The sequence below is a fragment of the Oncorhynchus tshawytscha genome, linkage group LG28 (genome assembly GCF_018296145.1).
Source record: "Oncorhynchus tshawytscha isolate Ot180627B linkage group LG28, Otsh_v2.0, whole genome shotgun sequence".
Classification (NCBI taxonomy): Eukaryota; Metazoa; Chordata; class Actinopteri; order Salmoniformes; family Salmonidae; genus Oncorhynchus; species Oncorhynchus tshawytscha.
The window spans coordinates 32,005,191-32,144,008 of record NC_056456.1 but is presented as its reverse complement, the minus strand read 5'-3'; the positions used below and the strand labels follow the sequence as shown (position 1 = coordinate 32,144,008).

The window sequence follows — 138,818 nt, the reverse complement described above, 5'->3', positions numbered from 1 at the left end:
GAGAGTGCCTTCTTTAATTGCATAATGCCCCCTTATGTTTCCTACGATCAACATCTCAGAAGATGTGAGATTCTTTTATGAAAGCTGTTACATCATTTAGAGATTAAATTGAGATCTTTGAACCATGATCTTTGAACCGACAACCATCTGTTGACAAGCAATACTCTCTACACAACAGACTCCCTAAAAGAGATTCTCCAATCTTTTTGTTTGCTTTTTAGCCAGTAGTTCTGCAAGTAGCGCTCACAAGCCAAAAGTGGCACCCGAAAATTGAGTACTACGTCACATGCGTGCAGATATGTACAGCACGTCATTGCTCTCTGTCTTGCTCTGCTGTGTGTGCATCATGCTAGCTGTCACTCAAATGGCAAGGGCTGAAGCTCATTGGCTAGAACTCAAATTTCTACAAGACTGGGCCACTTGGGGGGAAATGAAGGTGATATGGAGCAGCACAGCTTCCATTTTGTGGCTAATTGAGGTAAAACAGTCATTCTGCTCATAGATTATGCATGTACTTAGTATATTTTACTTTATAAGGACTGAATGCTAAGGCTACCATGCTTGCTAGGACACAGAGATACAACTTCAATTAGCACTGACGTGTGAAGCGAGAGGTGTCGAAGCCTTTGAGCCCAACAAATGGCAGGCTACCCCACCCAAATCCAGAGGCCTTGAAGACCTCCTGTTGTTCAGAGACTGGCATTTTCTACAAGAAATCTGCCTCCTGAAATAAAAGCTTCTCCAAAGTGGGTGTGACACCTACTCCCGTTGCCTGCTGCACTGCTGCTTGGATTCCACCTGGCGATCTGTTCACCGTCTGCCCTGGTTGTCTGTCTGGTACAGGTATCCGGAAGGCCAACGTTAATTACTTTAAGGAGCAGTTCTCTCTCTGTGGGTCTAACCCCAAGAAGTTCTGGAAAACAGTTAAAGACCTAGAGAATAAACTCTCCTCCTCACAGTTGCCCATGTCCCTTAAAGTTGATGTGGTTGTTACTGACAAGAAGCACATGGCTGAGCTCTTTAGTCACCACTTCATTAAGTCAGGATTCCAATTTTACTCAATCATGCCTCATTGCCCGTCCAACATTTCCTCATCTTCCACCCCTTCTAATGCGACTATCCCCGATGCTTCTCCCTCTTTTTCCCCTTTGATCTCTACAACATTTCTCCCTGCAGGCAGTCATTGAGTCGGAAGTGCTAAAGGAGCTCCTAAAACTTGACCCCAAAAAAGCATCTGGGTCAGATGGTTTAGACCCTTTCTTCTTTAAAGGTTGCTGCCCCTATCATCGCCAAGCCTATATCCAACCTTTTTAACCTGTCTCTCCATTCTGGGGAGGTTCCCATTGCTTGGAATGCAGCCACTGTTAGTCCTTTATTTAACGGGGTGGCAGCGTAGCCTAGCGGTTAGAGCTTTGGACTAGTAACCGAAAGGTTGCAAGATCGAATCACCGAGCTGACAAGATACAAAATTTGTCGTTCTGCCCCTGAACAAGGCAGTTAACCCACTATTCCTAGGCTTTCATTGAAAATAAGAATTTGTTCTTAACTGTAATTAAAAAATGAATTACATTTTTTTTAAATGGTCCTTGATTCTAAGCTGCTATTTTTATTGACTTGGCCAACGCTTGGCCAAAGGCAGTGGCTGAGACACGGTAGACCGTGTTTGTGGGCCAGCTAAGGAGTATTGGTGTCTCTGAAGGGTCTTTGGCCTGGTTTGCTAACTACCTCTCTCAAAGAGTGAAGTGTATAAAGTCAAAAGATCTGCTGTCTCAGCCACTGCCTGTCACCAACGGAGTACCCCAAGGCTCGATCTTAGGCCCCACGCTCTTCTCAATTTACATCAACAACATAGCATTAGGCAGTAGGAAGCTCTCTCATCCATTTATATGCAGATGATACAGTCTTGTACTCAGCTGGCCCCTCCCTGGATTGTGTGTTAAATGCTCTACAGCAAAGCTTTCTTAGTGTCTAACAAGATTTCTCTACCCTTGACCTTGTTCTGAACATCTCCAAAACAAAGGTCATGTGGTTTGGTAAGAAGAATGCCCCTCCCCACAGGTGTGATTACTACCTCTGAGGGTTTAGAGCTTGAGGTAGTCACCTCATACAAGTACTTGGGAGTATGGCTAGACGGTACACTGTCCTTCTCTCAGCACATATCAAATCTTCAGGCTAAAGTTAAATCTAGAACTGGTTTCCTCTATCATAATCGCTCATCTTGCACCCCAGCTGCCAAACTAACCCTGATTCAGATGACCATGCTAGATTACAGAAACATAATTTATAGATCGGCAGGTAAGGGTACTCTCGAGCGGCTAGATGTTTTTTTACCATTCGGCCATCAGATTTGCCTCCAATGCTCCTTATAGGACACATCACTCTCATCACATCACTCACAGCACTCCTCTGTAAAACTCCTCTGTAAACTGGTCATCTCTGTATACCTGTCGCAAGACACACTGGTTGATGCTTATTTATAAAACTCTCTTAGGCCTCACTCCCCCCTATCTGAGATATCTACTGCAGCCCTCATCCTCCACATACAACACCCGTTCTGCCAGTCACATTCTGTTAAAGGTCCCCAAAGCACACACATCCCTGGGTCGCTCGTCTTTTGGGTTCGCTGCAGCTAGCGACTGGAACGAGCTGCAACAAACACTCAAACTGGACAGTTTGATCTCAATCACTTGATTCAAAGACTCAATCATGGACACTCTTACTGACAGTTGTGGCTGCTTTGTGTGATGTATTTTTGTCTCCACCTTCTATCCCTTTGTGCCCAATAATGTTTGCACCATGTTGTGTTGCTACCGTGTTGTTGTTATGTTGTGTTGCTACCGTGCTGTGTTGTCATGTGCTGCTGCCTTGCTATGTTGTCTTAGGTCTCTCTTTATGTAGTGTCGTCTCTCTTGTCATGATATGTGTTTTGTCCTATATTCATATTTTATAGATGTTTTTATTTTTAATCCCAGCCCCAGTCTGCCTTTTGCAAATAAGAATTTGTTCTTAACTAGTTAAATAAAAGTTAAATAAAAAATTGTTGCAAACGTTCCGGAGCATGTCTTTAAAGAAATACAGTATATATGGCTGCCCTTAATACTTGAGCTTCACCTACCAGTCTCTTTAGACCAAGTCTGTTATTAGCTAGGAATCTATGTGATAGGCGATCCAAGCAGGTCTTAGAGCACAGGAGCAGAAAATACTGTTTGTCTGTTTTTGTTGACAAATGACTTAGAAAAACAATATAGAGTATTCATACTGGAGCACCCCTCACATTTATTTAAACGAAAAGACACTGGTCAGAGACACCTGCATATTCCTCAGAGGCCTGGATACAGCATTTGTTATTCAATAATCACTATGAGGTGAGTTAAGAAAGCCTTTGAAGTATGATATCAATTACACTCTGGCTGAGTGACCTTTCACCATAGCATAAACTTTAACCAGTCAGAAACAACATGGAACCCCTAGACGTCTGATCTGGCGAAAGGGTTGGCCAGACGACCATCCCTGCTTTGATGGTGATGGGGTTGATGGGGAAGGAGGATGGCATGCTGGCAGACACAGATTGCTCAAATGATTATGGGCTGGATCATACATCATGTGACGACTTTGTGCCTTGGGGGCTTATCTTATGCTGCTGCAGTCAGATGCTTAATGGGCTGGCAAAACAACAGAGGAGCAACACTATGAGAGAGATATCACAGAGAAAGAAGGCCGTGACACAACACCACAAAAGACTACAAGGAAATACGACAAGTCCAAAGCGATGGAATTCAAAATTATGCAATGAAATTAGATAATAATCAACTTTCTGAATAGGCCAGGTATTAGATTAGAACACAGTGATAGAACACAACACATGCCACAATGGAGAAGCACAGAGCAATATAGCACGCAACGACAACACACTGTGTTTATCTCTGGGAGAGAGAGACGACAGGGAGGACAGGCTTGTGAGCTAATCAGCCAACAGTGGTCTTCCTGGTGTGTTAATAGGTATACTGAAATAGGCAAAGACTGGCCACAGCCCTGCATGCTCCCTCTTTGTCTGTCTCTCTCTTTAGGGAAATGAGGATTCCTAGTCAGTTGTACAACTGAATGCATTCAACTGAAATGTGTCTTCCGCATTTAATCCAACCCCTCTGAATTAGAGAGGTGTGGGGGGGAGCTGATTATGGACTACAGGAAAAGGAGGGCCGAACAGGCCCCCATTAACATTGACGGGACTGAAGTGTAGTGGGTCGAGAGTTTCAAGTTCCTAGGTGTCCACGTCACCAACAAACTATCATGGTCCAAACACACCAAGACAGTTGTGAAGAGGGCCCGACAACACCTTTTCCCTCTCAGGAGACTGAAAAGATTTTGCATGGGTCCCCAGATCCTCAAAAAGTTCTACAGCTGCACCATCGAGAGCGTCCTGACCGGTTGCATCACCGCCTGGTATGGCAACTGCTCGGCATATGACCGTAGGGCACTACAGAGGGTAGTGCGTACGGCCCAGTACATCATGGGGGCCAAGCTACCTGACATCCAGGACATGCAGTTGAAGTCGGAAGTTTACATAGCCAAATACATTTAAACTCAGTTTAAGGTGTTTCACAATTTCTGACATTTAATCAGAGTAAAAAGTCCCTGTCTTGGGTCAGTTAGTATCACCACTTTCTTTTAAGAATGTGAAATGTCATAATAATAGTAGAGAGAATTATTTATTTCAGCTTTTATTTCTTTCATCACATTCCCAGTGGGTCAGAATTTTACATAAACTCAATAAGTATTTGGAAGCGTTGCCTTTAAATTGTTTAACTTTGGTCAAATGTTTCGGGTTGCCTTCCACAAGCTTCCCATAATAAGTTGGGTGAATTTTGGCCCATTCCTCCTGACAGAGCTGGTGTAATGGAGTCAGGTTTGTAGGCCTCCTTGCTTGCTCACGCTTTTTCAGTTCTGCCCACAATTTTTCTATAGGATTGAGTTCAGGGCTTTGTGATGGCCACTCCAATACCTTGACTTTGTTGTCCTTAAGTCATTTTTCCACATCTTTGGAAGTATGCTTGGGGTCATTGTCCATTTGGAAGACCCATTTGCGACCAAGCTTTAACTTGGTGATGTTGAGATGTTCCTTCAATATATCTACATAATTTTTCTGCCTTATGATGCCATCTATTTTGTGAAGTGCACCAGTCCCTCCTTCAGCAAAGCACCCCCACAACATGACGCTGCCACCCCCGTGCTTCACGGTTGGAATGGTGTTCTTCGGCTTGCAAGCATCCCCCTTTTTCCTCCAAACATAACGATGGTCATTATGGCCAAACAGTTCTATTTTTGTTTCATCAGACCAGAGTGCAGTTGCAAACCGCAGTCTGGCTTTTTTATGGCGGTTTTGGAGCAGTGGCATCTTCCTTGCTGAGCGGCCTTTCAGGTTATGTCGATATAGGACTTGTTTTACTGTGGATATAGATACTTTCGTACCTGTTTCCTCCAGCATCTTCACAGGGTCCTTTGCTGTTGTTCTGGGATTGATTTGCACTTTTCGCACCAAAGTACGTTAATTTCTAGGAGACAGAATGCGTCTCCTTCCTGAGCGGTATGACGGCTGTTGGGTCCCATGGTGTTTATACTTGCGTACTATTGTTTGTACAGATGAACGTGGTACCTTCAGGCATTTGGAAATTGCGCCCAAGGATGAACCAGACTTGTGGAGGTCTACATTATTCTTATGAGGTCTTGGCTAATTTCTTTTGAATTTCCCATGATGTCAAGCAAAGAGGCACTGAGTTTGAAGGTAGGCTTTGAAGGTAAATCTCCAATTTTAAAGCCTTGATATCATTTTCTTGGAATTTTCCAAGCTGTTTAAAGGCACAGTCAACTTAGTGCATGTAAACTTCTGACACACTGGAATTGTGATACAGTGAATTATAAGTGAAATAATCTGTCTGTAAACAATTGTTGGAAAAATGACTTGTGTCATGCACAAAGTAGATGTCCTAACTGACTTGCCAAAACTATAGTTTGTTAACAAGAAGTTGGTGGAGTGGTTGAAATATTAGTTTTAATGATTCCAACTCAAGTGTATGTAAACTTCTGACTTCAACTGTATATACTACACTGATGTTATTCTCTGTTTATTATCTATGCATTGTCACTTTACAAATTACCTTGACTGTATCCCCGCACATTGACTCGGTACCGGTATCCCCTGTATATAGCCTCGTTATTGTGTACATTTCTTGTGTTACTATTTTTTTTACTTTAGTTTATTTAGCAAATATTTCATCAACTGCATTGTTGGTTAAGGGCTTGTACGTAAGCATTTCACGACTAAACCTGTTGTATTCAGCGCATGTAACAAATTACATTTGATTTTGTCAGAGGCGCTGTGTAGGATAGCAGGGTGTCACATTCGTCGTATGAATCGGACCAAGGTGCAGCGTGGTAGGTGTACATTCTTCTTAATTAACAATGAACACTGAACAAACTAACAAAACAACAAACGAATTGTGGCGCTATATGAATAGTGCAGACAGGCAACTAAACATAGAACAAGAACCCACATACACCAAAGGGAAATGGCTACCTAAATATGATCCCCAATCAGAGACAACGATAAACAGCTGCCTCTGATTGGTAACCATATCAGGCCACCATAAACATACAAATACCTAGACCTACAAAACTCTAGACATACAAAATACCTAGACCTACAAAATCCTAGACATACAAAACCCCTAGACAATACAAAACTAGCGTATTCACCATAGTCACACCCTGACCTAACCAAAATATAAAGAAAACAGAGATATCTGAGGTCAGGGCCTGACACAGGGTATCATCAAAGCGGCTTTACGTGTGTCAAGCTGTCTGGTAGGAAGGGAGGAGGGAGGCGAAAAGCCAAAGTCATTCTCTTGCAGGCTGCATACAACGTATGGTAGATCCACAACAGATATGTGGTTAAGAGTGTAACTGTTATTATAGAAACTTGTCAACCAGTGCAACCACAGCTGTTGTCTAATTTAGCGGATGTAGCTGTCTTTATATGCACCATAGAATCACCTAGAAATGAAGAGTGACACCACGGCTGTCTTTTAGGACTTTTATGTAGATCTGCAATGATATTATGAAAAGACAGGACAGGACACACATGGTTAGCAGATGTTAATGCGAGTGTAGCAAAATGCTTGTGCTTCTAGTTCCGACAATGCAGTAATAACCAACGAGTAATCTAACCCAACAATTCCACAACAACTACCTTATACACACACATGTAAAGGGATAAAGAATATGTAAAGATATATGAATGAGTACAGAACGGCATAGGTAAGATGCAGTAGATGGTATCGAGTACAGTATATACATATGAGATGAGTAATGTAGGGTATGTAAACATAAAAGTGGCATTGTTTAAAGTGGCTAGTGATACATGTTGTCGTGTCTTTGGCTCTGCCGGATAAAGTAATATGACATGCTATTCTATAAAATAATTTCTCCGTAATTACTATTACCTGATTGAGCTAATCATGTAAATGTAATTAACTAGAGAGTCGGGCACCACAAAATAATAATTATAGAGCTGTTATCTTCCGAATAAACTCTTAAAGACCTAGTAATATTTTACATCAATAGCAGTCAATATCAATCGTCATCTTAATTCAGTCTCATCTGAAAGTTGTAAATTCTTGGTTATCTGCACGAACCCTGGCTAACAATTTGAATCAGCAATACAAAATTGGGTTTAATCATTTATTTACTAAATACCTAACTAATCACACAGAATTACACATATGATTTAATTATGTGTATGTGTAATTCTGTGTGATTAGTTAGGTATTTAGTAAATAAACAGATATGACAGCTTGTTACGCAAAAGAAAAGGGGCTGGGTTTGAGTGAAGGAGCGGGAAGACTGAGGAACAAAGGCCAAAGCTGTGCTATCGTAAATACAGTATCTTATGCATTCTAAATTACCGCCCATTTGGAAAAGGAAAATGCAATAAATATTTACTCTGGGCTGCGCTTCGGTAGGTTGGTGGTAGATTGAAGGCCGTGTTGCCCAACCGAATACTTTGAAGAATGTCTCTGGTTGTCAATTGAATACGTTGTAGTAACGTCGTTGTGTGGTAAACAGGATACTCTGTCTGTTCCTTCCTAACCTGCGTTTGCAGCTGCTGTTGCTAACTCAACGGCTAGGAGGTATCACTTCTGTAGTGAATAAGAGTTCAAAGTTCATACCATTCGCAACCAAAGCTCACGCTGATGTTGGCTTTGTTCTGTAGTTATTATCTGAACCATTCTGACATAGGACCGTTGTCCTATATCCCCGGAACAGGAAGTTATGTTGTCGTCAAGGGCTTATATAGGAAGGGAGAGGAGGGCGTGTTTGAAACGTTTTATAGCCCATGTCCCTTCACAGGGCGGGCCACTGATTGAGCAGCCCTATCTTATGAAAACCCACATCTCACATTGTCGAAGCTAAAATCACATTTCATCCCATCACAAATAATTTCATATTCAATCATTTAAATTGAACAACAATTCCATGTGAATCTGATAACTCTGATGTGTAGACTTTCCACTGTAGAGTTTGTCATCTTATCATTGATGAGAATGTCTCAGATGACAACCGAACTGACATCATATTCATTAAGTACCACCGCATATGTTCAATTGTTCGGATTACCAGAATATAGTTCCTTTCCCCCCACCTACTGATGTTCCCAGAATCTCTATGTTAAGCAAGGGTTTTGCAAATGTAACATCAGTAGGGTAGAGAGAGGAAAAGGGGGGAAGAGGTATTTATGACTGTCATAAACCTACCCCCCCCAGGCCAACGTCATGACAATGTATTACATAAAGATGGCAAGATGCAGTAGATGGCATAGAGTACAGTATACATATGAGATGAGTAATGTAGGGTATGTAAACATTATATTAAGTGGCATTGTTTAAAGTGGCTAGTGATACATTTTTTACATCAATTTTCCATTATTAAAGTGGCTGGAGTTGAGTCAGTATGTTGGCAGCAGCCACTCAATGTTAGTGGTGGCTGTTTAACAGTCTGATGGCCTTGAGATAGAAGCTGTTTTTCAGTCTTTCGGTCCCTGCTTTGATGCACCTGTATTGACCTTGCCTTTTGGATGATAGCGGGGTGAACAGGCAGTGGCTCGGGTGGTTGTTGTCCTTGATGATCTTTATGGCCTTCCTGTGACATCGAGTGGTGTAGGTGTCCTGGAGGGCAGGGAGTTTTCCCCCGGTGATGCGTTGTGCAGACCTCACTACCCTCTGGAGATCCTTACGGTTGTGGGCGGAGCAGTTGCCTTCCCAGGTGGTGATACAGCCCGACAGGATGCTCTCGATTGTGCATCTGTAAAAGTTTGTGAGTGCTTTTGGTGACAAGCCAAATTTCTTCAGCCTCCTGAGGTTGAAGAGGCGCTGCTGCGCCTTCTTCACCACGCTGTCTGTGTGGGTGGACCAATTCAGTTTGTCCGTGATGTGTACGTCGAGGAACTTAACTTTCTACCCTTTCCACTACTGTCCCGTCGATGTGGATAGGGGGGTGCTCCCTCTGCTGTTTCCTGAAGTCCACGATCATCTCCTTTGTTTTGTTGACGTTGAGTGTGAGGTTATTTTCCTGACACCACACTCCGAGGGCCCTCACCTTCTCCCTGTAGGCCGTCTCGTCATTGTTGGTAATCAAGCCTATCACTGTAGTGTCGTCCACAAACTTGATGATTGAGTTGGAGGCGTGCATGGCCACGCAGTCGTGGGTGAACAGGGAGTACAGGAGAGGGCTCAGAACGCACCCTTATGGAGCCCCAGTGTTGAGGATCAGCGGGATGGAGATGTTGTTACCTAGCCTCACCACCTAGGGGTGGCCCGTCAGGAAGTCCAGTACCCAGTTGCACAGGGCGGGGTCGAGACCCTGGGTCTCGAGCTTGATGACGAGTTTGGAGGGTACTATGGTGTTAAATGCTGAGCTGTAGTCGATGAACAGCATTCTCATATAAGTCTTCCTCTTGTCCAGACGGGTTAGGGCAGTGTGCAGTGTGATTGCGATTGCGTCGTCTGTGGACCTATTGGGGCGGTAAGCAATTTGCAGTGGGTCTAGGGTGTCAGGTAGGCTGGAGGTGATATGGTCCTTGACTCGTCTCTCAAAGCACTTCATGATGACAGAAGTCGTTTAGCTCATGTGGGGACAGCAGACTGGGATAAGGATTGATTGAATATGTCCGTAAAAATACCAGCCAGCTGGTCTGAGGATGCGGTTGGTGATGCCGTCTGGGCCTGCAGCCTTGCGAGGGTTAACACGTTTAAATGTTTTACTCACGTCGGCTGCAGTGAAGGAGAGTCTGCTGGTTTTAGTAGCGGGCAGTGTCAGTGGCACTGTATTGTCCTCAAAGCGAGCAAAGAAGTTATTTAGTCTGTCTGGGAGCAAGACATTCTGGTCCGCGACGGGGCTGGTTTTCTTTTTGTAATCAGCAATTGACTGTAGACCCTGCCACATACCTCTTGTGTCTGAGCCGTTGAATTGCGACTCTACTTTGTCTCTATACTGACGCTTAGCTTGTTTGATTGCCTTGCGGAGGGAATAGCTACACTGTTTGTATTCGGTCATGTTTCTGGTCACCTTGCCCTGGTTAAAAGCAGTGGTTCGCGCTTTCAGTTTCGCGCGTATGCTGCCATCAATCCACGGTTTCTGGTTTGGGAATGTTTTAATAGTTGCTGTGGGTACGACATCGCAGATGCACTTTCTAATGAACTCGCTCACCGAATCAGCGTATTTGTCAATGTTGTTGTTGGACACAATGCGGAACATATCCCAATCCATGTGATTGAAGCAGTCTTGAAGCGTGGAATCAGATTGGTCGGACCAGCGTTGAACAGACCTGAGTGCGGGAGCTTCCTGTTTTAGTCTCTGTCAATAGGCTGAGAGCAACAAAATGGAGTCGTGGTCAGCTTTTCCGAAAGGAGGGTGGGGGGAGGGCCATATATGCATCGCGGAAGTTAGAATAACAATGATCCAGGGTTTTACCAGCCCTGGTTGCACAATCGATATGCTGATAGAATTTAGGGAGTCTTGTTTTCAGATTAGCCTTGTTAAAATCCCCAGCTACAATGGATGCAGCCATAGGATATGTGATTTCCAGTTTACATAGAGTCAAATAAAGTTTGTCGATGTGTCTGCTTGGGGGGGAATATATACGGCTGTGATTATAATCGAAGAAAATTCTCTCGGTAGATAATGCAGTCGACATTTGATTGTGAGGAATTCTAAGTCAGGTGAACAGAAGGACTTGAGTTCCTGTATGTTGTTATGATCACACCATGTCTCGTTAATCATAAGGCATACCCCCCCGCCCCTCTTCTTACCAGAAAGATGTTTGTTTCTGTCGGCGCAATGCGTGAAGAAACCAGCTGGCTGTACCATCTCTGATAGCGTGTCTCGAGTGAGCCATGTTTCCGTGAAGCAAAGAACGTTACAGTCTCTGATGTCTCTCTGGAATGCTACCCTTGCTCGGATTTCATCAACCTTGTTGTCAAGAGACTGGACATGGGCGAGTAGTATGCTAGGGAGTGGTGCGCGATGTGCCCGTCTCCGGAGCCTGACCAGGAAGACCGCTTCGTTTCCCCTTTTACGGCAACGTTGTTTTGGTTTGCCGGCAGGGATCCGATCCATTGTCCTGGGTGGGGGGCAAAACACAGGATCCGCTTCGGGAAAGTCGTATTCCTGGTCGTAATGATGGTGAGTTGACGTTGCTCTTATATTCAGTAGTTCCTCCCGACTGTATGTAATAAAACCTAAGATTACCTGTGGTACCAATGTAAGAAATAACACGTAAAAACCAAAATACTGCATAGTTTCCTAGGAACACGAAGCGAGGCGGCCATCTCTGTCGGCACCGGAAGTTTTGATGATGATGATATTGCATATCATTATGTGGAAGGATCACCAGAAAGCAGGCTGCTCCCACGGACAGTAGCCCAGCCTGGCATGTGAGTCAAGGTGATCAGAGGCAATTAAGCACAGCCGATGGTACTAATGAGCTATTCTCTTTCCCCTACAAGAGCGAGGAGGGAACCGGCAGAGAGGGGAGAAAGAAAATATTTTTTCCTTCTACAAAGGAGAGGACGTACCTTTCGGAAGGGAGAAGGGGACCCAACACCTCTTGGGGAGGGTCACCATGGATCCGGACAACCACCGGAAGGGAGCTCTCCATGGATGGATCGTTAAGGCGGTGACACACCTGTGATTTATGTTATAGTTTAAAGATGCTCTCCTTATGTTCCTTGTTCTTGGAAAAAAAAGAAGATTAGTGTTTTCCTTGGGAGATCAACCTTGATTGTGTTGGAATGTTTAAGAAGAACAAAATTCCTCAATAGAGAACTTTGTTCAATTAAGAAAACCTGCTCCTGACTCGTTTATTCCACCTTTCCGCTTCAGAGCAACCTCAAAGTACTTGGTCTGATCACAGTTATCTGAGACCAGGTTGCTATTTGTACCATAACAACAAAGGAGAATTACAGGGAGAATTTACATATCAGGTTAGGTGAATTGGATTACATTTAGAATTATGTTTAGGTTAAGAAAGTTAGCTAAAATGCTACAGTTGTCCCCAACGTGATGCGAACATGCAATCCTTGAATTTCAAGACTGTTGTGAATTACATTCACCCAAAACAGCCATAACTGTCAGTAAGAGTGTCCATGATTGAGTCTTTGAATGAAGAGATTGAGTTCAAACTGTCCAGTTTGAGTGTTTGTTGCAGCTCGTTCCAGTCGCTAGCTGCAGCGAACTGAACAGACGTGCGACCCAGGGATGTGTGTGCTCTGGGGACCTTTTAACAGAATGTGACTTGCAGAACAGGTGTTGTATGTGGAGGACGAGGGGCTGCAGTAAATATCTCAGATAGGGAAGAGTGAGGCCTAAGAGGGTTTTATAAATAAGCATTAACCAGTGTGTCTTGCGATGGGTATACAGAGATGACCAATTTACAGAGGAGTATAGAGTGCAGTGATGTGTCCTAGAAGGAGCTTTGGTGGCTCTAAACCCTCAGAGGTAGTAATCACACCTGTGGGGAGAGGGGAATTCTTCTTACCAAAGCACATGACCTTTGTTTTGGAGGTATTCAGAACCAGGTCCATGGCAGAGAAAGCTTGTTGGACACAAAGAAGGCTTTGTTGTAGAGTACAAGACTGTATCATCTGCATATAAATGGATGAGAGCTCTTCCTACTGCCTGGGCTATGTTGTTGATGTAAATTGAGGAGAGCGTTGGGCCTAGGATCGAGTCTTGGGGTACTCCCTTGGTGACACGCAGTGGCTGAGATAGCAGATTTTCTCACTTTATACACTGCACTCTTTGAGGTACAGTGGGGAGAACAAGTATTTGATACACTGCCGACTTTGCAGGTTTTCCTACTTACAAAACATGTAGAGATCTGTAATTTTTATCATAGATACTCTTCAACTGTGAGAGACGGAAATCTAAAAATCCAGAAAATCACATTGAATGATTTTTAAGTAATTAATTAGCATTTTATTGCATGACATAAGTATTTGATCACCTATCAACCAGTAAGAATTCCGGCTCTCACAGACCTGTTAGTTTTTCTTTGAGAAGCCCTCCTGTTCTGCACTCATTACCTGTATTAACTGCACCTGTTTGAACTCGTTACCTGTATAAAAGACACCGGTCCACACACTCAATCAAACAAACTCCAACCTCTTCACAATGGCCAAGAACTGAGAGCTGTGTAAGGACATCAGGGATAAAAATGTAGACCTGCACAAGGTTGGGATGGGCTACAGGACAATAGGCAAGCAGCTTGGTGAGAAGGCAACAACTGTTGGCGCAATTATTAGAAAATGGAAGAAGTTCAAGATGACGATCAATCACCCTTGGTCTGGGGCTCCATGCAAGATCTCACCTTGTGGGGCATCAATGATCATGAGGAAGGTGAGGGATCAGCCCAGAACTACAAGGCAGGACCTGGTCAATGACCTGAAGAGAGCTGGGACCACAGTCTCAAAGAAACCCATTAGTAACACACTACGCCGACATGGATTAAAATCCTGCAGCGCACGCAAGGTCCCCCTGCTCAAGTCAGCGCATGTCCAGGCCCGTCTGAAGTTTGCCAATGACCATCTGGATGCATGACAACGACCCGAAACACACAGCCAGAGCAACTAAGGAGTGGCTCCGTAAGAAGCATCTCAAGGTCCTGGAGTGGCCTAGCCAGTCTCCAGACCTGAACCCAATAGAAAATCTTTGGAGGGAGCTGAAAGTCCGTATTGCCCAGCGACAGCCCCGAAACCTGAAGGATCTGGAGATGGTCTGTATGGAGGAGTGGGCCAAAATCCCTGCTGCAGTGTGTGCAAACCTGGTCAAGAACTACAGGAAACGTATGATCCCTGTAATTGCAAACAAAGGTTTCTGTACCAAATATTAAGTTCTGCTTTTCTGATGTATCAAATACTTATGTCATGCAATAAAATGCTAATTAATTACTTAAAAATCATACAATGTGATTGTCTGGATTTTTGTTTTAGATTCCTTCTCTCACAGTTGAAGTGTATCTATGAAAAAAAAAGTATAGACCTCTACATGCTTTGTAAGTAGGAAAACCTGCAAAGTCGGCAGTGTGTGAAATACTTGTTCTCCCCACTGTAGTTAGCACACCAGGCCAAAGACCCCTCAGAGACACCAATACTCCTTAGTTGGCCCACAAGAATGGAATGGTCTACCGTATCAAAAGCTTTGGCCAAGTCAATAAAAATAGCAGCGCAACATTGCTTAGAATCAAGGGCAATGGTGACATCATTAAGGACCTTTAAGGTTGCAGTGACACATCCATAACCTAAGTGTGAACCAGATTGCATACCCGAGAGAATACTATAGGCATCAAGAAAGCCAGTCAGTTGATTATTGACAAGTTATTCCAACACTTTTGATAAACAGGGCAAAATGGAAATAGGCCTATAACAATTAGGATCAGCTTGATCTCCCCGTTAAATAAAGGACGAACCGTGGCTGCCTTCCAAGCAATGGGAACCTCCCCAGAACGAAGAGACAGATTAAAAAGGTTGGATATAGGCTTGGCGATGATAGGGGCAGCTACCTTTAACCTCACTAGGGTAGGGGCAGCATTTAGAATTTTGGGCAGACAGTGAACAGAGAAAGGGGAGTGTGGTGGGGGTACCTGTACCAGACAGGGGGAAACAGGCCAGGGCAGATGGGGAACAGAGAGGGGGAGTGTGGTGGAGGTACCTGTACCAGACAGGGGGAGACAGGCCAGGGCAGACAGGGGAGTGTGGTGGGGGTACCTGTACCAGACAGGGGGAGACAGGCCAGGGCAGACGGGGAACAGAGAGGGGGAGTGTGGTGGGTGTACCTGTACCAGACAGGGGGAGACAGGCCAGGGCAGACGGGGAACAGAGAGGGGGAGTGTGGTGGGGGTACCTGTACCAGACAGGGGGAGACAGGCCAGGGCAGACGGGGAACAGAGAGGGGTGAGAGTAGTGGGGGTACCTGTACCAGACAGGGGGAGATAGGCCAGGGCAGACGGGGAACAGAGAGGGGGAGTGTGGTGGGGGTACCTGTACCAGACAGGGGGAGACAGGCCAGGGCAGACGGGGAACAGAGAGGGGTGAGAGTAGTGGAGGTACCTGTACCAGACAGGGGGAGACAGGCCAGGGCAGACGGGGAACAGAGAGGGGGAGTGTGGTGGGGGTACCTGTACCAGACAGGGGGAGACAGGCCAGGGCAGACGGGGAACAGAGAGGGGGAGTGTGGTGGAGGTACCTGTACCAGACAGGGGGAGACAGGCCAGGGCAGACGGGGAACAGAGAGGGGGAGTGTGGTGGGGGTACCTGTACCAGACAGGGGGAGACAGGCCAGGGCAGACGGGGAACAGAGAGGGGGAGTGTGGTGGGGGTACCTGTACCAGACAGGGGGAGACAGGCCAGGGCAGACGGGGAACAGAGAGGGGGAGTGTGGTGGGGGTACCTGTACCAGACAGGGGGAGACAGGCCAGGGCAGACGGGGAACAGAGAGGGGGGAGTGTGGTGGGGGTACCTGTACCAGACAGGGGGAGACAGGCCAGGGCAGACGGGGAACAGATCACCAGGTGGAATCCGTGCAGCAGTGCAGTAGGCAATGGGAGTAGGTGTGGGAGAAGCTTTTATTTCTGGAGGCATATTTCTTGTAGAGAGACTGTGAGAGACTCCTGCCATTTGTTTGGCTCAAAGGCTTCAACACCTCTCACTTCACACCGCAGTGCGAATTGAAGTTGTATCTGGTCTGTCTCTGCTGTTTGTTTGCCAGTGCACCCTCTGTATAGCTTGAAAAGGAAATCATTGGTAGTAGTAATCCTTCCAGGTAATTTAGTCCAAAATGTGGTTTTATTTTGGAATATTGAATCTGCTGTGGAGGGTAGCATCCTGTATATGTCCCTGCTGAAAAATCCACGTTTTTCTAACTCAAAATCTTTTTGTAAAAAACATGTTGAAAAATGTGAGAGCGCACATGTAGCTGTGTCTCTCTCTCTCCCTGTTGCAGTCCAATTGAAGCTGTTAATTACTGTATTAGTTTTTACTCTGCTGGTCTAGGATGGTCTCTGGCAGAAATGACGAGTCCTCACTGTCCAAGACCCAGTCAAGACCGAGTAAACATGTATCAGACACAGGGTTGCCAGGTCTAGCTAAAATATAAACCCAATGACCCTGAAACCAAAACTAGCCCCAAAAACATTTGCAGCAAGAGAGAAGTTACCACATTTATCCAATAACCCTTTTTTTACATAATGTTATCGAGGGAATTAAGAAGGATTATCAACTTCATTTTTAACAATGTAGACTAAGAAGCTAAATTTGGTTTTCCATCAAAATAACAATTCTTGCGAGTTTAAGAATATGTCGGAAGAGAAAAGATAAATCGCCCTTATTAAATGTTACGTCAATTGATGTCGATTTAATTTTTTAAAACTGCTATGAGTAAGTAATAAGGCCCGAGGAGTTGTGGTATATGGTCAATATACCACAAACCCCTGAGTTGCCTTATTGCTATTATAAACTGGTTACCAACGTAAATAGAACAGTAAAAATGTATGTTTTGTCATTCCCTTGGTACATGTCGGATATACCATGGCTTTCAACCAATCAGCATCCATGGTTCAAACCACCCAGTTTGCCTCTTTTTTTTCCATTTTTATTTCACCTTTATTTAACCAGGCAAATCAGTTTAGAACAAATTGTTATTTACAATGACTGCCTACCCCGGCCAAACCCTAACCCGGACAACGCTGGGCCAATTGTTCGCCGCCCTATGGGACTCCCAATCACGGCCGGTTGTGATACAGCCACTGCGCCACTTGGGAGCCCAGCTCTTGCTGCAGCACTCTCTCAACCAGTGCTATCAACGCACACACACCCCTCCGGTCCTCCCCCATTCATTGACTCACTCACTCAGTAACAGCCTGCTCACTGCCTGATAGCAGCAGGTCAAAGTGAAAAAGAAAAGAACATTTCAAGAGAAATGCCATGGCGGCTGCAGTGCATTGCTAGGTCCTCTTAGTGTTGATCATATTAAAACTAGGGTCTCCCGAGTGGTGCAGCGGTCTAAGGCACTGCATCTCAGTGGTAGAGGCGTCACTACAGACCCTGGTTCGATTCCAGGCTGTATCACAACGGGCCGTGATTGGGAGTCCTATAGGGCGGCGCACAATTGGCCCAGTGTCGTCCAGGTTTTGCCGGGGTAGGCCGTCATTGTAAATAAGCATTTGTTCTTAACTGACTTGCCTAGTTAAATAAAGATTATATTAAAAAATATATATAAAAAATACAACTCGTGTACAAAAATACTATTATAAACAAGCTACAATGTGAAGTGGCATTTATTCCATTCAGACCTAACGGGAGCTTTCTAAACCCAGATGCACAACATCGTGAGACTTCTGGGAACGCTTTCGAAACAGACCAAGCAGACCAGGCCGGGAAGTCAATGAGAGAAGTAAATAATTATTTGACTACATCTCTGATAATGACACGCTAGCAAATGGCGACATCCCAGCTAGCCATCAACAGCACATAGACATGCTAGTTAGCAACAGCAATATATTTTGGAACTCAGTAAACTAATCAATAAAAGTGATAAAACCCGGAAAGTTACATATTTCAATAGTTTCACAATACCTTAAAAACGATGCATTAACCTTGGGATGCTTCATATAGGAACTTTTTGGACCTATACACAGGAGGTTTTTGCGACATACCTTTCTCTGGTAGGATACACGAGTATCCTCAATGAAAGTTGGCAGTTGAGAAGGGGAGGACACTCTTCTGTTTGCCTATAACGAATAGATACACTCCTCGACCACTCAACTACTTCCCTGGTCACGGAGGAGAGAGGACGGAGGACAGGTTGTTGCCCAAATGAGAAAACCCCAATGACCGTATATGTTGTGCTTGTGTCCGGGGTTCTGACTAGGTGCTATACAGCTACTACTGGAAGTTACTTTTTTTCGTAGCAGGTTAGAAGAATTAGGTTAAGGTTAGGAAAATGATTAGGGTTAGCTAAAATGTTCACGATAACCTGCTATCAAAAGTCACTACCAGTCGTAGCTGTACTCCTGGTCACAACCAGTGTACGGGGAAGGTGTTGTGGGAGATGCACACCAGCCTTACTAGCTCTGACTTTGCTGATAGCTACTTTGAGGAAAATGTACTTACTATGACTGTGATATGGGGTTGTCCCACCTAGCTATTTTACAATGAATGCACTAACTATAAATCACTCTGGATTAGAGCGTCTGCTGAATGACTAAAATGTGAAAAATGTCAAATGTAGATTAAGCTGATTAAACCAATTCCTATGTGTCAGGATATTCTCCCGGCTCTCTGTTTTGGCGAACTAAGGCCTCGTTTGACGCATTGGTCCATCGGACTCTTCACGCATTTGGGAATAATGCATCACTTTGATGGGTGAAGTTAATTGAACTTAGCCACAGCCAAATTCTTCTCTTCAAAAGAGAGAGCACTCTTTTAAATGAAACCTTCTTAAAAAAAACACTCTGTATCCAATGTGTTTGCGGTGGTAAAGCAACCCAGTGGTAAAGCAATGCAGTGTTACTTATACTTTTGGACAAGAAGTAGATTGAGATGTTCTCTGAGTGGCGTTTCTTCATGAAGGCCAGAAGTAGGTTCCAGTTGCTCATGTCCCGCCACCTTCCTCTGTGAAATATGTAGTTAGAATTTCCTCCCTCAAACTGAAACTGAAATTTTTCTGTGTAACTGCACACAAAAAAACGACTTCTGGGAAATTGAGATGGGTAACTGGTATAGATTTGATTTGCATGTTGCATAAAGACGTTTGGATACAAAAGTCCTCCCTGGATAATGATTAAACCGCATGTGTATTGGCCAGTATTCAGTGCCAAAATGTGACCGTTGAGTTGTTGATATCATAAGGGAGTGTACAGTGGACAGTCGCTATTCTGGATGTGACCAAGCCATGTATACAGTAGTAAGTTCCTCTTAATAACATGACCTGCTAACTTCCTTATTAGTCACCAACAGCCTTATAATGGGGAAATTCTTTGACTGTTCAGCCATGTCTAGTTACAGTGGGGCAAAAAAGTATTTAGTCAGCCACCAATTGTGCAAGTGTAACAGTATAACTTTAGACCGTCCCCTCGCCCATACCCGGGCGCGAACCAGGGACCTTCTGCACACATCAACAACAGTCACCCTCAAAGCATCGTTACCCATCGCTCCACAAAAGCCGCGGCCCTTGCAGAGCAAGGGGAACTACTACTTCAAGGTCTCAGAGCAAGTGACTTCACTGATTGAAACGCTATTTAGCGCGCACCGCTAACTAAGCTAGCCGTTTCACATCCGTTACGCAAGTTCTCCCACTTAAAAAGATGAGAGAGGCCTGTAATTTTCATCATAGGTACACTTCAACTATGACAGACAAAATGAGAAAAAATCACATTGTAGGATTTTTAATGAATTTATTTGCAAATTATGGTGGAAAATAAGTATTTGGTCACCTACAAACAAGCAAGATTTCTGGCTCTCACAGACCTGTAACTTCTTCTTTAAGAGGCTCCTCTGTCCTCCACTCGTTACCTGTATTAATGGCACTTGTTTGAACTTGTTATCAGTATAAAAGACACCTGTCCACAACCTCAAACAGTCACACTCCAAATTCCACTATGGCCAAGACCAAAGAGCTGTCAAAGGACACCAGAAACAAAATTGTAGACCTGCACCAGGCTGGGAAGACTGAATCTGCAATAGGTAAGCAGCTTAGTTTGAAGAAATCAACTGTGGGAGCAATTATTAGGAAATAGAAGACATACAAGACCACTGATAATCTCCCTCGATCTGGGGCTCCACGCAAGATCTCACCCCGTGGGGTCAAAATGATCACAAGAACGGTGAGCAAAAATCCCAGAACCACACGGGGGACCTAGTGAATGACCTGCAGAGAGCTGGGACCAAAGTAACAAAGCCTACCATCAGTAACACACTACGCTGCCAGGGACTCAAATCCTGCAGTGTCAGACGTGTCCCCCTGCTTAAGCCAGTACATGTCCAGGCCCGTCTGAAGTTTGCTAGAGAGCATTTGGATGATCCAGAAGAAGATTGGGAGAATGTCATACGGTTAGATTAAACCAAAATATAACTTTTTGGTAAAAACTCAACTCGTCGTGTTTGGAGGACAAAGAATGCTGAGTTACATCCAAAGAACACCATACCTACCGTGAAGCATGGGGTTGGAAACATCATGCTTTGGGGCTGTTTTTCTGCAAAGGGACCAGGACGACTGATCCGTGTAAAGGAAAGAATGAATGGGGCCATGTATCGTGAGATTTTGAGTGAAAAGCTCCTTCCTTCTGCAAGGGCATTGAAGATGAAACGTGGCTGGGTCTTTCAGCATGACAATGATCCCAAACACACCGCCCGGGCAACGAAGGAGTGGCTTCGTAAGAAGCATTTCAAGGTCCTGGAGTGGCCTAGCCAGTCTCCAGATCTCAACCCCATAGAAAATCTTTGGAGGGAGTTGAAAGTCCGTGTTGCCCAGCAACAGCCCCAAAACATCACTGCTCTAGAGGAGATCTGCATGGAGGAATGGGTCAAAATATCAGCAACAGTGTGTGAAAACCTTGTGAAGACTTACAGAAAACATTTGACCTCTGTCATTGCCAACAAAGGGCATATAACAAAGTATTGAGATAAGTATTTTGTCAATAACAAAAGTTTCTTTTCCACCATAATTTGCAAATAAATTCATTAAAAATCCTACAATGTGATTTTCTGGATTTTTTTTCTCATTTTGTCTGTCCTAGTTGAAGTGTACCTATGATGAAAATTACAGGCCTCTCTCATCTTTTTAAGTGGGAGAACTTGCACATTGGTGGCTGACTAAATACTTTTTTTGCCCCACTGTATTTTAAACCTTTAACCACTGTTCCAGGGCTGCTTTTGTTGTGTAGCAGAACATGGTTTAGGGTAAGTTTGGGCTGATCCTAAATTAGTTGTTAAAAACTATGAGGTAACCTGAGCTCTACCACCTAACCACCATGTGATTGGCACATGGCCACCAAGCAACTAATACCCTCTGAGATGAAGGAGAGCTCTGGGAACAAGAGAGAAAGAGAGACCAAGAGAGAGAGAGAAACCAAGAGACCAAAAGAGAGAAAGAAAAAAGAGAGACAGAGAAGAGACAGAGAAGAGAGAGAGACAGAGAAAAGACACCGAGAGAGAAAGAGAGACAGAAAGAGCGAGAGACAGAGAGAAAAAGACAGAAAGAAAGAGGAAGAGACAGAAAGAGAGAGATATGGAGACAAAGGGGAAAGAGAGAGAGAGACAGAGATAGCGACAGAAAGGAAAAGAGAGAAGCAGAAAGAGAGAAGCAGAGAAGCATACAGACAGAGACAGAGAGAGAGACAGAGACACAGAGAGAGACAAAGGGAAAGGGAGACAGAGAGAGACAAAGGGAAAGAGACAAACAGAGAGAGACAGCGACACACAGAGAAGAGAGGAAGCGAAGAGAGCGAGAGAGAAAAGCAGAGCAAGAGAGCGAGCGAGAGAGACAGAGCGAGCGAGAGAGACAGAGAGGGCGAGGGACAGAGAAAGCGAGAGTGAGAGACAAAAGGAAAGAGACAAACAGAGAGAAAGACAGTGACACACTGAAAGAAAGATACTGAAAGAGAGATACAGTGTAACTTTAATGGGTTACAGAGTTAATGTTTACAGTTAATTCATTGAGGTGTATCTAAAGATATTTTCTTTACAGTTATTTACATATGTAATTGTATTAGAATTTGTGTGTTGGAGATTGAGAGAACTACAAACATATTTTTGTTGTATTGGATTATGCTTTTGACTGCAAGTTCCAGAATGCCTTGAGACAGGAAGTAGAGAGAGAACGCTGCAGTTACCGACAGAGAGCGAGACAGACCAACAGAGAGCGAAAGAAAACGAGAGACAGACAGACAGAGAAAGCGAGAGACAGACAGACAGAGAAAGCGACAGACAGACAGACAGACAGACAGACAGACAGACAGACAGACAGACAGTCAGAGCGAGAGAGAGAAAGGGAAAGAGACAGCGAGAGAGAGAGAGAGAGACAGGCACAGACACAGACAGACTGACTGACTGACTGAGAAGAAGACAAAAGGAAAGAGGAGACACAGAAAGACAGACAGACACAGACAGACAGACAGACAGACAGACAGACAGACAGACAGACAGACAGACAGACAGACAGACAGACAGACAGACAGACAGACAGACAGACAGACAGACAGAGGCAAAGAGAGAGAGAGAGAGACAAAGGGAAAGAGGGAGACAGAGTGAGAGAGAGACACAGAGCAAGAGAGAGAGACACACAGAGACAGAGGGAGATAGGGAGAGAGACACAAAGGCAAAGAGAGAGAGAGTGAGATAAAACAACAAATCCAGAATTGATTAAAAACATCAAGGGACAGGACATCATAATCCTACTGGAAACATGGTGTCGTAGATACGCAGTGTCCCTCAGGCTATAGAGAAACTTTACTACCATCAATCAAACATAAAAATGTTCAATGCGGCCGGGACTCAGGTGGAATCATCATTTGGCATAAGCAGGTCTTAGCACTGAATGAAATGAAAAAAGGTACTAATCATATTTGGCTAAAACTTAACAAAGTTACAATCTATTGTGACAATGATGTATACATATGTGCAGTTTATGCTCCTCTTTCAGATTCATCATATTATGATGATCAGTGTTTTGACAATCTCCATACAGAAATCATTCAGTTTCAGGCAGAATGTAAAGTGTTTCTTTGTGGAGATTTCAATGTGAGAACAGGTTCTGAGCCTGACTACACTGATGTGGGAGATAACCACCACATATTTGGACACCCCTCCTTGTACAGTAGCCCTCTTATAAATAAAATAAACAGTCCTGACCAAATACTGAACAAAAATGGGAAGGAGTTAGTGCATCTCTATCGAGCCTTAGGCCTGTACATGCTTTATGGTAGAATCAGAGAGGACTCTTTAGGTCAGTTTACTTACTGCTCGGATCTTGGGACAAGTGTGGTTGATTATGACATCACTGACATTAACCCCTCCTCCATTAATGCATTCACTGTCAGACCACAGACACCATTGTCAGATCACAGTCAGATCAACGTGTTTCTGAAGAAATTAACGGGCAATATTAATTCAAAAAACAACATAAACCAATCGTACAGATGGGTTCCAAACAGTACAGAGAGATTCATTGAACTCAAATGAAATGATGAACTCTATACAGTTCCTCAATAACTCACAATACCAAAACAATAAAGGTGTCAATTCGGCTACTCAACATCAATTGCATATTCCAAAAAGCAGCATCAAAAGCACATTTGAGAAATCCACAGAAATTGAACATCAGAAACTAAATGTTTCTGAAAAATGGTTTGACAACCATTACAAAACACCTAAGACAAATGCCAAATAAAAAACATAAGCAGTAAAACAACCCATTGCTACACTATGAATACTTAGAAACTCTGAAAAAGTAGATACATACACTGAAATGCAAGAAATTGAATTATACCAATAAGACACTTGATGAAATTGAAAGCACAATTGACCAAAATCAGTTCTGGGGACATGTGGAACAGTTTAAGCATGACAAAGCCACACAGCAAAATGCTGTGCTTAAATTGTTCAACATGGTATTAACTTCTGTCTACTTTCCTGATGTCTGGAACCAGGGGCTCATCTCCCCTATCCACAGAAGTGGAGACAAATCAGACCCCAATAATTACAGGGGAATTTGCGTAAACAGCAACTTGGGAAAGGTTTCCTTTAGCATTTTGAATTCAAGAATTCAAACCTTTCTTCAATATTTTTTTTTAATATGTAATTGTCAAATTGTCTTTCTCCCCGACCATCGCACTACTGACCATATATACACCTTACACACACTAATTAATAAACACTTCCACCAAAAAAAAGAGGGCAAAATCTTTGCTTGCTTTATTGACTTTAAAAAAGCATGTGATTCTGTTTGGCACGAAGGGCTATTTTACAAAATTCTCCAAAGTGGGCTTGGTGGTCAGGTGTATGATTTAATAAAATGTATGCATAAAGAAAATAAGTGTGTAATAAAAATCAAAAACCAAAGAACATAATTATTTTCACAACGTCGAGGTGTGAGACAAGGCTGCAGTTTGAGTCCAAATCTTTTCAACATTTATATCAATTAATTAACAGACTTGTTGGACCATTCTCCAGCCCCAAGACACCATTTGACACAGAGGTAAAATACCTTATATATTCTGATGATTTGGTACTTCTATCACCAACCAAAGAAGGTCATCAACAGAACCTTAATATTCTAGAGAAATATTGCCATAATTGGGCCCTGGTAGTACTTTTTTTTTTTTTAAGCGAAAATCTGGATTTCCCCCCCAAAAAACAGATGTCAGAAACACAGATAAAAATTCACCCTGAATACCACCATAATTGAACACGCTAAAAATCACTCGTACCTTGGTCTGACCATATCTGCATCGGGAAACTTTAATATGGCAGTGAATGCTCTCAAAGAAAAAGCCTAAAGAACATTGTATGCAATAATAATGAAATTATTCAAAATCAACATCCCAATTAGAATTTCGACTAAAATATTTGACAGTGTAATGCTACCAATAGCTCTTTACGGATGTGAGGTTTAGGGGCCACTCAATAAACTAGACTTTAAAATGTGGGACAAGCATCCAATTGTACATGCAGAATTCTGTCAGAAAATTCTACAGAGAAATACAAAAGAGAAATAGACCAACTAATGCATGTAGGGCAGAATTGGGCCACTTTTCAGAGGGAATTAAAATACAGAAAAGATCATTAAAATGTTGGCTACATCTAAATTCAAGTCTGCAATTTAAAGCACTTCAAACTTGGTTGGTAACCAACCAAGCTGACACTAGCACTACTTCAAAATATAGAATTCCAATTAACAAAATCATGAACCAATCAAAGGACTCATATTTACAACATTGGAAAAATTAAACAAAATCCCAAAGCCGAATACGTTGCTATCTGTTCCTAAACAGAGAATATGAATGGGCTGATTATCTCTACTCTGTCAGATATACGAAGCAGAGACCGATCCTTACCAAGTACAGGCTAAGTGACTACTAATTGGCAATAGAAACCCGGCAGACACAAAAAGACATGGCTACCCAAAGAGGAGCGTGTATGTGGTCACTGCACGACAGGGGAGGTAGAGACAGAGATGCACTTTCTCCCTTACTGTGAGAAATACTTAGTTATTATTACTATTATTGTTGTTGTGATTATCATTCCAAATAGTAGTGGTGAGAGTGAGAGACATGAAAGAGGGAGAGACAGAGAGAGAGCGGAAAGAGAGCCAGACAGTCAGAGCGAGAGACATGAGAGAGAGATCGAGAGAAAAAGAAAGTGAGACAGAAAGAGAAAAATATACAGTTTTTAAAATATTTTTTATATCCTTTATTGGGTCTGGGAAGCCACAACACAAACACTCAAACAAAACCATGGTTACACACCAATTAAAAACACAACACCAGATCTTCCTCCACCGTAACTAAACAACAGCCTCTGAATACTCATCAACAGCCCAATATTGTTAACCAGTTTGTAATAGGCAAACTCAACCCACAGTCTCGCTGCCATCATCCCCTGCCGCATCAACAATATCCACAGACCCCTGTCCCCGAATACTGTTCTTTCGTGTTTAACAAATTGCTCATTTAGCTGCGCCTGACAAAGTTAAGCAAGATTACTAAACCTGTACTTTAGCCCAAATATAAACTGTTGGGAAGAGAAAACCTCTCCCAGAACTGAGAACCAGCTAGTGATCAGGTCAATCATCCCGACCAACCTGGGACACTGTAAGAACAGGTGTGCCAGACTTTCAGACTGGACACCCCTCCCCAACAGTAGGATCCAGGTGTACCTGGTGGCTTCATGTATTATCCTCCATTGAAGGTCTGGTTTCCTCTTTTCAATAGGCAGTTTATATAAATACCACCAACAGCCTTTTGGGGAGGCACCTGGACCAAACACACCCGCCCAACTCGTCCATTTGACCCTTCCAGAGTATGGAAGGAAAGCAGCATCCCCACGTCCTCCTCTAATGCCCCCGCAGCAGCACTAACATTCAGCACAGGGAACACATAATCCAGACCCTCCGTCCACCGATCAGAATTGGAAGTGTCCGTCACATACTGCTGATGAAGTACTGGCAAGGAATCTCAGACCTCAGTTAGAACCTTCCTCAGTAGACGAGATGATCGGATCCCTGCTCTTTCTCCCAACTCCTCCAACAATCTGCTCCTACTCCACATCAGATGACCCAGCTTGGTACACCCCACACCTAACAGGCATGCACGTAGGCTGGCTGAACTCAGAACACGGGACTGGATGGCAGTGTTGACAAGGACTCTCCAAGCCTGCATAACAGACTCATAGAATGGAGTCAAGCCAGACAAATCACTCCCCTCTAGCTTTAAGAGAAACAGGTGCTTGTCTAAGCCCAAACAGCCGCTCTTCTCATCACTGTATAGGCTGTGTCGACCCAGCTAGAACCGTCACTGTACAACAGTCTCTGGGCTGCTAGAACCGTCACTGTACAACAGTCTCTGGGCTGCTAGAACCGTCACTGTACAACAGTCTCTGGGCTGCTAGAACCGTCACTGTACAACAGTCTCTGGGCTGCTAGAACCGTCACTGTACAACAGTCTCTGGGGTGCTAGAACCGTCACTGTACAACAGTCTCTGGGCTGCTAGAACCGTCACTGTACAACAGTCTCTGGGGCTGTCACTGTACAACAGTCTCTGGGTTGCTAGAACCGTCACTGTACAACAGTCTCTGGGCTGCGTCACTGTACAACAGTCTCTGGGCTGCTAGAACCGTCACTGTACAACAGTCTCTGGGCTGCTAGAACCGTCACTGTACAACAGTCTCTGGGCTGCTAGAACCGTCACTGTACAACAGTCTCTGGGCTGCTAGAACCGTCACTGTACAACAGTCTCTGGGCTGCTAGAACCGTCACTGTACAACAGTCTCTGGGCTGCTAGAACCGTCACTGTACAACAGTCTCTGGGCTGCTAGAACCGTCACTGTACAACAGTCTCTGGGCTGCTAGAACCGTCACTGTACAACAGTCTCTGGGCTGCTTGAAGCCGGAAAGCCATGATCCTGGAAGAAATGTCCACCAGGCCTTACCCACCCTGGTGCAGTGGCAGGTACAGGGCTGCAGCTTTGATCCAATGTTGACCAGAAGAAATTGACAAGGGTTCTCTAAAGCTCTTGTATCAGACCCCACGGTGGCTGTAAAATCATTAGTCTGTGCCACAGAGTTGAGGCAGCTAGATTATTGGCTACCAGCACCCGTCCCCAATAAGCTGGGAGAGCACCCATTTCCACCTTGACAATCTGGCACACACTTTCTCCACTAAACCCTCCCAGTTCTTTTTCTGAAGACATCAGAGCCTAGAAAAAAAACAAAGTCTTCATCCCATCTCTGCCCGTCTGAAGCATCCTGGTAACCGTGGAGCGGACCCCGTCTGAAGCCCCTCTGGTAACCGTTGAGCGGAACCCGTCTGAAGCCCCCCTGGTAACCGTGGAGCGGACCCCGTCTGAAGCCCCCTGGTAACCGTGGAGCGGACCCCGTCTGAAGCCCCCTGGTAACCGTGGAGCAGACCCCGTCTGAAGCCACCCTGGTAACCGTGGAGCGGACCCCGTCTGAAGCCCCCTGGTAACCGTGGAGCGGACCCCATCTGAAGCCCCCTGGTAACCGTGGAGTGTACCCCGTCTGAAGCTGACCTGCCCACAGCGATTCGCTCTTCTCCCAATTTACTCTAGCTGAGGAGGCCCCTCATACATCTTTTGAGAGAACCTTAACATCCTCACCCCCTATAATAAAAACTATCACGTCATCTGCATACGCAGACAGTACTATTGTGGGACCCTTCATTACACCTGGTACAGAGAAACCAGTAAGACTCGCTCTTAAAAAAACAAAGCATTGGTCCAATTGCCAGACAATATAACTGTCCTGAAATTGGGGATCCCTGCCTGATACCCCTTTGGACGGGGATGGGGCAGCTCAAACCACACCCCACCTTCACCATACATGAGGCCCCAGCACAGAGTAAACTCATTCAAGACAAAAAAAACATCCTCAAACCCCAAGGCTTTCATTGTTTTGAACAAATAATGTCAGTCCACACGGTTAAAAGCCTTCTCCTGATCCAAAGAAACCCACATTCACATCAGACAGTTTACAAATGTCTAGAACATCTCTTATTAGAAACAGGTTATCAACAATAGAGCGGTCAGGTACACAGTCAGACTGGTCCTTGTGGACCAACAACCCCAGATACTCTTTCAACCTGTTTGAGAGACATTTATAAAACATTTTATATTCTGCGCACGGCAATGCAATAGGTCACAATTTTTTAAAAGAGCCAAATCTCCCTTTTTTGGCAACAATGACAGCACAGCACGTTCACAAGATACAGTGGGGCAAAAAAGTATTTAGTCAGCCACCAATTGTGCAAGTTCTCCCACTTAAAAAGATGAGAGAGGCCTGTAAATTTCATCATAGGTACACTTCAACTATGACAGACAAAATGAGAAAAAAAAATCCAGAAAATCACATTGTAGGATTTTTAATGAATTTATTTGCAAATTATGGTGGAAAATAAACTTTTGTTATTGACAAAATACTTATAGTATCTTATAGTATCTCAATACTTTGTTATATGCCCTTTGTTGGCAATGACAGAGGTCAAACGTTTTCTGTAAGTCTTCACAAGGTTTTCACATACTGTTGCTGATATTTTGACCCATTCCTCCATGCAGATCTCCTCTAGAGCAGTGATGTTTTGGGGCTGTTGCTGGGCAACACTGACTTTCAACTCCCTCCAAAGATTTTCTATGGGGTTGAGATCTGGAGACTGGCTAGGCCACTCCAGGACCTTGAAATGCTTCTTACGAAGCCACTCCTTCGTTGCCCGGGCGGTGTGTTTGGGATCATTGTCATGCTGAAAGACCCAGCCACGTTTCATCTTCAATGCCCTTGCTGAAGGAAGGAGGTTTTCACTCAAAATCTCACGATACATGGCCCCATTCATTCTTTCCTTTACACGGATCAGTCGTCCTGGTCCCTTTGCAGAAAAACAGCCCCAAAGCATGATGTTTCCACCCCCATGCTTCATGGTAGGTATGGTGTTCTTTGGATGCAACTCAGCATTCTTTGTCCTCCAAACATGACGAGTTGAGTTTTTACCAAAAAGTTATATTTTGGTTTCATCTGACCATATGACATTCTCCCAATCTTCCTCTGGATCATCCAAATGCTCTCTAACAAACTTCAGATGGGCCTGGACATGTACTGGCTTAAGCAGGGGGACACGTCTGGCACTGCAGGATTTGAGTCCCTGGCGGCGTAGTGTGTTACTGATGGTAGGCTTTGTTACTTTGGTCCCAGCTCTCTGCAGGTAATTCACTAGGTCCCCCCGTGTGGTTCTGGGATTTTAGCTCACCGTTCTTGTGATCATGAAACCAAGCTGCTTACCTATTGCAGATTCAGTCTTCCCAGCCTGGTGCAGGTCTACAATTTTGTTTCTGGTGTCCTTTGACAGCTCTTTGGTCTTGGCCATAGTGGAGTTTGGAGTGTGACTGTTTGAGGTTGTCTACAGGTGTCTTTTATACTGATAACAAGTTCAAACAGGTGCCATTAATACAGGTAACGAGTGGAGGACAGAGGAGCCTCTTACAGAAGAAGTTACAGGTCTGTGAGAGCCAGAAATCTTGCAAATACTTATTTTCCACCATAATTTGCAAATAAATTCATAAAAAATGTTTCTCATTTTGTCTGTCATAGTTGAAGTGTACCTATGATGAAAATTACTCTCTCATCTTTTGAAGTGGGAGAACTTGCACAATTGGTGGCTGACTAAATACTTTTTTGCCCCACTGTACATGAAGAGAACCCTCATGAAAAGATTCACACACCACTTCATAACCCCTCCCCCGATATACCCCCAAAAGTGCTTTTAGAGCTCAGATGGTAAACCATCGATGCCAGGGACTCGGCCTGATGAGAGCTGCATAACTGCAGTGGACAGCTCCTGTAGAGTAATGTCAGAGTCCAAAGCAACTCTTTGCTCAGGGCCCTATTGAGCAAGTCCATGTAACAACTGTTCAGCACACAGAGGATCCCAATCCTCCGCCTTATAGAGGGCAGAGTAGAAATCCACGGCATGTTGATATGTCTCACCGTCATCCGTGGTCAGCTTCCCATCAGGGAGACGAAGGCAGACCATCTGTTTGCGTTGTGATGTCGACTGTCCTGGTGGTTAAAAAAAATGCAAGGAGTATTAATTTCCTTGAGGGTAGCAAAGCGAGACCTAATCAAGGCACCCTTCACTCTTTCATGTAGAAATAAACCTCAGTTCAAGTGAATATCAACAGTCACATTATGGTGATCAGAAAAACCCACAGGAGTAATGTCACACCTTCCAACCCTACTACAGTAGTGATCAGATACAAACAACCTGTCTAACCTTCCAACCCTACTACAGTAGTGATCAGATACAAACAACCTGTCTAACCTTCCAACCCTACTACAGTAGTGATCAGATACATACAACCTGTCTAACCTTCCAACCCTACTACAGTAGTGATCAGATACATACAACCTGTCTAACCTTCCAACCCTACTACAGTAGTGATCAGATACATACAACCTGTCTAACCTTCCAACCCTACTACAGTAGTGATCAGATACATACAACCTGTCTAACATTGCTGCACTGACACCACCTTCATTAACTTTTAGCCATGTGTACTGAATAACTTTTGCATTCCTTATGAAAGAAAAAAGAAAGAAAGAGATGCAGAGAGAGAGAGAGAGGCGGAAGGAGAGAAAATGGGGCATAAGGAGGAAAAATAGGGATTATGGAGTGGGAGTGAGAAAATGGGGGTTTGGGTGAGAGAATGGGGGTTTGGGTGAGAGAATAGGGGTTTGGGTGAGAGAATGGAGGTTTTGGTGAGAGAATGGGGGTTTGGGTGAGAGAATAGGGGTTTGGGTGAGAGAATAGGGGTTTGGGTGAGAGAATGGGGTTTTGGGTGAGAGAATAGGGGTTTGGGTGAGAGAATAGGGGTTTGGGTGAGGAATAGGGGTTTGGGTGAGAGAATAGGGGTTTGGGTGAGAGAATAGGGGTTTGGGTGAGAGAATAGGGGTTTGGGTGAGAGAATGGGGGTTTTGGAGAGAAATGGGGTTTGGGTGAAGAGAATGGGGGTTTGGGTGAGAGAATGGGGGTTTGGGTGAGAGAATGGGGGTTTGGGTGGGTTTGGGTGAAGAGAATGGGGGTTTGGGTGAGAGAATGGGGGTTTGGGTGAGAGAATAGGGGTTTGGGTGAGAGAATATGGGTTTGGGTGAAGAGAATGGGGGTTTGGGTGAGAGAATGGGGGTTTGGGTGAGAGAATATGGGTTTGGGTGAAGAGAATGGGGGTTTGGGTGAGAGAATGGGGGTTTGGGTGAGAGAATAGGGGTTTGGGTGAGAGAATAGGGGTTTGGGTGAGAGAATGGGGGTTTGGATGAGAGAATGGGGGTTTGGGTGAGATAATAGGGGTTTGGGTGAGATAATAGGGGTTTGGGTGAGAGAATAGGGGTTTGGGTGAGAGAATGGGGGTTTGGATGAGAGAATGGGGGTTTGGGTGAAGAGAATAGAGGATGCCTGGTCATTCTTTAAAAGTAACTTCCTCACCATTTTAGATAAGCATGCTCCGTTCAAAAATGCAGAACTAAGAACAGATACAGCCCTTGGTTCACTCCAGACCTGACTGCCCTCGACCAGCACAAAAACATCCTGTGGCGGACTGCAATAGCATCGAATAGGTTTGGGTGATATGCAACTGTTCATGGAAGTCAGGAACCAATACACGCAGTCAGTCAGGAAAGCTAAGGCCAGCTTCTTCAGGCAGAAGTTTGCATCCTGTAGCTCCAACTCCAAAAAGTTCTGGGACACTGTGAAGTCCATGGAGAACAAGAGCACCTCCTCCCAGCTGCCCACTGCACTGAGGCTAGGTAACACGGTCACCACCGATAAATCCATCATTATCGAAAACTTCAACAAGCATTTCTCAACGGCTGGCCATGCCTTCCGCCTGGCTACTCCAACCTCGGCCAACAGCTCCGCCCCCCCGCAGCTACTCGCCCAAGCCTCTCCAGGTTCTCCTTTACCCAAATCCAGATAGCAGATGTTCTGAAAGAGCTGCAAAACCTGGACCCGTACAAATCAGCTGGGCTTGACAATCTGGACCCTCTATTTCTGAAACTATCCGCCGCCATTGTCGCAACCCCTATTACCAGCCTGTTCAACCTCTCTTTCATATCGTCTGAGATCCCCAAGGATTGAAAGCTGCCGCAGTCATCCCCCTCTTCAAAGGGGAGACACCCTGGACCCAAACTGTTACAGACCTATATCCATCCTGCCCTGCCTATCTAAGGTCTTCGAAAGCCAAGTCAACAAACAGGTCACTGACCATCTCGAATCCCACCGTACCTTCTCCGCTGTGCAATCTGGTTTCCGAGCCGGTCACGGGTGCACCTCAGCCACACTCAAGGTACTAAACGATATCATAACCGCCATCGATAAAAGACAGTACTGTGCAGCCGTCTTCATCGACCTTGCCAAGGCTTTCGACTCTGTCAATCACCATATTCTTATCGGCAGACTCAGTACCCTCGGTTTTTCGGATGACTGCCTTGACTGGTTCACCAGTTACTTTGCAGACAGAGTTCAGTGTGTCAAATCGGAGGGCATGCTGTCCGGTCCTCTGGCAGTCTCTATGGGGGGGGTGCCACAGGGTTCAATTCTCGGGCCGACTCTTTTTCTCTGTATATATCAATGATGTTGCTCTTGCTGCGGGCGATTCCCTGATCCACCTCTACGCAGACGACACCATTCTATATACTTTCGGCCCGTCATTGGACACTGTGCTATCTAACCTCCAAACAAGCTTCAATGCCATACAACACTCCTTCCGTGGCCTCCAACTCCTCTTAAACGCTAGTAAAACCAAATGCATGCTTTTCAACCAATCGCTGCCTGCACCCGCATGCCCGACTAGCATCACCACCCTGGATGGTTCCGACCTTGAATATGTGGACATCTATAAGTACCTAGGTGTCTGGCTAGACTGCAAACTCTCCTTCCAGACTCATATCAAACACCTCCAATCAAAAATCAAATCAAGAGTCGGCTTTCTATTCCGCAACAAAGCCTCCTTCACTCACGCCGCCAAGCTTACCCTAGTAAAACTGACTATCCTACCAATCCTCGACTTGGAGGCGATGTCATCTACAAAATGGCTTCCAACACTCTACTCAGCAAACTGGATGCAGTATATCACAGTGCCATCCGTTTTGTCACTAAAGCACCTTATACCACCCACCACTGCGACTTGTATGCTCTAGTCGGCTGGCCCTCGCTACATATTCGTCGCCAGACCCACTGGCTCCAGGTCATCTACAAGTCCATGCTAGGTAAAGCTCCGCCTTATCTCAGTTCACTGGTCACGATGGCAACACCCATCCGTAGCACGCGCTCCAGCAGGTGTATCTCACTGATCATCCCTAAAGCCAACACCTCATAGCTGATGTTTGAAGTTGGTGAGGGAGATAAAAGTCTCCAACTTCAGCGATTTTTGCACCAGTTCCAGTCACAGGCAGCAGAGTACTGGAACCAATGAAAAGGCGGCCAAGACTTTTATCTTCCTCACCAACTTCAAACATCAGCTATCTGAGCAGCTAACCGATCGCTGCAGCTGTACATAGTCTATTGGTAAATAGCCCACCCATTTTCACCTACCTCATCCCCATACTGTTTTTATTTATTTACTTTTCTGCTCTTTTGCACACCAATATCTCTACCTGTACATGACCATCTGATCATATATCACTCCAGTGTTAATCTGCAAAATTGTAACTATTCGTCTACCTCCTCATGCCTTTTGCACACATTGTACATTGTATATAGACTCCCCTTTGTTTTCTACTGTGTTATTGACTTGTTAATTTGTTTATTCCATGTGTAACTCTGTGTTGTCTGCTCACACTGCTATGCTTTATCTTGGCCAGGTCGCAGTTGTAAATGAGAACTTGTTCTCAACTAGCCTACCTGGTTAAATAAAGGTGAAATAAAAAAAAATGAAAAAAAAATCTAATGGCTACCCAGACTATTTGCATCCCCCCCTCTTTTACACCACTGCTACTCTCTGTTGTTATCATCTATGCATAGTCACTTTAATAACTCTACCTACATGTACATACAGTGCCTTGCGAAAGTATTCAGCCCCCTTGAACTTTGCGACCTTTTGCCACATTTCAGGCTTCAAACATAAAGATATAAAACTGTATTTTTTTGTGAAGAATCAACAACAAGTGGGACACAATCATGAAGTGGAACGACATTTATTGGATATTTCAAACTTTTTTAACAAATCAAAAACTGAAAAATTGGGCGTGCAAAATTATTCAGCCCCTTTACTTTCAGTGCAGCAAACTCTCTCCAGAAGTTCAGTGAGGATCTCTGAATGATCCAATGTTGACCTAAATGACTAATGATGATAAATACAATCCACCTGTGTGTAATCAAGTCTCCGTATAAATGCACCTGCACTGTGATAGTCTCAGAGGTCCGTTAAAAGCGCAGAGAGCATCATGAAGAACAAGGAACACACCAGGCAGGTCCGAGATACTGTTGTGAAGAAGTTTAAAGCCGGATTTGGATACAAAAAGATTTCCCAAGCTTTAAACATCCCAAGGAGCACTGTGCAAGCGATAATATTGAAATGGAAGGAGTATCAGACCACTGCAAATCTATCAAGACCTGGCCGTCCCTCTAAACTTTCAGCTCATACAAAGAGAAGACTGATCAGAGATGCAGCCAAGAGGCCCATGATCACTCTGGATGAACTGCAGAGATCTACAGCTGAGGTGGGAGACTCTCTCCATAGGACAACAATCAGTCGTATATTGCACAAATCTGGCCTTCATGGAAGAGTGGCAAGAAGAAAGCCATTTCTTAAAGATATCCATAAAAAGTGTTGTTTAAAGTTTGCCACAAGCCACCTGGGAGACACACCAAACATGTGTAAGAAGGTGCTCTGGTCAGATGAAACCAAAATTGAACTTTTTGGCAACAATGCAAAACGTTATGTTTGGCGTAAAAGCAACACAGCTCATCACCCTGAACAGACCATCCCCACTGTCAAACATGGTGGTGGCAGCATCATGGTTTGGGCCTGCTTTTCTTCAGCAGGGACATGGAAGATGGTTAAAATTGATGGGAAGATGGATGGAGCCAAATACAGGACCATTCTGGTAGAAAAACTGATGGAGTCTGCAAAAGACCTGAGACTGGGACGGAGATTTGTCTTCCAACAAGACAATGATCCAAAACATAAAGCAAAATCTACAATGGAATGGTTCAAAAATAAACATATCCAGGTGTTAGAATGGCCAAGTCAAAGTCCAGACCTGAATCCAATCGAGAATCTGTGGAAAGAACTGAAAACTGCTGTTCACAAATGCTCTCCATCCAACCTCACTGAGCTCGAGCTGTTTTGCAAGGAGGAATGGGAAAACATTTCAGTCTCTCGATGTGCAAAACTGATAGAGACATACCCCAAGTGACTTACAGCTGTAATCGTGGCAAAAGGTGGCGCTACAAAGTATTAACGTAAGGGGGCTGAATAATTTTGCACGCCCAATTTTTCAGTTTTTGATTTGTTAAAAAGGTTTGAAATATCCAATAAATGTCGTTCCACTTCATGATTGTGTTCCACTTGTTGTTGATTCTTCACAAAAAAATACAGTTTTATATCTTTATGTTTGAATCCTGAAATGTGGCAAAAGGTCGCAAAGTTCAAAGGGGCCGAATACTTTCGCAAGGCACTGTATTACCTCAACTAACCGGTGCCCCCACACATTGACTCTGTACAGGTAGCCCCCTGTATATAGTCTCGCTATTGTTATTTTACTGCTGCTCTTTAATTACTTGTTACTTTTATTTCTTATTCCTATCTGTAATTTTTTTAACTGCATGGTTGGTTAGGGGCTCTTAAGTAAGCGTTTCACTGTTGTATTCAGCATTTCACTGTTGTATTCAGCATTTCACTGTAAGGTGTTGTATTCAGTGCATGTGACAAATAACATTTGATTTGACTTACAATTAGTGCCTTGATCTTAAGATAGCTAAGTGAGACAACATCACAATCACGTGCATTTTCCCTCAACACAGCATTTATCAGCAAAGTCAGTGGAAAGGAGAAGTGCCTTTCTTCCCTTTAAGAGAAGGGCCTTTCTTCCCTTTAAGAGAAGGGCCTTTCTTCCCTTTAAGAGAAGGGCCTTTCTTCCCTTTAAGAGAAGGGCCTTTCTTCCCTTTAAGAGAAGGGCCTTTCTTCCCTTTTCCCTTTAAGAGCCTTTTTTCCCTTTAAGAGGGCCTTTCTTCCCTTTAAGAGTAGGGCCTTTCTTCCCTTTAAGAGTAGGGCCTTTCTTCCCTTTAAGAGAAGGGCCTTTCTTCCCTTTAAGAGAAGGGGAAGGGCCTTTCTTCCCTTTGACAGATCACTTCATCATTTACTGGTTCATGTTTGTATTACTGAATGTAAGCGGTGTAATAAATAACTCATTCAGTGGGATTGAGCAACAACAACAAAAAGTTATGAAAAAAAGAACCACTAAAATAATAACTAAATAACATAGAAATCCATATAGCCTACAGTATAAGTAGAAAACATACACTTAGCAACTTGCCCTACTTAGTTTTCTCATTGCAACAGTATATCATAATAAAATGTGTCACAGTTCAAAAAGGTTTTCCAATATAATATGTACATTTTGGGATGATGACAACTCCACTGGTGTTACGCAACCAGCACAATGGGGAGCAGTGAGTCACCTCCTCTCTTACCAGAGTTCATCAAGCACTGCTGCTCAGACAAAAGATATTATACACTACGCTTTTACAGACCTCCGGTTCTGAGTAACATTTCACACCACAATGGCATCACCATTAGAGATGAACTACATTGACAACCTGGGGTACAGACACAGTTTGATATCTATTGAGGGTCTGTTTCCTCTAGTCTCCAAAAGGACTTTGCGACTTTGAGCAAATAAAACATTTGTTTGTTTCCGGTGTACCTTCAGCTCTGAATCGCCTAAGGAAATATGTTACTATGAATATGTCACATATAAATCTTGCTTTCATGCAAGTGTAGGCCCAAGTCATAACACATTTTCACTGTTGGGGAGTTTTGATATTAATTCTACTGAAATATAATTAAATTCAAACATCATTTAGTTAGAAAAGTATTTTCATATGGATATACAGTATTGTGGTTTGCCTCGTTTCTAAATTCTCAGACACAGGTGATCTTACGATTTTTTTGTTGTTGTCAGCGACCATTGATTTCTCCATCTGGCAGAGGCACATGGAAAAGGCAAACAAAGCTGCTCAGTTCAAGGCTCTGCATTTCTGCCTGTCCGTCAGCAGATGTTGATATGAACCTCTGCCGGGGCCCGGGGAAGGGTGGGGTGCGAGGGCACGCAGCCCAGCGGCAATGCTCATTAGCCAGTCATGTAGCTACAGGTGGCTCTCTGGAAGTCTCCCAGGCCCCCGGGGGAGATAGAACTGAACAGAGTCGATGAACCAACCACCTGAACACAGGCACTCTCCTCACAGCAAGTCTCTCTCTGCCCTACAGGGACAGAAACCTGGCAGAACTCTCTCTGGAGTTGGTTTATGCAATGCCTGTACATGTCAATGCCTGTACATGTCAGAGCACAATGGCCTAGTATGGTGCATGAGCTCAAGGCATGACTACTATGGTTGAACTAGTAGAACCCACATTACCTGGGAAACAGTCAGAGGTCGACCCAGGACATAAATCAGTAAGGGCATATGATATTTCACCCTCTCAACACAATGTACATAATGACATGTAATGAATATGATTACTACATATCTTTAAAAATTAAAGGAGAGCTGCACACTCCAGGAGCTCAGATGCAATAATTGAATAACCTAATATCCAACGTTTCAACAGACAAGCTGTCTTCATCAGGATATAATGACAAATGCTGCGGGGTGACTAGTTTATATAGTGTCAAAGGACACACAGGTGTCTGTAATCATGGCTAGGTGTAGCCTGATCATTGGTTAATTGTCATATTAAAATTGCATACAAAAAAAACACAAATGGATAGCATACGATTGATACAATTTTGCTACAAGAATGCTCTCAGATCAAATTTTTGACCGAAGGGAGCAAGGGTCTTTAAATTTAAGATTTTGTCCCTTTGGTCTCAACGTAGACTTTGATATGAAGCCATTCTTGTGATTATTGTGATTTTGCCATTCATTGTAAATGTTTGTATGCTTATGTAGCCAAATTGTATCTATAATCGTATGCTATCCATTTGTGTTTTTGGTATGCAATTTTAATACAGTGGGGCAAAAAAGTATTTAGTCAGCCACCAATTGTGCAAGTTCTCCCACTTAAAAAGATGAGAGGCCTGTAATTTTCATCATAGGTACACTTCAACTATGACAGACAAAATGAGAAAAAGAAATCCAGAAAATCACATTGTAGGATTTTTTATTAATTAATTAGCAAATTATGGTGGAAAATAAGTATTTGGTCACCTACAAACAAGCAAGATTTCTGGCTCTCACAGACCTGTAACTTCTTCTTTAAGAGGCTCCTCTGTCCTCCACTCGTTACCTGTATTAATGGCACCTGTTTGAACTTGTTATCAGTATAAAAGACACCTGTCCACAACCTCAAACAGTCACACTCCAAACGCCACTATGGCCAACACCAAAGAGCTGTCAAAGGACACCAGAAACAAAATTGTAGACCTGCACCAGGCTGGGAAGAATGAATCTGCAATAGGTAAGCAGCTTGGTTTGAAGAAATCAACTGTGGGAGCAATTATTATGAAATGGAAGACATACAAGACCACTGATAATCTCCCTCGATCTGGGGCTCCACGCAAGATCTCACCCCGTGGGGTCAAAATTATCACAAGAACGGTGAGCAAAAATCCCAGAACCACACGGGGGGACCTAGTGAATGACCTGCAGAGAGCTGGGACCAAAGTAACAAAGCCTACCATCAGTAACACACTACGCCGCCAGGGACTCAAATCCTGCAGTGCCAGGCGTGTCCCCCTGCTTAAGCCAGTACATGTCCAGGCCTGTCTGAAGTTTGCTAGAGAGCATTTGGATGATCCAGAAGAAGATTGGGAGAATGTCATATGGTCTGATGAAACCAAAATATAACTTTTTGGTAAAAACTCAACTCGTCGTGTTTGGAGGACAAAGAATGCTGAGTTGCATCCAAAGAACACCATACCTACTGTGAAGCATGGGGGTGGAAACATCATGCTTTGGAGCTGTTTTTCTGCAAAGGGACCAGGACGACTGATCCGTGTAAAGGAAAGAATGAATGGGGCCATGTATCGTGAGATTGAGTGAAAACCTCCTTCCATCAGCAAGGGCATTGAAGATGAAACGTGGCTGGGTCTTTCAGCATGACAATGATCTCAAACATACCGCCCGGGCAACGAAGGAGTGGCTTCGTAAGAAGCATTTCAAAGTCCTGGAGTGGCCTAGCCAGTCTCCAGATCTCAACCCCATAGAAAATCTTTGGAGGGAGTTGAAAGTTTGTGTTGCCCAGCAACAGCCCCAAAACATCACTGCTCTAGAGGAGATTTGCATGGAGGAATGGGTCAAAATATCAGCAACAGTATGTGAAAATCTTGTGAAGACTTACAGAAAACGTTTGACCTCTGTCATTGCCAACAAAGGGTATATAACAAAGTATTGAGATAAACTTTTGTTATTGAACAAATACTTATTTTCCACCATAATTTGCAAATAAATTAATAAAAAATCATACAATGTGATTTTCTGGATTTTTTTCCCCTCATTTTGTCTGTCATAGTTGAAGTGTACCTATGATGAAAATTACAGGCCTCTCATCTTTTTAAGTGGGAGAACTTGCACAATTGGTGGCTGACTAAATACTTTTTTGCCCCACTGTATATCCAATGGTGCCCAGTCATAACTCTCTCACATGAGACCTGTCTCCCACATGAATCTTCTCTTTGTGCCAGACTGTATTTATAATTATTGTTTGGATAACCTTATTTACTATTTATGTATTTTTATTTGATTATTATAAAAACAATTATGTTAAATATATATTTAAAAAAATGTTTGACTCTGTATGCAATACGCACTGCAGAAAACACCGGAAGAAGAATTACCACAGTGAATTATTGTAATGTTTGTTTGTGTTAATTAATCCCATAAGGAGTAGAAGTGCACAGAGTGCCAGGGGCCAACACTCACCAAATTGCAGTGGAGCTCTCCACATGGTATGTTCTATGGTTATATTTACAGTGCATTCTGAAAGTATTAAGTCAAGGGGTCTGTTTCCACATTTTGTTGCGCTACAGCCTTATTCTAAAATGGATTAAATAGTTTCCCCCCTCAATCTACACACAATACCCCATAATGACAAAGCAAAACATTTAGTAACTGAGCAAATTTATAAAAAATGAAAAACAGAAATAAAAATTATTCAGACCCTTTGCTATGAGACTTGAAATTGACCTCAGATGCATCCCGTTACCATTGATCATCCTTGATGTTTCTACAACTTGATTGGTAAATCACCTGTGGTAAATTAAATTGATTGGACATGATTTGGAAAGGCACACACCTGTCTATTTAAGGTCCCACAGTTGACAGTGCATGTCAGAGCAAAAACCAAGCCATGAGGTCGAAGGAATTGTCTGTAGATTGTGTCAAGGCACAGCTCTTGGGACGGGGACCAAAAGAATTCTGCCGCATTGAAGGTCCAAGAACACAGTGGCCTCTATCATTCTTAAATGGAAGAAGTTTAGAACCACCAAGAGTCTTTCTAGAGCTGGCGGCCCGGCCAAACTGAGCAATCGAGGGAGAAGGGCCTTGGTTGGGGGGGTGACCAAGAACCCGATGGTCACTCTGACAGAGCTCCAGAGTTCCTCTGTGGAGATGGGAGAACCTTCTAGAAGGACAACCATCAATCAATCAGCACTCCACCAATCAGGCCTTTATGGTAGTGTGGCAAGACGGAAGCCACTCCTCAGTAAAAGGCACATGACAGTCCATTTGGAGTTTACCAAAAGGCACCTAAAAGGACTGACCATAAGAAACAAGATTCTCTGGTCTGATGAAACCGAGATTGAACTCTTTGGCCTGAATGCCAAGCGTCACGTCTGGAGGGAACCTGGCACTATCTCTACGGTGAAGCATGGTGGTGGCAGCATCATGCTGTGGGGATGTTTTTCAGCGGCAGGGACTGGGAGACTAGTCAGGATCGAGAGAAAGATGAACATAGCAAAGTACAGAGAGATCCTTGATGAAAACCTGCTCCAGAGCGCTCAGGACCTCAGACTGGGGCGAATGTTCACCTTTCAACAGGACAACGACCCTAAGCACACAGCCAAGACAACGCAGGAGTGACTTCGGGACAAGTCTCTGAATGTCCTTGAGTGGCCCAGCCAGAGCACGGACTTGAACCTGATCGAACATCTCAAATCAAATGTTATTGGTCACATACATATGGTTAGCAGATGTTATTGTGAGTGTAGCGAAATGCTTGTAAAAGAAATGGGTGGTGTGCGTGCCTCAAGTCTCACTAGAAGGCTGCTCCGGCTCCCTCTCCTCCAGCGGCATTGTTGCGGGTCGGCCTCTGGAATCAGTTCAAATGCCCTCGGTCGGTCGTGCGGACAAAGGGTCCGCTTCGGGAAAGTCGTATTCCTGGTCGTAGTGCTGGTAAGTTGACGTCACTCTGATATCCAATAGCTCTTCCTGGCTGTATGTAATAACACTTAAGATTCTGGGCTAACAATGTAAGAAATACATAAAAAAAACAACATACATCTCTGGAGAGAATTAAAACTGTCTGTGCAACAACGCTCCCCATCCAACCGGACAGGGCTTGAGAGGATCTGCAGAGAAGAATGAGAAAAACTTCCCAAGAAGACAAGGCTCTAATTGCTGCCAAAGGTGCTTCAACAAAGTACTGAGTAAAGGGGTCTGAATACTTAAGTAAATTTGATATCAGTTTTTTATTTCTAATACATTTGCAGACTTTTCTAAAAACCTAGTTTTGCTTTGTCACTATGGGGTATTGTGTGTAGATTGATGAAGGGGAAAACGATTGAACCCGTTTTAGAATAAGGCTGAAATGTAACAAAATGTGGAAAAAGTCAAAGGGTCTTAATACTTTCCGAATGCACTGTATGTTACAATAGGAACGTTCCATCTCATTGAATCCCAATGATTGAATATAGGCTGTAGCCTGTGTTTTACGTTCCCCAGTTTCTGTATTGTTGTGTGTTTGTATGTGTGTATATTTCAGGAAATGGCTTCCTGGATTATAAGCAGCTGATTGGTCGGCCCCATCGCAGATTGGAGTTCTGATCCCTCCCTCTTGTCAGAGGATACAGCTGTCTCTTCATTACCAACTCCTTCTCCGGCTTGATAAAAGCCAGTGTTCCTGCCCTGAGGAAGAGGGCTTCTTTTTATGTCCTGTGTTGATTGTTGTGGCGGTCATGAAAAGTTTTGTGGATAATATTTTGTAGCCGCTCCTTCCGAGGTATGTTTGCCAATAGGACTTAGGGTTATTGGTTATTGAAATTGTTCTGGGGGAGCGGAACACACCGTGGGAGTGTTGAGGCAAGAGCCTGCGGGCATACATAACCCGTAGTATTTAATCTGTCTATGCACACTAGGTAAGACCTGGGAGGACCACCACCTGTATTTTGGTTAGTGCATCTGGTGGTGCTAAAGGTTAGGTAAGTAGTGGGAAGGCAGGTAAGGTAGGAGAGGGGACTAACTTTAACTTTGGTTCCATCCAGCCCCTTTTCTCAACTTCACAGCGTTAAGGAATAATATACATTCCCTGTACACTGTATTTTTCTCTGCCTCCGTCTACCTTTCCCGTAGCTACGATAACATACTTTTTCACTCTACGGGGAGTTGTGATGTAGAAGGGTGTTCCGTTCCCTCCTCCAAGAGGCGTACGTAACAGCCTACTATCCAACCAGGTACATTATTTGTGCGAAGATGGTAAAGAGAACCAGACTAGAGGACTTTAGTTTCTGATGCCATTTGTTTCAGTTTGTCTGACCAGGAACTACAGAGAAGTCTGGCACTGTGAAATTGATATTCATCAACGCTGCTGAATTTTTTTTCATTATTCTTGCACAACGTTCATGTTATGAACTTTAAATGGGCAACTCCACCACTTTTCAACCTCATTTTCATAATCTCCAGCACAATACCAGTGTCAACATGTGAAAACGGCACATCTCTAAATGTCGTGATGGGTAGCAAGAAAAATAAACTTGCTGCAGGTTTAAAAAAAAAAACACTTTTACTCATACCCTGTGATGTCACAGGTGCTGGAGATGAAGTAACAGAATTGCCCTTTTAAAAGGAGAAGTTCACAATTTGACAGATGGTTCCTTACCCTGAAAATAGTCTATGGACCAGGATAAACTGTAATCCATGGTTCAGTTCTTTAAAAATAGCCATTGCAAACTTCAGCTACCGCAAGCAAAGAAATATGGAAGTGATGGCTTGTGAGCATGTTTAAAACAAGATGAACAGTCCAAATCACCTTAAATCAGCTCCATGTGTGTTGGAACCTTATGTCCATAAAAAATTAAGCATGCTCCATCACTTCCACAGATTTTGGGCTAGCAGTAGCTAGTTGGTAATGCCTGTTTAAAGAAAACTCAACCATGGATTATAGCGGCTAGTTTAATTGCTGTTTAAAGAGAGCTGAACCATGGATTTACAGTAGCCCATAGATTGTTTCTCACCCTGAATTTAGTCTAACATCAAATTATAACAGTTAAAGGAGAAGTTAACAGTTATGACAGAACAGATTGATTCCCCTTCCTGAATTGCTATAAAATGGAACAAGTCGGACATAAGAACCTAATTTTGTGATATACACTGCTCTTTACAGACTGACCAGGTGAATGCTATGATCCCTTATTGATGTCAGTGTAGATGAAGGGGAGGAGACTGGTTAAAGGATTTTTAAGCCTTGAGACATGGACAAGACAAAAACATGTAAGTGCCTTTGAACGGGGTATTGTAGTAAGTGCCAGGCACACCGGTTTGTGTCAAGAACTGCAATACTACTGGGTTTTTCCACGCTCAACATTTTCCCGTGTGTATCAATAATAGTCCACCACCCAAAGGACATCAACCCAACTTGACAACTGTGGGAAGCAATGGAGTTAACATGGGCCAGTATCCCTGTGGAATGTTTGACACCTTAAGAGTCCATACCCCAACAAATTGAGGCTGTTCTGAGGGCAAAGGGAGGGGGGGGTGCAACTCAATATTAGGAAGATGTTCTTAATGTTTTGTATATAGTGTATCAATCTATTACAGGGTTTTCCAACTGGTAGCTCGTGGGTCGAATTTGGTCCACGGGTGAGTTTTTGGCACCTAAATTTCTGAGCAAATGTTTTTTTAAATCACGTTTTATTGGTGGATGACGACTAAAAACAACTGCAAATCAGCTCCAATTTAATTTGGGACATGTTCCAAAGTATTCCCATGCATAGTAGTGACCTGATTGTATACAACATGTAAGCAAGGTTTGATAGGATTGTTTTAGGCAGATATTATATCTGGGCTTCTTGTGGTCTACAAGTTATTTGTAAATATGTTCCGGCCCCCTGAACATTCGCTCAAGAAAAAAAAGTGAAGTATGTCTGACAGGATGTTTGAGATCAGGGGACAGCAAACGAGAGACAAAGCTTTTTTTTCCCCAGTCAGGTCTTTACTGCAACAGTTGATGTTTACAAATGTAATGCACATGACTTCAAACGCTTCAGACAGTAGCCATGGCAACAAAACTTGAGTGAGGTGGTAAGGGTGTGTGAGTCCTCCTGAGATACTTTAAATGAGCTACATATACACAACACTACCCAAATACCAACGATTCATGTCAACAAGGAACGTCGACAAAGCATGAGAAGGATAAACATTCTTCAAATGATTAGAAAATATATTTTTCCCTGTCCAAAAAAAAACCATTCTGGCATCCTTGGTTGTGATAAGACCACACACACCAACTAGTCTAACACCTAGGCTGTAATTGACCAGGTGCACCTTCAGCAGGACACAACGTTTTGGAACTTTCAGATAGTAATAATGTAGTTGGACTCAACAGTGGGGGTTAATAAGTGCTTTTTAGCAGAATGAGTAACTTGACTAACCTTGGCATATACATACTACCAATTCAACATGGGATGGCAATACAATTTAAACAAATTAACAATTCAAGAAACGAGAACAAATGTGCACCCAAACACCTATCCACATAAATATAAATACATCTTGGGGATTTTTGGAGATTGTAAGCGCAGTGAGCTGTGGTAAAACAGTTGTTCTCAAACTTGCACAACTGACAAATGTAAATGCAATAAATCCAAAGCTTTAAAGTTGTATAGCTAAACTGAACCCAACAAGAAAACACTGGCCTTAAGGCTTGGCCTGCTAACTGAGATATTCCTATTGTCACAGACACAATCAAACCTGCACATTCCTATTAGAGATAATATGAAGTCCATAAAATGCATTGCAACGCACATAAAGCACTTCTGATTTTTTGTAATCACAGTTAACAGCATGTTATTGAAGATCATATTGAATTATGGCTGGCACTGTGAAATACCATCTTTCATGTTTTATGTAAAAATGTCAAATGAATGCTTTTGGATGGGTAAAGCTAGAGATTAGAATGCCGACTCAAGCAAGTTGTCAGATGAGAGTATGATTATACTGAAATGCCCAGCATGTTCCTATCGTCATTAACGGACAGTGAAGGAAGAAGAAACAATTCACAGAAATAGGGGAGTTTCATAAAGAACCGAAACTCCCCTAAAATCCCAGCCGTGGTTTAAAAAAAAATGCCCCAGGGGCATGGAAGCCTTACACACCCAGAGAGGGAGTTTGTTCCGAATAGTACCCAGGATTGGAGCCACTTGTCCAGGCTGTGGGTGCCCCAAAGATGCCCCCCTCTCTGGGTGTGTGGTGAGTTCATAAAGTAGAGGAGGGGTTACTCCATCATAACTCTGTATAGGAGAGGCTCGATGTAGTCCTCTCTGTAACGGGAGTTGATGACTCGCTGTCTCTTGGAGCCCTGCTTAACCTCCTCCTCTGTGAAAATCCCATCGAAACGCATGTCTGACGCCTTGGACTGAAAGAGAGAGCGAGGGAGAGACAGGCCATGAATAAATTAGCATCCAGTTATCTAGGAGTAAAGTGCCATTAACATAGTAAAATCACCAACAAAATGTACTTCCCTTTTTCAAGACCCTGTCTTTCAAAGAATTGGCCAGGGCAATAAATTGCAATGTCCGTACTGTGAGACACCCAAGACAGCGCTACAGGGAGACATGACAGACAGCTGATCGTCCTCACAGTGGCAGACCACGTGTAACAACACCTGCACAGGATTGGTACATCCGAACATCACACCTGCAGGACAGGTACAGGATGGCAACAACAACTGCCCGAGTTACACCAGGAACGCACAATCTCTCCATCAGTGCTCAGATTGTCTGCAATAGGCTGATAGTCTGAGCAGGCCTGTTGTAAAGGCAGGTCCTCACCAGACATCACCGGCTACAGCATCGCTTATGGGCACAAAACCACCGTCACAGGACCAGACAGGACTGGCAAAAAGTGCTCTTCACTGACGAGTCGCGGTTTTGTCTCACCAGGAGTGATGGTCAGATTATCGGTGAAGGAATGAGCGTTACACCGAGGCCTGTACTCTGGAGCGGGATCGATTTGGAGGTGGTGGGTCCGTCATGGTCTGGGGCTGTGTGTCACAGCATCATCAGACTGAGCTTGTTGTCATTGCAGGCAATCTCAACGCTGTGCGTTACAGGGAAGACATCCTCCTCCCTCATGTGGTACCCTTCCTGCAGGCTCATCCTGACATGACCCTCCAGCATGACAACGCCACCAGCCATACTGCTCATTCTGTGTGTGATTTCCTGCAAGACAAGAATGTCAGTGTTCTGCCATGGCCAGCGAAGAGCCCGGATCTCAATCCTATTGAGCATGTCTGGGATCTGTTGGATCGGAGGGTGAGGGCTAGGGCCATTCTCCCCCCCTCAGAAATGTCTGGGAACTTGCAGGTGCCTTGGTGGAAGAGTGGGGTAACATCTCACAGCAAGAACTGGCAAATCTGGTGCAGTCCATGAGGAGGAGATGCACTGCGGTACTTAATGCAGCTGGTGTCCACACCAGATACTGACTGTTACTTTTGATTTTGACCCCCCTCCCTTTGTTCAGGGACACATTATTCAATTTCTGTTAGTCACATGTCTGTGGAACTTGTTCAGTTTGTCTCAGTTGTTGAATCTTGTTAGATTCATACAAATATTTACACATGCTAAATTTGCTGAAAATACACACAGTTGACAGTGAGAGGACATTTCTTTTTTTTTTGTTGCTGAGTTTGTTATGAATTATGAAGAAATACATTTACATAGATTGGCATTATAAACATGGACCGAATCCAATATTCATTAAAAAATGTCATAAAAATGCGTGATTTCATATCACCTAATCTGATATAAATCAGTTTGGATTAAGGAACATTGGGAGAGACGCGTCTCACCATTCGGGACTTGACTCGTTTGGGCAGCTCCTCATCTAGACTGTAGACATCTTCCCTCTTGGCAGACAACGACGACCCGTCCTCAAACTCCATCTGAGTCAGCACAAAAAAACAATGACAAGTCACGCAAAAACAAGCTTCCATCCAACGTTACTTAAGAAGGTACTTCAGTCACCATATATCAAAAACACCAGTTATCTATCCATTTAACAGCACCCAAATTAGGCCCTGGAATTTGTCCTGGTCACAAGGAACAAAGTGTATGCAGCAGTATGAAGGGTAAAATATGTTAACTACAGTGGCTTGTGAAAGTTTTCAACCCCCTTGGCATGTTTCCTATTTTGTTGCCTTACAACCTGGAATTAAAATATATTTTTTTGTATCATTTGATTTACACATCATGCCTACCACTTTAAAGATACAATAAAAAATATTTTTCAAGTCAAAAACAGAACTTGAGCGTACATAACTATTCACCCCCCCAAAGTCAATACTTTGTAAAGCAATCTTTTGCAGCAATTACAGCTGCAGCAATTACAAGTATGGTATGTCTTGGTATGTCTCTATAAGCTTGGCACATGTAGCCACTGGGATGCCCATTCTTCAAGGCAAAATTTCGCCATCTCCTCAAGTTGGATGGGTTACGCTGGTGTACAGCAATCATTAAGTTGAACCACAGATTCTCAATTGGATTGAGGTCTGGGCTTTGACTAGGCCATGCCAAGACATTTAAATGTTTCCCCTTAAACCACTCGAGTGTTGCTTTAGTAGTACGCTTAGGGTCATTGTCCTGCTGGAAGGTGAACCTCCATCCCAGTCTCAAAACTCTGGAAGACAAGAGTATTTAGGGCCATCCATCATTCCTTCAAATTTTGACCAGTTTCCCCAGTCCCTGCTGATGAAAAACATACCCGGAGCATGATGCTGCCACCATGCTTCACTGTGGGGATGGTGTTCTCTGGATGATTAGAGGTGTTGGGTTTGCGCCAGACACAGCGTTTTCCTTGATGGCCAAAAAGCTCAATTTTAGTCTCATCTAACCAGAGTACCTTCTTCCATATGTTTGGGGAGTCTCCCACATGCCTTTTGGCAAACACCAAATGTGTTTGCTTATTTATTTCTTTAAGCAATGTCTTTTTTCAAGCCACTGTTCTGTAAAGCCCAGCTCTGTTTGGTTAGCTCCTTGGTCTTCATGGTGCTGCTTGAAGACCACAGGTGTGTATATATTCTGAGATCATGTGACACCTATTATTATTTGACCATGCTGGTCATTTATGAACATCTTGGCCATGTTCTGTTATAATCTCCACCCGGCACAGCCAGAAGAGGACTGGCCACCCCACATAGCCTGGTTCCTCTCTAGGTTTCTTCCTAGGTTTTGGCCTTTCTAGGGAGTTTTTCCTAGCCACCGTGCTTCTACACCTGCATTGCTTGCTGTTTGGGGTTTTAGCCTGGGTTTCTGTACAGCACTTTGAGATATCAGCTGATGTATGAAGGGCTATATAAATACATTTGATTTGAAGTAATCCTCAAAAGGTGGACTATGCAGAAATCACAGCGACATTTCCTGGTTCTTAAAATTCTAATAGTTTGCCCCATTTCAGTTTGTGACAAAACAAGCAGTCAATGTGTAGAGAATCATCATTGTACCATCTAAACCACTGAACTATATTTTCCATAACCACTTTTTATTTTTTTTACTTTCAGCCATTTGAAGCAGGTGTACAAAACTGAAAGTGAAAAACAGAAACGAAACTTCCATAATGGGAAGCATAGAAATAGCACACATAGAACAGATGATCGAGTGCTTCTTTGCTTGCTTTCTATGGGAATAAAATATCTATAAGTCACATTTCTATGTAAATTTGGTCAGGTCACCCAAAAAGTTACATATTGTAGCTTTAAGTTTATTTGTAGCTTTAAGTTTATTGTGGCGACATCTGTAGGTGTTAAGGTATGTAGCCTATCGGATAAGAGTGTTGGGCCAGTAACCGAAAGTATGTAGCCTAGCGGCTAAGAGTGTTGGGCCAGTAACCGAAAGGTATGTAGCCTAGCGGCTAAGAGTGTTGGGCCAGTAACCGAAAGGTCGCTTGTTGGAATCTGAGCCAACTAGGTGAAAAAAATGTGCCCTTGAAGAAGTCCCTTAACCCTAATTCCTCTTGTAAGTCGCTCTGGATAAGCTCTTCTGCTAAATTACAAAATGTCTGTTTCCTTTTAGTGTGTATAATGATGATCTATCAATGGATCCGCTTAAAGTGAGCAATAGTATGGATTTCTCTCCAATTGGGTGTGCTGGGTTAAAGCAATATATGATGCTCCAAACAAATTCTCAAACAAGTTCTCCAAACAAATTCTTAGTTCAGTGAGTTCTTGGCCTGCCGTTTGGTTGCTACTGGGAGCTATTGTTCTTTATTTCGACATTGTAAATAAGACTGTGCTTAACTGACTTGCCTACTTAACTGACTTGCCTAAAATAAAGGTTTAAAAAAAAAAGTGAATGTGGTACCTGGTACATAAGGATGGAGTGCGATGCGACAAACTTGGCCCCGTACAGCAGATTGTCCGTCCAGCGCACCTGCACCACGTCGCCCACTGCTGGAGGGCCCAGCTTGACACAGTCCCGGTTCTGAAACCAAACCGTAGACAAGAGCCATCGTATTAGTTCAGTGAGCCACAGTTAAATACGTCAGGCCCATTAAATCAAGTCAATATAGCCCACAGCACGACTGGATTGATTTGTTTCCACTTTTTAGGATTGGTCAATTTCTATGACCAATACTACCACTGTGTTTGCCATACCACTGAATACCACGGCCTTGCACTGATAAAAGCAGACAGATCTATTGACACTGCTGCATTAGGGCTCCTCATTGTAATACAACATTTAGAAAGGAAATGTTTCCGGCAAAACTTAGTTTCATTTGTTGCCATAGTGATTAGTTTGTTTAGAATATATTTAAAATGTCAATACAACTGCATTGTCTGTGTGTTACAGCAAACAACATAGATGTGTCTTCTGATGTTTCTCAACCCCCCCAGATAGAGGTTCAGAACTTGTGGCTGTCGCATGCATCCAACGACAAAGGTATAGTCTCCTCACCTCGATGTCCTCGGGGAAGAGGTTGTCACTGTAGGAGCCGTCGTCGAAGACGACCTCGTAGAAGGTGGCGGTGGTCAGCAGCTCCAGCACCTCACACTGGTAGTAGCGCCCATTTTTATGCTTACAGATAACCTGCTGGCCGACCTCAAGCTCTTGCATGGCCGCCATATTACGCTAGGAGGACATGAGGTCAAAGATCAAACACTCCATATAGCACCATGAATAGATGACCATAAAGACCAGACACCGTTAAACAAATATGACATTTGGTAATTGGAAACAAATGAAGGAATGTGGACCTGTAAAAGCTACTCCTTTGTTATCTAATAATTTCTTATTTTAAGAGCCATACATTTAGATAAATAAAATATAATATTTAGTATGTGGACACTTGCTCGTCGAACATCTCACTCCAAAATCATGGGTATTAATATGGATTTGGTCCCCCCCTTTGTCGCTATAACAGCCTCCACTCTTCTGGGAAGGCTTTGCACTAGATGTTGGAACATTGCTGCAGGGACTTGTTTCCATTCAGCCACAAGAGCATTAGTGAGGTTGGGCACTGATGGGCGATTAGCCCTGGCTCGCAGTCGGCATTCCAATTCATCCCAAAGGTGTCTGAAGGGGTTGAGGTCAGGGCTCAGGTCATTCAAGTTCTTCCACACCAATCTTGACAAAACATTTCTGTATTGAAGTCACTTTGTGCACGGGAGATAATGTCATGCTGAAACAGGAAACAGCCTTCCCCAAACTGTTGCCAAAGTTGAAAGCACAGAATCATCTAGAATGTCACTATGCTGTACCATTACAATTTCCCTTCACTGGAAGTAAGGAGCCTAGCCCAAACCATGAAACACAGCCACAGACCATCATTTACAGGTAGCGTTCTTCTGGCATCCGCAAAACCCAGATTTGTCTGTTGAACTGCCAGATGGAGAAGCGTGATTCATCACTCCAGAGAACGCGTTTCCCCTGCTCCAGAGTCCAATGGCAGCGAGCTTTACACCACTCCAGCCGACGCTTGGCATTGCGCATGGAGATCTTAGGCTTGTGTGCAGCTGCTCGACCATGGAAATCCATTTCATGAAGCTCCCGACAAACAGTTCTTGTGCCAACATTGCTTCCAGAGGCAGGTTGGAGCTCGGTAGTGAGTGTTGCAACCAAGGACAGACGATTTGTTCACGCTTCAGCACTCGGCGGTCCCGCTCTGTGAGCTTGTGTTGCCTACCACTTCGCAGCTTGGATGTTGTTGCTCCTAGACTTTTCCACTTCACAATAACAGCACTTATAGTGGAACGGGGCAGCTCTAGCAGGGCAGACATTTGATGAACTGACTTGTTGCAAAGGTGGCATCCTATGACGGTGCCACGTTGAAAGTCACTCAACTCTTCAGTAAGGCCATTCAACTCCCAATGTTTGTCTATGGAGATTGCATGGCTGTGTGCTCGATTTTACACCCGTCAGCAAATCACTTAGATATTGTGGGTTACTGTGTGTTAATAAAGCTGAAAAAAGTCTGATTTGATGCGTTTTCATTTCAGGCTGTAAGGCAACAAAAGGTGAACCATTTTAAAAGGGTTGGTGCCTTTCTATCCCCACTGTCTGCTTTTGAACTCAGCTAAAGTATTAATAACCAGACAATGCATGAGCCCTCGGTTAACTCAGTTTAGAAATAAAATCTTGCTTGGCTGCCTTATTACGCTGGGAGATTAAAGAGTTAGCCTACAATTATTATACCACTCAATAAAGCACCATTAACAGATGACCATAAAGAGAGCACACAGCATATACTACCAATTGATGTATTACATTTGGTAAGAGGAAATAAATGCAAACTAAGAGGATTCATAAAAGCTATTTCAGTAGTGGCGAATTGTTCTAACAGCTTATTTTAAAGTTAATTCAGCAGAGGTATTTACATCTAGACAATGCATACACCAGAGAAGATTCATTTGCATTTCACTGAACATTAATTCGGTCTCCGCATGTGTTCGGTTCAACTATAACATAACTTCCCCTCCCCAACTAGCTAATTAAAGCACTGAGCTTCGACAAAAGCCAGAGAGAGCCTGCAGCACGTTAGAGGGCATATTGTGCAGCCTGCGGCACTGACTGACTACATCAGAGACAACCTGTAGAGCTGAAGCGTTGATCTTCCCTCTGTTCCAACCGATGACAATTACAGGAGTATTAGTATAACAATCTGTCTGGAACATGCAACCGTTTATAGATACAGCTTTTTTATATAGTACTCATACACACATTGTGATGTCTGTATAATGTTTGGGAATCAGAATGTGTTGTCTGTATACTATGTTATGTGGAGGACTGACATTTGGAAGCTGACTTGCCTTTCGTATTGCCCCCTCTGAGAAATATCCAGTTGAATACAGTGTGGAGCAGAAGGGCCATAGATCATAGGGTGTCAAACTCATTCCACAAAGAGCCACGTATCTGCGGGTTTTTGGTTTTTCCCTTTCAATTAAGACCAAGACAACCAGGTAATTAATAAAGTGCAAGGGTGGAGCGAAAACCCGCAGACACTCGGCTCTCTGTGGAATGAGTTGGACACGTGCTGTAGATGATTCAACCAATGGCCTACACCAGTGTCTGCAGCTCCAGTCCCTCAACAGCACACATTGCGTGGTAGCCCCAGACACTCACCTGATTCAACTCATTTAGGGCCTGATGATTAGTTGACAAGTTGAATAATAATATATGCCTTTTAGCAGAGTTTTACAAAAAGGGACTTAAAGTCATGTGCCAGACGCCCACACGCTGTCAGACGCCCACATGCTGCCAAAAAATGTCTGCTGTTAGGGGTACTCGAGGACTGGAGTTGGGAAACACTGGCCTAGGCTACATAGCCGTATACAAAGACAAGAAATCTAAATCCGAGCCAAAAATGCTTGACAGGCTAACCCACAACAGTAACTCTACACCAGGGGAGAGTATGTCATTGATTGAATCTGCAACATGTTCTGACTTGCTGACACAATGCTCACAACAGGAATCAGGACAAAGAGTAAATGTGATCTTTCATCATGTCGCATGACAAATTATCTGTACGTGCTTGGGCTTGCCAGTTCTCACTCTAGGGGAAGGGAGGCAATGTTCCTATGGCCACATGGTCTCTGGTTTCTGTTGCTGCTCTACATTTGATTAGGGAAGCATGATTTGACCTGTTTCACCTAGTCTGGCGTCAAACTGGATTCCAACCTGACAACTAAGATACATGTCATGTCTGCTACACAAATAATATCTATTAACCAATTGATAGTGGCGGCAATAACAAAAGCCAAGAAAGTAAATATGCCTAGGTAAACCTATGAGCAGGATTTATTTCAATGAAAATAGTTGCTTTTTGGGACAAAAAGAGTCAGACACTTCTGACCATTTACAAACGTGATGCAATGCTTCCCTGAACCAAAGGTTTACCCCCACCCCCGTAGAAGCTACCTCTGGTAGGACGGGTGACTTGTGCCTGCAGCAGGTGACGTGGACGATGAAGGGCCAGTCATCAGGCTGCATGAGCTGGCCAGCCGCCTGGGCGCAGGTGGGGTGGAAGGCAGTGGTGCAGCGGCCATGGGAACACTGAACACAGCAGCCAACATCCCTCTTCACCCGCCGCTTACAGTAGAAACACTTCTGCAGGGGGGTTGTAGGGAAGAGGCAGTGACAAGAAAGAGGGGGAGATGAGAATAGGGAGGGAGGAAGTAGAGGAGGATCACCAGTGGGAGGAGGAAGGAGAGGGCCAGATGGAAGGTGGGATAAAGGGAAAGAAATGGGGAGGGGGGTAGAGGAGGATCACCAGTGGGAGGAGGAGGAGAGGGCCAGATGGAAGGTGGGATAAAGGGAAAGAAACAGGGGGGGGGCATATAGGATATTACGTGTCCTTTCTCACCGTTTCAAGCTCCCAGATGATACATTGTCTGTTGTTCCCAGTTTAGAATATGACTCCGATAAATACATACAGTCCACTTCCTCACTGTAGACCAAACTGGACAAACAAAGCAATCACACTGAAGTGGTCTGAGTCAGAGTAAGAAGTGACAGCCATGAAAACAGACTGACCCACCAACATGAAGCCTTGGAGAAGCTCCATATGACGGACTGTTCATGGTTGCCGAGGGGAAGCCTTAGCTGGAGGAAGCTCCATATGAGGCACTGTTCATGGTTGCCGAGGGGAAGCCTTAGCTGGAGGAAGCTCCATATGAGGCACTGTTCATGGTTGCCGAGGGGAAGCCTTAGCTGGAGGAAGCTCCATATGGAGGCACTGTTCATGGTTGCCGAGGGGAAGCCTTAGCTGGAGGAAGCCCCTTTTGATAAGCCTATTTGGCTCATTTCATATGAGCAGGGAGTGACGGACTCCGTTGAAGGCCCATATGACGAATTATTATGTTCATTTCGTGAACTGAATAGGAGTGAAGGACCCTTGGTGAAGCTCCATATGACACACTTTTGTTTGTTTCATATTCAGGGATGGCAGGTAGCCTAGTGGTTACAGCGTTGGGCCAGTAACCGAAAGGTTGCTGGTTTGAATCCCCGAGCCGACAAGGTAAAAATCTGTCGTTCTGCCCCTGAACAAGGTAGTTAACCCACTGTTCCCCGGTAGGCCGTTATTGTAAATAAGAATTTGTTCTTAACTGACTTGCCTTGTTAAATAAAGGTTACAGGAAATTGCATGATATGTGTGGCTTTGTTCACATCAGGGGAACTGAGCAGGAGTCAACGACCTCGGTGGAATGCCACATGATTAGACACAGTATTGATGTCAGACTGAAAGACCAAGGACACGGACCTTGTTGATTCCCTCTGGTGTTTACAGAACACGGGTGGCTGTGGGATCAGGATATTAGGGCTGGCTTAGAGGTAGCAGTAGAGAATGTATGAGAAGACATGAATGGCTGCAGTATAGCCATTAACATTGATGATGATTAGGAGCATGAATGTATGTAGTGCTGTTCAAAATTTTGGGGTCACTTAGAAAAGCTTTTTTTTTTTTTTCATTAAAATATCAAATTGATCAGAAATACAGTGTAGACATTGATAATGTTGGTAATTACTATTTTAGCTGGAAACGGCTGATTTTTAATTGAACAAGAATAGACTGACGAGTTTCAGAAGAAAGTTCTTTATTTCAATTTGAGCTTGTAATCGAACCCACAAACGCTGATGCTCCAGATACTCAACTAGTCTAAAGAAGGCCAGTTTAATTGCTTCTTTAAATCAGAACAACAGTTTTCAGCTGTGCTAACATATTTGCAAAATGATTTTCTTAATGATCAATTAGCCTTTTAAAATTATAAACTTGGATTAGCTAACACACCGTGCCATTGGAACACAGGAGTGATGGTTGCTGATAATGGGCCTCTGTACGCCTATGTAGATATTCCTTTTTTTTTGTATCTGCAGTTTCCAGCTACAAGAGTCATTTACAACATGAACAATGTCTACACTGTATTTCTGAACAATTTCATGTTATTCTAATGGAGAAAAAAAAAAGTGTTTTTCTTTCAAAAACAAGGACATTTCTAAGTGACCCCAAACTTTTCAACGGTAGTGTACTTGTCTATTAATGTTCTGTATTATGTCATGTTTCATGTGGACCCAAGGAAGAGTAGCTGTTGCTTTAGCAGTAGCTAATGGGGGTCCTAATAAAATAAAAAATTATCAAATGGCACCAGCATAGGCAAATATTTATATGGAAAATGTAACTATACCCATCATATGGAAAACAGTTAGTCCTAAACTCAAATGAGAAAAGTCTATAGGGAACTTGAATTCTGTATCGCTCAGCAGTTGAGAAAACCACTGTTAAACAACCATGAAAATTAAATGACAGGAAGTCGATACACAGAAGCAGACCCTAAAATAACTTTTCTCCTCATCAGCCACTGTGGAAGGTAGATTTAAAAAAAATCTCCCATGTGTTTACCAACAAAAATATCATTTTTTAGCTCAATTTAAACCAACATAACACACAAAAACAGATGAGCATGCTTTGTAATGTTTCTAAAACAAATGTATTACTAGTAAGTAGTAATGTAGCATATTGTTTAATAAAACATTTTATGACCCGTCTTTTAACCAAAATATCAGAGATGAGACAAATGTTCACCTGCCCCTTTAAGGGCCAGATGTTACTGTGATAAGGTGAGTCCAGTCATGTCAGTGCCTGTGAGATTAAATCGGACTAGTAGAAGCGTTGTCTTCCCTAGCAAATGAAACTCAAACATAGAAAAACAACAAATGTAAATAGCCAAGAAACACGAGAATAAATTCTCACTTTTGTTATACCCCCAGCCAGGCAGTGTTGCAGAGCGAGGTGGAATAGGCTATATAGGATTCATAGTTCTTTGACTTTGTGCAATAAAATTTACCAGCTATGAAACAAAAACAGCAGAAATACTTTGAACCCCCCCCCCAGCTAATACAGCATTTATTTGACTATAAATGTGATCATCCTTGACTATTTTTATTCACAAATGCGAGTGAAATGCTCGCACTGTGGAGCCCAGACCACACTGTTGAAATAGACATCTTAACCACCAATGCAAAATCTGAACACATTTTAGGCACAGAAGTAGTGTTGTGGCCCTGACTGTGACCATTGAGGAACAGTAGCTCACCAGCTGGAACCTGGCCAGAGGGATGTAACTGAGGTCCACGGGACGGCGGTCGGCGACGTTCAGGAAGCGCGCCTCCAGGACCACGAGCGAACACAGCACGTGCACCCACCTGTGTGTGTCACAGCAAACAGATCGGCACAATAAACAGACTATAGTATAGGTGTGTGACACATCAGGGGAAAGTTTCCACTGAGCCTTCATTCCCAATTCAAGGAAATTACAACATGATGTTATTTATAACTAACATGGACAAAAACTATATATATTTTTTAAGGGTGGGCTATATTAAACATTTATTTTGTTAATATACAAAAATGTTAGGATCACATGTAGCCTAGACAAAAACAGGTTTCCATTATATATCGCTATGCTATAGAGGACATCATCCTTCAATATATAATAGAATCTTACTGTAGACTAGCACAGGCTCCTCACTGTCACAAGCCATTACAGAGACTTGACAGAGAAGGCTAGCTTGGACTACAGGTATTCCCTGCCTTTTTCATTGACTGACGTGTCCTAGATTCAGCAGGGAGGGTAAAGTGTGACCACTGGCTACAGACTGGGGATCCTAATAAAATACCAGACTAGAGTGGTTGTAGCGTCGGTGTAACAAAATGTATTTAGCCTAGAGCTTGAGGCCTCCATTAAATTGGTAGCTCTTCAAATTGCTGTACTATACTCACTTGTCGTTGTTGGCTCTCTGTAGAGCTCCCCCTCGCAGTGAACACAGGCAGCAGTCCTGAGGGAGCAAAAGACGCACACAGATGACCTAACATCACATTTTGGATACACTTAATGTTATAGTCCATTATGTGGTATGTACAGTTGAAGTCGGAAGTTTACAGACACCTTAACCAAATACATTTACTCTGTTTTTCACAATTCCTGACATTTAATCCTAGTAAAAAGAGGCACTGAGTTTGGAAGTAGGCCTTGAAATACAGCCACAGGTACACCTCCAATTGACTCAAATGATGTCAACTAGCCTATCAGAAGCTTCTAAAGCCATGACATCCTTTTCTGGAATTTTCCAAGCTGTTTTAAAGGCACATTCAACTTAGTGTATGTAAACTTCTGACCCACTGGAATTGTGATACAGTGAATTATAAGTGAAATAATCTGTCTGTAAACAATTGTTGGAAAATGTACTTGTGTCATGCACAAAGTAGATGTCCTAACCGACTTGACAAAACTATAGTTTGTGGTTGAACATTTTGTTTTAATGACTCCAACCTAAGTGTATGTAAACTTCCGACTTCAACTGTATACAGTAAACAACATAGTAAAATGGTAATTATAGTATTTTAGGTTATTGGTAATCATTAAAACATACGCAGTTCTTGCCACTTGGTGCCAGTGAATTAATAAATTATGTAGTTCTGTCCTTGAGCTGTTCTGGTTTATTAATGTTCTGTATTATGTCATGTTTCATGTTTTCTGTGGACACCAGGAAGAGGAGCTGCTGCTTTCTCAACAGCTAATGGAGATCCTAATAAAATACCCAAAATGTACAGCTAATGGAGATCCTAATAAAATACCTAAAATGTACAGCTAATGGAGATCCTAATAAAATACCCAAAATGTACAGCTAATGGAGATCCTAATAAAATACCCAATACTAACAGACTTTAATAAATAGAACATTCAGGTAATGAATTTATGTGAAACTTTCCTCCACGTTGTCTGTGGCAATGCCCTTCACAAAGAAAGCTGGCCAGAGTACTGCGACTTACATTCCTTGTTGGGCTGCCTGGCAGTGGGTTTTCCAGAATCTTGTGGACGTAGGACGTTAAGCTAACTCTGGTCAATCAGTAACTTTACAGTTAGTCAATCAGTAACTTTACAGTTAGTCAATCAGTAACTTTACAGTTAGTGGCGGGGGTAAGCCAGAAATGTGCATGTCCACAAGTAAGAGCTATGGCAATTTATTATACCTTAATTTCAACAAGGAACACAGGTACAATGCTTTGCCGTTGTGCATGGTTTATAATTAACTTAGATGGACTGCACATAATCACTGATCTACAAATCACCTTGCATCAAAAATAATTACTGAAGTGATAAAGATCAGCGATTCTGATCAAACACACTGGGTATTACAGAGAGTTAAAAGCAGGAATGTTCATGACCGTTCCCTTAGACAACACTGTCATCTAGTGGATACATTTGGTTATATCAAGTTGCGAGGCCATCAAAAAGAGACATATTTCACAGCTTGACAGGTAGCAGTATTCGGAGGGGAGAAATTCATTTCACTAAAATAGTCCATTAATAATCACACGTCCAAAATCTGATTCATGACGTGGCGTGTGAGACTCGGTACAGGATAGGACTTGAACTATCCTCTGTTGTGGTGCTCAGCAGAGGAATTATGTAACGTTTGTTACTCTGTATTTTTGGCTTCTGTCCAAGTCATCCCAGAGGGAAAACAGAGTCATTGAGAAATAACTGGAGAAGGTGCTAGCTACAGTCATTCTAACCCTTTTCATTTTCAGACAATATTGGTTCTAATCTTACAGAAGTGTATTGTTTGTTGAACATGAATCCTCCACTTCCTTCAAGGCTTAATTCTAGGATTAACATCCACATTTGTATACGTATGGCTCTGCTATTATCTACAGTGCCTTCAGAATGTATTCACACCCTTCAACTTTCCTCATTTTGTTGGGTTATAAACTGGGATTAAAATGGATTTGATTGTCATTTTTTGTCAACGATTGACAAAATACTCTAATGTCGAAGAAAAATGTTTATATTTGTAAAAATAAAAATAAAAAATCATGAGAATTAAAACACTCTCTCTTGATTAGATAAGTATTCATCCCCGAGTCAATACATGTTAGAATCACCTTTGGCAGTGATTACAGTTGTTTGTCCTTCTGCGTCTCTAAGTCTCTAAGAGCTTTCCCCACCTGGATTGTGTAACATTTGCCCATTATTCTTTACAAAATTCTTCAAGCTCTGTCAAATTGGTTGCTGACCATTACCAGACAACCAGTTTCAGGTTTTCAAGCAGATTTAAGTCAAAAGTAACTCAACCACTCAGGAAAAAATCACTGTGTTCTTGGTAAGCAACTCCAGTGTAGATATGGCCTTGTGTTTAGGTTATTGTTCTGCTAAAAGGTGAAATCATCTCCCAGTGTCTGGTGCAAAGCAGACTGAAGCAGATTTTCCTCTAGGATTTTGCCTGTGCTTAGCTCCATTTCTATTATTTTTTATCCTGAAAAACTCCCCAGTCCTTAATGATTACAAGCATACCCATAACATGATGCAGCCACCAGTATGCTTGAAAAAATAGAGAGTGGTACTCAGTAATGTGTTATATTGGATTTGCTCCAAATTGAACACTTTGTATTCGGAGCAAAAAGTGAATTGCTTTGCCATTCCCCCCCCCCAGTATTACTTCAGTGCCTTGTTGCAAACAGGACACCTGTATCTTCGTAGATACTGGGTGTATTGATACACCAGCCAAAGTGTAATAACTTTACCATGCTCAAAGGGATATTCAATGGCTGCTTTTTTTTTTACACATCTACCAATAGGTGCCCTTCTTTCCAAGGCATTGGAAAACCTCCCTGGTCTTTGTGGTTGAATCTATGTTGGAAATTCACTGCTCGACTGCGGGACCTTACATATAATTATATGTGTAGGGTATAGAGATGAGGTAGTGGTTCAAAAAGCATGTTAAACACTATTGCACACAGTGAGTTAATGCAACTTTTGTGAATTGTTAAGCACATTTTTACTCCTGAGCTTAGTTAGGGTTGCCATAACAAAAGGGTTATATACTTAGACGCAAAACATTTTTCAGCTTTTGATTTTTAATTAATTTGTAAACATTTCTAAAAAAACATCATTCCACTTTAACATTATGGGAGAAATTAAATTGTGTGTAAGCCAGTGACCAAAAAAAACCCTCAATTGAATCAATTTTATATTCAGGCTGTAACAAAACGTGTAAAAATGCAAGTGGTGTGAATACTTTCTGAAAGCACTGGATCCTATCCTTTCTTGTTGTCAGCCTTCTTCCTTCAATACTCTTAGTTCTAGAATCTCTGAAGAGTTTAAGTTACAACATTATCCTATCCCACTCCATTGTCAGTATGGTGCTAGTATGTGTGTGAAATGGAACTAAGATCATGTAGTGTTGATTTGCTTGTGTAGTGATATGGTTTCAGTTGTACTTCAATTGCAGTACTGACCTCAGTCAAAGCGTTGGCTTCACAGCGAGCACACAACCAATCGTCTGACACTTGGTCAACAGACACTCCATAGCAACCTGAGGGACACACGTTAGAAGACATTTTCTATTGACAGAGGTGACAAAGGCACTTAGCATTTATGTGCCAAGCAAATCAATTGATTAAAGCGCACGTCATTGCAGTAAATCATTGTTAATAAATGAGAATGGACATTCTGGATTGATTACTGAACTCTGACATGAACTGGTATTCCTTGAGAGCATATCATTGATTACATTAAACATATGGAACACATTAAACACAGGGGTGTCAAACTCATTTTCCCCCCGCGGGCCACATTCAGTCTTCACCGCACTTAAAATTGATTACATTTCCTCGCCGTCATAATTTGCAAAGAATAGTCCTCTATCAAACGCTTTGGAATTTCCAATGCTCCCAGACCGTCTAGCTTTAGTTTTTATGACTGTTAGCAAGAGGGACAGAGTCAAGAGACTGAATGTAATAATAATAAACATTATTTGGGGGGGTGCTTGTATTTGTTCTGTTACACAGGTCCATTATTTCTACACTAGTTTCAATTTGTTGTTAGTCATTTCAATGACGACTGAGAAAATCATTCTAAAATAAATGAAATGCTCTAAACATTGGTGTTAGACTGTTGATGTGAATTAAATGGAATTCAGCAAGAGCATATTAGTGATTATCAATGGAAAAGTGCTGTCTAACAACGGGTGTGAATGAACTAATATTCATTGAAATGTGGAGTACTACAGTCAATTAGAATTGAAACACATGGAACAGGCTTCAGACTTGGGGATTGTGAATGAGACTGTAGCTACTGACTGGCGTGGACGCGGACGCAGCACTGGGAACAGCTGACCAGCAGGCTGGTGCCGTCCTCCTCCAGGTGAGGGGTGTAGAGTTGGCCCTCGCCGCTGCTGCTGCTGCTGCTGTTGGTCTTGTCACTGGTGGTGCTGAAACACATCTCTGGGATCAGGGGCTTGGACCTCTGTCTGCCCCCGCGCCGGCCTTTTACAGTGTAGCTGGGATTGCTGCTCGACTGCGACTGGAGAGAGATGTGTATTATTAAAGGTCTAATTGTCATTTCTACGACTACTATTGTGCACAGCTGGCTTGGTGGCTGAATTGCTTTTCTGTTGCCTAAATGTCTTTATAAAGGTACATAATAACAAATTGATAATTCAAACTTTAATTATTATTATTTTTTCTAAAATAAAACTCATTAACAGCTGGATTGAGGGCCCATTAACAACAGCTACAGTATAAGGCAAAGACCAAGGACCTCTCCACTCTACCTGGTCGTATGTGTGGAAGAGCAGGCAGATGGAGCAGTAGGGGGCCTGCAAGCCCATGCGTTGGTTGTACGATCTCTCCGCCTGGGGGTTGTAAGGTCGGCTCTGCCACAGCTGGGCCAGGGGCTTGGCCCACTCCTCCCTCTCCTCTGGTTCATCCTTCATATCAACATACAGCTCATCTACAAGATAGAGGTGGGAAAGAGTAACGGAGGAGGTTAAGAGAGAGGAGAAAGAGAGACTAGGGCCCTGTTCTATCACTGTGAATATGTACTTGTGTTGAAAAGGTTGCTTGTTATAGAAGTCTATGATGGGATACAGTTCTAACGCACCAGAAGCAGGTGCTCACCGTCATCACTGTGGCTTTCACTGGAGCTGAGGAGTGGGTGCTGTTTGGGCAGCTGGCGGAGGAGAGGATATTGTTTGCTCTTCACGCTCTTGCAGTCCGTCTGCTTACTTGGACTTGAGTTTGTCTGCTTATTTGGACTTATGTTAGTCAGTTTACTTGGATGTAAAATCATCGGCTTACTTAAGTTTAAGTTTGTCTGCTTGATTAACGTTAACTCCGCCTGCACTGGGGAAAGACCTTGCTGGGGAAAGAAACAGGAAGAAGATGAGTGACCATCAGCTGGCTCATATGTGTGGTTTCCACATCTAATGCCGTTTTCTATTGTATGGCAAGTGTGAAAACATCAATGTGACATTTTCATCTTTAAAATATTTGCCTCTAATATCAGTCTCTACTATCATCACATACCCATAACCAAAAATGAATAACTTCTAAAGATAGAATCATGAAAGAGGGTAAACTAACCTTCCACCTGTCCCTCTTGACCTCTGCCCTCTTGGTTGGCCTGGTATGTGCGTGGGTTTGGACAGGCTCCGGGCGGCTAGGGGCCTTAGCTTCGGACTTCTCCTCCAGAGCCTGGGCCTCACCTGGCTGCTGCCACTTTGTGAGGCCTTGGGTCTGGGCCTTTGTTTCAACCTGTTCTCCCTTCCTGGGACTCTGTGCTTCGGCCTGGATATGCTCATCTTTGGTGAATGGGACCTGGGACTCCTGCTGCCCGGCTTTGACTTGGGACTGGAGCTGGGCCTTGAGTTGAAGGTGGGGTTGAAGGTGCCGTGGCAGGTGCTCCCTGGCATAACTGTGCACGTGGAGCTGGGTGTGGTGAATCGGCTGCTGGTTCTCACGGGCGTAGCTGTGGACCTGCATGGTCTCCTTCGGGCTCTGGGTCTTGTGGAAGAGGAGGCTGGCCAACCCCAGCTTTCGGACAGGCTGAGCGGAAGGACCGGTCCTGGCCGGGGGAGCCACTACTGGGAGGTGGCCGTTTCTGTGCGACTGGGGTTGAGCCAAAATGGTCGCTGCGTGATTGCTGGTGGAGGGGATGGTGACTTTTTGTGGAGCCGGGCTTGTGCTGCTGTTGCCCTTCGTAGGGTCCATCTTTAAATTAGGCAGTTCCCTCGAGGTGAGCTTCACTGGTGTGTCTGAAATACAAACATTTGTATCAGGAGAAGCAACAGGGATAGCATTTCCAAATATCCACTGAGTCCCATAGTGGATGAGTGACGCAGATCGATTATCATGACGACTTCCGCTGCTCTGTCACTACATACTTCAGTCTGAGACTGCCATCGTTGAAGTTGTTTGTGGTGACGAGGGATATTGTACAAAAAGTAATCAGCGATTGGATCGTCTCTAACCAATCATAGTATCAAAGCCAATGACAAATTTTCAAACCACCACTTTAAAAAAGAGATATGTATATATATATTTTACCTTTATTTAACTAGGCAAGTCAGTTAAGAACAAATTCTTATTTTCAATGACGGCCTAGGAACAGTGGCTTAACTGCCTTGTTCAGAGGCAGAACGACAGATGTATACCTTGTCAGCTCGGGGATTAGATCGTGCAACCTTTCGGTTACTAGTCCAACGCTCTAACCACTAGGCTTTAACCACATGTGTTCTGGCCCAACCAATCGTTTTATGGACTAATCAGACAGCCTTGAATGTGTTCGTAGATCCAAAGTCAATGTGGAGAAGAACTAACCAATGGAGACTGGGAGGAGCTATGGGAGGGGAGGGGGGTGGAATGGCTGGAATTGAATAAATGGAACGGTATCAAACATATGCAAACCACATGGTCAACTCCATTCCATGTTTTTCCATTCCAGCCATTTCAATGAGATGGTCCTCCTATAGCTCCTCCCACCAGCCTCCACTGAAACTAACATCCGGGGACATGACGTAGTGTTTGCTTGGAGCAAGGAGTCTGGTCAGCCAGGCAGAAGATCGATACCCATTTACTACAATACTACACAAGTTGTTTGTAGTTTACTGAATTGTTAGTAGCAGCTAGTAACATAAGCATTTCACTGCAACCACTTCAACACCTACTTACTTGTGTACGCAACCAATAAACTGATTTGACAAGTGGCCTGTATTCAAACCATTTGGTGGCTGTGGCGGGACACTGGAGCTTATTAAAGCTGGAATCCACCATGGCAGTTTGCGATATTACAACAAAGAAATAACTTCAAAACAAAGAACACTTTCTCCCCCGCAGACATCATTACACGTGTGACAGACGCTCCTCTCTTTCCTTTCATAAACAAAACAAAAACAATAAATGTTTCCCTAATGCAGATTCCAGGTTTAAATCCAGTCACAAGTGTCAGTCTGATATTTTGTGTTACCCCCTAATTTTACAAATGTATCATGCATCCTCTGTGCTGATTTTGCGTGTAATTTTCTAGTTTTTAAAGTGAGGGTACCTGTATCTGTGCAGTCCTCTGCTCCCGTGCCCAGAGCGGTGAGGCCTAGTCTGGCCTTCTTGTCATACTCCTCTTCTTCATCTTTAGGGACCACCTTGTCAGGTACATCCAGACACACCCGGTGCCTCTTTGTCCCTATCCTCGGTGTTGGGCTGGTGAGCCATAAAACATTCAAGTTGAATCATTTTTATGTCAAGCATATTTTTATGTTCCATCCATATACTGTTAAATCTGCTCTATAGCACCCTCTACCAACATAAAAATGAACCTCTTCTGACCTCTTTCTCTCCACCTCTGGTTCCTGGGAAATGCAGTCTTTACCCTGCTCCTCCCCCAGGAACTCCTTGGCCTCTGGAGTGGGCTGTGAGTGGTCGATGGGGCCCGTGTCCCGTCCCGAGAGCCACTGCTCGTAGCGGTCTGGCTGGTACTTCTTCACGAACAGATCCATGGAGATCTTCACCATGTCCTTCCTGCACGTACACTGGAGGCAAGAGGTAGGGAGAATAAGTTCTAGGGATGTACTAATGCTCCCAGAGGTAAATAAACCAAGGTCAGTCTAATAGAGAGTCATACGAGATTGTTATTAATACTAAGTATAGTCTTTTCCCACTTGCCCTCTTTCTGCAGACTAACCGGCCCCCATTAACTGGTCAACAATGGTTATATTTTTCGCCAAACAGTAAAATTACGTTACCAACAGAAAATAGTACACATGCATACAAGGAAGACATTTTTCAATAAGATCTTAAAATGGACACATGCAACAATAGCAAGCCCATAATGTTACAGTCAAAGGGCTAATAGCCTTTATATTGAACATGCAACTGCTGTAATGAAGCAGCTAATAAAACATTTGCTAAAATGAAATATTCGGGAAAACACCTAATGGGGTCTGTTCCATATGCGACTGAGATTAAAATCTCTGTTAGAAAGTGGGGGAATCTAACAGCAACAACTAGAATGGGTTACCAATATGACTATGGCTTCTGGACAACGAAATAATATAGATATGAAAACCAATAGAACAGGAAAGAAACAATGGTTATTGGCATGAGGAAGTCTGTATCAAATAATTGCCTCTACGTTTCTATGGATTTGGCTAGGCTACTTTGGAGCAAGGTAAGACATTTGAGATTCTTCAAATAGCCACCCTTTGCCTTGACAGCTTTGCACACTCTCAACCAGCTTCATGAGGTAGTCACCTGGAATGCATTTCAATTAACAGGTGTTACATTTGTGGAATTTCTTTCCTTCTTAATGTTTTTGAGCCAATCAGTTGTGTTGTAACAAGGTAGGGGTGGTATACAGAAGATAGCCCTATTTGGTAAAAGACCAAGTCCATATTATGGCAAGAACAGCTCAAATAAGCAAAGAGAAACAACAGTCCATCATTACTTTAAGACATGAAGGTCAGTCAATATGGAACATTTCAAGAACATTGAAAGTTTCTTCAGGTGCAGTCACAAAAACCATCAAGCGCTATGATGAAACTGGCTCTCGTGAGGACCGCCACAGGAAAGGAAGACCCAGAGTTACCTCTGCTGCAGAGGATAAGTTCATTAGAGTTAGCCAGCCTCAGAAATTGCAGCCCAAATAAATGCTTCAAAGTTCAAGTAACAGACACATCTCAACATCAACTGATCAGAGGAGACTGTGTGAATCAGGCCTTCATGGTCGAATTCCTCCAAAGAAACCACTGCTAAAGGAAACCAATGGACATTAGACCGGCAGAAATTTCTCCTTTGGTCTGGAGTCCAAAATTGAGATTTTTGGTTCCAACCGCCGTGTCTTTGTGAGATGGACTTTCCCAAAACCTGTGTAAGAACTGAATTATTTTATAATTCTAAGTTTGCTGTTCTGTTGAATTAGTTTTGAATTAGTGTGGGTGAACAGATCTCTGCATGTGTATTTCCCACCGTAAAGCATGGAGGAGGAGGTGTTATGTTGTGGTGGTGCTTAGCTGGTGACACTGTCTGATTTATTTACAAGTCAAGGCACACTTAACCAGCATGGCTACCACAGTATTCTGCAGCGATACGCCCTGCCATCTGGTTTGCGCTTAGTGGGATTATCATTTGTTTTTCAACAGGAGAATGACCCAACACACCTCCAGGCTGTGTAAGGGCCATTTTACCAAGAAGGAGAGTGATGGAGTGCTGCATCAGATGCACTGGCCTCTACAATCACAGACCTAAACCAAATTGAGATGGTTTGGGATGAGTTGGAACGCAGAGAGAAGTAAAAGCAGCAAACAAGTGCTTAGCATTGCATTCATCAAGGCAAAGGGTGGATATTTGAAGAATCAAATATAAATATTTGGATTTGTTTAACACTTTTTTGGTTACTACATGATTCCATATGTGTTATTTCATAGTTTTGATGTCTTCACTATTATTCTACAATGTAGAAAATAGTAAAAAATAATTGTGTTCATCAAAACACTTTTTAACATGTGATTGCATTTAAAAATGGATATTTGTTGCAGAATGACTGGCTTTTCAGGAGCTGCTCTCATTCTGTCTGACAGGTGACAGGATATTCCTATTCTCAAACTAGGCTCTGTATGCTGTGCGTGTGATAAGATACCTGGCGACTAATGAAAAATACACACTCGCCAATTTAATTCAACAAAATTATGCAAATGAACCTATAGACCAATAAATATATTTGACTGTCATGCTTTCGGCGGCTAACCGAATAACATCCCTAATGTACATGGTTTAAACGAGGAGCACTTAAAGAAAATGTAACTCTTCCTTACCAGCATGGCTTGCTTTCCATACTCAATCCACCTTTCGGTGGCAAAGTTGGTGGACTCGGCACAGTTGAAGCCATGGTTGAATCCGGCGTGGTAGCTATAGGGAAATGTCACCATGAACTCACCGGGCTCCTGAGTGATCTGAAACACAGACAGGACAAAACTATCACATACTGTACAAGGCTTTATATAAGTGATCAACATAAGTTGATAAAATCCCACATGGTCTTAGGTTAGTATACAATAAATGCAGCTAAAAAAAAGTAGAAAATCATTACTATTCATGAGGGCTTACCTTCTCAAATGGAATGCCATATTTCCTTAATATGGAGGGCGAGATGAGGGTCATCTTGTGCCTCAGGAAGGCTTTGCAATTTTGGTGGCTACCAGGAAAAAACCCTGAAAGGAAACAGTGTTCGGATTAAAACTAGTTAAAAAAGCAGTTGTTTTCTAATTAGGTAAAACGTGTCACACACATTATCATCCCTCTCACCTTGAGCCAAACGCTCCATTTTTTTCCCCTGCTCTGGAGGAACACAGTACCTGTGGGGGTATCAGAACATGAATCAGTTATCTTCTGTTATAACACTGACGTTCAAATTGTTGCCATTTCTATCACTTGACGAGTGTTGTTTTCAATCGTGACAACGAGTCCTCAAACTACACTTACATAACCATCATCAGCATGTTGATGCTTAAAAACGTGGCTCTTATACACACACAACTACCAATATATTTACTACCGGTATGTGAGTAATAGTGTAGCTACTTACCAGGACTTGGACGCTCCAAAGTGGAGGTAGTTGATACTGTAGAGATCCATGTCTTCAGTGTGCCAGGCGAAGGTGGTCTTCCACATGCCAAAGTACAGGTAGGGCGTGTTCACCCCCTCGATGGTGATGCCATTCGCATGCTCCACCGTGTCCAGGATGGTGTTCAGTTTGCCGATGTTCCAATCAGTCACATCCTGGAGAGAACGACAGAAAAATGTAACTATCGTTGCTGGATATCATTATCTTCTTCAGCGCTGTAGTGAAACAAAACCACTGCAGCCTTCTAGATTGGTTGTGAATTTAAATTGTGGGTGTAACACATGATTCTGAGAGAAACACGTACAAGTAGTTTACAAAACCTTTGTCTACACAACCACAAAATACACCACTCACCAGGCAGCACTCTTATAACCAGGAACAATAACAACATGTTAACACCATAGAATAGTAAAACCACCCCTGGGGGGGGATTCGTAATGACTCACAGGGTCGTAAAGTGTTCCGTTCACATCTGCACCGTAGATGGGCGAGTTAAAGGTCACGCTCTTCCAGTACTTCCTCTCCAGCTCCTCAATGTCAGCGTAGCGAGGACTGCAGAACCTATGATTGGGGGGGGTCAATCAGTACCGCTGATTAGAAACTATACATTTTTTCAAATCAGTGCCTGTGAGCCAGAGCCTTTCAAAATCCCAAGAGATCTTGAGAAACACATGAATTACTAACAACGCGAATCATACAAACCCTCTATTTTAAATAACATTAACTTTGTTCGCTGTATCATTTCCTTAGACAAAAAGCATGTACACAGAGTGACTTTTCCCAATCACAGACCATTTCAACAAATTCTTCATACAAGAGGAAACAAACAGTATAGCTCATTCATAGATTGTGTGTAATATGTTATGAAACTTTGTTATAGCTGTTCCAATTCTGGTGCAGTCAGACTCACTTGTCACTGTTGGCCGTCTTACGGAACTCTCGGACGGTCATGGGCTTCTTCTGGATGTTGGACTGGGTAAACAGGCCTGACTGGCCCGTCACTACCTGCTGGATGGGAGCTGGGATTACCAGGTCATCTATATCGTCATAGGACTTCCTGGGCCTCCAATCCTTTGGTGGCACGACCTGTAAAAACAGTCCGTTTTAGTATCGGTTACAGTAAAGTATTTCACTCGCAAAAACTTGGGTCATTTCTATTTAAAAAAAATATGAACAATGTGTGTATTTCTGTGCATAGCTGCTTTGCCTAAGGGTTTGTGTCAGTGCTCACTTTAGCCAAGCCGGCTTGATGTGCTCCCTGGTACTCCATGTAGGCAATGTAGCGGCTGAAGTTCTGGAACTCCTCAGCAGTGGGGTGAAAGGTCATGATCCCCTTGGAGCCAGGAGTCTGGGACCCCGAATCAGACGACATACTAAATAGCAAGCCCTGCAGATCTGAATTAAAACAGGTTTCAAAATCATAATAATTGTGACATTTTAACAACAGACAGTGATGTGTTAGGAAGCGAATACAACGGACATCTGTGCAAAGGGGGAGGGGGGTTGTTCCGTCATGTTGGTTCATGACTGGACAGCGTGACAGGTTTGTTTGGACACACCCAGTGACACCACCGTTAGACTACTGCGTGTTTACAAACTGTTGGTCGATTGTAAATAAGATAAGAGTAGCTTTGTAAACATGAGGATGAAGCAGTTCGGTCGAAGATGACTTTTTGCTGTGAACGTGAATGTATGATAAAAAATAACTAGCTAGATATTTAGTTTAATGAATGTCTGCATGATTCATGGATAGTTAGCTAGTTACATGACAGCTAACTTAGCTAGCAAGCCATCTTATTATTGCTACTAGCTAGCCATCGTCAACGACGTATTCGTGATAAACAATCTAAAAATGGTGTCAAATTACATCTTTAAAACAAGATACCTTACCAACACTGATAAATCTTGCGCAATTGGTGACTTGATATCGATAGCACTTAATTCCGATTTTACCCCGAAGAGGATTTGTTCTCCATTACTAATAGTACACAAGCGCACGCACAGGATCAGACGTAGCCAATCAATGAACGATTTTGACGACGTGCACTTTCTTCTTTGGAATCATGGCGTTCGCACCCTTGTTTTGTGCATGCCGCCACCTACTGTGCGGGAGTGTGTAGTCGAGCACGTGATATTTTGTATTTTGAAAATGAAAAGGGAGGAAAGGGAAAAAAATGGCCCCACCTCCTAACCCTACACCTATATACCACTATTTAATTTAAAAAAATAATACAAATGTATGTAAAAATATATATATATAATTATAATTAATGTTTTATACACACAGTGTATATACAAATAAGGAATACATTATTTATTAAGGAATTAATAATTTAATAAACAGCAACCTATTCCACTAGACGTGCAATATCTAACCTAATGTAGCAGGCGTAGAAAGAAATACCTGAGTGGAGTTCCCATAGCCAGTTTTCAGCAGAAAAGGAAGCTGAGTTGAATTAGCTGTATCCCTTTTGTCCAAATAAATTACAGTATACCACTAAAAAATATACACAGTGCCTTCAGAAAGTATTTATACATCCTTGAATTATTCCACATTTTGTTGTGTTACAGCCTGAATTTAAAATGGTTTAAATAGATGTTTTTCTCACCCATCTACACACAATACCCCATAATGACAAAGAGAAAATATGTTTTTATACATTTTTGCAAACATATTGAAAATTAAATACAGAAATATCTCATTTACTTAAGAATTCACACCCCTGAGTCAATACTTTGTAGAAGCACTTACAGCTGTGAGTCTTTCTGCGTAAATCTCTAAGAGCTTTTCCACAACTGGATTGTGCAATGTTTACCTATTATTATTTTTAGAATTCTTCAAGCTCTGTCAAATTGTTGTTCATCATTGCTAGACAATCATTTTCAGGTCTTGCCATAGATTTTCTAGTGGATTTAAGTCAGAACCGTAACTGCCACTCAGGGACATTCACTGTCTTATTGGTAAGCGATTTTGCCTGTGCTTAGTCACCCCTTAATGATTACAAGCATACCCATGACATGATGCAGCCACCACTATGCTTGAAAAGATTTAGAGCGATACTCAGTAATGTGTTGTATTGGATTTGCCCCAAACATAACACTTTGTATTCAGGACAAAAAGTGCATTGCTTTCCCCCAAACAAATTCACTATTACTTTAGTGCCTTGTTGCAAAAAGGATGCATGTTTTGGAATATTTTTATTCTGTACAGGCCTCTTTCTTGTCACTCTGTCAATTAGGTTAGTATTGTTGAGAAACTACAATGTTGTTGATCCATCCTCAGTTTTCTCCTATCACAGCCACTAAACTCTGTAACTGTTGTAAAGTCACCATTGGCCTCATGGTGAAATCCCTGAGCGGTTTCCTTACTCTCCGGCAATGGCGTTAGGAAGGACACCTGTATCTTCTTAGTGACTCTGTGTATTTGATAACCAATCCAAAGTGGAATTAATAACTTCACCATGATCAAAGGGATATTCAATGTCTCCTTTTTTTATTTGTACCAATCTACCAATACAGAAGGTGGCCTTCTTTGCGAGGCATTAGAAAACCTCCCTGGTGTTAGTGGTTGAATCTGTGTTTGAAATTCAATGCTCAACTGAGTGACCTTACAGATAATTGTATGTGTGAGGTAAAGAGATGAGAGGTACCCTTTCAAAAATCATGTTAAACACTATTATTGCACACAGAGTAAGTTGATGCAACTTATTATGTGACTTGTTAAGCACATTTTTACTCCTGGACTTATTTAGGCTTAATAACAAAGGGGATGAATACTTAATGACTCAAGACATTTCAGCTTTTCATTATTAATTCATTTGTAAACATCTATAAAAACATAATTCCACTTTGACATTATGGGGTATTGACAAAAAAAATCAACATTTTATACATTTGAAATGCTGGTGTAACACAACAAAATGTGGAAAAGGTCAAGGGGTGTGAATACTTTCTGAAGGCACTGTAAAAGAGACTGGGTTAAAACTAGATTATCATTGGTTGATGCATGATCATTGACAACGATGAGACAGCCTACAGGGAGGAGGTCAGAGACCTGGCAGTGTGGTGCCAGGAAAACAAACTCTCCCTCAACGTGAGCAGAACAAATTAGCTGAACGAGGACTACAGGAAAAGGAGGGCCGAACACGCCCCCATTTACATCGACAGGGCTGTAGTGGAGTGAGTCAAGAGCTTCAAGTTCCTTGGTGTCCACATCACCAACAAACTATGTTCCAAACACACCAAGACAGTCGTGAAGAGGGCACGACAACATATATTCCCCCTCAGGAGACTGAAAAGATTTGGCATGCATGGGTCCCCAGATGCTCAAAAAGTTCGACAGCTGCACCACCGAGAGCATCCTGACCAGTTGCATCACCGCCTGGTATGGCAACTGCTCAGCATCCGACCATAAGTCGCTACAGAGGGTGGTGCGTATGGCCCAGTAAATCACTGGGGCCAAGCTTCCTGCCATCCAGGACTTCTATATTAGGCGGTGTCAGAGAAATGTCCAAAAAATTGTCAAAGACTGCAGTCACCCAAGTCATAGACTGTACTCTCTGCTACCACACGGCAAGCGGTACTGGAGCGCCAAGTCTAGGTCCAAAAGGCTTCTTAACAGCTTCTACCCCAAAGCCATAAGACTGCTGAACAATTAATCAAATGGGCACCGGATTATTTACATTATTTACATTATTATTTTAGATTTGCATTATTTTACTCTGCTGCTACTCGTTGTTTATTATCTATGTATAGTCACTTTACCCCTACCTACTCATTCAAGTTTTTTAAAAGTTTTTTAACTATTTTCTAATAGTGAAGACAACAAAACTATGAATGTAACACATATGGAATCATGTAGTAACCAAAAAAGTGTTAAACAAATCAAAATATATTTTATATTTGAGATTCTTCATATAGCCACCATTTGCCTTGATGACAGCTTTGCACACTCTTGGCATTCTCTCAACCAGCTTCATGAGGAATGCATTTCAATTAACAGGTGTGCCTTAAAAGTTCATTTGTGGAATTTCCTTCCTTCTTAATGCGTTTGAGCTAATCAGTTGTGTTGTGATAAGGTAGTGAGGCTATACAGAAGATAGCCCTATTTGGTAAAATATCAAGTCCATATTATGGCAAGAACAGCTCAAATAAGCAAAGAGAAATGACAGTTCATCATTACTTTAAGACATGAAGGTCAGTCAATACGGAAAATGTCAAGAACTTTGAAATATTCTCTAAGTGCAACCGCAAAAACCGTCAAGCGCTATGATGAATCTGGCTCTCATGAGGACCGCCACAGGAATGGAAGACCCAGAGTTACCTCTGCTGCAGAGGATAAGTTCATTAGTTACTAGCCTCAGAAAAGGCAACCCAAATAAATGCTTCACAGAGTTCAAGTAACAGACACATCTCAACATCAACTGTTCAGAGGGAACTGTGTGAATCAGGCCTTCATGATCAAATTGCTGCAAAGAAACCACTACTAAAGTAGACCAATAAGAAGAAGAGACTTGCTTGTGCCAACAAACACGAGCAATGGAAATTAGACCGGTGGAAATTTGTCCTTTGGTTCGGAGTCCAAATTGGAGATTTTTTGGTTCCAACCGCCGTGTCTTTGTGAGACGCGATGTGGATGAACGGATGATCTCCGCATGTGTCTTTCCCAACGTAAAGCATGGAGGAGGACTTGTTATGTGTGGAGGTGCTTTGCTGGTGACACTGTCTGTGATTTATTTAGAATTCAAGGCACACTTAACCAGCATGGCTACCACAGCATTCTGCAGCGATACACCATCCCATCTGGTTTGGGCTTAGTGGGACTATCATTTGTTTTTCAACAGTACAATGACCCAACACACCTCCAGGCTGTGTAATGGCTATTTTACCAAGAAGGAGAATGATGGAGTGTTGAATCAGATGACCTGGCCTCCACATTCCCCTGACCTCAACCAAATTGAGATGGTTTGGATTGATTGCAGAGTGAAGGAAAAGCAGACAACAAGTGCTCAGAATGTGGGAACTCCTTCAACACTGTTGGAAAAGCATTCCAGGTGAAACTGATTGAGAGAATGCCAAGCTGTCATCAAGGTAAAGGGTGGCTATTTGAAAAATCTAAAATTTCAAATGTATTTTGATTTGTTTAACACTTTTTTGGTTACTACATGGTTCCATATGTATTATTTCATAGTTTTGATGTCTTCACTATTATGTAGAAAATAATAAAAATAAAGAAAAACCCTTGAATGAGTAGGTTTTCTAAAACTTTTGACCGGTAGTGTACATATACAAATGACCTCAATTACCTTGACTAACCTGTACCTCCGCACATTGACTTGGCACTGTTACTCCCTGTATATAGCCTCTGTTATTTTATCGTTACTTTTTTTGCTTACGTTTATTTAGTGAATATTGTCTTAATTCTATTTTCTTAAAACTGCATTGTTGGTTAAGTTAAAGGCTTGTAAGTAAGCATTTCACGGTAAGGTCTACACCTGTTGTATTGGGCGCATGTGACAAATACAATTTGACTTGATATGATTTGATTTGGTGGCATCTTTCTGTGAGGAGGTGAAAATGCTTGTTTCTTATGATGGACAAGGACATCTCCTTTAGGCAATATGATGGGGCAAAATAATGAACACTGAGCTCGCCATAGTAAAAAATGTTATAATATAAGATTGCCTCACAAGCCTAACAGGGGGGCTGGGGGGCCTGGGAGGTACCCAGGCCTCAGAGCCAGTAATGTACACTCAAAGCCATCGTTACTTTTGTCTGTCACAATAAAATGGTCCTAATTCATTAATTCACACATTAATTTACATTCAATCATTTTCATTCATTCATTTTCATTCATTCAGTCATTAATTCACAGAAGAACAAAAACAACCATATAATGTAAACATTTGTTTTATTTCATGCCAGGAAAGGCACATTCATACACTCAACTGAACATGTCCATATATCTGAACTGTATATGCACCTACATTCAGGCAGTGCATGAGTTCTGATGTCTAGGAATAAATGCATTAATGACATTTACACATTTTGAACCACAAATGATTGCACACTGGATAGGAGAAACTGTTTTTTTTAGACATTAAGCGGAGGAAGCAAATGTGTGCCCTTCAATCCATATAGCTGTCGGAACAATCTATACAGTGCCTAAGCAGACTGGATCAGCAGCACTTCATGGTATTTTTGACAGTCTACATGAATACATCTTCTTTTCAACAGCCAATTCAAACTCATTTGTTCCTCAACCTACTTGTTTCCATTACTTATGCATTATCTTTCTGTACAGTTCATAACTCATCTCCTTAGAAATTGCATAATCATCTCTGATCCTTTCTCAGGTTAATGCATATGTGAGTAAAGCATGTTAACAGTCGGAGAGATTGAATCAGATACATGTGTTACTGTGCTTCCTACTTCTTAATCACAGATCAAATCACACACTCTCATTATGAGACAAGAAAACGTTCACAAATGAGCACCTGAAAACTTATGTCCTTTAGCTTATTATCATGGACGACCGTTGACATTGCAAGCACAAACAGATTGACTGGAGGGTAGTGGAGGACAATGCTTTGCTATACTATCTGGTAGACAGAAGAACAACATCACTCATAATGGTGTTATATCAAATTCAGAGGCAAAATGAGTTGCCCTATTGTTAGTTGAATAACTAGCATCAGTATTTAAAAATAATTGTTATGGACTACTCTTACATTATTTGGTTTGCCTATCACCAAAGCTTTGGTCCAATGTCTCCTCTGTCCATAATGCCACTTAGATTATACTCTCAGAGGACAGGGGAGGTTTTTGGATTTCTCAACTGTATATTGACAAGAAAATTCTCTAATATCTTAAAAGCCTATTCATGCAGCAACTTCAAATAGTCCAGTTAGGTTAGATAATTCATAACGTAGACACAGAGTAAGCATAGGTTTCTAAATGCATAATATCAGATAACACCGCAAAATGTTCTTGAGGCAAAATGCTCCATGTTGGGTATAGATGAATCACTGTTTCAAAAGCGAACCTGTATCCTAGACTGCAGGTGTGAATGAATGCACAGACAGATACTGACTGCAACGGACAGATATTTAGTTTGCTTAAGGACATGTTTTAACAGCTTTACTTTGGCTTGATTATATTTTATGAGGTTGTTGAACTTGTATGGCCCATTTGTTTAGGTGTGTGGTGTATGTCTTGTAGTAACTTGTTGCCATAACAATTACCAATCCATCCACCACTTCCATCCAGTCAACACTATAACCTGCTTAGTAGGGGATGATTACCATGATGATGACCTCATGCAAACTGGATCGCAATGTGACATGACAAATCTTACTCCCATAATACACCAGTCACTCATTGACTTGTATTTTTTAATTGTCATTTCTAAAAAAACATTTATTTAACCTTTATTTAACTAGGCAAGTCAATTAAGAACACATTCTTATTTTCAATGACGGCCTACCGGGGAACAGTGGCCTATCTGCCTTGTTCAGGTGTAGAATGACAGATTTTTACCTTGTCAGCTCGGGGATTTGATCTAGCAACCTTTCGGTTACTGGCCCAACCCTCTAACCACAAGGCTACCTGCCGTATTGTCTGGATAGTTTCACAGTTTTCCAAGTGAATTATTTTCCGCTTTGAAGTGAATCCATAATATGGACCCAGTTTTATAAGATCATCATTTCATCAGGACACCAATCAGCAGTGAAATATTACTCACAAGATAATGGATGATAGGTAGCAAGGCGATCCACACACCATTTAATGGTCATGTCTTCCTTGCTTTGGTTCACAATGGTCCACTCACCAACCAAGTTTGGTACTCGTGAGAATTACAAATGGATATTGTGTTTTAATAACATCCTCTGGACCCGAGGTCTGTCTGATTACATACACCACATGATGAAGCACAGACAGCTGTCAAAGGGGAAAGAGAAACACACATCTCATGTCAGATTCCTCTTCTTTCCATCCTTTTCTTCATTTTTCTTGCCACAGTCCTATTCAAATGCCAACTCTAGCTTGGAGCACCAGGTGCCTCCCCTCCACTTCCACAACAAAATCTGGCCCAGTTAATAACAGCTCTCAGCCTGCGAGCAGCCTTAAGACCACGTGCCACCTGCCAAAGACAGGCCCTCGGATTGGGTTTGCTCATGTAAAATGAGACTCATTATTGGTTATTTGTCCATGGGCTTGTTTGGTTTTGGTGTCTGGGCGACAACACCATTGACTATGACAGTCTTGTCAGGATCAGTCTTGGCGGCGTTCTTTTTGGACATGTCAGGCTCCCATAGGAAAAACTCGTGCAGGAGGGTGTTGACTGTGTCAGGGCACTCCATCATCACCATGTGACTGCCCTCCTCGATGACTTTCAGAAAAGCAAACAGAAGGATCTGAAATTAAAAGGATAATAGCTACAGTCAAGATATACATTTTTTTTACAATACGATATTAGTCATTGAATATGATGGGCTTGATATAGGGACTGTTCATAATTCATATCTTAATTGAATTGAATTCCTCTTTCATAACAACTTCAAATTGAATTGATATAATGTATATTTTATATATGGGTAGTAGAGCTTCCTTACTCAATTGACATGGATTGGTATTCATAAATGTATGTCTCCTTACCTCGGCCATGCGTTGGTCCTCATCAATGGGCACAAACTTGTCGTACATGCCGTGCACCAACAGGATGGGCACGGTTAGCTCAGCGTGGTACACCTCATCCCCCTCGGGCCAGTACTGCCCGCTCATCATGGCACGTAGCACGAATGGATTCACGTTGAAGGCATTGCCCTGCTTCAGCAGCTGCTTCTCTTTGGCTCCCTGATGGGCAAACCCAGCCCTGAACATGTTGGAAAGACTCATAGCCATCAGTATTACTTGACATTCGAAATTATGTGTTACAGTAAATTCCTCTTACTCTTTGTATGCAGTAGAAGCTAAGCATTGACACTGTACACTACAGTATACATTCTGTACGAAGAGTATCTTGGTTTTGTTTTGTCTACAGCAATAGGTTGTTGTTCTATTTGTAAAGCGATGTGTTGCCATTTTGTCCCCAAATGTTGTTTTGTCTGGAAATGTGTTGTTGATTTGTCTGCACTTCAATATTGTTTTGTCTACAAATAGAAGAGATGATTTCCTTACTTGAGAAAGCTCCAGGCCAGGCAGGGAGACAGGCAGTGCAGCACACAAGAAGGCAGCTGGAAGATGGAACAGAGGCTGGGCTCCAGAGCTGTGGGCCCCCCTCCATTGATCATCACTACCTTGTGAACCTGGTCTGGATACTCATGGGCCAGGAAGGTACAGAACGATACCCTGAAAGGGATATAATCAAACGTGTAAAAACAATGTATTGGGAACCTGCTGTCTAATTGGTCCCTTCATCATCACATCGTCATAACCCTGCCCTCTGATTGGTCCCTTCATCGTGACATCGTCATAACCCTGTTCTTTGATTGGTCCCTTCATTGTGACATCGTCATAACCCTGCTCTCTAATTGGTCCCTTAATTGTGACATCATCATAATGCTGCTCTTTGATTGGTTCTTCTTCATCAGTCATTGTCAGCACCAGTTTATTATGTGTTTCAAGGCATGTTCAAATACTGTTATTCATTTACTATCATGATATTCCGTCTGTTAATTGACCTAAGACATAAGATGATACTTGGTAATCAATTGACCGTTCATTTTTAACAGAGAAGCAAGCATACTGACTGACCCATAGGAGTGCCCAATGAGGATGTTGCGTTTACGGGCGTATTTCTTGAAGATGGCACGCATGTCTTCGGCCAAGGCGTAAAAGGTGTAGGCCGCCGCAATGTGGGGGGCCGTGCTGGCCCCGTGGCCCGCAAGGTCAGGTGCGATGATCTCATACCCTAGCCGCGAGAAGAAGTCCAGCTGGCTGCCCCAGATGTCTAGCGAGCCGCCGACCCCGTGCACGAAAAAGAGCGCCACGTCCGAGTGCGTCCCCTTGCAGCTGGAGATCTCCCTCTCCGAGTCAATCATCACCATGCGCTTGGGCTTTCGGCGGCGCCGGCGAGGCGGGGGCGCGGGTTTCTGCTCCCCGACCATGGACAGGGGAGGCGAGGGTTTGGGTTCAGGAGATGTGGGCACTTCCTTATAGTCGGCCAGTTCCACCTCCACGGTGCTGCAGGGCTCCAGGTCTCCATTCTGGCACTGGACAATCTCAGAGTGCAGCACGTCACCAAGGTTCTCAATGACTAGCTGGCCGTTGCGGTAGACAGTGATCTTGCGCTTGCAGTGCACACTGCTACTGTTGTTGCTGTTTCCACTGCCCTTCTCCTGCTCTGGCTCTTTTACTTGGTCCTCCTCCGTCACTACGGGTGCCCGGCGCTCGGGCATGATGTGGCGAACCCTGAGGACTCTCCCAGGCTTCACTTCTACAAACTCGAAGGTGTCCGCTGGCTCAGAAGAGTCGACGGGCATCACCAGGCTGGCAGCCTTCCCAGTCAGACAGCACAGGATCCCATCTGTAATGCTAGTCAGCATGGTGCCTGCCTGCAGAGACAAATCCATGAGAAATGCCAACGAGCTATCTTTTTCATTGAAAAAATGACATTTTCAAATGGATAGGTAGTAAGTACTGTGGTAAGAACATGAGGTAATCACAGGAGGCTGGGTCACCTCAATTGGGGAGAATGGGCTTGTGGTAATGGCTGGAACGGAATAAGTGGAACGGTATCAAATACATCAAACATGGTTTCCATGTGTTTGTTGCCATTCCATTTGCTCCATTCAAGCCATTATTATGAGCCGTCCTCCCCTCAGCAGCCTCCACTGTAGGTAACATAATCTGAGTGTTGACAAAGTCTCTGATTATAACATACCGTATATACACAACAAACATAGTATAACAACCTAAAAAGGTGTTCCCCCTGGCTCTCACCACAACAGGTCACCACACAGAAAACTACAAAACAGTTATTTGTACATGACAATTGCTCCATGATAAACACCCTAGGGTTTCTCAATCATTAAGCTTTCAATTCAAAAAGTACCAGTTTCACACTGGGTTCAACATCAGTCCATATATAACAGTAAAAACAATACCCACTTTGTCTTAGTGTGGAGAAGCAGAATCCATTCACATAATGACCTAGACACAAACTAAGAATAGACAAGGCTCTTCTAAAATGGCCCCTGGACCCTAGGGTATAAATAGAATGTTAGCAATGGCACAGCTGGGTTCATGCCAACTGCTCACTGACTGTATGTATTCCATGTGCCAATGGGGTTTGGTTTTCAGTACACCAGCAGACGATGGTCTTTCCGAAGACGGTTATGTCCAATAATGGCTCAAGAGATTTTTGGCAGTCGGGTATTGGAGTATTTTATATCACACTGTTTAAATATAGACACATAGACTGTCAACAGGAAGCAGAACGGAAGTGGCATATCTACAATATGTGTTGGAACTTGGATCCAGACTTCATTGTTTCCTATGTACAGTAACTGTGTCTCTGTTAACGTAACCTAATTTAAACTGTTGGTCTATCGTTTAATTATCTTATGTAAAGCTGGAGTTTATGATCTATTTATGCTTAGAAATTATGATCCCGGACATGCAAGACATTTGATTGAGTTTCCAGTCAATAACATTCACCGATATGATTAAATCATGCTCATAGCTACAGTCAGTGAGGTCTGGGGAAAACTCCCACAGCCATTTTCAATTCTCAGGAAAGTGTTGCCTACACAACAGGGAGGCTTTTCTAATGATGAGTTTGTGGAAACCATTCCTATAAAAGCTGACCTGACACACTGGCTTTAATCAACATTTATATTTTGCTCCTTTTATTAACACCAAGGTCACACCATTGACTTATATAAATGTCAAGCCACACACACGCGCACACACACGCACGCACACACACGCATGCACACACGCACGCACGCACGCACGCACACACACACACACACACACACACACACACACAATAATAATGGCAGAGCTCTGACGAGAAGGGTGATGTGACTCAAGTTCACCCTTCTCTCACTCACTACCCACCTCCAATCACCTTCAACCCCGGATTCATATTCTAGCTTTACACATTATTTATTCACAATAAGGGGAGATGTGTCTAAATGATTAATACTCAAGGGTGCATTTTAAACAGACTAAGTCTCATTGTTCTATCTCTTTACTCTTACATGTAATTGAAATGTCCATCTGTGTAATGCTTGCCATTAAAATGCTGAATAGCAGCATATAAAACTGCTGTGTACGCATATTCCAATTCCCGACCCAGATGTGTATGCTAATCGCTGACGCTGACCTAGCGAAGTTTATTAAGAAAATGAGGTGCACTGGGAAATGAGAGGCTTCTTATGCCAAAAACAAGTTTTGTTTAGCTTAACGATTTTGAGAGTGCAGGTTCGGCGAAGGTAAGTTAATGAAGTTTGGTTTAATATACAGATGGGACATCAGAAAGCAGGTAATGGGGAGAGAGGAGGGGCCATGGATCCTGGTAAATGACACCTCTGCATGAGGTGCAGCTTATTGCTCACTCTATCCCTGCCTCCACACACACAGGGGAGTTCATTAACGTATTGAAGTGGCACACAGGGATCAATGTTTGGCTGAGGGGGAGAGGGATTGAGAGAGGGAGTGAGATGAGAAAGAGGGAGTGAAGGTGGATAAGGAGAGGGAGGCAGGGACGGAGAGGGTGCGAGAAAAAAGGAAGGAAAGAAAAATAGAGTGAGAAAGACGGAGAGAATTTATCGAGAGTGTTGTGAAGGTTGATGCATCCTGTACTATCCTGTTTCACCCAGGAGCCAAGTGAAATTTGTGATTGCCTTTCCTTGGTGGGTCAATATAGTGAGCTGCTACAAGCAGTGAGTGAGTCATTATTCATATGAACATCTGCTACCATCACAACATTCAATAGACACATCTAAATGTGTATTTATTTAACGTGATGACCTCTAAATCATTACATTAAGTTTAGGGTTCAGGATAGTGGATAATATGTGTAATAGCACTGAGAAAGCCATGACATATAGGCATATACTGCATCTCCCTTATGTAATTGCATATCATATTGAGGTTATTATATCATCTGATCGTATCAGGCATGATATAAGACTGAACAGAAAGTATGTTGGAGGTGGACTTCCCTCCACGGGGTGAGGTGATGATTGATAAACCTCGAAGAGACTTGCACTACACTCGTGTGAATACTCTATCCGCACACCGTGGTTCGCCAAAAAAAGGGTAGTCCCGGTTCCGATTCAATTCGTGCCGTGGTGCGGTTCGCTGCTGGTGAGAACGCAGTCCGTACAATGGAAAATATTTTGGTTATTGTTTGACTGCGAGCATTTGATGAAATACACGCAGCATCATAACCTGAGATCTCTGAAACGTTCGGTGAGCAGCAGCGCATTTAAGAGCGCATCCGATGAAGATTAGGGGATACCGGGGCTATACCAAGGATATAGGCTACTGAATTCACGTCGCAGTGCTGTTTCCTCCCGTCAACACAAAGCGAAAGTAATATGAAGATTGCGACAAGTGATGCTTCAAGATAATCACAAAGGGTTTTAACGTGAGCATTTTTGTCAAATAAACAAATTACTTGCAGGGACACGTGTTTTTTTTGGGGGAATTGTAGTTCGTTTACATTTGGCAATGTGAAACCAACCGGACCAAATTATAAAAAATCCAAACGATAATAACAATAGTCGAACTCTGATTTGAACTATAGCTCAAAACTATGCGCGAAAACGACCTAAAATGCAAAGGACCATTCGACTCAACGTTCCCTGACATTTAATCCCACGTATTAAGGTCGAAAATTAAAGTGAGATTTGAATATTAATTCTCGAGCATGGAGATTTGAATATGAATTCTCGAGCATTCTCGGGCATGCAACGCTAGGGTTGTGGGTTCGATTCCCGTAGTTGCCCAGAACTGTAAAAAAAAAAAAAAAAAAAACGAAAATGTATGCACTCACTACTGTAAATCGCTTTGCATAAGAGCGTCTGCTAAATGACTAAAATGTCAATTAAATGAGTTTGCAAGTGGACTGCCTCTAAATTCTCTCACCTATGTTACTCAGCCATTTTACTATTTGATCTGCAATGCAGAATTAGGTTGATTATTCAAGCGTCATGTTTAACACACATTTGGTAGGCTATGTGCTCTAGTTTTCCACCCACACACTAGGCCTCCAGTAGCCTAATACATTCTGATGCATATGTACAGTATTCAAAATACCTGGTTTGGAGGACCACTGAATCTACGATTACAATAATGTATCAAGTCTATAAAGAAATGCAAATGTGCAATTTATAACTAGTTATGTTTGTACTACCTATAAACATATAATGTACCACAGAGCGCAGTCAAATTCAAGTAAAACAATTGAGCATACGATCATTTTTTAAATATTTTTTTCAAAACTATTATGAAATATTTAACCATTTGCCAAATAGCCACTACAGTAGCCTATATATATGGTAAGAGACCATGAGCAAGATACAGTATATACCAACAACATAAATCAATATTGAGTTGGTGTGTTGCGCATTAATGCATCATGATTGACATCTATTTATCTGAATTCCCATTATGAAACATAAAATATACTGTTTCAGATATGGTATCAATTTGAAACAACATATAGTAATAACGTTTACTGGTGCACACAGGCCTATTTTTAAACGAAATTCTTACCTTACTGATGATGATTAAGGATGATCAGAAATATGATGCTCCTCTCCCATAAAACGATACTCAATAGGTTGTTTATAATTAACTGCAGCTGAAAAATCTGTTGCATTGGTTGCAATATTAGTATAATTCAAAAGCAACCTGCCAGATGGAGAAGTTGATAATTGTCTTTACCTAGAGATAGTTTACATCTTACTAATCAAACAAATGGAATAAGGCTTTAAATCGAAGTAATGCACACTAGGAAAGTGTGCCAATTGCAATTTTAAAGTGACCATAGTAATGACAGATAGCAATGCTTTTTCGATCAGCATCCTTCGGCGCTGCGCACACGGGCGAGATTCTACCAACCCTTTTGCCCTTGTTGTTTTCCGCATCCACGGAATTCTCCTCTCAGCTTCCTTCTGCTGTTGAATGACAAGAAATATAGCGAATAGGCCACAAACATTGGTTCTACTAAAGCCAATAGGATGTCTTGTATTCCTGTTGCTAAGGCCGGGTGGGGAAATGATCAAATCAAGAGATTCACATTCCATAGGCATATGTGTGTGTGTGTGTGTGTGTGTGTGTGTGTGTGTGTGTGTGTGTGTGTGTGTGTGTGTGTGTGTGTGTGTGTGTGTGTGTGTGTGTGTGCGTGTGCGTGTGTATATGTGTATGTGTGTCTTGATTTTTATATAAGTCAATGTGACATGTAGCTAGATGGGTGAATGGATGGATGAACCCATACAGATGAAATAGAAATGTAGAATACATGTGGAAAAAGATGTGCGTGAGATGAGCAGCATCAACACTGCAGCATCTGGGACTACATGACTCCTTCTTCTGTCTGGTAACTAGATCATTGGCCAGGTCCTTTCAAGGGGAGTCCTGTAGCATCCTGCAGCCTTCTTCAAGAGGTCACAGCGAAATCAGAGAAATAACTGACCTCCACCAGCCTCTCCACTGCTACAGGGGGAATTGCATTATTCTTCCTATTCCAAGCCGAAATGAACCATGAAAGACATTTAAGAGAATTAGAAAAGCACCTGCATGGCAAGATGGTGCTGGGGGCCATGAAAAAGGTTACCTACAACCCCCTGAAGTTTCACAACTTAATTATCATCTGAATTATCAAAGAAATGGCACATAAAGTTGTAATTAATTTAGCATAAAAAGCATAAAACAACTACTCACCCACGTGTGTAATACTATCATATTCGAAGCTCTGGCTGTAAGCGATAACAGGCTGTAGAAAATATGTTACTATAAGTAATATATCGAAATACATGGTGATAAATAAAACATGCATTTAGATATATGTTGTAATATATCTATGAAACAGATCAAATGTTTTGGTAAGAGGACCACGAGCAATCGTTAAAATACAAGTACTTAAATACGCATGTATTTGTCTAAAATCTCCATACTTTAAGTGGATTATCTCCATTTCAATTCAACATCTTGGCGTTCAAACGCTTGTGACCTTGCACTTCGATTGGATGAAAAACGAGAGCCAATCGTAGCTCTGAATGGAACGAGGGTGCTTAGTGAATACCCCAGTGGCCTAAGCTAGCTAGCCAAGTCAGCGATAAAACCGTCTAAAATATTGTGTAAAATGAATATTATCAGGTCGTCATTTTCCCGGTTTCATGGAGTGATATGCTCCACCAGGTAAATTAGCTACGATCTTCTAATGAATATGAAAAGGGTATGTTTTAGAAGTCCTCGTGGCATGAAATGTTCAGGTTCCACGTATACTAGGTAGCTAGCTACCGTAAGATGGCTAACTTTCTGAATATATGAATGATGTTGCTGCAGCGGTGTTGCTGGCTTTCTTTGCACGTTTGATGCCACCCTCCACGTCTTACCACATCAAATGTGTGGGATACATGGTTGGATTTACTTAAAAAAATGTTTGAATGTTAAGTGAACTAGCTATCCATGAACTGATGCTAACTAACTCTCATGACAGTCTGCTTAAAAAAATAAAAATAAACTAGCTATACATTTTCACAAACCAACAGCCATATTTTCCTAAAGCTTGAATTCGTTCCCACTCTGCTGAATAGTTTGCATGGTTAAATCATAAAACTAATAACATCCGGTACGTTTATTATCAAACAGGATTGTTGCACCACAGCTTCCAGCATCCAGTGGCCACCAGCCACGAGCACTGAGTGGTTGGGTGCTGTCCCGGGCCAGTGTACCTCCCCAGACCTCTCGGTGTGGACCTCTCACATCACAGGCAGAGGGGGCAGGGGTGTTTCAACAACTCCCCTGGCACCACCAGCAGATTCGCACAAGGAAGCGGGGCACAGAGTATCAGCCCAAGAATATAAAGCGTAAGAGGACCCATGGCTGGATCAAGAGGATCAGCACTCAGGGTGGCATTGAGGTGATTCTCCGAAGAATGCTGAAAGGGCGAAAATCCCTGTCACACTAAGCAACCAATGGACAAACGTTTTTTGGTGAACTTATTGAAGTACCCAGGTTTTGCCACCACTGTTGAGAAAAAGCATAACAACAACTTCAAGACTTACTGGCCCAGTTGTGTGTAGAACTGAATGTCAGTTATTGGATATGCGAAGGCAGATGTTTGTCCATGTAAATATATATATATATATTTTACACACTTTGACAAATGTTTTCCCATCATGTATTTCAGCAACTATCTTGTAGAGGCTTAGAAGTAGTTCAGAGCCTTGCTGTTGCAATCAGTGAATTTGAAATGGCTTATGACCTTGTTAATTCATGCAGGATGAAAGTTGTGATAAAAGACCCAAAGTTGTACATGTCAACATACAGTGGTGGGGTTGAACTAGGTCCAGAATTTGAATGTTGTACTTTAATAAATAGGTGCTGGGCTATAAGCATCTGTGCTATTCAGTTGCTGCTAAAATTGTCTTGCTCGAATAAAAGCTGTCTTGAGTTTCTGAATAAATAAACTTTGTAAAGTTGCATGAGCGTGTGTAATTGGTACAAGTCAGTGGGGTTTGAGATGACGCAACAAATTAAATATATACATTTCTGGGAATAATATCTACTTGTTAGGAAATTACCAATTTGAAAAGATACTTGAAATTAAAAAATAATGAATTTGTTGCTATTGCGCATGTTTCTGAACACCTTGTTGCCGTGACGTTACATGTGAAGGCATCTGCAGTAAGGGTCAACGATCCTCTTCCCATTGGCGGGCTGGTTTCTCACGGAAACACTAGTGACCCAATGAGCATTGTACTGTGTCATTCTACGATTGTCCATCTTCTCCTGTAGCCAATGGAGCATCAGACAAGAAGACGAGGAACGCCCATACACGGACTAGAAACAGAAATGGAGTAGATGGACTTGTTACGCTAAGTTGCGTGCTAAGCTAGCAATCAATGAAGTACAGTATACTTTGTAATTCGATGCAACACATTTTTATTAGTGTCTAAGTCAAAACTAATTTGACAAGTAACACATCTTTATTTGATTGTAGCATATTCTATTCAAATTTGTAAACAACCAGTGATTTCTTAGCTACGACAAAACACTGGCTATAATAGTAGCTAGCTAACGTTAGCGAGTTGCTAGCTGGAGAGACAAGCTTGGCTAGTTAGCTAGCTGGTGGTCAATTTCTAGTTTATTAAATACTTGGAAATGACTTGGAATTTATGTACATACTCGATGTACTTTGTGTAATCTTGAATATTTGAGAAAGCCACGGCTAAATATCACATTTCATAGCTAGCAAAGCAGGTTCGTGTTGTTGCTAGCAGATTTTCCACGCGCATCAGCTAACGTTAGCTAGCAACTTTTTTTTTTTGCCTGTGTCGTCTTTCTGGGGTGAAAAGCCACCATGGATAAGGTAACGTCTCTTTCATTTCTTTTAGGTAGTTATCAAGCTAAACGTGTAACAGTTAGGAAATGTGTTTACTTTTGGATCCTCAACTGACTTAGCTAACTGGATATGACAGTTAGAAAAGAGACATATTGGGCTTATATCATGAAACATATTGTCCCTTGCTAACTACTCATCTTATTTATTAGCTCACTAACTAGCTATGTCATTTGTGTAGGTACAGTAATTGCTCAGTTGGCTATCCCAGGAACATGTTTCCCAATCCTACTGTTCAGACTTGAAGCAGCCTAAATAGTTTGAAAAGTCTGTCAGCCTGGGTCATTTCTCACACTTGCCACTTTTCCTAAACAGGCAGATTTTTTAAAAGGACTACCTGTCTTCAACAAAAGCAATTTCAGCAGATTTCACGCAGACTCTGTCTGCAAAACTTCAGTAAGTGTTATCCTAGCCATACAATTTCTGTACGTCAATGCAATCTCAAATGAATTGTTTGGATTGTTTGGCATTTCACCTGTATTCGAGATCATGAATTGCTAAAGTCCAAAATAGATATTGTGCCAAACAATGCCATCATTTAGTTGAGCTTTGTTATATTTATTGATGTTTGAGACTTATACTTGATTTAAACTCTATCACTGATTTCTGTATTTGTTTCAGAACCGGAGGCCCTCTGTGTATCTTCCAATTCGGGAGTATCCATCAGAACAGAGTGAGTGTCCCCTCCGATTCAAATGGTACTCTGACACAGTATCTGTGCTGATGTGTACTTTGGATGAGAATAGTGTGAAGTTTGAGTAATGAAGGTTACACTTTATTGATCTATATTTACAACATTAATGCATTCTTTGTGATTTATATTTGTTTTGATCTAATATATATATTTCCTTCAAGTCATTGTCACAGAGAAGACAAATATTCTATTGAGATACCTTCACCAACAGTGGGACAAAAAGGTAAAGTAATGGGAAAGTTGATACCTTGGAAAGTTATAATGTATTGTTCCTTTACACGATATGGGCACTGTATTGTTTCATATATGTTAGCTAGTTTTCCAACCCCTCTCCATGTCTTAACAGAATGCAGCCAAAAAGCGGGAGCAGGAGCACAGTGAGGGGGAGAACACTGCACCTCCGCGGAAAATTGCCAGAACGGACAGTCAGGAGTTGAATGAGGACTCGTAGAGTGCTGTGTCATCAACATGCAACACACACACAATTATGGATAGAGAAGCACACAAGCAAAGTGCATTTGACAGACAGGACAGACCACTGCCTACATTGTTCAACATGAACTTGGGACGCTGACAGTTTTGTCTCTTTGTATTTTATTTCCTTTTGTATTTTTCTTTTCTTTCCCTTAACTTCGATTGGCACATAGCTGAAAAGTTCTGCCTTGATAACAAAAGGCACAATAACATCTCCCCCTCAAATTCATTGTTGCTTGACCATGTTTCTATATTTCTATTGCTCTGTTTGCTTTCATTAATTTACTTGTACTTCATCTGTACTTTGACCTGTGTTTTTTAAAGTCATGTCCATTTAAACAATTAAATTGCATGCCATTTATATCCTTCTGGGCTTGGAGTGAATAGAATATGGTCTCCATTGCCTCAGTTTAAGTTTGTGATTTATACTGTTACACTGAAAGATGCATGAGAGATCCCCAACAATTATTACGGTGACTGGAAAATGACGACAGTGTTTAGACTTTAGATTGAATTAGTCTCAGGTTGTTATGGGGAATGCTGTATTCGTGAAGGTGTTGATGTCTCTCCTGGTTTGAGTGATTAATTGCCTTAATGGAAATGTGTTTCTTGGTCATTTAAGGAACCTCCCTCTGTTTACATTGTGATGTCATTGGAGGAAATACACACTGTTAATGAGAGTGTGCATATGGAGAATGCTTCCACGGGGTCATATTGGGGCTCATACAAAGGCATACCAAATGCAAACCTTTAGAGCTCACCAGCTTGTACTCCTAAAAAACTGAGCCCCAAAAGTGTTATATTCCTATGGGAGAAAGAATGGGGTTTTGGGATAAATGGTTTAGGACATTGTAACCGTTTTGTTCAATGAGATAATGAGTAAGTTAACAGGACTTTTTTGAATTATGAAGCCTTTGTCCTTGTTTTAATTACATAAATGCTTAAAAATTCACAAAAGGTGACGTTAGCTGATTAATGTTAATTCATAAAAGAAAATGTATACGATTTAAGCCTGTGTTTACCACAGACCTTATTTTTTGGCATTTATCCAAAACCCCTCCCAAAACCATATTCATTTCCCCATAGGCTTTGTCCAATGAGCCATGACTGAGTTAGTGCCTACAAAAAGACGCCATCACTATTGCTCTCTACAGTATAAAAACAGACCAATTTTGTAGCAACGCATAACAAATGATGCTCAATGTGTTTGTCAAAGCTTTGTTTCCCCTTAGACTCTAGCAGCTAGATTGCCATCACATCTATAATTATCTTGAAACAGATAGGTGTTTGTGGATATAACACTTATGACTGTTAACATGGTATGGCTCCACAAGTAAACGTATAGCTAGCTGCCAAGACTAAACTTGGCTCAGGTACTTTGATGGCTCCACAAGTAAAACCATAAGCTGCTAAATTGCAACTTGGCATAATCGATCTGTGTGAACCTATAGTATATGTCTTGCTTTAGTCGATATGTGGGATACATGTGCAATTCAGGTGTATAGAACCTTGTCTCAAAGTTGTCTGCCGTATAAGGCATGCTGTTAAACTGTTAATGTGGGGCATAGTTGTGTTTGTAACATTATCGACAGCTGTAAATACACAAGCGGAGAGTATTGTTCCTGATCCGCTCTCTCTATCCTTCTGCTGCTACTTACAAAGATCTGGTATTGTCCAATGAGTCGTTAATCCTGTCCAAAACTATGGGTTATAAAGTTTGTGTGTATATGGTTTGGTTCTTCAGACCATTATCAAGTAATAGTTCAAGGACTTGCAGGGTCCAGAACCTTTAGATCATTCGATCCTTGTATCTTACCTGTTTGAATGCATGTATAGTTTAAACTCTGCAAGCCATATGTTTAAGGTGGTGTCAGCTCATCTTGTTTGAGTTGATCTTGAGGCTGGCTGACGATCAGCTACCATTTATGTTCCTTGGTGAAGCTAGCTGTCTACATGTGTTAATGTTGAGAGTTCTTTCCAAAGGTAGACACGTGTTTTGAAGATGATGCACTCCCTCCCTCATTCAGTTCTCAACCGTAAACTGTGTGATGACCTGTATAGACATTGTGTGCTGTGATTTAAACTGTGTGAATGTGGGGCCATGCCATATAAAAACACTTGTCTTGGGACCTTACTCCTGTTGATTTCAATGAAAACGCTTTAAATATTTGCCCATGAAATTTTGAGGTCATTTTTTGACCATTGACTTTTCCAATGGGCAAAAGTTTATTGATTGTTTCTCTTTAAAACCAACAGCTGCAAGCTAAAAAATAAAAAAAAATGGGGTTGATTCCATATGGCAATGACCCTCTGCAAAGATGTGCTTTCAAGAGTACTTTATGTTTCAATACTTTGGATCGTTGGTCTCAATAAAGTGATCTGGGAAGTGTCAAGTTGCTGATGAACGTTTGTTTGTACTGTCTGACCCTCCATGACGTTTGTGTTTCCTTATATTGTAATTCACCAAATCATATTTTGCATACACGCAAAGGTGGCTAGTAAATGAATATAACTACAGACGACAGGAATAGGCAGGCTACATGATAAAGTTGCCATGGTAGCTGTGTTAAAAACGTGATGCGTTACATTTTCTGTGGTCTCATGATGAAGTTTATTGAAGTGCGTTTTGTATCATTGAGGTACATTCACTACTTCATGTAATAAAATAATTCATAGAAAAACAAAGTCAAGAAAAATAGAATATCTCTTACAGTCACAGTGAATGTACTTATTCTGTCCTATTGCAGGAATATATGATGGCTTGGTTTAGAAGGTGCTGAATAACTGAAGACATTTATTTCAGGCATGCAGATGATTTGCCATGCTTTTAAGACATCAAATCTGATGAATGGATTGACAAAATCTTTACTGGAAACTGCCATCCAGATCTTACAGGAATACTTTATGATTATCAGAACCACAAGTCATGCAGTCTTATAACTGTATTTAATGACGGTACTTGGGCTTCATTCAAGGGGTTAAACTGTTACAATTTGTACATAGTATCCACTTATACAGTCAGTATATAGAACAGATATAGCCTATATTTACTGTCATTTGATTGTGGAGAATTATCCCAAAACCTGCTGCATTCTGACCTTACATTTCATAATTTAGCTTGTTCAGGATGACCTACAGGAAGTGCATTTACCACGGTGACATTTTAACAAGGATAACAATTTTTATCATACTCTCCATCTAACATGGTGACATTTTAACAAGGATAAAAATGTATCGTACTCTGCTTCCCTTTCTTAAACGTTCCATGTTGCCATGACAATGGACTAACACTTGGAGCCAGAGTTGTCAGTATCGCTAGATAGTCTCGTTTCTCCCTTCTCGCTCTCAGACGAGGGTAGCTCCTCGCCTGACGGAGTTGTGTTCAAGTCCTGCCTGGTGGGCTGGGTGTTAGGAGCGGCCTGGGGGCCAGAATCACCTGGTTTGGACGGCTGAGCTCCGTTTGCACACACCACTGCGCCCTCTGACCTGCTGAAGCTGAACAGCTTCCCTGGGCTGAAGGTCCTGCTGGGGGATTGAGACTTCTCCTGGTTCACGGAAGCAGTCGTCACCACGGTCCCCGGCGCTGGTGTTACTGACAACGGCTCCTTCTTCAACTCCGGAGACTTCCGGAACTTGAAGCTGAGGAAACCTGGTAGTTTTGCTTCTGCCCCGGTTGGGGACTGAGGGGATCGGGCCGTGCCCGTAGAGAACTTCCCCTGCTGGGGGAAGATCTGCTTGAGCTTCATCACGTTGTTGTTGCCCAGTAGAGAACTGGGTCTCTTGGGCTTGTCCCCAGGCTTGCCCTGGGTCTTGTCGTGGTGGTGCTGGTGGTCAGCCTTGTGGTACTCGCTCTCCTGCCGGGCCTCGGCCTGGAGCTCAGCCTGACGCTGCAGCTCCTCCTCCTCACGCCGCCTCCTCAGCTGCTGCTGGAAGTGCTGCTGGGCCTGATGCTCGTGCTTCTGCATAGGAACAAGGTAATATACAATATGTGGCATAAAGAGAGCAGACATTTTCTATGACCAGCTTTGGTTTGTGTCATGACTGTGTAAAGTTAAACACCATATGCTGACATCAACTTTCATGACTGTATGAAATCTGTTCAGTAATTAAATTATAAGGACAGCGTTATGTAGACCAACGTTACTGGAGAGTTCAAGTGAAGTGTCAGAGGCATATCCTTTTGATGCATTCAGTACAAAAAGATGCCCTGATGGACTCAAACATACTACAGTGTCTGTATGATGCAGGCATACACGATTCAAAGATTTTTTTGAAACGCTATGAAGACACATAAAGGACACAAACTTGGGAGGATGATAGTGATAGACACGGACAGTATATAACAGCTTGCTCTGTGGATTTGGCCAAGTGTTTCAACCTATGCAACTGTACCTTGAAAGCCTCCCTTCGACGGTACTCCAGTTTGGCCATCTGGTCTGCGACCCATCCAGGGATATCAGGGATGGCCACATGGATGACGTATTTGAGGAGGATGGCAAAATGCTGTCAGCCCCAAAACAACAAAGGATAGACTGAGCAAACAGTGACATAAAAACACAGAAAAGTGTAATTCATCTATACCAGAGTGGAAAGAGTGTGACGATGCCATGCTGTGTGTGTGATGTGTAGAGGGAGCTGCTTGATCTTTTCAAGCCGGCAAGCTCAGTTGGTATAGCCTAAGACTCTTAGTCACAGGGTTGTGGGTACGAGCCCCACATTGGGCTCATGCCTTTCAGCAGCTCTTGTTCTTCTCAATTACCTGTCAAGTCTTTTTCAATTTTAAAAAAGACAGCACAATATGCATCTACATTATTGTACAACGCTGAAATTGATTTTCAAAACAAAATGCTGTATTTGAGTGAAGGCTGTTGACTTGTGCTTAAACAGCCCCCCCCGCATTGTTTTATAGTCCGTACTCTGTGTGATTTATGTACAGCCTCCTTGGTTTTGAGAAAGGTGCTAAAACACAATGTCCACTGCATTATTTTACCTCCAGTACCACGATGGAGATGATGACCATCTCTGGGCTCAGCCAGGGGAAGAGACGCTGCAGCTGACCACACTGGCCAATGAGGTAACAGTTCACCATGATGGCTATCAAGCCCATGGCCTCCATTGCAGTCTGCACACAGAAAGAGAAGAGATTAAAATATCTCAGAGGGAAATTATCTTTATGAAAGAAATAGCTGTTGTCTTGCTTTTTTGAAGAATTGCATGATTTTAAAATGGTTCTCTAAGTTTAAGCTTAATTGCAGGTGAGGTAAATATGTATTTAAATATATGTCCTGGGACATACTGTACTATGATAAACTCATAATTGGAGAATAGGAGTGATAGTCTATGATTTTTGCCTTTTAAATCACAATGAATAAGATTACAGGCATAGGGGGAGCTGATCCTAGATCAGCACTCCTACTCAGAGATGTCTTTGAACACGAGCCCAGATGTGAGCGACCACTAACCTGCCACTGTCCGATGCTTTCCACCCTCTGGCCAAAGGGCCTCTGCAGGCCAGTACAGAGCTTCAAGGCGTCACTCCGGATCTCTATAATGTTGTTGATGAGTGCGCACATGGCAGCCAATGGGAAGGCAGAGGAGAAGAGCACGACGTAGCCAAACTGGATGAACATCTCCTGGTAGTCCTGCAGGGTGTCCTGTTGGGTCAGAGGTCAAAAATCAGTCATATAACTGCATGGGCTGTCATTGAATAGCATTTGTGTTTGAATCACTTTTTACTTCAAATCTGAATGCACTATGCTTTGTATGCACCAAATACTAACTCAAGTCCATTCAAATGAAACTAAACATGTGTACAATATAACCTAATGCACTGTGATGCATTGATACATAGACAGCAGATCCAGTTCATAACAACAGATCTGACAACTAAGCCATACCTCATACGTCTGCATGCAGCTCTCCATCTCTGCTTGGGTAAGGATGACAGACTTGGGCTCCTCAGGTGGGTCAATCCAGGACTTTGTGGATTCTTTCTCTGGGATTGGATTTTTCCGTCTCTGACATACTACTGTGTCATAGCCACTTGGTGGGGAGACACTAGTCTCCTTGGTCTCAGATAACTCATAGTCACTGTCATCGTCGCCCATCTCAAAGATGCTGGAAGGATCCATGCCCTCCTCCACCATCGTGGGACTGTCCTCCGGGAAGCTGTCCTCGGGCTGGGTCGCCATGGCAACGTCCCTGGCAACATCCACCTTCTCATTGAAGCTAATTTTACGCTGCCTCAATGTGTCATTTATGTCCCACTCTTCCTCTGTGAACCTGTAGCCAGCCTTTAGATCCCCTCTCTTGTTCTGTTCTGTCTGTCCATTCACAGGATGTGTGGCAAGGCCTTTGGGGCCTAGCAGTGATTGGATAGTCCATGAAGCCTGGGCCTTTCCTAGAGCCAGGCGGCTGTACTTGATCACTATGGCCTGGAGAACTTCCCACACGATCTTGGGAGTAAATACTCCTAGTTTGTGGTGCTCGTACAGATAAGGCTGGAGCACCTCCTTGATGTTCTGGAGAAACTGGCGGAAGATCAGGAGAGTGGCTAGCATCTGTGAAGAGATCATTTGAGTGATTCTGTTATTGCTGTTCTTTGGCGAGAATTAATTTTGTTCAATCATGTTTTCCATTTTTCAAACCTAATTGACAGATTTTACCTCCTTTAGTCGATCCATGTCCTTGAGGTAGAATCCGATGTAGAAAAGGCTAAGGTAAGAATTTATAAACTCAAACTGCAAAATGAAGAGAAGGAGTCTGAATGAGACATGACATTTCTAAACATATATACAACAGTGTTAGTCAATAAAACACCCTTTGGATAATAGAGAACAGTAGGAATAAAATAAACGTGAAAAGTCTAACTTACAAAAAACATTTTAATGATGAGATTATTCTCATAGGCACTCTGAAGTCTGTAGTTCTCTGTAACAAAGTGATAAGAATCATTAAAATACATCGCTCCATTTGATACTGATTACTGAACAAACCTGTATGATCACTTTATACTAAACCTGAAGAGATCAGAGCCAGTATTCGTAAAGTGTTTGCCTTGTAGATGACATGAACAGGGAGGGACCTGATCCCAGATCACTACTCCTTCTCTGAGTCGGGCCCTCACTGCTAGTCTGGAAAACCTGACCCTAGGCAACACAGAGGGTCTGGTTTCAATGATGGAATCTTTTGGCATAGAGGAACTATGTCACTTCCTACGTCGTTCAGGGGAAAATATTCCCGGAGACTCTCCCATCAAACCACGAGGCAGACATGCCAGAATGTGGCGATTCAAAACACAAGTTTGCAGGCAAAAGCATTGAAGTTGTTTTAGTGAAGGGTAGTTGATGTAAACTAGCCATTTGTGAAATGCACTCTAAAAATAACCTCTGTGATCTCAATCTTGCTAGCTACTATTTAGTATTTTATTCAAGCGGATAAAGTAGTGATGTGGTTCATGTCATAAAGAGTTCATCATTGAAACCAGATCCTAGTTGCTGTTGCCTAGGTCCGGTTTTTGAGACGACCCCATTGTTCCGATCATTCCTCACCTGTTGCTCATATCAGTGAATCTCAGCTGAACGGCTTACCCATATCATTGAGCCAGTGGGCGATCTTCCTATACACCTCACCACATACAGTCACAACGATGGCCAGCAAAATTTTAGGAATGAATCTTGTGATACTGGGTAACTCCTTAATTTCCATCACAAACTCCTATAAAAAGAAAGAAGAGATCAACCAAAAAAATAGAAAAATTGAATTACAGCAAGACAGGTTAATTAACCCTTGAGCCATTATCTTTGATCTTAAAAGCACTTATCCCTGAAAAGTTGTGATTTAAACGGCAGTACACACTAACCATTTCTGACACTAAGGAATCCTATAGAGCGATTGTAATTTAAAGGACTTATTCCCATGTTAGTCGAGACTGCATTTATGGTAATAGTTGCATACAGTGCATTCAGAAAGTATTCAGACCCGTTTTCCACATTTTGTAACTAGTCTCCCAGTCCCTGGTGCTGAAAAACATACCCACAGCATGATGCTGCCACCACCATGCTTCACCGTAGGGATTGCGACAGGTTTCCTCCAGACGTGACGCTTGGTATTCAGGCCAAAGAGTTCAATCTTGGTTTCATCAGACCAGAGAATCTTGTTTGTCATGGTCTGAGAGTTCTTTAGGTGCCTTTTGGCAAACTCCAAGCGGGCTTTAATGTGCCTTTTACTGAGGAGTGGCTTCCGGCTGGCCACTCAACCATAAAGGCCTGATTGGTGGAGTGCTGCAGATATGGTTGTCCTTCTGGAAGGTTCTCCCATCTCCACAGAGGAACTCTAGAGTTCTGTCCGAGTGGCCATCGGGGTCTTGATCACCTCCCTGACCAAGTACCTTTTCCCCTGATTGCTCAGTTTGGCCGGGCAGCCAGCTCTAGGAAGAGTCTTGGTAGTTCCAAACTTTTTCCATTTAAGAATGATAAGAGGCCAATGTGTTCTTGGGGACCTTCAATGCTGCAGAAATGTTTTGGTACCCTTCCCCAGATTTGTGCCTCGACACAATCCTGTCTCAGAGCTCTACGGATAATTCCTTTGACCTCATTGCTTGGTTTTTGCTCTGACATACACTGTCAACTGTGGGACCTTATATAGACACGTTTACTGCTGCTCTTTAATTATTTGTTACTTTATTTCTTATTTTGTTAGGTATTTTTCTTAAAACTGCATTGTTGGTTAAGGGCTTGTAAGTAAGCATTTCACTGTAAGGTCCACACCTGTTGTATTCGGCGCATGTGACAAATAAAATTAGATTTGATTTGTGTGCCTTTCCAAATCATGTCCAATCAATTGAATTTAACACAGGAGGACTCCAATCAAGTTGTAGAAACATCTTAAGGATGGTCAATGGAAACAGGATGCACCTGAGCTCAATTTCGAGTCTCATAGCAAAGGGTCTGAATACTTATTTAAATAATGTATTTCTGTTTTTTATTTTTAATACATTTGCAATCATTTCTAAAAACCTGTTTTCACTTTGTCATTATGGGGTAGTGTGTGTAAATTTGATGAGGGAAAACATTTATTTTATCAATTTTAGAATAAGGCTGTAACGTAACAAAATGTGGAAAAAGTCAAAGGGTCTTGAATGCACTGTACAGTATGTCGGCTCAATCGGAAATTACATGTACATTTTTTTGCGCAATATTGTACTGCTCCGCGATTTGGATTGTAATCAAGCCCTAACGATACTTAGTGCTTTTTGACGAAGGAAACATGTGAACAATAAATATTATTAAAGAGACTTAAGCTGCAGTCCTCAACCTTCTTTCAATACTTCAATAGTGGACCATGCTTGATTCCGATGGCTAAGGACTTGCTTCAATCTGTAGCACGGTTTAAATTTAAAGGTCATTTCCTACTGCCGCCGACATATGCAGTGTTTAAAAATGCCTTTAAATGTCAATATAGCTATTTTCTGTTGATTTCTGTCTCTTACCTGCATCTCCAGACAGACAAGCATGGCCAGGAAGACAAAGCAGAGACAGAGGAGACAGATGGGGAGGCTGACCATCCACCTGAAAATCGTCCTCTTCCAGGGTGGGTAGTAAAACTCCTCACAGTCTGTTATGGGGCTACACCGCTTTACACCCTGAAAAACACACACAGTCAGACACACACCAACTAAAATGCTAGCCCCCAACGTGGGGCTCGAACCCACGACCCAGAGTTTCACACGCTACCAATTGAGTTAACCGGACCTAAGGAGGATAGAGACAACTTCCCCTTCAGAAACCCCAGGGCCCCTTGGAATTCACACAACACTCTCTGAACCTATATCTCATATTACTTATCCCTGTAGACCCGTAAACTCTGGCCCTGTAGACCCGTAAACTCTGGCCCTGTAGACCCCTAAACTCTGGCCCTGTAGACCCCTAAACTCTGGCCCTGTAGACCCCTAAACTCTGGCCCTGTAGACCCCTAAACTCTGGCCCTGTAAACCCCTAAACTCTGGCCCTGTAGACCTCTAAACTCTGGCCCTGTAGACCTCTAAACTCTGGCCCTGTAAACCCCTAAACTCTGGCCCTGTAGACCTCTAAACTCTGGCCCTGTAGACCCCTAAACTCTGGCCCTGTAGACCTCTATAGTCTGGCCCTGTAGACCCCTAAACTCTGGCCCTGTAGAACCGTAAACTCTGGCCCTGTAGAACCGTAAACTCTGGCCATGTAGAACCGTAAACTCTGGCCCTGTAGAACCGTAAACTCTGGCCCTGTAGACCCGTAAACTCCGGCCCTGTAGACCCGTAAACTCCGGTCCTGGGACAGCTGTATGAGGTTGCTGATGGAATTTCTACTTTGGCCATTGTCCTGAAGGAACCAAACAGCATGGGTAGTAATCTAAGATCAGGATTCAATCCATGATGCGTTGTAGAGCGCTGTGGACAATGTGTCTTTTAAAGGCAATGTTCTCAACGTCTGCAGACATTCATGGTAACAGGGCAGATTTCAGCTCAATCGGAAAGTATCTTTAAATGTCAAGTGCTCTACAACGTGCTCAGATTGAATCTCGGCCCAACTCTGAATGAATAGGATGCAATAACAAGACGCTCACCCGAAACTGGGGTCTAGGATCTTCAAGGGACTCGGCAGGAGTATCCAGTGTCCCCCACCTGTATGCCAGCTCGGCTTCTCTCCGCTTCCACCTCTCCAGGAAGAGTGTCGCCCACACCACGTTGAAGAGGGCAAACACCACACAGCAGATGTCCTGGCTGGTCTGTGGGGGAGTGGAGAAGTGAGTGAGCCACATGAGATACATACAGAATAGGGGAATCTTTCTACTAAATATCAACAACAAATAACACTGGAAATGTATCACAGAGCACAGAGATGGTAAGTGCTATGGTGGGTGAAATACAGTTTTGTAGTCTAGGCCAACACATCCATATTTTTTCACATTAATTTTTATGTGGTGATTAGGAGAGAAAACACATACAAATAGATTCCAACAAATCCAATCAAATCAAATGTATTTACAGTGGGGACAACAAGTACTTGATACACTGCCAATTTTGCAGGTTTTCCTACTTACAAAGCATGTAGAGGTCTGTAATTTTTATTATAGGTACAATTCAACTGTGAGAGACGGAATCTAAAAAAATGTAAAAAAAATATCACATTGTATGATTTTTAAGTAATTAATCACCTACCAACCAGTAAGAATTCCGGCTCTCACAGGCCTGTTAGTTTTTCTTTAAGATTCCCTCCTGTTCTCCACTCATTACCTGTATTAACTGCACCTGTTTGAACTCGTTACCTGTATAAAAGACACCGGTCCACACACTCAATCAAACAGACTCCAACCTCTCCACAATGGCCAAGACCAGAGAGCTGTGTAAGGACATTAGGGATAAATTGTAGACCTGGACAAGGCTGGGATTGGCTACAGGACAATAGGCAAGCAGCTTGGTGAGAAGGCAACAACTTTTGGCGCAATTATTAGAAAATGGAAGAAGTTCAAGATGACGGTCAATCACCCTCGGTCTGGGGCTCCATGCAAGATCTCACCTCGTGGGGCATCAATGATCATGAGGAAGGTGAGGGATCAGCCCAGAACTACACGGCAGGACCTGGTCAATGACTCGAAGAGAGCTGGGACCACAGTCTCAAAGAAAACCATTAGTAACACACTACGCCGTCATGGAACGCAAGGTCCCCCTGCTCAAGCCAGCGCATGTCCAGGCCCGTCTGAAGTTTGCCAATGACCATCTGGATGATCCAGAGGAGGAATGGGAGAAGGTCATGTGTTCTGATGAGACAAAAATAAAGCTTTTTGGTCTAAACTCCACTCGCCGTGTTTGGAGGAAGAAGAAGGATGAGTACAACCCCAAGAACACCATCCCAACCGTGAAGCATGGAGGTGGAAACATCATTAGTTGGGGATGCTTTTCTGCAAAGGGGACAGGACGACTGCACCGTATTGAGGGGAGGATGGATGGGGGCATGTAAAGCGAGATCTTGGCCAACAACCTCCTTCCCTCAGTAAGAGCATTGAAGATGGGTCGTGGCTGGGTCTTCCAGCATGACAACAACCCGAAACACACAGCCAGGGCAACTAAGTAGTGGCTCCGTAAGAAGCATCTCAAGGTCCTGGAGTGGCCTAGCCAGTCTCCAGACCTGAACCCAATAGAAAATCTTTGGAGGGAGCTGAAAGTCCGTATTGCCCAGCGACAGCCCCGAAACCTGAAGGATCAGGAGATGGTCTGTATGGAGGAGTGGGCCAAAATCCCTGCTGCAGTGTGTGCAAACCTGGTCAAGAACTACAGGAAACATATGATCTCTGTAATTGCAAACAAAGGTTTCTGTACCAAATATTAAGTTCTGCTTTTCTGATGTATCAAATACTTATGTCATGCAATAAAATGCAAATGAATTACTTAAAAATCATACAATGTGATTTTCTGGATTTTTGTTTTAGATTCTGTCTCTCACAGGTGAAGTGTACCTATGATAAAAATTACAGACGTCTACATGCTTTGTAAGTAGGAAAACCTGCAAAATCAGCAGTGTATCAAATACTTGTTCTCTCCACTGTATATAGTCCTTCTTACATCAGCTGATATCTCAAAGTGCTGTACAGAAACCCAGCCTAAAACCCCAAACAGCAAGCAATGCAGGTGTAGAAGCACAGTGGCTAGGAAAAACACTCTAGAAAGGCCAAAACCTAGGAAGAAACCTAGAGAGAAACCAGGCTATGAGGGGTGGCCAGTCCTCTTCTGGCTGTGCCGGGTGGAGATACAAGTGAGTCATTTTAATAGCTACATGTAGTCTAGTTCTAGATCTGTTTGTGCTATCTTGCAAACTCCTACACTCTGTCATTGTCAGATTATGGACAAGGATAAACTACATTGTGTATGATACAGTTTTAGGAAAAAAGGTGCTGCTTAGAACCTAAAAGGGTTAAAGAACCAAATTTGGTTCCAGGGATATCCCTTTTTGCTCCAGGTAGAGCCCTTTTGGGTTCTATGTAGAACCATTTCCACAGAGTGCTCTACATTAAACCCAAAAGGGTTATACCTGGAACCAAAAAGGCTTGTACCTGGAACCAAAAAGGTTCTCCTATGAGGACAGCTGAAGAACCCTTTTGGAACCCTTTTTTCTAAGATTGCACTATTGACAGGTACACTACAATTAAACATTTTAGAACACCTACTAATTCAAGGGTTTTTCTTAATTTTTTACTAATTTCTACATTGTAGAATAATAGGGAAGACATCTAAACTATAAAATAACACACATGGAATCATGTAGTAACCAAAAAAGTATTTAACAAATTAAATATATTTTATATTTGATATTCTTTAAATAGCCACCCTTTGCCTTGATGACAGCTTTGCACACTCTTGGCATTCTCTCAACCAGCTTCACCTGGAATGCTTTCCCAACAGTCGTGAAGGAGTTACCACATATGCTGAGCACTTGCTGGCTGCTTTTCCTTCACTCTGTGGTCCGACTCATCCCAAACCATCTCAACTTAATGAAGGTCAGGGGATTGTGGAGGCCAGGTCATCTGATGCAGCACTCTAGCATTCTCTTTCTTGCTAAAAAAAAAGCCCTTACACAGCCTGGAGGTGTGTTGGGTCATTGTCCATGTTGAAAAACTAATTATAGTCCCTCTAAGCCCAAACCAGATGGAATGGCGTATCACTGCAGAATGCTATGGTAGCCATGCTATTTAAGTGTGCCTTGAATTCTAAATTAATCAAAGACAGTGTCACCAGCAAAGCACCACCACAACATAACACCGCCACCTCCATGCTTTATGGTGGGAAATACACATGCGGAGATCATCCGTTCACTCACACCGCGTCTCACAAAGATACGGCGGTTGGAACCAAAAACCTCATTGGACTCCAGACCAAAGGACAAATTTCCACCAGTCTAATGTCCATTGCTTGGGTTTCTTGCCCCAAGCAAGTCTCTAATGAACTTATCCTCTGCAGCAGAGGTAACTCTGGGTCTTCCTTTCCTGTGGTGGTCCTCATGAGAGCCAGTTTCATCATAGCGCTTGATGTTTTTTCTGACTGCACTTGAAGAAAGTTTCAAAGTTCTTGAAATGTTCCGTATTGACTGACCTTCATCTCTTAAAGTAATGATGGACTGTCGTTTCTCTTTGCTTATTTGAGCTGTTATTACCATAATATGGTAAGAAGCAAATAGGGCCATCTTCTGTATACCCCCCTACCATGTCACAACACAACTGACTGGCTCAAACGCATTAAGAAGGAAATAGGGCCATCTTCTGTATACCCCCTACCATGTCACAACACAACTGACTGGCTCAAACGCATTAAGAAGGAAATAGGGCCATCTTCTGTATACCCCCTACCATGTCACAACACAACTGACTGGCTCAAACGCATTAAGAAGGAAATAGGGCCATCTTCTGTATACCCCCTACCATGTCACAACACAACTGACTGGCTCAAACGCATTAAGAAGGAAATAGGGCCATCTTCTGTATACCCCCTACCATGTCACAACACAACTGACTGGCTCAAACGCATTAAGAAGGAAATAGGGCCATCTTCTGTATACCCCCTACCATGTCACAACACAACTGACTGGCTCAAACGCATTAAGAAGGAAATAGGGCCATCTTCTGTATACCCCCTACCATGTCACAACACAACTGACTGGCTCAAACGCATTAAGAAGGAAATAGGGCCATCTTCTGTATACCCCCTACCATGTCACAACACAACTGACTGGCTCAAACGCATTAAGAAGGAAATAGGGCCATCTTCTGTATACCCCTACCATGTCACAACACAACTGACTGGCTCAAACGCATTAAGAAGGAAATAGGGCCATCTTCTGTATACCCCCTACCATGTCACAACACAACTGACTGGCTCAAACGCATTAAGAAGGAAATAGGGCCATCTTCTGTATACCCCCTACCATGTCACAACACAACTGACTGGCTCAAACGCATTAAGAAGGAAATAGGGCCATCTTCTGTATACCCCCTACCATGTCACAACACAACTGACTGGCTCAAACGCATTAAGAAGGAAATAGGGCCATCTTCTGTATACCCCCTACCATGTCACAACACAACTGACTGGCTCAAATGCATTAAGAAGGAAATAGGGCCATCTTCTGTATACCCCCTACCATGTCACAACACAACTGACTGGCTCAAATGCATTAAGAAGCAAATAGGGCCATCTTCTGTATACCCCCTACCATGTCACAACACAACTGACTGGCTCAAATGCATTAAGAAGGAAATAGGGCCATCTTCTGTATACCCCCTACCATGTCACAACACAACTGACTGGCTCAAACGCATTAAGAAGGAAATAGGGCCATCTTCTGTATACCCCCTACCATGTCACAACACAACTGACTGGCTCAAACGCATTAAGAAGGAAATAGGGCCATCTTCTGTATACCCCCTACCATGTCACAACACAACTGACTGGCTCAAACGCATTAAGAAGGAAATAGGGCCATCTTCTGTATACCCCCTACCATGTCACAACACAACTGACTGGCTCAAATGCATTAAGAAGGAAATAGGGCTATCTTCTGTATACCCCCTACCATGTCACAACACAACTGACTGGCTCAAACGCATTAAGAAGGAAATAGGGCCATCTTCTGTATACCCCCCTACCATGTCACAACACAACTGACTGGCTCAAATGCATTAAGAAGGAAATAGGGCTATCTTCTGTATACCCCCCTACCATGTCACAACACAACTGACTGGCTCAAATGCATTAAGAAGGAAAGAAATTCCACAAATGAACTTTTAAAAAGACACACCTGTTAATTGAAATGCATTCCAGGTGACTACCTCATGAAGCTGGTTGAGAGTGTGCAAAGCTGTCATCAAGGCAAAGGGTTGCTTTTTGAAGAATCTCAAATATAAAATATATTTTGATTTGTTTAACACTTTTTTGGTTAATTTTGTACATGATTCCACATGTTATTTCATAGTTTTGATTTCTTCACTATTATTCTACAATGTAAGAAATTGAAAAATAAAGAAAAAGCCTTGAATGTGTAGGTGTTCAAAAACTTTTGACTAGTAGTGTATATTGACCAGTGTGAGATCTCCATTAGGTAATGTGATGCTGCACCACCTACCTGGTCAGCCTCAGCCAGGATCCACAGCAGGAAGCCGATGACTGCAGGGTACAGCATGGAGTTGGTGTAGAAACCCAGCCAGGCAAAGTACATGCCAATCTTCACCCCAAAGTAATCACAGATGTCATCTGACACACAGACATGACACCAACAACATGACAGACAAAGACAGACACAATGGGTTTTTGGCTTCAGTTAGTAAATTATATATTTAAGAAATGTGTATCTTTCCATTGATATTGTATTTGTAGTGCAAATGATATTATCTTATTCTATGATAGAATGATCAATTAATTGTAACAATTAAGCATGCTATATTGTCTCAACGGGTGCTGCTCACCCAAAGGCTGTCTCTCACAGACAGCTTGGACCCATGACGTCATCAGCTGACTGAGGATCCGTTGCTCGTGTAGAGGAAACACTTGATAGATTACTCCTCTGGCCATCAGCTCTGGAACTGATCAGTCAATAACAAAGCTGTCTCAGATTTTATTGTGATGCTGAAGAGTCAGGCAATGAGTAAATACAAAAACAATTGTTTACTGATTGGTTGTCCCTCCAGAAAGTGGAAGTTGTGAAGGACTTCTCCTTGTTTGGCTCGCAGGTTGTCCAGCCAGTACTTGATGATGCTCTGACGCTCCTGAAGAAAAGATGTGATCGAACAACCGCAGAGTTTGAGGGAACAAGGTAAAAATCAGCAACAGGACATATATCAGAGCTGTTTAAATATGTTTGGAGATCATAGCCGTAACTGATACGAACCTGGGAGGTGAAAAAGCACAGCTCGCTCTCTATGTTCTCGTATATATTATCCTCTGCACAGGAAAACCTATGTGTTCCACCTCCATACTGTGGTTTGACCACTTTGCGCATCCCCGTCAGCTCTGCACCACGCAGCAAGCTGAGGAGAGGAAGACAAGAGGGGAGAAGGACACAAGCTTTATTTGACAGTCCTGTTTCAGATGCTATTTACCTGGTCCCATATCTGACTGTTCTGTCTTGTCAACTCCTCCTATGGTCATTGTCAAACCAACCAACAGAGCACAAACAGATCTGGAACCAAGCCACTATTTATGAATGTGATGTTTACGAATGATGTGGTAACAATATTTTTTTATTTCACCTTTATTTAACCAGGTAAGCTAGTTGAGAACAAATTCTCATTTGCAACTGCGACCTGGCCAAGATAAAGCATAGCAGTTCGACACATACAACAACACAGAGTTACACATGGAATAAACAAAACATAGTCAATAATACAGTCGAAAAAAGAAAACAATACAGTGAGTGCAAATTAGGTCAAATAAGGGAGTTAAGGCAATAAATAGGCCATGGTGGTGAAGTAATTACAATATGGCAATAAACACTGGAATGGTAGATGTGCAAAAGATGGATGTGCAAGTAGAGATACTGTGGTGCAAAAGGAGCAAAATAAATAAATACAGTATGGGAATGAGGTAGATAGATGGGCTGTATACAGATGGGCTATGAACAGGTGCAGTGGTCTGTGAGCTGCTCTGACAGCTGGTTCTTTAAGCTAGTGAGTGAGATGGGAATCTCCAGCTTCAGTGATTTTTGAAGTTCGTTCCAGTCAGTGGCAGCAGAGAACTGGAAGGAAAGGCGACCAAAGGAGGAATTGGCTTTGGGGGTGACCAGTGAAATATTTATGCTGCAGTAGTTTATGTGTTGGGGGGCTAGGGTCAGTTTGTTATATCTGGAGTACTTCTCCTATCCTATCCGGTGTCCTGTGTGAATTTAAGTATGCTCTCTCTAATTCTCTCTTTCTTTCTCTCGGAGGACCTTTAAAAAAAAAATGTTTTACCTTATTTAACTAGGCAAGTCAGTTAAGAACAAATTCTTATTTTCAATGACAGCCTAGGAACAGTGGGTTAACTGCCTGTTCAGGGGCAGAACGACAGATTTGTACCTTGTCAGCTCGGGGGTTTGAACTTGCAACCTTCTGGTTACTAGTCCAATGCGCTTAACCACTAGGATACCACTAGGCTACCCTGCCGCCCTAGGACTATGCCTCAGGACTACATGACATGATGACTCCTTGCTGTCCCCAGTCCACCTGGCCGTACTGCTGCTCCAGTTTCAACTGTTCTGCCTGTGATTATTATTATTTGACCATGCTGGTCATTTATGAACATTTGAACATCTTGGCCATGTTCTGTTATAATCTCCACCCGGCACAGCCAGAAGAGGACTGGCCCCCCCACATAGCCTGGTTCCTCTCTAGGTTTCTTCCTAGGTTTTGGCCTTTCTAGGGAGTTTTTCCTAGTCACCGTGCTTCTACACCTACATTGCTTGCTGTTTGGGGTTTTAGGCTGGGTTTCTGTACAGCACTTTGAGATATCAGCTGATGTACGAAGGGCTATATAAATACATTTGATTTGATATACCTGCTTGAGCGTGTGCTACGAGTGGGTGCTGCTATGGTGACCAGCGAGCTGAGATAGGGTGGGGCTTTACCTAGCAGAGACTTGTAGATAACCTGTAGCCAGTGGGTTTGGCGACGAGTATGAAGCGAGGGCCAGCCAACGAGAGCGTACAGGTCGCAGTGGTGGGTAGTATATGGATGGCACGGGTGGCACTGTGATAGACTACATCCAGTTTGCTGAGTAGAGTGTTGGAGGCTATTTTATAGATGACATTGCCGAAGTCAAGGATCGGTAGGATGGTCAGTTTTACAAGGGTATGTTTGGCAGCACGAGTGAAGGAAGCTTTGTTGCGATATAGGAAGCCAATTCTAGATTTAACTTTGGATTGGAGATGCTTAATGTGAGTCTGGAAGGAGAGTTTACAGTCTAGCCAGACACCTAGGTATTTGTAGTTGTCCACGTATTCTAAGTCAGAGCCGTTCAGAGTAGTGATGCTGGATGGGCGGGCATGTGCGGGCAATGATCGGTTGAATAGCATGCATTTAGTTTTATTTGCGTTTAAGAGCAGTTGGAGGCCACGGAAGGAGAGTTGTAATGGCATTGAAGCTCGTCTGGAGGTTAGTTAACAGTGTCCAAAGAAGGGCCAGAGGTATACGGAATGGTGTCGTCTACGTAGAGGTGGATCAGAGAATCACCAGCAGCAAGAGCGACATCATTGATGTATACCGAGAAGAGATTCGGCCCGAGAATTGAACCCTGTTAGGTAACGACCATATAATTAACATTTAACCATTACAATTCCGACATAAATGCCATGTAAGAAGTGGAGTGTCTTACTTCTCAAATGTGGTTGTAATAAAGAATGCGTAGCCCTGTGTGTGTTGATGCTGTCGGATCTGGATTGTAACTTGTGGGATTCCCAGTCGGATGTGGTTCAGCAGCCATAGCAAGGTGTGGTCGTCTATGGTGTCTACAAAGGAGTAAATTGTCAGTTCCTATGTCAGAATTTGTATTTCATTTATTTAAATCAGCCCAATTGCCATGAATTAATACTGAACCTCTGTCACAGTCATTCAATGCTTGACATTTTTTTAACACTTGACATTTTAGTAATTCATCAGGCTGATCAGACTCTTGGAACATTCAAATAAGGAGGCTGCATCAACAACATTCTTCAATGCTTGACAGAGGTAGCAACGGTAACCATGGGACGGTGGACCCATGAAAAGGTCAATACAATCAAATGAGGTAACCGCCCTAGTGTTTATGGGGTCTTCATTTCATCCCATCCTGCAAGAATGAGTGCAATAATTCATATCCAACCCAATTTTAGTTGGGATCCATGTGGCAAACTTGCTTTGACCAATGAGATCCATTTGTGTGAACCCACACAGCATGTGTGCAGAATTATAGAGTGCCTAACTCTGAAACAAACATACAGGTAATGGATATTATTCAATCGTCCCTGCGGACATCAACGAGTGATTGGCTCATTGCCCACATCGGCCAATAAGACTCCCCCTCGAAGTTTCCCATCATGATTGAGGAGACTGAACTGTGGAAGGTGAAGGTGGTGATTTAGCGTACCTGAGAATGTCATTAGGATATCACAGTCTTCCGTGGGCACCATTTTCAGCCAGGATTTATGGGACATGATGTACTGTCTGGCCTGCGAGAGGCGTTTCCCAAACAAATTATCTAAAGGGGAAGAGGTAGAGGGGAGGAGAGAGACAGAGAGAGAGAGAGAGAGAGAGAGAGAGAGAGAGAGAGAGAGAGAGATGGAGGGTAAGAATAGTCCACATCAGTCAGTACAGTGAAATGGGGACATCATTTCTGGTCCTAACTTGTAGACTTGTTTACGTGCTGCTGTGCGGTTTGTTGCTAACTGCCAACTTTACGGTTTTTACTTTTTAATTAACGTTTCATATTTACATTTTTTCCCTCGCTCAACTTTTTCAACCGGAAGTTTTATCGTCAGGACCTCACCAGCCGAAGCTAAGTAGTAACATTAACCTTCCAATTGCAATTGCTGTATTCATAATATAAAGGAGGACGCCTGATGGCGAGGATAGCTGTGTTGCAAGCCCAGCTTCAGACACAATCGTTAGGAAAGGGTCATTTAAGTGTAGGAAAGGATGAAACAGCGTCTGTGCCACAAATAAGTACATATAGTATCAATCCCCTCGCACGGTCCCCGCAGCCGGACAACTTTCTCGTGGCTTCTGGAGGGAAATGCTGATAGGAAATGCAGACAGAAACTTTCAACCGGTTCTCCCCGTTAAGCAACCGGTCGGAGTCAGAGGCCTAGTCTTCTCTGATCTCTACTCCTCCTGTTACGGGGTCTGAGACGCCGAAGCCTCCCACCATTAGCTCTGACAAATTGAAAACCCTAGTCATTTGTGAATCCATTACTCGCAGTATTAGACTTAAGACGAATCATCCAGCGATCATACACTGTTTACCAAGGGGCAGGGCTACCGACATGAATGCTAATCTTAAAATGGTGCTGGCTAAAACTGGTGAGTGTAGAGGGTATAGGGATATTGTTATCCACGTCGGCACCAACGATGTTAGGATGAAACAGTTAGAGGTCCACAAGCGCAACATAGCTTCAGTGTGTAAATCAGCTAGAAAGATGTGTCGGCATTAAGTAATTGTCTCTGGCCCCCTCCCAGTTAGGGGGAGTGATGAGCTCTACAGCAAAGTCTCATAACTCAATCGCTGGTTGAAAACTGTTTTCTGCCCCTCCCAAAATATATAATTTGTAGATAACTGGCCCTATTTCTGAGACTCACCCACAAACAGGACCAAGCCTGGTCTGCTGTGGAGTGACGGACTCCATCCTAGCTGGAGGGGTGCTCATCTTATCTACGAACATAGACATGGATCTAACTCCCCTAGCTCCACAATGAGATAGGGTGCAGGCCAGACAGCAGGCTGTTAGATTAGTGGAGTCTGCCACTAGCACAGTCAGTGTAGTCAGCTCAGCTATCCCCATTGAGACTGTGTCTGTACCTCAATCTAGGTTGGGCAAAACTAAACATGCCGATGTTCGCCATAGCAATCTCACTGGAATAAAGACCTCCATTCCTGTCATTATTGAAAGATATTGTGATATCTCAAAATAGGCCTACTTAAATGACCTTTTAATGGCGTCAGACTGAGGCTCTGCATCTGTACTCGTGCTCCTAGATGTTAGTGCATATTACCCAAGTGCAAGCCTCTGGCTTCCTGTTAAGTCTATTTCAATGTTTTACTGCTAACCTACAAAGCATTACATGGGCTTGCTCCTACCTGTCTTTCCGATTTGGTCCTGCCGTACATACCTACACATACGCTACGGTCACAAGACGCGGGCCTCCTTATTGTCCCTAGAATTTCTTAGCAAACAGCTGGAGGCAGGGCTTTCTCCTATAGAGCTCAATTTTTATGGAATCGTCTGCCTATCCATGTGAGAGACGCAGACTCTGCCTCGACCTTTAAGTCTTTATTGAAGACTCATCTCTTCAGTAGGTCCTATGATTGAGTGTAGTCTGGCCCAGGTGAATGGAAAGGCACTGGAGCAACGAATTGCCATTGCTGTCTCTGCCTGGCCGGTTCCCCTCTCTCCACTGGGATTCTCTGCCTCAAACCTTATTACAGGGGCTGAGTCACTGGCTTACTGGTGCTCTTCCATACCGTCCCTAGGAGGGGTACGCCACTTGAGTGGGTTGAGTCACTGATGTGATCTTTCTGTCCGGGTTGATGCCCCCTTTTTGGTTTGTGCTGTGCGGGAGATCTTTGTGGGCTATACTCGGCTTTGTCTCAGGATAGTAAGTTGTTGGTTGAAGATATCCCTCTAGTGGTGTGGGGGCTGTGCTTTGGCAAAGTGGGTGGGGTTATATCCTGCCTGTTTGGCCCTGTCTCTGAGTATCGTCGGACGGGGCCAGTGTCTCCCGAATCCTCCTGTCTCAGCCTCCAGTATTTATGCTGCAATAGTATGTGTCGGGGGGCTAGGGTCAGTCTGTTATATCTGGAGTTTTTCCTAGCCACCGTGCTTCTACACCTGCATTGCATGTTGTTTGAGGTTTTAGGCTGGGTTTTCTGTCCAGCACTTTGTGACATCAGCTGATGTAAAAAGGGCTTATAAATACATTTGATTGATTGATTGATTGATTGACATGGGTGACAGATGGAGAGGGAGGATTCTGCCAAAATGCCAAATCCTCATTGTCAGCTTCCCCATTCTTCTGCCCATCAACAAGGCCAAAGCAGTGTGTTACTGCATTCCGCTGTCTAAAAGTTAGAAATGGACACAGGGCCTCCCGTGTGGCTCAGTGGTCTAAGGCACTGCATTGCTGTGCCTCCAGAGACTCTGGGTTCGAGCCGGCCGCGGCCGGGAGGTCCATGGGGCGACGCACAATTGGCCTAGCGTCGTCCGGGTTTGGTCGGTAGGGATATCCTTGTCTCATCGTGCACTAGTGACTCCTGTGGCGGGCCAGGCGCAGTGCACGCTGATCAGGTCACTAGGTGTACGGTGTTTCCTCTGACACATTGGTGCTTCTGGGTTGGATGTGTGCTGTGTTAAGAAGCAGTGTGGCTTGCTTGAGTTGTGTTTCGGAGGACGCATGGCTCTCGACCTTCGTCTCTCCCGAGCCCGTACAGGAGTTGTAGGGATGAGACAAGACAGTAACTACTAACAATTGGGGAGAAAAAGTGGGTAATAATAAAAGAAATGGACACAGATCATCCCAAATTAGAAAGTATTAGACATGATCATTTTCTACATTGGCATGATTGAAAAAGAGTTTGGCTCCTCTTGTACAACACAGGGTCTGTGTATTTAAGTTGTTTGTACAACAGAAGATAATGCACACAGTATTTACTCTACAAAGCTGCAGTACTTGTATGGTAGCTTTGGCACACTGCAATTGAAAACCAACCACTACATGGGAGGTACTAAACACAGGATCTGCTGATTTTAAAGTGCCCAACTTAATCCAGTCAAACCACGTGACACCAAATAAGAATGAGAAACGTTGACTGGCAATCCCATAAATGTTCTGTTACTGACATGTCCTGTCCTCTAAAATGCCCTGCCATCTCTCTGTCTCTCTCTCTTTCACTTTCTCTGTCTCTCACTTTCTTTCTCTCACTGTCTCTCTCTTTCACATTTACACCCACACACAGACACCACTAGGCTGATTTAGGGGTTGGGTTAAATACAAAAGACACATTTCGGTGGATGCATTCGGTTGTGCAACTGACTAGGTATCCTCTTTCCCTCCCCTAACGTGTGAGCCATGTCTAGATTGTGAAGTGAAATTAATCTTGTCACTCTAACCAGGTGCCACTGTAGGGCTTTAGTTATGAACAGCATCAACTACTCTATCATTCCCCATTCTTACACAACTAAATTGTATACTTTTATCTTCACTGCCAACACTGTTTAAACCTAGGTACTGCTATAGTGCTGGGACTGCTAGGTCTACTAGTAGCAGCGTGTCAAAAGCCATCTATCAGCAGATATAGGAAATGGGGTCATGTTCCTTCTACAGTACCTACTGACTTTACTGTGGTGCTCTTTTCCTAACCAACACTTTTACTTTATGATCAACATAATTCTGCCCAATATAAATTACAGGCCAATTTTGTGTGCGTGAGTGTGTGTACTGAATGGAGGACAATAGTCTGACTGTAAAACATGTAGAAATGCAGTCCAAAGCCTACTGAATGTGGGTTATCCCCATGTCCCCTCATTCAATAGCATATCTGGGCCTGTATTCATTAGGCGTCTCAGAGTAGCAGAGCTTATCTATAATCGACAAGGCTAAACTGATCCTAGATCATCACTGTACTCTCAGACGCTTTATGAATACAGGCCCAACTACTTGCTACTACTTGCTACTTTGCAACTACTTAACATGTTAGCTAACCCTTCCCCTAACCCTTTTAGATAACTATTTGCCTAACCCTAACCCTTCCCCTAACCTTTTAACCTAACTCCTAAACTGAACCCTAACACCTAGCTAACGTTAGCCACTTAGCCAACTAGCTAGAATTCGTAACATAGCATAGGTTTAGAAAATGTCGTAACATATTGAACGTTTTGCAAATTTGTAACATATTCTGAGTTTTGCTACTTCATTATGTATATAATACAAATTGTAATTCTAAACATATATGAAATGTGTGATGGACATCCACAAATTGACTAAATGGAATGTCTCGGATTTACATATAGAATAATACCAAATGCTCTGAGACCAGTTTGATCTCCATCTCCAAATTGATAATAAAGCAATGTCCTGTGCCATACAGTTTTCTTTTGGCACTGCTGCTGATGACTTTCTTCAACCGTTGCAAAACATACCAGTCAGTTAGCTCTCGCCTCTACCACGTTGTGACAGAATTTTCAAAAACAAAAGGAAGTGCGGTTAAATGCGTCTGAGATGGTTCCGATGACTGCCGGCTTGCTGCGATATTGTGAACTATGTGCTGAGTATTTGCGTAAGAAGTGTGGACGTGTAAGACATGTGTGTGATTGCACATTGCGCAATCCATTTTTTTTCAAGACAAAGTTTTAATAAAATAGCCACTTTTGGCTACTCAAATCCAACATGAAATATTTAGCTTTTAATCGGAGTGTCCGTTTAAACTCCCTTGTTTGACTGCTAGATTACTGAAATAAATAATGTAATCCATTATTTATTACAATACATAGCTGACATCATAACAATATAATAGACTGAAATGCAGTCCCACTGCCTTGGACCCATAGGCTAGGCTACACCTGTGGGACCACAAAAGACAGCTGCCACATTCGGCCCTGCTCATCGGAATGCGCACAATGCTACGAGGCTATGATGCAGTATTGTCAAACATTCACGCAAAATGCCATGTACCCCAGTACTTGAGGGTAATCTCATACACCGTTCATATTAGGCTAGATGCCACGATTGTTTTTGGTGCGTCGCATTGATCATTTTCCTCCCTACAACCATCTAACTTGAATTCATGCACCTCACGACGACAAATACTCTATTCCTCAAGACACTCACCCAGGACACCGAACGACATTGAATACGTCTGTTTTTGCTTAGTTATCTTGACGTCTTCAGTGGGCACCATCCTCTCCCCTACTCTGTCGTCGTCCGCGGTGCTGTTTACAGACGCGGTGGGATCAGGTGCCCCAATCGTCACGATCATGGTGCATTAAAAGACAGCGCTACAACTATGGAAGGTGATGTTGCATGAGCATTGTATGAACAGGGTTGGTGATACCCGCCTACCCTACCTGTTCGTGCTATGACTTGAACCTGGCAGAAAGAGTTTGGTTGTAACAGGTTCTCTCTCCCTTGAGCGTTCATATGGAGAAGGTCTGGGCGTGTATTTATAAATAGCGTCAAATTTTGGAATGCTGATCTATGATCAGGTCCCCCATGTCCATGTAACTCATTCATTAATATGATTTAAAATACAGAACTGATCATAGATTAGCACTCCTACTCCGAGACACTATGAATACGGGCCCTGATTGTACGTACTGTAGAGCCAAAATATCAAAACCATTCAGAGTACTTTTATCTCAAAAGGACCCCTTACCTCTAATCAAAATGATGTGATCTGCAAGTCATTATTATAGATGCTCACGAAGAGAGTACTTGGATAGACCTATGAGAAACCCGTATTTGCAATAAATATAGTTTGTGTTTAAAAAGCCCCTTTGGAGTGCACCGATTTATAGGAGATACTTCTCAATGCCGTTATACTTTCAGATTCTGCAGTACAGTGTCATGGCCGCTAGAGAGCAGTCGTGTTAAAGTATGACAAAGACAGACGCTTCTTGTTGGTATAAAGGGCAAGAGACAGGACATCCCGATGAGGTGCCAGCCTGCTTGTTACCTTGAGGCCCTAACTAAACTCCTACAGGGAACACTAGGTAAATGATCTGGGCCCGTATTCATAAAGTGTCTCAGAGTCAGATTGCTGAGGTCCCGCCTGTCCATATAATCATATTCATTATGATCTTAAAGGCAAAACTCATCCTAAATCAGCACCCGCCTACTCTGAGATGCTTTATGAATATGGGCCCAGGTAGCAGTGCTGCTGCTGAGCTGAGTAAATGCTCTGTAATCCACTGTCTCTCCCTACTCTGGCAGAATACCAGAGGCATTGGGGCTTTCTGGTTGATGGCTAATCAATGGGGTTGATAGAGTACAGTAAATCTAGTCTGGTGACATGGCAAAATCCAACTGAATTGCCGTTGAGGATGATTGTTAATCTTGTTGGGCTTTTGTTGGGGAGAGGCTATTAGTCTATGTAAAGGAAAAAGCTTTTGTATTAAGGATTCATTGTAAATGTTGGTTTAGTCTTCATTTGAATAGGATTATAACATTCATTTTGCAATGCAAGTGAGGAATTCAGCTTACTTTTTAAATTGCTTACAATAACTTGACGATTAAATATGAAAAGATACCAGGCTTATGAGCAGCGTTACAGTACTTGAAAACTTGTAGATGACTGGGTCAGCTCAAATTAATCATGTAAGAGCCAGATAATGCTAAATTAACAACAGTTTAATTTTATTTATTAGTTATTTTACCAGGTAAGTTGACTGAGAACACATTCTCATTAACAGCAAAGACCTGGGGAATAGTTACAAGGGAGAGGAGGGGGATGAATGAGCCAATTGTAAACTGGGGATTATTAGGTGATGGTTTGAGGGCCAGGACACCAGGGTTAACACCCCTACTCTTACGATAAGTGCCATGGGATCTTTAATGACCTCAGAGAGTCAGGTTACCCATTTAACGTCCCATCCAAAAGACAGCACCCTACACAGGGCAGTGTCCCCAATCACTGCCCTGGGGCATAGGGATATTTTTTAGACCAGAGGAAAGAGTGCCTCCTACTGGCCCTCCAACACCACTTCCAGCAGCATCTGGTCTCCCATCCAGGGAATGACCAGGACCAACCCTGCTTAGCTTCAGAAGCAAGCAAGCAGTGGTATGCAGGGTGGTATGCTGCTGGCTAATAAGTCAACAGGGGTAGGCAATAGACAGGTCAAGGCAGACAGAGGTCAATAATCCAGAGGTGGGGCAAAGGTACAGGTCGGCAGGCAGAGTGGTCAGGCAGGCAGAGTGGTCAGGCAGGCAGGCTCAGAGTCAGGACAGGCAAGGGTCAAAACCAGGAGGGCAAGAAGAAGAGAGACTGAAACGCAGGCGCTGAGACCAAAACCCTGGTTGACTTGACAAACAAGACGAACTGGCAACAGACAAACAGAACACAGGTATAAATACACAGGGGATAATGGGGAAGATGGGCGACACCTGGAGGGGGGGTGGAGACAAGCACAAAGACAAGTGAAACAGATCAGGGTGTGACACACATTTACAGATGTGATTGATAGTAATGCAATGACAAATGATTGACCTGACATGAGAAGCCAATTGAGCTCAGGTTGTGTTTGACAGATCCAGGGACACCATCGAGGCCCATTGTTTCCTTCCACCTGCTGCTGTTTCCACTCTTAACCTCACCCTCAACTATCAGCAAGAGAGAGGTTTTGCCCTCTAATGTGTTTACTAGTCAGGCGGCCATGGGACTGAAAGGGGCCAGGCAAATAGGAAGTGTAATTAGCAACGTTAGTAGCCAGAGACAAAAGGGGTCAGAGTTCTGCAACCCCGGGTAGGAAGGAGGTAGCAATTATAAGTGGCCATTCCATTCTTGCAGTTTGGGTGGAGTGGGGAGATGTGGCCTTTCTGGATCTCAAATTGTCACTAAAGACACCCAGACCAGAACAAACCCAGAGCAAACCCAGCATTCTCAGACATCATTGTGGCTCAAATCTGCATTTTTTAAAACCTAATTGGCCTCAGATACCTGAGGATGCTCAATAGCAAATGACCGGTGGCAGAGATGACAAGCAGAGATGACAAGCAGAGATGACCTAAAGAGGTTATTGCTAATAGTACCCATCACACTGAACCTACAACACGATAGAGGGATAAGCAGGCAATTCTTCATATATCAAATTAAGATGAGGTTTAAAGGGGACTTTAACCTAAAGTACATATCAAAGTTGTCTACTTTTGTTGGCTGTTGTTGATTGATCCAGTTTTAAAGTCCATATTTGAGTTATTTGGTTAGTTTCAGCAGCATCTGTCTACTAGTTACTAGCTAACATTAGCTTCATAAGGCTAGTACACCTCTGGGCAGAGCTCAACAGGGGATATTTCCAACCTACAGTTAGCCAAGTTGGCTAGCTATAGTTGTTTTTTTTACAGTTAGCTTAGTTAGATACCACTCCTACACTCATAGTTTTGCTAACTACCAAAAACACTGCTTCATGCCTCCAAAATCTTTACATTTAGTTGATTGTGACATATCCACTTCATAGGGCATTCAGGCCTGCTTTGTGTTAACCTGCAGTGCAATTTGCACAATCATGCATACGCCTGTGTGAACTCTATCACATGGACATTAAAGTTGCAGTACTGTTGAAGAGTTTCAGTTATTTAAAAATAAAATAAAATCAGGATTGTGATAATATGAAGTTGCAGTGGTTTGCCAGTAATGTCAGCAGTTTTGATGTCTCTACCTCAGACATTTTCCATCGAAAGAGACTGTTGTCCAGTGTGGCGGAGTGTGCCAAAATGGAATCAGACCAGAACACAGACCTACATTCTCCTCTTGGCTTCTCTCATGGTGAACTGGAGGTACATTGGTTCTGACTGGAATAACATCGATATTAAACAAAGGATTTCCTTTTTCATTTAGACAGGAAAGAGGTCTCACTTACTGAATTCTATGAATTCAATTGTCACCCAGTCAAACCACTTTAAGCTTTTCAATTAATGGTTTGTTCCCTATCTTGAATTTTATGCAGCATAGAGGTTTGACAACTATGCTGCAAAAATCTGAGGTAGTTGGGAACAGATTTTTGATGTCCCAATCATAGAGATCCTATTAAATTACTCAAATTATTCTAAATCCTAATTCTATTGTCCCAATACCATGGCATCAGGTTGATGAACTGATATACAAAACAAAAATGGACGCATCAATCCGTTCTTTTGAATTTAAACTATTATATAAAAATGTTGCCACAAAAATCATACTCAATATATGGTACATTGAACAGTCAGCCTTAGGCAGACTTTGCCACGTGGAAACAGAATCAATATATCATCTGTTCTGTTACTGCCCTTTGGCGGCATGCTTTTGGAGTCAGGTCCAGGAGCTGTTCATTCAAAATGTCTGTGTTCAGATGGACCTACAAATGATACTGTTAGGCAATCTGAAAAACCACGATCAATCAATGGAAAATATGATTACTCGCTTAGGTAAAGTTTGAATTTTTCCAGCAATCTCAGTAGATGGTACAAATAGAGAGTCAAGCCCCTCGTAAGACATCACGGTAAAATATATTTATGTATTGCAAAAGGAAAGAGTAAAATGGTAGTGTACTGGAAAAGATGGGTTAGTCTGGACATTTGAGGATTGAAATGAAGATTGGAGCAATTGATTGATTTGCCAATACAGTTGGGAGTCCAGTGTGATTAGGAAAGAAAAGAGTGTGCAAAACTGTCATCAAGGCAAAGGGTGGCTACTTTGAATAATCTGAAATATAATATATATTTTGATATGTGTAACACTTTTTTGGTTAGTAGATGATTCCATATGTGTTATTTAATAGTTTTGATGTCTTCACTATTATTCTGCAATGTAGAAAATAGTAAAAATGAAGAAAAACCCTGGAATGAGTAGATGGCTCCAACATTTTGACTGGTACTGTATATATACAGTATATTACATTTGAATGTTTTCCACCAAGTCCTCCAACCAGGGGAGAGGAAGGTAAAGGCATAATAACAAATAAATACAAATAAACAAATATACATAAAAAATATTGGTTAGAAATTATGCAGGTAATGTTATTTGATAGATCAAATATACTTGAAATCTTTCTCCCCGTTATATCTGCTATTTCATAGCTGATCTATCTCCCCGTTATATCTGCTATTTCATAGCTGATCTATCTCCCCGTTATATCTGCTATTTCATAGCTGATCTATCTCCCCGTTATATCTGCTATTTCATAGCTGATCTATCTCAAATCAAATCAAATCAAATTTATTTATATAGCCCTTCGTACATCAGCTGATATCTCAAAGTGCTGTACAGAAACCCAGCCTAAAACCCCAAACAGCAAGCAATGCAGGTGTAGAAGCACGGTGGCTAGGAAAAACTCCCTAGAAAGGCCAAAACCTAGGAAGAAACCTAGAGAGGAACCAGGCTATGTGGGGTGGCCAGTCCTCTTCTGGCTGTGCCGGGTGGAGATTATAACAGAACATGGCCAAGATGTTCAAATGTTCATAAATGACCAGCATGGTCGAATAATAATAAGGCAGAACAGTTGAAACTGGAGCAGCAGCACAGTCAGGTGGAAGTTGAAACTGGAGCAGCAGCATGGCCAGGTGGACTGGGGACAGCAAGGAGTCATCATGTCAGGTAGTCCTGGGGCATGGTCCTAGGGCTCAGGTCAGTTGAAACTGGAACAGCAGCATGGCCAGGTGGACTGGGGACAGCAAGGAGTCATCATGTCAGGTAGTCCTGGAGCTCAGGTCCTAGGGCTCAGGTCCTCCGAGAGAGAGAAAGAAAGAGAGAAGGAGAGAATTAGAGAACGCACACTTAGATTCACACAGGACACCGAATAGGACAGGAGAAGTACTCCAGATATAACAAACTGACCCCAGCCCCCGACACATAAACTACTGCAGCATAAATACTGGAGGCTGAGACAGGAGGGGTCAGGAGACACTGTGGCCCCATCCGAGGTCACCCCGGACAGGGCCAAACAGGAAGGATATAACCCCACCCACTTTGCCAAAGCACAGCCCCCACACCACTAGAGGGATATCTTCAACCACCAACTTACCATCCTGAGACAAGGCTGAGTATAGCCCACAAAGATCTCCGCCACGGCACAACCCAAGGGGGGCGCCAACCCAGACAGGATGACCACAACAGTGAATCAACCCACTCAGGTGACGCACCCCCTCCAGGGACGGCATGAGAGAGCCCCAGTAAGCCAGTGACCCAGCCCCTGTAATAGGGTTAGAGGCAGAGAATCCCAGTGGAAAGAGGGGAACCGGCCAGGCAGAGACAGCAAGGGCGGTTCGTTGCTCCAGAGCCTTTCCGTTCACCTTCCCACTCCTGGGCCAGACTACACTCAATCATATGACCCACTGAAGAGATGAGTCTTCAGTAAAGACTTAAAGGTTGAGACCGAGTTTGCGTCTCTGACATGGGTAGGCAGACCGTTCCATAAAAATGGAGCTCTATAGGAGAAAGCCCTGCCTCCAGCTGTTTGCTTAGAAATTCTAGGGACAATTAGGAGGCCTGCGTCTTGTGACCGTAGCGTACGTGTAGGTATGTACGGCAGGACCAAATCAGAGAGATAGGTAGGAGCAAGCCCATGTAATGCTTTGTAGGTTAGCAGTAAAACCTTGAAATCAGCCCTTGCTTTGACAGGAAGCCAGTGTAGAGAGGCTAGCACTGGAGTAATATGATCAAATTTTTGGTTCTAGTCAGGATTCTAGCAGCCGTATTTAGCACTAACTGAAGTTTATTTAGTGCTTTATCCGGGTAGCCGGAAAATAGAGCATTGCAGTAGTCTAACCTAGAAGTGACAAAAGCATGGATTAATTTTTCTGCATCATTTTTGGACAGAAAGTTTCTGATTTTTGCAATGTTACGTAGATGGAAAAAAGATGTCCTTGAAATGGTCTTGATATGTTCTTCAAAAAGAGATCAGGGTCCAGAGTAACGCCGAGGTCCTTCACAGTTTTATTTGAGACGACTGTACAACCATTAAGATTAATTGTCAGATTCAACAGAATATCTCTTTGTTTCTTGGGACCTAGAACAAGCATCTCTGTTTTGTCCGAGTTTAATAGTAGAAAGTTTGGAGCCATCCACTTCCTTATGTCTGAAACACATGCTTCTAGCGAGGGCAATTTTGGGGCTTCACCATGTTTCATTGAAATGTACAGCTGTGTGTCATCCGCATAGCAGTGAAAGTTTACATTATGTTTTCGAATAACATCCCCAAGAGGTAAAATATATAGTGAGAACAATAGTGGTCCTAAAACGGAACCTTGAGGAACACCGAAATTTACAGTTGATTTGTCAGAGGACAAACCATTCACAGAGACAAACTGATATCTTTCCGACAGATAAGATCTAAACCAGGCCATCTATCTCCCCGTTATATCTGCTATTTCATAGCTGATCTATCTCCCCGTTATATCTGGAATTTCATAGCTGATCTATCTCCCCGTTATATCTGCTATTTCATAGCTGATCTATCTCCCCGTTATATCCGCTATTTCATAGCTGATCTATCTCCCCGTTATATCCGCTATTTCATAGCTGATCTATCTCCCCGTTATATCCGCTATTTCATAGCTGATCTATCTCCCCGTTATATCCGCTATTTCATAGCTGATCTATCTCCCCGTTATATCCGCTATTTCATAGCTGATCTATCTCCCCGTTATATCCGCTATTTCATAGCTGATCTATCTCCCCGTTATATCCGCTATTTCATAGCTGATCTATCTCCCCGTTATATCTGCTATTTCATAGCTGATCTATCTCCCCGTTATATCTGCTATTTCTATAGCTATATCATGCTATTTCATAGCTGATCTATTCTAAGATTCATTATAATTGGTTAAAAAAAAATTAAAAAAAAAAATAAATAAATAAAAAAAAAAAATTAAAAAAATAAAATTAAAATATTAAATTATAATAATTGGTAGCTTATAATATTGAAAAAAAAATAAAAAAATCAAATAAAAAAAATAAAATAAATCCGAAAAAAATCTTATAAGTCAAAAGACAAAAAGAAAAAATCATAATAAATTAAAAAAAATAAAATTAAAAAATATAAAACCAAAAAAAAAAAATATATAAATAAAAATATAAAAAAAAATAAAATAAATAATAAAATAAAAAAATAAATAAAAAATTATATAAAATCATATTAAAATTTTTTAGTAAAATAAAAAAAAAAAGAAATGTATAAAAATAAATAAATAAAATATACAATAATAAAAAAATAGTAAAAAAAATAAAAAAAAAACAATTAAAAGAAATTAACATAATAAGAAGACAACACCAATTAAAATAAACAAAAAAGTAAATTATAAAAAAAAAAAATCACATCATGTAAATCAGAAAATTAAAGAAGAAAGATCAGAAATTGTCACGAACGAAAAAATCATCAAAAATTCATTAGTAGTAGAAATCAAAAAAATAAAGATCAGAAAAGAAAAAATCAATCAGATACAAAAAGACTAAAAATCAGATAAAATATCAAAAGAAATCAAAAATAAAAATCAAAGAAACAAAGAAATTTAAAATCAAAAGAAAATCAAAAATCAAAGAAACTAGAAAATCAGATTAAAAAGACAAACGAACAAAAGAATCACAAACATCAAGAAACAAGATAAAAGATCAAAAGGTCAAAATCGAAAAAGTAAAGAGATATAAAATAGGAAATCAAAAGTAAATATCAAAAAGATCATAAATTAAAAATCAAAAAAATATCAATCAAGATATGTACAAAATACAAGAAAAAAGTCATAAAACATCAATACATTATTCAAAAGTAAAAATCAAAAGATACAAAAATCATCAAAAAGGATTAAAAGAAAGAAATCATCAGATCAAAGTAGATCAGATTAAAACAGAAAGGGTTAAAGACAGAAGGGATCAAGAAAAGATCGAAAGTCAGGTCAAGTGTCAGATCAGATGTCAAGAAGACAGATCAACAAAATATCAAGATAAAAGCAAAATAAGAGATCAAATCAAAAATATCAAAGTCATAAAAAAGTCAAAAAAATAAAAGAAATCATCAAAGCATCACAAAAGTAAAAGCATTAAAAGACAAAACTAAAGAAAATGATCGATTAAAACATACATCAAATCATACAAAGTAAAAGATCAGAAAATATAGAAAAAAAATTAAAACAAAATAGAACATCAAAAGTAAGACTCAGGAAAAGGTCACCTAGTAAACACAAAGGTGAAAAATCTTATAGTAGAACAACGATTAGAATCTGAGTATATCACATCAGATAAAGGTCAAATTAGCAAACACTTAATGCATGAAAGTCCTGTGAAAGACCTGCAGATATGATAAGACAAGATCAAACATTCTACAAAAGGCTTGACCTGGACATTCAATGATATAAAACAAAGAAAAATTAAAACAAAAAATAAAATCAAAAGATCAAAACAGTAAAGGTCAAAGAAATAAGATCAGCAGTCACAAGAAAGAATCAGCATCAAATCAAAAAATCTAAAACATCGAAAAATCAAAAAAGATTAGAAATAAAAATTAAAGACATCGAAAAATCGAAAATGCATATCACAAAAGGTAGTAAATCAAAAGAGTCAATACAGTCAAAGCATGAAAAGAAAAGATCAAAGATGCATGTAAAACAGTAAATAAGTAATATCAAGAAAATCTAAAGTCATTAGTCAAAAATAATAGATCAAAATATCAAAAAATATAATCATCAAAAATAAAAAATCAGATAAATCAAATACAAAAAATAATAAATCAAAGAAATCAAAAAGTAAAAATAAACAAAAAATATCAAAAGAAATATCAAAAAAAATCAAAAGAGTAAATCGAAAAATCGAGAAAGAAAAAATTACAAATCAGAAACAAAAATTAAAATAAAAAAATCATCAACAAAAAAATAAAATCAAAATCATATTAGTAAAATAAAATAAAATCAAAAAATCAAAAATTAAAAAGAAATCAAGAAAAATCTATCATAAAACAAAAAATCAAAAAATAAAAAATAAAATAAAAAAATTAAAATAAATAAAAAATCAGATATCAAAAAGAAAAAAATCAAAAAAATCAAAAAATCAAAATAAATCAGAAATAAAAAGAAAAATCAAAAGATCAAGAAATAGAAGTCTACAAAGAATAAAAAGTACAAAGAAAAGAAATCAAAGTGAGATTAAAAAATAAAGTAAAATCAAGTCATAAAATATCAAAAAAATTATCAAAAAATCATTTAAAGTCAAAAATAATACATAAAATTATCATTAAAGATCAAAATCAAAAATCATAAAGTCAAAGATCAAAATAAATATAAAATAAAAAGTTAAAATGTAAAATAATAAAGTCAAAATTTAAGAAAATATCAGTATAAGGTCAAAGAAAAGTCAAAAAACGAAAAATCAGATAAATGAACATAAAACACAAAAGCAATTAAGAAAAAAGAATCGAAATAATTAAAGTCAAAAGATTAAAACAAAAGTAATATCAAAACAAAGTAAGATATCAAAGTAGAAAAGTAAAAAATCAAAAAATCACATATAAAATCAAAACAATCATTAAAATACATGATAAATATAAAAACAAATCGAAAATCATACAAAAATTAAAATAAAAACATCACAATTAAATACATAATAAAAAAAATCAAAAATCATAGAAAATAAAATCAAAAAATTACTCAGATAATAGACAGTAAGAAAAAATACAAAATATATCTAAAATAGTAATACAAATCAAGGTCGATATAGTTAAAAAGCATATTAAAATATATATCGAAAAGATCAAATCATATAGTCAAAAAGATTAATAAAACATCAAGAGAAATTAGAGTAGACAGGGATTGATGAGGAGTAATAAAAAAATGTAAATATAACCCACAAAAGAAATTAAATAAAAATATAAAAATTAAGTAAAAAGTAAATATTTAAATATAAAGTATATAAAAGATTAAATGAAAAGTATAAATTAAGTAAAGAATTATAAAAAATTAAATAAAAATTAGAATTAAATACAAAATTATAAATTCGTAAAAAATTAATAAAAATTATAAAAATTATAAAATTATAAAAAAATTAAATAAAAAGTCTAAAAAAGTTAAATAAAATTACAAAAATTAAATAAAAATTATAACCTGTTTAAAATAAAATTTAAAAAGGTATAACAAATTTAAAAAAATTATAACCTATTTAAAAGGTGAAGGATTAAATAGTTAAAATGTAAGTATTCGGAAATTAAATGTTCAATATAAGGTTATTCGGAAATATAAGAAATGTAAAAGTTAGTAAAATTATAAATGTAAAGTATTTAAAATGTAAAGTATTTAAGAAAATTGTAAAGTATTAAATAAAACCTAAAATTACACAAAATTAAATAAAAATTATAAAAAATGTAAAATTACAAAATTAAATAAAAATTACAAAATATCGTAAAATTATAAATTAAAAAAAATATTTAAAATTAAATAAAATTAAAGTGTTAAGTAAAATGTCCTAAAATTCTAAAGAATTTTTAAAATTCCTAAAATTAATAAAATTATAAAATTAAATAAAATTAATAAAAATTTAAAAATTAGTAAAAAAAAGTATTCAAAATGTGATTAAATAAGAAAATATGAGTGTAAATAGAAGTATTTATAATTAAATGTAAAGTATTTTAAAAAATATGAAGTATTTAAAATTATAAAGTTGAAAAGAAAAATTAAATAAAAAATGTAAAGTATTTAAATAAAAATTATATAAAATTTCAAAATATAAGTAGCTATTTAAAATAAGTATTTAAATAAAATTCGTAAGTATTTAAAATTAAGTAAGTATTAGTAAAAATAAAGTAAAAATGTAAAATTATTTAAAATTAAAAATTAAAAAAGAAAATTCGTAAAAATTTAAAATGTAAAGTAAAAATTTTAAAATGTAAAGTAAAAATATTAAAATATTCAAAAGAATAAAAAATGCAAAATTAAATTTATAAAAATTATTTAAAAAATACAAACAAAAAAATGTAAAGTATTTAAAAAAATCGTAAAAAAGAAAATATAAAAATTTAAAAAATTAATCAAAGTATTTAAAAAAATGTAATTTAAAGGCCTAAAAAAATTAAAAAATTAAGTAAAAAATTTAAAAAAAAAAGTAAAATAAAGTATTTAAAATAAATTATTTTAAAATATAATTAAAGTATTTAAAAAATTAAAGTAAAAAATTAAAAAAATTAAAGAATTATAAATGTAAATAAAATGTAAAGTATTTAAAAAGTGTTTAGAAACAAAAGTATTATAAAAAGTAAGTATTTTTAAAATATTTAAGTAAATTAAATAAAATTAGAAAAATTAAATAAAGTAAAAAATGTAAATATTTAAAAATGTAAAGTATTATTTAAGGTGCAAGTATTTATTAAATAAAATTTTAAAATTAAATTAAGTAAAAATTAAAAAATTTTAAAAAATGTAAAATTACAAAATTAAAAATTAAAAAAAATAATTAAAATGAAAATTTAAAAAATTAAGTAAAATTATAAAAGAATCGTAAAAAATTATAAAATTAAGTAAATAAAAATAAAAAAAAAAATTAAAATTATAAAAAAATTAAGTAAAAATTATAAAAAATTAAATAAAAAATTATTAAAAATGTAAATAAAAAAAATGTAAAGTATTTAAAAAAAAAAGTATTTAAAATTAAAATTTTAAAAAAATTACAAAATTTCAAAAAATAAGTAAAATTTCAAAAAAAATATAAATAAAATATAAAGTATTTAAAATAAATTAAATAAAATTAAAATTTAAGTAAAGTATTCAAAAAGAAATTTAAAAAAAATTAAATTTAAAATGTAAAGTATTTAAAAAAAAAATTTAAAAAAAATTAAGTAAAAAATTATAAAATTGTAAAGTATTTAAAAAAAAGTATTTAAAATTAAATAAAATTTAAAAATTAAATAAAATTTAAAAAAAATTTAAAGATTATAAAGTTAAGTAAAAATTATAAAAATTAAGTAAAAGTATTTAAAAATTAAATAAAATTCTAAAATAAAAAATTATTTAAAAAATTATGTAAAATTAAAAATAAAATATTAAAATTTAAAAAGAAAATTTAAAAATTTAAAAAATGTTAAATAAAAATATAAAAAAATTAAAGTATTTAAATTATAAAGTATTAAATTTTAAAAAAAAGTATTTTAAAAATGTAAAAGTATTTAAAAATTATAAAAAAATTAAAAAAAAATTCTAAATTTAGGAATTAAAGTATTTAAAAGTATTTAAAATAAATTAAAAAAGTATTTAAAAAAGTATTTAATGTAAAATTTAAAAATTTATTTAAAAAAAAAAAGTATTTAAAAAAAAGTATTTAAAATTAATTTAAAGTCACAAAATTAAAAAATTAAATAAAAGATTAAATTAAAATTGTAAAGTATTTAAAATATTAAAAAAAAGAAAAGATTAAGTAAAATTTCGAAAAAGTAAAATAAAAATATTAAATGTATTAAAAGAATTATAAAATTTAAAATTAAATAAAATTAAAAATTAAATAAAAATTTAAAATTAAATAAAGTATTTCAAAAAGTAAAATTAAAAAAAAATTATGTAAAATTTACAAATAAAATTATTAAAATTAAATGTAAGTAAGTATTACAAGGTAGTAAAAATAAAAAAATTAAGTAAAAAATTATAAAAAATTAAAATTAAAAAATGTATTTAAAAAATTAAGTAATTTAAAAAAATGTAAAAAATTAAAGTAAAAATTATAAAAATAATAATTATAAAATTAAACAAAAATTATAAATTTAAAATGTAAAGTAAAATTATAAGTTAAATTAAAAAATATAAAATTAAAAAAAATTATAAAAGGTTAATATAAAATTTAAAAGAAATTAAAAAAATTTAAAAAAAGTAATAAATGTAAAGTATTAAAAATTCGTAAAATTAGTAAAATTGTAAAATTTTTTCAAAATTCGTAAAATTTAAAGTATTAAGTAAGAAAATATAAAAAATTAGTAAAATTATAAAGTATTTAAAATTAAATTAAAGTATTTTGAAAATTAAATAAAATTTAAAATTAAATAATTACCTAAAATTAAATAAAATTATAAAAAATTAAATAAAATTATAAAATTAAGTAAAATTTAAAAATTAAATATTTAAAATTATAAAAGAAAATTAGAAGTAAAATTATAAAAAATTAAATAAATTTAAAAATTAAATTAAAATGTCCTAAATTAATTAAAAAGAATAAGTATTTCAAAATGTAATAAAATTTAAAAAAATTCTAGAAAAGAATAATAGAAAATTAAAAAAATTATAAAAAAGGTCCTAAAAGTTAAAGTAATTATTATTCGTAAAGTTATAAAGGAATTAAGTAAAAATTCTAAATTATAAAATTAAAAAAATATAAAAAATTAAATTTATAAAATTAAGTAAAAATTCTAAAAAATTAAGTAAAAATTATAAAAAATTAAAGTAATTACAAAATTAAGTAAAAATTCTAAAAAAAGTAAATAAAGTATTTAAAATAAAAATTAATTCAAAATTAAAATTAAGTAAAAAATTATAAAAGAATTAAATAAAAATTAAGTAAAAAAATTAAACAAAATATTATAAAAAAATTAAAAAATTTAAAAAAAATTATAAAATTAATAAAAATTATAAAGTGTAAAATTTAAAATTAATTAAAATTCTCTAAAATTAAATAAAATTAAATTAAATGTAAAGTATTAACAAAAATTAAGTAAAATTTAAATTAAGTATTATAAAAAATTAAGTAAAAATTATAAAATTAAATAAAATTATAAAAAATTAAAATTTAAAATTAAGTATTTAAAATTAAAAAAATTATAAAAATTAAATAAAGTGTAAATTAAGTAAAATTATAAAAAAAATAAAAATTAAAGTAAAATTATAAAAAATTAAGTAAAAATTATAATTAAAAATTAAGTAAAAATTAAAAAAATTAAATAAAATTCAAAAAAAATTAATTTAAAAATTTATAAAATTAAATAAAATAAAAGTTAAATAAAATTATAAAAAAAAGTATTTAATAATAAAAATTAAATAAAATTATAAAATTTAAAAAAATTTTAAAATTAAAATTAAGTAAAAAAATAAAAAAAATTAAAAATAAAAATTATAAAATTAAGTAAAAGTATTTAAAATTTAAATTTAAATAAAAATTTAAAAAAAAAAAATTACTAAAAATTAAGTAAAAAATTATAAAATTTAGTGAAAAATATCAAATTATTTAAAAATCGTAAAATTCGTAAAAATTATAAAAAAATTAAGTAAAAAAATTACAAAAATTCGTAAAAACCTAAATTTAAAATGTAAATTAATAAATTTAAAAAATTAAGTAAAAATTATAAAAAAAAGACCAAAATTAAAAAATAAAAAAGTAAAAAAATTATAAAATTTTAAAAAAATTAAAAAAAATTAAGTAAAAATGTAAAATTAAATAAAAATTACAAAGTATTATAAAAAAATATGAAAATTATAAAATTAAAAATTAAGTAAAAATATAAAAAAATTAAGTAAAATTATAAAAAAAAAAATTAAACAAAATTATAAAAAATTAAAAAAAATTTATAAAAATTGTAAGGTATTATAAAAATTAAATAAAATTAATTTAAATAAATTATAAAAAAATTAAAGTAAAAATTATAAAGTAAAAAAAAATTAAAAAATTAATAAAAATTATAAATTTAAAGTAAAATTATAAAAATTAAGTAAAAAAAAATTAAGTAGTATTATAAAATTATTAAAAAAAATTATAAAAATTAAGTAAATTTAAATGTAAAATTAAATAAAATTATAAAATTAAATAAAATTATAAAATTAAATGTAAAACCCTAAAATTCGTAAAAATTATAAAAATTAAGTAAAATTTAAAAATTAAGTAAAAATTATAAAATTAAGTAAAAATTATAAAATTGTAAAAATTTAAAAAAATAAAATTTAAAAAATTAAATAAAAAATTAAAAAATTAAATAAAATTTTAAAATTATTAAATAAAATTAAAAAATAAAATTATAAAAATTATTTAAAATTATAAAAATTATAGGAATTAAAAATAAAAAAATTCTAAAAATTAAAAAAATTATAAAATTAAAAAAATTATAAATAAAATTAAATAAAATATTAAGTTAAATAAATTATAAAAAAATTATAAATTATAAAAAATTTAAAAATTATAAAATTAAAAAAAATAAAAGTATTAAATAAAAATTATAAAAGTATTAAGTAAAAATATAAAATTTAAAATATGAAAATTATAAAATTAAATAAAAATATAAAAAATTATAAAAATTAGTAAAAAATTAAATAAATTAAATAAAATTAAAAAAAGTAAATAAAATTATAAAAAAATTTAAAAATTAAAAAATTAAGTAAAAATTATAAAAATTAAATACAAAATTAAAAATTAAATAAAAATTATAAAATTAAAAAAATTAATAAAAATTAAAAGAAAATGTAAAATTATAAAAAAAATAAAAATTATAAAAATTAAAAAAATTTAAAATTAAATTAAAATTAAAAAAAATATAAAGTTAAAAATTATAAGTATTTAAAAAAAGTTAAAAAATTAAGTAAAATTATAAAAATTATTTAAAAAAAAAAATTATAAAAGTAAAATTAAAAAAATTAAAATTTAAAAAAATGTAAAAATTATAAAAAATAAAAATTTAAGGAATTAGTATTTAAAATTAATAAAATTAATAAAATTAAATAAAAATTATAAATGAAAGTATTTAAAAATAAATAGTATTTAAATAAAATTAAATAAAAAAGTATTAAAAAATGTAAAGTATTTATAAAATGTGAAAATTATTTTAAAATAAATAAAAGTATTTAAAAAAAATTAAAATGTTAAAAGTATTTAAAATTAAGTAAATGTATAGTATTTTAAATAAAAATATAAAGTAATAAAAGTAAAGTATTTATAAAATGTAAAACTAAATAAAATGTAAAAAGTAAAATTAAAAAGTAAAGTATTTAAAAGAAAAAGTAAATTTAAAATGCAAAAATTTAAAAAAAAATTTAAAAATGTATAAATAATTAAATCAAAGTATTTAAAAATTAAGTAAGTATTTAAAATAAAATTTAAAAATAAATATTTAAAATCTAAATTTAAAATGTAAAGTATTTAAAAAAAATAAAAATTATAAAATTATTTCAGAAAAAAGTAAAATTAAGTAAAAATTAATGTAAAATTTAAAGAAAAAAGTAAAAATTTAAAAATTAAGTAAATTTATAAAATTAATAAAATTATAAAAATTAATATAAATAAAAAAATTAAATAAAAATTTAAAATAAAATTCAAAATTCGTAAAATTACAAAAATTAAATGTAAAATTAAAATTCGTAAAAAAATTTAAAAAATTAATTAAAAATCCTAAAATTATTTCAAAAATGTAAAATTTAAAGTAAAAAAATTACTAAAAAAATGTAAAGTATTTAAAGTTAAACAAGTGTATTTTAAAGAAAAATTAAAGTATTTTAAGAAAAATGTAAAGTATTAAAAAGTTTAAAGTATTTAAAATAGCAAAGTATTTTATAAATCCTAATTAAAATTTAGAAAAATTAAATAAAATTAAAAAATTAAATTATAAAGAAAATATAAAAATTAAATAAAAAAAATTAAATTTAAAATTATTTAAAAATTATAAAATAAAATTTAAAAAATTAAAGTATTTAAAATATGAAGTATTAAAAATTAAATAAATTTAAAATATAAAAATTAAGTAAAATTATAAAAAAAAAAAAATTAAAAATGTAAAAAAATTATAAAAATTAAGTAAAATATTTAAAAAATATAAAATCGTAAAAAAATAAAAATATAAGTAAAAAAAAAAGTAAAAAATAAAGTAAAATTTAAAAAAGTATTTTAAAATTAAAATTAAAAAATAAAATTATAAAAATTAAATGTTAAAAAAAAATTAAATAAAAATAAGTAAAAGTATAAAAAATTATAAATATTTAAAAAGTATAGTTAAAGAAAAAATGTCATTTAAAATTAAAGTAAATTTTAAAAAGTAAAAGGTATTTAAAAAAAAAATAAAATAAATTTAAAAAAATTAAAGTATTTAAAAAGTATTAAAAAAAATAAAATTTTAAAATTAAGTAAATTCAAAAATTAAGTAAAAATTATAAAGATAAAATTAAAATAAAAAAATAAAATCGTAAAAATATTTAAAAAATAAAAAAAAAATATTTAAAATATGAAAAATAAAGTAAAAAAAAAAAAGTATTTGCAAAAAAATTAAGTATTTTAAAATTGTAAAATTTAAAAAAATTATAAAAATTAAATAAAATAAAAATATAAAAAGTATTTTAAAAAAAGTATTAAAAAAAATTAAAAAATGTAAATAAGTTTAAAAAAATAAAAAGTATTTAAAATTAAATAAAAATTATAAAAAAATTAAATAAATTAAAAAAAATTAAAAAATTTAAAAAAAATGTAAGTGTTTTGTGTGTGTGTGTATTGTGTTAAAAAAATTATAAAATGTAAGTAAGAATTCCCAAAAATGTAAAATTATAAATTGTAAAAAGTCGTAAAAATTCAAATAATTAAGTAAATAAAATAATATAGAAAAAATATAAAAAAATAAATAAAATAAAAAAATTAAATAAAAAGTATCGAATAAAAATTATAAGGTAAATCAAAATGTCGAATAAAAAATTAAATGAAATTATAAAAGAAATGTCGAAAAAATTATAAAATAAAATATGAAAAATGTCGAATAAAAAATTAAATAAAAATAAAAAATTAATAAAAAAATAAAAAATCTAAAATGTCCGAATAAAAAAATAAATAAAAATTATAAAAAAAAATGTCAGATAATTAAAATAAAAAAAATAAATTTGAAAATAAAGTAATAAAAAAATAAAATTAAAATGTCAAAAAAATAAAAAAAAATAAAAAAATTAAATAGGAATAATAAAAAAAGTATAAAAATAAAAAAGTTAAGTCGAATAAAATTAAATAAGATTACAAATAATAAGAAAAAAGAAAATGTAAAATATCCCTAAAAGTTAGTAAATAAAAAAAAAATGATTATAAAAAATTAAATAAAATTATAAAATTAAGTAATTTATAAATAAAGTAAAAGTTTAAAAAATTAAATAAAAATTATAAAAAATTAAGTAAAAAATAAAAATTAAAATTTAAAAAAAATTAGTAAAAAAAATTATAAAAATTATAAAAAAATTAAAAAATAAAAAAATTAAATAAAATTAAAATTAAATAAAAAATTATAAAAAAATTAAATAAAAAAATTAAAAAAATTAAATAAAATAAAATAAAATTAAATAAAAATAAATTATTTAAAAATTTAAAATTAAATAAAAAAAAAAATTAAATAAAATTAAAGTTTAAAATGTCAAAGGGTTAAAAGGAATAAAAAAATCTAAAGATTTAAAAAAATGTTATAAAAATTAAACAAGTATTATAAATTAAAAAGGTCCCTAAAAGGAATTATCATAAAATTATAAAATTAGTAAATTAAATAAAATTAAGTAAAAAGTAAAATTAAAAAATTAAATAAAAATGAAGTAAATACAAAAAAAAAAAAATTAAATAAAAATATAAAATAAAAATTAAATAAAATTATAAAATTAAGTAAAAATTATAAAGGAATTACAAAATTCAATAAAGTCTCAAAATTAAATAAAATTATAGAAGAATTAAATAAAAATTGTAAAATTATAAAATTATAAAATTATAAAATTAAATAAAATTAAAAATTAAATAAAAATCATAAAACAAAAATTAAACAAAAATAAAATATAAAAGTTAAGTAAAACCTAAAATAAGCAGTAAGAGAGACAAAAGTGTAAAAATTAAAGTAAAAATTACTAAAAGAAGTTAGTAGTTGAGTATAAAGCTAGAAAATTATATAAGTAAAAATTATAGAGTAAGTAAAAATTAAATAAGTAAAATACATAAAAATATATACATATTAAATAAATATAAAAATAATCAATAAAACAAAGAGCAAAATGAATAAATCGAAAAAAAAAAAAAAATAAAAGTCAAAAATAAAAATAAACAAAATAAAATTTAAAATCGAATAAAATAAAAATAAAAAAATAAAATTAAAATAAAAGAAAATAAAAATTAAATAAAAAAAAAATTAAATAAAGTCCTAAAATCTCTAAATTAAATAAAAAAAAATGAAAAAAAAATTAAATAAAATAAAAAAAATTAAATAAAATTAAAAAAATCATAAAAAAATAAAAATAAAAAAAACTAAAAAAAAAATAAAAATAAAGAAATAAATGTATGGAAAAAATTAAATAAAATGACTCAAAAAAATCATAAGCCAAAATAAAAATTAAATAAAAAAATAAATAAATCTTAAAATTAAATAAAGATTTAAAATTAAATAAAAATCGATAAAAGGAAAATAGAATATAAAAAAAATCTAAATAATTTAAAAATCAAAATAAAATGTAAAAATAAAAATAAAATAAAATAAAGAAAATAAAAATAAAAAAATAAAAAATAGTAAATTAAAATAAAAAAAAATATAAAATAAAAATAAAATCATAATAAAATAAAATAAAAAATAAAAAATAAAATATAAATAAGAAAATTAAATATAGAAATAAAAAATACATAAAAATTAAAAAGAAAAAAATAAAAAATAAATAAGAATATAGAAAATAAAAAAATAAAGTAAAAATAGTAAAGAATAAATAAAAATAAAAAAAAATAAATCAAAAAATATAAAATAAAATAAAAATAAATATAAATAAAATATAAATCAAGAAAAAATACTAAAAATTAAAAATAAAAGATGATCAAAAATAAAATATAAAATATAAAAATAAAAAAATCAAAATAAAATGAAAAGATCAGAAATAAAAAAATCAGAAAATAAAAAAGTCAAATGAAAAACATATAAAAAATGAAAATAAAGATAAAAATATGAAAAATTACAAAAATATAAAGCATAAAAGTGTCAAAAAATTAAAAAAATAAACTATCAAGATAAGGTCATCCAGAAATCGCTCAAAAAAATCGAATAAAAAAATAAAAAGTAAATAAAAAACTCAAATAAGTAAAGTAAATAAATCAAACTCAAAAGTAAATAAATAAAATCGCTCATTCAAAGCTCAATCGAATAAACAAAAAATAAAAGTAAACGAAAAAATGTCGAATAAAAATAAAGTAAAAATTAAAATGGAAATAAAATGTCCGTAATAGGAAAAAAAAAAAGTATATGAAAATCGAAAAATCGATAAAGAAATCGAAAATCTAAAATCAATAATCTCAAAATCAGATAAAAATAAATAAAATAAATCAAAAATCAAATAAAATAAACTCAAAAAAATCCCGAAAAGATCGATAACTCTAAAAATTCGTAAATCAGACTCAAAAAAAAATTAAATAAAAAAATCAAAAAAAAATCGAAAAATAAAAAAAACTCGAAAAATTAATCGAAATCGAAAATCGAAGACTCAAAAATTAAATCAAAAGATCTCAGAAATTAAATGTCGAAACTCAAAATTAAAAAAATAAACTCAAAAAAATTGAAAAATCGAAACTCAATGATAAATCGAAAAAGTCGATAATCGAAAATTCATCGAAAATCCCAGAAAATCAGCTCGAAAATAATCGAAAAATTCATCAAAGAGTCGAAAACTCAAAAGTCAATAATCCATCGACTCAAAATCAAAGATCAAAATCGATAATCCCAAAAAAGTTAAATCGAAAAGTCGCTCAAAAAGTCATCAAATAAACTCAAAAAAAAATTAAATAAAATAAATCGTCAAAAAAATCATCCCGAAAATAAAAAAAAATTAAATAAAGTCGATAATCCGAAAAATTCGAAAAGAAAAAGTCGATAATCGAAAAAATTAAATAAAAAAAGTCGATAATCCGTCTCAGTCATTAAATAAGATCGTCGAAATCATGGTCAAAAATAGAAAAATCTCAAAAAAATTCAAAAAACAAAAAAAAATAAAAAAATAAGAAAAATCAAAAAATCGGAAAAAAGTCATCAAAATCAAAAAAAAATCAAGAAAAAATGGAAAAATCAAAAAATAATAAAAAAAATAAAATTCATCAAAAATCGAAAAAAAAGTCGATCAAAAATTCGGTCAGAAAAAAACTCAAAAAAAAAGAAAAAAAGTCAAAATCGAAAATCAAAAAAAAATAAAAAAAATAAAATCAAAAAAAAATAAATAAAAAAAAAATAAAAAAAACAAAATCGAAAATCCCGAAAATTATAAAAAAGTCCAAAAATTCTCAAAAAAACAAATCAATTAAATAAACTCAAAAAACGAAAATCAAAATCGGGGTCTAAATGGTTAAAATCGATAAAATCAAAAAAGTCGATAAATCTAAAAAAAAAAATAAAAAAAAAAAATCGAAAAATAAAAAAAAATCAAAAAGTAAAATAATAAAAAATAAAATATCAAAATAAATAAAAACTAAAAAAAAATAAGTAAATAATAAATAAAAAATAAAAAAAATTATAAAAAATAAATAATATCAAAAAATAATAAAGTAATTAAAAGAAAATACAAAAATAAAAGTAAATTAAAAGTAAATAAATAAAAAAAAATGAAAATATCAAAATAAATAAATATTAAATAAAAAGAAATAGTAAAAAATTAAATAGAAAATATAAAGAAAAATAAGTAAAATACGAAAAATAAAAAAGCTAAATAAAGAAATATTAAAATAAAAATAAAAAAATCAAAAAATAAGAAAGATAAAATCATTAAATAGTAAATCACAATAAAATTAAATATATATATAAAGTAAAAATAATAAAA

The 138,818-nt window shown here is 39.4% G+C and overlaps 5 protein-coding genes across 8 annotated transcripts; 2 read left to right on the top strand and 3 right to left on the bottom strand.

Annotated features, from left to right (window-relative positions):
* Nucleotides 1-45,446: 45,446 nt before the first annotated feature.
* LOC112227083 (lysine-specific demethylase 4A) lies at nucleotides 45,447-71,949 on the bottom strand. Of its 3 annotated transcripts, none has more exons than XM_042307702.1 (22): nucleotides 71,809-71,949; nucleotides 71,150-71,313; nucleotides 70,829-71,004; nucleotides 70,365-70,479; nucleotides 69,880-70,073; nucleotides 69,600-69,649; nucleotides 69,402-69,505; nucleotides 69,110-69,247; nucleotides 66,627-66,829; nucleotides 66,349-66,500; nucleotides 64,389-65,059; nucleotides 63,924-64,164; nucleotides 63,578-63,756; nucleotides 63,105-63,327; nucleotides 62,262-62,338; nucleotides 58,743-58,798; nucleotides 58,057-58,165; nucleotides 54,884-55,072; nucleotides 51,425-51,598; nucleotides 50,831-50,950; nucleotides 48,325-48,417; nucleotides 45,447-46,890 (listed from the first exon to the last, which is right to left on the bottom strand). In XM_042307702.1, exons 2-22 carry the CDS (start codon nucleotides 71,288-71,290, stop codon nucleotides 46,750-46,752), a joined length of 3,546 nt encoding a protein of 1,181 aa, XP_042163636.1. In that variant the 5' UTR covers nucleotides 71,291-71,313; nucleotides 71,809-71,949; the 3' UTR covers nucleotides 45,447-46,749. The 3 variants fall into 3 exon arrangements, with proteins under 3 accessions (XP_042163636.1, XP_042163637.1, XP_042163638.1); XM_042307703.1 differs by having other exon boundaries at nucleotides 63,924-64,050; XM_042307704.1 differs by having other exon boundaries at nucleotides 63,924-64,047.
* A 4,862-nt stretch (nucleotides 71,950-76,811) lies between these two features.
* Nucleotides 76,812-86,039, bottom strand: LOC112227082 (protein ABHD8). 2 transcript variants are annotated; one of them, XM_024391910.2, is made up of 5 exons: nucleotides 85,651-86,039; nucleotides 80,674-81,473; nucleotides 80,098-80,268; nucleotides 79,576-79,792; nucleotides 76,812-79,334 (listed from the first exon to the last, which is right to left on the bottom strand). In XM_024391910.2, exons 2-5 carry the CDS (start codon nucleotides 81,462-81,464, stop codon nucleotides 79,119-79,121), a joined length of 1,395 nt encoding a protein of 464 aa, XP_024247678.1. In that variant the 5' UTR covers nucleotides 81,465-81,473; nucleotides 85,651-86,039; the 3' UTR covers nucleotides 76,812-79,118. The 2 variants fall into 2 exon arrangements, with proteins under 2 accessions (XP_024247678.1, XP_024247679.1); XM_024391911.2 differs by lacking the exon at nucleotides 85,651-86,039 and adding an exon at nucleotides 82,030-84,514.
* Nucleotides 86,040-87,139: 1,100 nt separating this feature from the next.
* Nucleotides 87,140-88,584, top strand: LOC112226490 (mitochondrial ribosomal protein L34). The gene is given in 3 exon segments (XM_024390846.2): nucleotides 87,140-87,297; nucleotides 87,751-87,888; nucleotides 87,890-88,584. Coding segments are annotated over 3 exon segments (330 nt in total). The 5' UTR covers nucleotides 87,140-87,285; the 3' UTR covers nucleotides 88,070-88,584.
* Nucleotides 88,585-88,896: 312 nt separating this feature from the next.
* LOC112227081 (DET1- and DDB1-associated protein 1) lies at nucleotides 88,897-93,060 on the top strand. Its single transcript, XM_024391909.2, has 5 exons — nucleotides 88,897-89,473; nucleotides 89,819-89,899; nucleotides 90,125-90,176; nucleotides 90,359-90,420; nucleotides 90,544-93,060. Exons 1-5 carry the CDS (start codon nucleotides 89,465-89,467, stop codon nucleotides 90,646-90,648), a joined length of 309 nt encoding a protein of 102 aa, XP_024247677.1. The 5' UTR covers nucleotides 88,897-89,464; the 3' UTR covers nucleotides 90,649-93,060.
* A 203-nt stretch (nucleotides 93,061-93,263) lies between these two features.
* Nucleotides 93,264-116,529, bottom strand: LOC112227080 (anoctamin-8). Its single transcript, XM_024391908.2, has 17 exons — nucleotides 116,244-116,529; nucleotides 110,791-110,901; nucleotides 110,041-110,173; nucleotides 107,582-107,720; nucleotides 107,363-107,459; nucleotides 107,160-107,276; nucleotides 106,820-106,947; nucleotides 101,274-101,435; nucleotides 100,162-100,314; nucleotides 98,261-98,387; nucleotides 97,546-97,601; nucleotides 97,337-97,411; nucleotides 96,569-97,231; nucleotides 96,134-96,325; nucleotides 95,662-95,793; nucleotides 95,064-95,174; nucleotides 93,264-94,630 (listed from the first exon to the last, which is right to left on the bottom strand). The coding sequence occupies exons 1-17, from the start codon at nucleotides 116,389-116,391 to the stop codon at nucleotides 93,956-93,958; spliced, it is 3,219 nt and encodes a 1,072-aa protein (XP_024247676.1). The 5' UTR covers nucleotides 116,392-116,529; the 3' UTR covers nucleotides 93,264-93,955.
* Between the last annotated feature and the right edge of the window lie 22,289 nt (nucleotides 116,530-138,818).

Excerpts from the sequence above, each read along its gene's own strand:
- LOC112227083 (XM_042307702.1), bottom strand. The coding sequence starts at position 71,290 with ATGTCGTCTGATTCGGGGTCCCAGACTCCTGGCTCCAAGGGGATCATG. Across the intron at positions 69,248-69,401 it reads ATGGCATTCCATTTGAGAAG|ATCACTCAGGAGCCCGGTGA; the intron begins GTAAGCCCTCAT and ends TCTGTGTTTCAG. Across the intron at positions 63,757-63,923 it reads TGAAAGCCACAGTGATGACG|ATGAGCTGTATGTTGATATG; the intron begins GTGAGCACCTGC and ends TCTATCTTGTAG.
- LOC112227082 (XM_024391910.2), bottom strand. The coding sequence starts at position 81,464 with ATGCTGACTAGCATTACAGATGGGATCCTGTGCTGTCTGACTGGGAAG. Across the intron at positions 79,793-80,097 it reads CTGGCCTGGAGCTTTCTCAA|GGCTGGGTTTGCCCATCAGG; the intron begins GTAAGGAAATCA and ends CAACATGTTCAG. Across the intron at positions 79,335-79,575 it reads AGGACCAACGCATGGCCGAG|ATCCTTCTGTTTGCTTTTCT; the intron begins GTAAGGAGACAT and ends TTTTAATTTCAG.
- LOC112227081 (XM_024391909.2), top strand. Across the intron at positions 90,177-90,358 it reads GGAGTATCCATCAGAACAGA|TCATTGTCACAGAGAAGACA; the intron begins GTGAGTGTCCCC and ends ATTTCCTTCAAG. Across the intron at positions 90,421-90,543 it reads ACCAACAGTGGGACAAAAAG|AATGCAGCCAAAAAGCGGGA; the intron begins GTAAAGTAATGG and ends ATGTCTTAACAG.
- LOC112227080 (XM_024391908.2), bottom strand. The coding sequence starts at position 116,391 with ATGATCGTGACGATTGGGGCACCTGATCCCACCGCGTCTGTAAACAGC. Across the intron at positions 110,902-116,243 it reads AATGTCGTTCGGTGTCCTGG|ATAATTTGTTTGGGAAACGC; the intron begins GTGAGTGTCTTG and ends CTTCCCCTTTAG. Across the intron at positions 97,412-97,545 it reads TCATCATTAAAATGTTTTTT|TTTGAGTTTATAAATTCTTA; the intron begins GTAAGTTAGACT and ends TTCATTTTGCAG.